This window comes from Trichosurus vulpecula, chromosome 6 (assembly GCF_011100635.1).
Source record: "Trichosurus vulpecula isolate mTriVul1 chromosome 6, mTriVul1.pri, whole genome shotgun sequence".
NCBI classification, from domain to species: domain Eukaryota; kingdom Metazoa; phylum Chordata; class Mammalia; order Diprotodontia; family Phalangeridae; genus Trichosurus; species Trichosurus vulpecula.
In genome coordinates, this window is record NC_050578.1 from 206,666,107 (window position 1) to 206,804,795 (window position 138,689).

At 40.1% G+C, this 138,689-nt stretch overlaps 1 protein-coding gene across 2 annotated transcripts; it reads left to right on the forward strand.

The window, feature by feature from the left end:
- The first annotated feature begins 921 nt into the window (after window positions 1-921).
- Window positions 922-48,398, forward strand: TRMT44 (tRNA methyltransferase 44 homolog). 2 transcript variants are annotated; one of them, XM_036765639.1, is made up of 11 exons: window positions 922-1,426; window positions 7,174-7,285; window positions 11,283-11,502; window positions 14,948-15,016; window positions 16,363-16,470; window positions 17,479-17,550; window positions 23,383-23,489; window positions 26,946-27,129; window positions 32,649-33,084; window positions 36,730-36,846; window positions 47,782-48,398. In XM_036765639.1, the coding sequence occupies exons 1-11, from the start codon at window positions 973-975 to the stop codon at window positions 48,012-48,014; spliced, it is 2,112 nt and encodes a 703-aa protein (XP_036621534.1). In that variant the 5' UTR covers window positions 922-972; the 3' UTR covers window positions 48,015-48,398. The 2 variants fall into 2 exon arrangements, with proteins under 2 accessions (XP_036621534.1, XP_036621535.1); XM_036765640.1 differs by having other exon boundaries at window positions 36,730-36,836; window positions 47,782-47,823.
- Window positions 48,399-138,689: the final 90,291 nt, after the last annotated feature.

Genomic DNA, 138,689 nt, shown 5'->3' on the forward strand with positions numbered 1-138,689 from the left:
GTTAAGTGACTTGCCCAGGGTCACACAGTTTGTAAATGTGCTGGGCCAGATTTTCACTCATCTAGATGAGTCCAGGCCCAGCACTCTCTCCTCTGTGCCACCTAGCTGCCCCAGTTTCAAAGATAGATTTAAGTTATTTACATAATAGTGACCTTGCTCTGTGTTTTAAAGAGCTTGATTCTCCCATCAAAGAATCACTTGGGGGGGGGGGAACCCTAACACCTTTTCTGTCTAAACTCTTAAAGGGACAGGCTACTTCTTGAAGAAAAAGCTGTTAAAAAAAAAAAAAAGAAAATTCCTCCCCAAGGGAAGAATTCTGTTCATGGCTAATTTTAAGGGCTCTTCCTTTTCTGAAAAAAGCTCTAGAAAGTCTCATGGTTTTAAATGAAAAGATCATGGCAGATACTGGTTGGGCAATGGCTAAGCCAGTTATATAAGACTATAACTCAACGCACAATGTGGAAGCAGAGAAAGTATGGGGAAGTACAGGGAATTCACAGTGAGACCACTCCCTCTACTATTGCTGGCAGAGGCCCTTTAACGCTTGTTGAATGGATGAATTTAGTGCAAAATGCATTAAAAACAGGATAAAAAGGCTGTTTTATAGGCGAGAAGCTTGGATTAGAAGGCTCTCCAAGGTGCCTTAGATGTTGTTCTGTGAAACTGAGACAGTGGGGACGAAGCAGATCTTTATCCTAGGAGAAACTCAGGATATAGATCCGGTAAGCGAGAGCCATGATTGGCAAAGGCTGGAGGTGGGAAAGGCAACAGGAAGTGACGTATAAAGGAGAGCGCGCAAAAGCCTCAGAAGGGCCAGTCTGCGGTTTGACGCATAAAGTTAGCGCCTCCCCTGCCCCCGCCCGTCGGGGGGGGGGGGATGCCGCTGCGGCGCCTTGCGTCATCTTCCCGCGACGGGTTTTCTTCTTGCTTCTTCTCTGGGGCGTCCCGAGTTTGAGGTGGCCTTTGTCTGAAATGGGGTTAGTGGGGCAGGCCCTGGTCACAGACAGCGGCTCGCTGCTTCCTCTGGGGTTCTGGTCAGCCGTGGCCGTATGGGTGGAGAGGCCGCAGGTGGTCAACAAGCGCCTGTGCGGCGCCAGGCTGGAGGCCTCGGGGAAGAAGACCCCGAAGAAGGGGGCGGTGGCGGCGAAGGGACGTCCTCCAGGGGCAGAGCTGGAGACAGCCGGCGGCGGGGGCCAGGCCCCGGAGGCTCCCCGGGTCCCAGCTTCGGACCTGGATCCCCCCTCGGAGCATCTCCTCCGGAGCCTCGTCACCGCTGATGAGGAGGTGCTGGACTTTCTTAGGGGGGGCCGGGTGGAAAAGCAACCGGAGGCCGGACCCAAGCCCGAAGTGATCCTGCGAACCCTCATCCCCAAGCCCAGTGCGCCCCGCCCCGTGCCGGCCCCAACCCAAGAAATGGTTGTCAAAGGTAACCGCGTTCCTTAAGTCCTGGAAGGGTGGGAGGAAGCTGGCTCCGTCCGCCTCTCTGTCCTTGTAGGGGCCCGTGGTGCGGAGTGGAAGAGCCCGGGTGGGCGCTCGGGGGCGGCCACCAGCCGCTGAACAGCCTCCCGCCGGTCCCGCCCTCCCAGGCCCTTGGGTTTGGGGAGCTTTGGGCACCGAACTCGGGCGAGGAAGCTCCCTCACCACGGAAAACCAGCTCTTTCACAGCTTCCTAGAGACCTGGGGGAGGAGGCATTCAACAAGCGTCTATTAAGCCAGGCACCACTGAGACATTACGTGACTTGTCTAGGGTCACGCAGGCTGTATGTTAGAGTTGGAACTTGAACCCAGGACCATCTCCAAGATCAGCTTTATCTGCTGCTGCTGGTGTTACTACTACCACTGCCACTAGCAGTACTCGTACTATTACCACTGGTAGCACTAGTACTGTTACTGCTACCCCTAGTGATACTACTACTACTAACAATAGTACTACTACTAGTAATGCGCTAATAGTACTACTATTCCTACTTTTGCTACTGCTAGTACTACAACCACTAGTCATACTTATAATGCTAGTATTGCTGCCACTACTACTACTGGTATTGCTGCTAATAATACTCTACTAGTGCTACTGCTCTTTATCCTCATACCACTAGCTACTAGTAAAAATATTACTACTAGTAACACTAGTATAGCTACTGCTGGCACTACTACTACCACCAGTCGCAATGCTGTTACTGCTGCTACCACTGTCACCGCTGCTGCTACTACTGCTGTAACTAGCTGGTATTCCAATAGCTCTTTAAGCGTTACAAAGTCTCTCACATCTCGGCTGATCCTTGCAGTAGCCCTATGAAGGAAGTGCTGTTATTATCCCCATGTCATGGATGAGGTAACTGAGAAAGGTTGACTGGCCCAGCATCAATAGCTAGTAAATATTTGAGGCAGAATTTTAACTCAGGTCTTCCTTCCTCTTCAGCCTGCTGCTTGTGCGTGCTACCTCTGCTAGATGCATACTACCCCATGCTGTCACTGCTCACCCTACCTACCATCCTGTCCTGCTATACTGGTATGCCTTGTGTAGAACTACTTAGGCGTTGGTGAGGAGGCATGGCAGGATTAGGTTATTTCAGCAATAGCTTACTCGCAGAAGAAATGAACCCTACACTTTTCGAGTGGGAAGAAGCGGAGACGAGGCAGGTGACGTGACCTACAAGGTTACACTGCTGGTCAGTGACAGAATTTTCTGAGTTCCCTGCCCTGACCTCATTGATATAGCACATTACAATTTATAAAGTAACTTCCCACAGTGACCCCATTTTGAAAAAAAAGGACTCCAAGGTTCAAAGCGGGGAAGCAGTTTATGTGATATTTAACAGCTAATAAGTGTCAGAGTAGAAACTCATCTCAGATTTCAAGTCCAGTCCTCTTTCCACTAAACCATAGTACGGGAGTACCCTGCCCATAGCAGAGCTATCAGTTTAATTCAAGTGGAGTATGATGGTAATAGCTTCACAAATGTGACCTCATTCGATCCTCAAAGCAGTTATTAGTCCCATGTTACCGTTCCAGTCCTGGAACATTTTACAGTTGAGTAAACGGCCTGGTGTTGGGCCTTTCCCAAAGCCTGTCACGGTAAAAGTAACATCTGGTGTGTGAATTAAAGATGGAATTGTAAAATGATTAAAGTGTGTTATTTCCTTTTCCAGTTGCTACCAGCTGTGCCTGAAGCCTGCAGCCGAAGGTCAGAGAGGCTAAATGATCACACAGCTAGTAAGTGTCTGAGGCAGGATTTGAACTCAGGTGTTTATGACTCCAAGTCCCAACAGTATCTTTCTTTAAGATGATCATCAAATTGAATATTGCATTTGAGCCATATGCAAAATAACTGGACAAAAGCTGGTGTGCAGGAATCCTAGTCAGGAAAGGCTTCTTATAGAAGTTGGGAGTCAGGGCAAAATTCCTTATTCAGTTTTCTATATGTTGAGTTTGCGATGCCTGTATAAAATCCGGGGGGGAATGTGTGTGTGTGTGTGTGTGAGAGAGAGAGACAGAGACAGAGAGAGAAGAAAAGATGGCCAAGGACAGGATATGGGTAACAGTGATTTTCAGGGGTCAGGAAGAAGCGTCATTAGAGATGGTGCATGTAGGATAACTCCGTGGGACTACTCATGGCTGTAATGTGTAAGCTCCTTGAGGGCAGGGACTGGTCTTCATTTTTTGTCTGTACATTACCAGTGCCTAAGGGGCAACATGGCCTAGTGCCTAGGGAGCCAGCCTTGGAGTCAGGAAGACCTAGGTTCAAGTCCTGCCTTTAACACATTGGGTGTGTGACTGGTGGCATGTTATTTAAGCTCTCAGTGCCCCAGACAAGTCTCTTAAAATTATGAATTGCAGAACAGAGGGAGGTTCCCTGTCAGGAATTATGAACACCATTAAAATCAGAGGTCTGGTAAAAAAAAAAAAAAGATGCCATAGTGTCTGTTCATAGTGGGTACTCATTAAATTCTTGTTGAATTGATAACTTCTCACCAAGTAAACTCATCTAAATTCTGATCAAAATTTTTGAACATTTTGGTTTTCACAGTTTCTTTAAAAGGATGCAGTGATTTAATTTTGAAAAATTAACATTTTTTCTTAGCATAAGTATTGATTCATTTTTAAAAATTATGTAGTACCTAGAATTGTACTATATATATCTGGTTCCTTATTAAATAAAATTTGACATTGATAATAATACTGATTTGCTGCCTTGCATAAATTGGCTAACTTTTCTTATTTTCTATATCTGCACTGGAGATTATAGTTCCCTTATACCTTGCAAGTGTGTAAATGAGAGGATAATGGGATGAATTTCAAGTATCTGGAATTGTTTGACAGGAAATGAATACTTACCCATAATAAAAGATTATAATTGAATGTGATCCATATAATTTTGCATTGTGGAAAGGAATTAAAATTGTGTTTTTATATAAACTGATTCACAGTTGGTGTGATGTTTATTCTACGTTCATACACATTTCATTAGCAAAAAAGTTTTGCAAGCCTATTCTTGCTGTCAATGCAAAGTAATTTTCTCCCCAGAGTTACTTTGTCATATCTTGCTCTTTTTAATCTAATAAGAACAACTGTAACCGGAAGACTAATTTTACTTTTCTAGTAAAGATAAATTAGCATAAAGATTTTATCATAGAAGATAATCCTAGACATAGTGTTTTACTATAACCAGTTTTTTTCATAGGAGATAAAAATACTGCTGATAATGGATTTCTGTTTTCTTTTTTTAATGGAGGTGTGTCTGATTCTGGAATTCCCTTTGAGACTTTTATCTGTGATCTCACCTCTGTGGGTACCACCTGTACTGGTATGGATTAAGAAACCTGTTCATACTTTCCTAACTTGTGCAATTCTTGTACATGGAGTATAACTTCCTCCACAGAGGAGTTCATCAGAGGCTTCCCTCAGGCTCTGTTAATATTTCATGAATAGTTAAATCTGAGCACACTGGCACACCTCCTTTTCTGGCCATCCACATTCTTAATGGTAGGATTTACATAAATTTTTGTACAAGTCATCATTGGAATGCTGTAGCTTTGTTTACATTCCTGAATTTTGTTTCCAAAATTGCCCTGCTAAAATGTATAAGTTGTGTGGTTGTACCTGTAATCCCTACTGGTAGAGGCCAAGGCTGCTGGATGGCTTGTGTGCAGTTTAGCTGAGGTGGGACTGAAGCTGATAGATTTTTCACACAGTCTAGCACCAATATGGTGAGCCCCTTGTTGGGGAGGGCAGAGGCAGATGGGACCAGGATGCTTAAGGAGAGTTGAACTGTCCAGATTGGAGAAGCAGGTCAAATTTTCTGTGCCAAAGGGACAGCTAGGTGGCACAGTGAGTAGAGCACTGGCCCTGGAATCAGGAGGACCTGAGTTCAAATGCGGCCTCAGACACTTGACACACTAGCTGTATGACCTTGGGCAAGTAACTTAGCCCCAATTGCCCTGCCTTCCCCCCTCCAAAAAAAAAGTTCTGTGCCAAGTAGCAGTGGGATTGGATCCATGAAAGGCATTTCGAGCCTGGCCAGATAGGGAAATACAGTCTCAAAAAAGGCACATGTTACTTAAAAGAATAACACATTAATGTTGATTAAACCATCAGATTAGTTAACATTTTTTAGAATATAAGATATGGAACATTTATGTTGTAATAGAAAAAAGGGGCCTGGAAAATTATGGAAATGGAGTACTGGGGGTTGGTCTTAAGAGTTGTCCAGAGCATTGAGCCCAGGCTCACATAGCCAACTTGTGTCAGATTTGGGATTTGAACCCAGGTCTTTCTGCCTCCAAGGAGGAATGTATCCATTGTTCCACACTAACTAAAATTTCAATAACACTTTAAGGTATAAAAATCAGGTTGTTAAAGAATAAATGTGTCTGCCTAATGTTTGAACATTCAGAAATAGTGCAGTTCTATACATATATCAGGTTGTTAAAGAATAAATGTGTCTGCCTAATGTTAACTACTTAACCTAACTTAACTACTGTGGTAGGAAGTGAGAAAGCCAGTTTACTGGGGTAAATTATATTCAATTCTGGACTTCTTTTTCTGGACTTCTTTTTCTGGACTTATTTTCTGACTTATTAAACTGCTAAGGTTTTGCCTATTCCTGTCGAGATATAAAGCAGCGTTGCTTACAGATGCAAAGGAAGATGTCTTAATTTCTACCTATATACAATCAGTAAAACTTTGTGAAACAACTATATGACCCAAAGTTTGACATTGATTTAGAGATTTCAGAGTCGATACAGGTCAAGTACCCTAATTTATGGTTACATAGCTTTCAGAAGATTTTGTCAGACCATCTCATCTTGTCTCCAGTATAATCCTGCAAGGGTGGCAGGGAAGAAAATAGTATCCTCCTTTTTAAAATAAAGAGCTTGAAGCTAGGAGAGGTTTCATGGTTTGCTGCCTGAAGGTCTTCTGCCTAATAAGTGGTGCAGGCAGAACTAGAACCTCCGAAGTTTTCCTAGCCCTTTGCCCTTTCTACCATATCTTGATGTCTTCCGATGAAATTACACTTTGCTTATTTGCTATAATTTGTTTAGCTGGTTAGCTTCTAGTTCTTTGAAAACTACTAGAAGGTCTACTATTGATATGTTTGTATGTATAGGTCCTTTTACTCCTTTTTCAATCTCTCTGGGGCAGCGTGTTATTGCTAGGTCAGAGGTCATACATAGCCTGGTGTCTTTTAGGACATAGTTCCATTTTGCTGTCCAGTGTGGTTGTACTAATTCACATCCCTAACCAACAGTGTGTTAATGAACCTGTTTTCTTTTAGCTTCCCTAGCATTTGTCATCTTTTTTGGGGGGGTCATTTTTTCAGCCTGATGGGTGTGATGTGGAACCTCTGAAGTGCTTTAATTTGCATTTCTTTATTATGTATTTGGAGCAGTTTTTCATATGGATATTGATGGATGTATTTCTTTTGAAAATTGCTTTTTTTATCCTTTGATCATTTGGGGAAGGTTTTTTTTTCCTTATGTATTTTTTACACTTATATGATATATTCTCATATATTTTCCATATATATTTTGGAAATGAGACCCGAATCAGAAACTCATGCAAAGATTTCATATACGCATTTGAGGATGGGATATGTTTTTTGTCTGTTCTTTCTGATGGAGTGCACATAAGGCATTTTAAATAATTATACGATCCCCCAATTCTCTTTCCCAGATGTCTTCAATGGAACTGTAACCTTTTTACCGCTGGAAGGAGAAACACATTTAAAAGTTAAGAAAAGCAATATCTATCAAATTCAGCTTAGACATAACAAAGATGAAGAATGGTAAGAGTCCCTAGAAAAATATTCTTTTTTCTGTTATTGTTTTGACTATTTCTTTTCTTTACATAACTTCACGATTCAGAGATAGAGATAGATGAGACTGTATATACTGTTGCTTTGAACATTCCATGAACCTTACCTTTACTATTTGTCTAAGCATCTTTCTCCTTAGATACATGCTATAATATGGGTAAAGTATTATTCTTACTGTCATTCCAATATTTGAACTCCTATTGTACCTAGACCTACTACCAAGTAATTTTTTCTTTTGTACTGGATCTGTGGTTTTGAGCATGTAGAACTCTTGGTATGGAAACAATGTAGATTGGCAATTCACCAACAAACGTAAGCTTAGGGAGTTGATAGAAGCTCTGAAAAATTTAGTAATTTTCCCTTTGTCACATATCTAATATGTTTTGGAGCCTGAACCTGAACCCAGATATTTCTGATTTCAAGGCTGTAATTTTTATCTACTATGTCATGTTGCCTCTGTACCAATTAATTAAAGCCAAGTGGCAGCTGGGCATGGTGATGCATGCCTGGAGTCTCTGCTTCTGAGGAGGCTGGAGCTGGTGGATTGCAGAAACTTAGGAGTTCTTTGCAGCAATAAGCTAAATTCTATGGAGTGCCTGCATTAAGTCTGGAAGTCCAGCAAAAATGTTAAGTCGCCAGGGGTGGAGGGTCAACAGGTTGCCTAAGGAGAGATAAAATGGAACCAGTTAGAAAAATGGAGCAAGTTCAGCCAGTCCATAGGAGTGACCCCCAAAGTAGCTATTGACCTGGATAAGAAAGAGTATCCACTTTCCAAAACAAAAACAAGCAACAACAAAAACGATGAAAACCCAAATCACTTTAAAAAAATTGAATCGTATGTTAAAAGTTTTATTTCTTTAAGGGAAATGCCTAAGGACATGAGCCTAGTCTTATAATACATCTTTGTATAACCCATAGCTATACTATAATGCTGTTTAGTGCTAAAAAAAAAATCACTGAAGATTTTTGAGAATGGGGATGATTTGGCCATGCTTATGCCTTAGGAGTATTATTTTTGCAGCAGTGTGGAGAAAAAAAGAGAGATCAGAAGCAGGGTGACCAAATAGGTTATTGTAACAGTCTGGGCAAAAGGTGATGTGGATCTGAACTAGGGTAGTGGGCATGTGAATCTCAAGACCTCAGAAGACTCGATTTGCTAGTAAGCCCTCCCCATTCATGTTGTTTTCCCTGCTAGAGCATAAACTCTTCTAGGGCAAGGATAGTCTTATTTTTACATTTGTACCCCCAGTACCTAGTTTAGTGCTGAACACATAAGAGTTGCTTAATAAATGCTTACTGATTAATTCATTCATCCACTGAATTGATAGGAGACAGTTCATGTGTTGAAGTTTGTTGATAACTTTCCATTATACTTTACCAATGTGGGCTTTTGTAACATAGGACTTTCTTAGGGCAGAGTTGGTATCTATTCAGTAGCCTTTTCAGGCTTCTTATCATCTTCTAAAAATATTGTGATATTGATGACATAATGGATCAGGTTCACATCTGTCTCTTTGGAAGATTACCTTGGAAGTAACATTGATGCTGTTGGCATAGATTTCCCCACCCCCCCTTTTTTTTTTTAGTAAAATGTGATATTTTTATGTTTTGTTTATTTTCTTATAACCTCTAAATTTGCCTCAGGAGTTTCTGATTGCATATTTGGTCCATTATTTCAGTAGTACATAGAATATATTTGTGTGAGGGCATTATTGTTTCTTTTAAAATTATTTATTTATTCTTTTATTTATTAATATTCATTTTTTAAAATTTCAAGTTGCACATTTCCTACCTCCCTTCAGCTCCTCCCCCATCCGCTGAGAAGGCAAGCAATATGATACCACTTATACATGTGAAGTCATGTAAAACATTTCCATATTAGCCATGTTAAAAAAACAAAAAGGCAAGAAAATTAGAGTGAAAAACGTATGCTTCAAGCTGCGCTCAGAATTCAATATTCTGGAGGTGGACAGCATTTTTCAACATGGGTCCTTTGGAATTATATTAGATCACTGTATTGATTAGGGTTAGGGTAGCGAAGTCCTTCACAGTTGACCATCATTACAATATTACTATTTCTGTGTATAGTGTTCTGGTTCTGCTCACTTCACTTTGCATCAGTTCATATAAATCTTTCCAGGTTTTTCTGAAACCATCTTGCTTATTTCTTATAACATAATAGATTTCCATCACAATCATAGACCACAGTTTGTTCAGCAATTCCCCAATTGATAAGCATCCCTTCAGTCTCCAATTTTTGGCCATCACAAAAAGATCTGCTATAAATATTTTTGTTTATATAAGTCATTGTCCTTTTTCTGTGATCATGTGAGAACGTTTTTGACAGAGCAAAATTGAGTCATGGAGAATTTCAGATTTATATATCTAAACGAATGTTGTCATCTTGGGAAGCAGTGCATTTAATTCATTGTCCATCTTTATTGTTATTGTGTCACTGTTCAAAACATTCTTGGAAACTCCTCTTTCGGGACTGCCTTGAGTGACTTTGAGAACTCTTTTATGGATGGCTGTTCATATTAGCCCTTATGGTACCCTTATTTGACCTGAGTCTAATGGAATGAAGTAAGGCTGTCTTACAACCAAAGTGTGTTTTGTGAAGCCTTTAGTAAAGTATTCCTCTAATGCCTTATAGTGTGAAGTTGACCTTGGATTTTGAAAGACTTTACTAGTCGAATATAAATTCTGGTAAAACCTGCAGAACTGGGAAGGCTTCAACTCTGGATATGTGGACTCAAGTTGAGTCAAGCTCAGTTCAGAAATTTAAGACTCACACCCACAAACACAGAGGCACACACATATATGCATGTGTGTATATATAGTTTATAATGTGTATATGTATTTGTCAATATCTAATCTATGCCTATGTAGATATAGATATTGATAGAGATCTCTACATGTATATTAATGACAGCAGTTTGTGAAGATTACTTGTTCAGGTGAAGTGGGATTTTACTTGCTCATTAGTGGAATGAGTACTCCCATACATATGACAGATTGTTTTGAAGTACTTGAGACATTTCATGCATTTGTGCTCAGTCAGAGGTGGAATAGGCAACCTGGAACTTGACCCTCTAACATCTTTGTAGATCAGACAGTGACACTTCCAGGGCAGCAGACTGAGTTTCCATTCATCTTGGGGTATTGTACAGTAGCTACCATGTATTGGTGGCTTTAGCCTTCATGGGCTCTCCTGAAAGATATAAATAGACAAAACTGAATGATTAGGCACAACTTTATATTATTTTAGAGGCCAGCCAAGTGGGGTAACGTCATGAGGATATTCACTAAAGAAAACAAAATTAATAGTATGACAAGAAACAAACTGGCACAGAATCCCGAGGGAGAATGCATCCTTCTTTTCTGTGTGTTTTCTTTTGTTTGCTTTAAATAGAGTATTTATTAAGCACTGACTGTTGCTGAATCCAGAGAACTCTATAACATTTACATAAGCTGTTGTCCCTGCTTCCTGGGGCTTTCAGTCACTTGGCAAAATAAGACCAATACAAATAATCTTTATATATTGTATTAACATAGTAAATGTACTAGAGAGTTAGAAAACAAATGACTCTGTAAAGTCTGAGGAAGGAGCTGGTATTTGAATTGATCCTTAAAAGACGGGTAGAACTTTGACAGGTGCAAAGCGGGAGGGAGACATTTCCAAGCCTTGGGAATTAGTGAAAGCAAAGGTACGGAGGTCTGCAGAGCGTGTGTCTGTAGTGGGCTCCATAAAGTGGTCCAGTTTGGTGTAAGTGTAAGAAGCGATAGGGGATGAGGTAGGGGATGGGGCAGTGAGAAAATATGTGTCCAGGATCCAAATAATCTTCATATTTATGGCAAAACATGATGTCATCATGGTTTCCTCTTTTGTGGGAGTAAGTGCAGAATACTAGAATATGTTCTCTAGGTAACACTGCTTATTTGTTGTTTTTCTTTCCTTTTTTTAAAGGTGCATATCCATGTTAGTGTTCTCTGCAGAAGGATGGGATTCAGATGGAATCATATACCCCAATTCTTCCTGGCTTGGAAAAGAATTGTTGTCCAAGTTGGCCAGATGGTCTGTGGAGAATAAGAAGAATGAATTTAAAAGCACTCTGTCACTTATTTCACTTATGAAATATAGTCAGGTTTACCAGGAACTCAAAGAGAAGTACAAAGAAATGGTTAAGGTAATTCTGATGAAAACCAGATTTTCCTAATCAGTCTTGCTTTTCAATGAAGTCATGTAATATGATGTTATAAGTTAAAATTAGAACTGTGTAAAATTTCAAATTTCCTACAAATTGTAGTCAGCAAGTGTAAGTAATACAGCACACACAGCAAAGAGGTGTGGTAGAGAGGGGTATGTAGAGCTTTGTCAGCTACCTCCTTGTTTTGTTTAAGTGAAAACAACACATCATATTTATATAGTTCTTTATTACTTACCAGACACTTTTACACTTATTAACTCATGTAATCCTTGTAGAAAACCTGGGAGGAAGGCAGAGCGTGTATTACTATTCCAGTTTTACAGATAAGGAAACTGAAGCTCAGTGACTCCCTTAAGATCACATGACATAAGTTAGAGAGGGCATTTTAGAACCCCAAACCCTTAATTGAGGGCATTTTCTTCTTCTTTCTTCTGGGCTGTCTCTGTTTACTAGTGTTCAGTAAATGGTGATGATACTCCCGATTTAACATTTTTTGTAACTGTTTGGTACTTCATCTGCACTTTCACTGTCACCACATAGCAAACTTGTTACCAAATCTTGTTGCTTCTCCCTATGCAACATCTCTCCATTCTTAAGACCACAGCCCTAGTTCAGGCCTTCATTACCTCTCATCCAGACTACTGCAGTAGCTTTCTAACTAGTCTCTGTCTCAAGTCCCTCCTCACTCCAGTCTACATTCCCCTCATGGTCAAAGTGATTTTTCTAAAATGTCCATCAGGCCATGTCTCCCATCTCCTCAGTAAGTTCTAGTGTTTCCCTTTTACCTCCAGGATCAAATATAAACTGTTCTGTTTGGCATTTAAAACTAGTTATAATCTGACCCTTTCCTACCTTTCAGTCTTTTTATACTTTACTACTCTCCATGTACTCTATGATCCAACTACCCTGCCTTCCTTGTTGTTCCTTGAACAGAACACTTTATCTCCAGTCTCTTTGGCTTTGCACTGGCTGTTCCTATGCCTGGAATATTCTTCCCCTTTCCTTCTGTCTCTTAGAAACCCTGGCTTCCTTCAAGACTTAGCTCAATGCCCTCCTTCTAGAAGAGGACTTTCTTGGTATCTTCAGCCGCCAATGCCTCCCTTTTCAGATAGCCTTTTCTCTACTCTGTAGAAATCTTTTGTGTACCTAGTTATTTACATACTGTCTTCCACATTGGAGTGTACATTACGTGATGGAAGAGGTGGCTTGTTTTCTTTTTCATGTCCTCTGGAACATTATAAACACTTGATACATGCTTATTGACTTACTGTCTGTCTAAAGAACACAAAACAACGGGATTCTTTGAGCATATAGCATTTGAAGCTATAGTCATTGTGAAAATAATACCCTTTATTGTGTGTTTCCCTAACCTTATGATAGAAAAAAGGAGCGCCAAGAAGTACAATATCACAGCTAAGGAAGCCTGATATAATTATTATTTATTACCAGCTCATTCTTTGGGCCGTGTACTCTTAAAAGAATCGCTTCTCTCAGGGAAGAATAACCTTAGTTAAATTCCATGTTAGTCAAGATGTTACTCTTTATTTGTATAGTAGCAGATAGATGTTTTTTGTAAGCTAGGCTAGTCAGTAATAATATGCAGTAAGTTTATGGGGACTAATTTTCCCTGCCACATCATTCATTTTATCATCTCTCTAACCCTTAAAAATTCCAGTGTTGCCATACCAAACAATTATTTTATAGTGCTAGAAAAAAATAATAACAGAATTCATATGAAAGAACAAAAGATCAGGAATATCTAGGAAATCAATGAAAAAAATGTGAAGAAAGGCAGCCTAGCTATTCTGGATTTCAGACTGTATTACAAAACTGTAGTCACTAAAACAATCTGGTGCTGGCTAAGAAATAGATTGTTGGAGCAGTGGAGTAGATTAAGTACCTAATACACAGTCAAAAATGATCATAGTAATCTAATGTTTGATAAACCCAAAGATCCAAGCTTTTGGGGTAAGAACTCAACATTCGACAAGAATTCCTGGGAAAACTGTAAAATAGTTTGGCAGAAACTAGGAATAGACCAACATCTTACACCGTGTATCAAGATAAGGTCAAAATGGATAAATGATTTACACATAGGCTGTTATCTTAGGTAAATTAGGGGAGCATGGAAAAATGTACCTGTCAGATATGTGTATAAAGGAAGAGTTTATTACCCCAAACAAGAGATAGAGAGGATCATGGGAAGTAAAATAATTAATTTTGATTACATGAAATTAAAAAGCTTTTGTACAGATAAAAGTAATGCAGCTAAATTAAAATAAATGCAGCTAAAATTAGAAGAAAACAGGAAACTGGGAAATTTTTACAGCATGTTTCTCTGATAAAGGTCTCATTTCTCACCTATATGGGGAACTGAGGCAAGTTTATAAAAATAAGAGCTATTCCCCAATTGATATATGGTCAAACGATATGAACAGGCAGTTTTCAGAAGAAGAAATCAAAGTAAAATAGTCACATGAAAAAATGCTCTAAATAGTTATTGATTAGAGAAATGCATATTAAACTCTGAGATACCATCTTACACCTGTCAGATTGGTAGAGATGATAGAAAAGGAAAATGACAAATGCTGGAGGAGAATGTAGAAAAATTGGGACACTGTTGATAGAGTTGTGAAGGGATCTGACCATTCGGGAGAACAATTTGGAACTGTGCCCAAATGGCTACAAAACTGCATATCCTTTGACCCAGCAATATCACTACTAGGTCTGTATCCCAAAGAGATCAAAGTAAAGGGTAAAGGACCTATTTGTACAAAAATATTATTAGCAGCTCTTTTTGTGGTGGCAAAGAATTGGAAATTGAGGACATGCCTATTAACTGGGGAGTGGCTGAACAAGTTGTGGTATGTGATTGTGATGGGACACTATTGTAGTATAAGAAATCATGAGTAAGATTGTTTCAGAAAAACCTGGGAAAACATATGAACTGATGCAAAGTGAAATGAGCAGGACCAGGAGAACATTGTACACAGTAACAGTAATGTTGTAATGATGGTCAGCTGTCAAAGACTTAGCTACTCTGATCAATACAGTGATCCAAGACAATTCCAAAAGACTTATAATGAAAAATTCTGTTCACTTTTGGAGAGAGACCTGATGAACATTGAAGCATAACTTTTTTTTTGCTTGCTTTATTTTTCCTGTTTCATTTTTTGTCTCTTTTCTTTTGTAATATAGCTAATATGGAAATATATTTTGCATGACTTCACATATATAATCTAAGTCATATTGCTAGCCTTGTCAAGGATGGGGGAGTGGCAGGAGTGAGGGAGAGAATTCAGAACTCAAAATTTTAGAAAAGATTGCTAAATATTTTTACATGGAAATGGAAAATTTTTAATGAAATAAATTCCAATAAAAAAACAAAAAAGGCCTTAAAATTTCTAATTTATATTTTTTTCAGGTGTGGCCTGAAGTAACAGATCCTGAAAAGTTTGTATATGAAGATGTTGCTATTGCTACTTATCTGTTGGTAAGAACTTATTTAATGTAAGTGAATCCTGAGGAACCAAAGACTGCAATAGCTAATTTCTGCAAAAGTGAAGAAGAGTCATTAAACCTAGCCATTAGGATTGGTTTGCTTTTTCTAACAGACTAATTTTTTTTTCCTTAGAATTTTAGTTGATGTAGAGCCATTAATCTATATGAGTGTGTTAAAATGCATCTGAATTTCTGTAAGTGTGCTTGAAATGTAAAGACTGTCATGTTTGCACCAGGAAACTAAGGTCAGAGGATGCTTTTTTAATGTAGGTTCTTCAGAGTGTGGCTTAATTGTATTCTAAATTAACAGATATCTAATGAAATTAGTGTTAACAGAAAGATTCAATAATTCCTTATTTTCTACACTATTGCTACCAGAAGTTTGCAATGTTTATATGTGTATTTATACTTAAAATTCAGATGTTGAAATTTCCAGGTTAGCAGCTCGTGGAAAGAACTTTTGCCCTATATCCTTACTGTAGGCATTACTCTGTAATCTTATGTCTCATGTCTTTTCTTTTCTCCATATTCCTTTTTCCTTGGCAATTTAACCTCAAGCCACCTTTCCTCTCTACCTACTCTAGATTTTTTTTTCTTGATTTAAGAGTTCCCTTATTCTTTTGAAAAATTATAGTCCTTAAATTGAAATATTTTGGGAACTCATTCAATTCTTTATCTAGTATTGTTTTAGAAACTCCTATAGCTAAATTCCTATCTTAAATGTGTCACATTCTTGGATTACTTACCCCAGACCAAAGTGATATTTATTTTGTAAATTTACCAAGAACCTTATCACAACATATCTTTATTTTATATTAAATCATCTTTATATTAAGACAGCCTTCTGTATCATTGTACTATCATTTGTCAGGCTACTAGAATTGCCTCACTTTTCAAAATATCCAGAGTCTTTATTTTTTTTGGCCGGCATCTCAAGATCTGAGATATAAAAGTCAGAGTCCCAATATTATGGGTTTTGCAGCTCGCAGTGATCTTAGGGTGCTGAGAAGAGGATGTGCATATGAGTAAACAGTTCGAATAAAAATGAAGATATGGGAGTGAGTGTGGAATGTGCATTGGGAGATAAGCAGAGGTGAGGAAGTAGACAGACGTGGCTGGGACAGAATATTTATAGTGTTGCTGAGGGGAGGTCATAAGGTTCTTAGATAGGATGAGGCAAGATTATAGTGGGTCTTTAATGTATGCTGAGGAATTTAAACTATTTAAATCAGTTTTTCTCCTCTGTTCTGTTCAAGCAGATATTTGGTATCCTAGAAATGATTTGACTTTTGGAGAGAGTTGATTGAAACTATATTTTTCTCTCCCCTGTTTGCTTAGGTTCTTTGGGAAGAAGAACGAGCTAAGAAGGGAATAACTAAAAAACAGTCCTTTGTCGACTTGGGGTGTGGCAATGGTCTCCTTGTTCATATCTTAAGCAATGAAGGGGTAAAATACATTATTATTTTAGAAACATTCTATTGTGTTTTTAATTATGTTTTTTTTTTATTATATAGAATCAAGCTCAAGGGTCATTCAGATTTGTTCCATTAATATAAGTATAGAATAATTCTGAATTAATCTATCTATTGAGAAAGTGAAAGACTTAAGGCTTTTAATTGAGGGAACAGTTATTTAAATGACCATTTTTTAGGCACAAAAAAGTACATTATATACTTCCTCCTCTCTCTTCCCCCCTTTTCCTTAGCCCTTTTCCCTTCTCTTCCCCTTCCTTCCGTCTGTCCTTCCTTCCTTCCTTCCTTCTTTCTTTCCTTCCCCTTCCCTCTTTCTTTCCTTCCTTTTCCTTCCCTCCCTCTTTCCTTCCTAGAGCTTTGACTGCTTGTTTACTCCATACTTCCTGATTCCCTCTACTCTCCCCCTCAGAAACATAATATAAGACTCGACATTTGTTAAGTCAGTTTGGTAGCCCACAACTAATTGGTTTGCTATTCATTTAAGATACTTTAATAAATAGATGAGTAGATTTTGCAGTGTAACATTTGTGAACAAAGGTAGAAAGTATATTTTAGTGAGAAAGCACAGTACTAATCCATAACTTATGAAAAGGCATCCGGCTTAGGCCTGGCAGTTGTTAGATGATTCTTACTTAGAATCTGATCAACCAAGTGACAATTTTTTTTTCTCACATCTACTCATCTTTGTGAGGGCAGTGGGGAGATGTGTCAAACGTTGTCAATGGTAGTTGTACCACACGTGAAGTAATCAGTCAGAATACTCTTTCTGGTAGCTCCAGGCAGATATAGCCTCAGTCTTAGAGGACACACTTTGTTTTCAGTACTTTGAGAAGTAAGTCAATGTGTCCCTTTCTCATCAGTTTAGTTTAGTACTTATAATTTAGTTTGTAGTACTGGGGTTTCCAGACATTTAATTTCTCCTTGCTAATTTAGTATTAGCTTTATTTTGCCTTGCTATCAAACTAACTATCAAATATTTCAGCATCCAGGTAGAGGGATTGATGTTCGAAGAAGAAAAATATGGAACATGTATGGACCACAAACTCAGTTAGAGGTACTTAAATTTTTTATATAAATGACTTTAGCATTGATTATCATTGTTTTCATTACTTGCAGAAAATTAATGTATTTATAGTATAATAAGAAACACCCCCATTGATAATTCTCATTGGTCAGCTCTTGGGTGTTCAAGGATTTCTGCAGATTGAAAAAGATAAAATTATAGATTCTTTTGGTAGCTTTCAGTGTGAATTGAAGGAATTAATGTTTCCTGTCTTCTTTAGCTATATTTAACTACTGTTCAGTGAATATATGCAGAAAAATTCTGGTCATATATTACTGAAATAATCACAGATTTTAACACTGATGTTTGATGTGGCAGTCAATAAATCCTTTGCAATTTGGACTTCATCTAGAGGCTCTAGTGTTCCAAGTGAAGGAGAGGAAGTGTCAGTCTCACTGTTCTCTGCCCTGGTTTACCAGATTTGGAGTATTCTGTCCAGTCCTACATTTTTGATGGAACCTTGAAATCTTTTGTGGATTCAGAAGCTGGTCAATGGGATGATAAGTGAATTCCAGGTGGTGCCACTTGGTCAGGCAGTTAAGCATTTATTAAGTGCCTACTAAATACCTGGCACTGTACTAAGCATTAGAGATAGAATCAAAGGCAAAAAACAGCACCTGTTCTCCGAGAGCTCACAGGCTACTTGGGGAGACAACACGTAAGCAACTATACACAAACAAGATACGTGAAGCATGAATTGAAGATAATCAGCAGTGGTCAATCACTAGAATTAACATGAGGAAACAGGCTCAAAGTAGTTAATTGACTTTCCCAAGGTCTTACAAATAGGAAGTTGTAGAATTGATAATCCAATCCAGGTCTTCCGACTCTAAATCTACTTCTTTTTCAAGTAAAGAAGCAATGTGATATAGCAGAAAGAGAGCTGACCTTGGATACATAAGAGATCTGGGTTTGAATCCCACTTTAGACCCTTACTAGCTTCATGACCTTGGTTAAGCCATTTAACCTCTGAACCTCAGTTTCCTCATTTGTAAGATGAGGATGTTGTATTAGATAACCTCACGTCCACTTCAGCTCTAAATTATGATCTCATATTAGTTATTATTAGGCTACAGGGCCTCGCTTCCTGATCCCAGGGAATAGCTGGGGTGATTCAATGAGTTGGACAGCTGGCATGTGTCCAGTGTACACTTTAGAAACCTGTTTCTGGCTTTAAGAGGAAAAACAAAACAAAAACCAAGAGTCAGAAAAGGGCATTTTGATCCCTTGAAATCTCTCAGCCTCATATTCAGCCACTCAACTAAAGACTCTCTTTTCCACAATTAATTAAAATTTCATGCTTCACGTTTTTCTCATCTGTTGCTTCTTGATTGCCAGCTGAACATGTAAGCCCTTTATAAAAAAAAACTTTTTTTTTTTACTTGATACTTTTTGTTTTTCCATTATTGGGTATCTCCTTGCTTGTTCCTAACCTCTGCCTTCTTCCCCCCAGGTGAGGTTTTCTTTATAACAAAGGAAGACAGGCAAAAATCAACCAACACTGAAAATATGTTTGGTAGCATTTGCAGTGTTCTGCACCTTTCCTCCCCTTCCTTTCCATTGAAAGGTTTGAGGTGCATTTCTTCATCTCTTTTCTGGGGCCAAGATTGTTCATTAAGGTGACAGCTTTTAGCTTTGATTGAGTATTCTTTTCATTTACATTGCTGTAGTCTCGTATGCTTTCCTGCTTTAGCTTACTTCACTCTGCATCAGTTACACAGGTCTTCCCAAGTTTTCCTAGTTCCTCATATTTGTCATTTCTTACATTGGAATAATATTCCATTGTATTCAAATATCACAGTTTGTTCAGGCATTTTCTTCTTTGTTTTCATTTTTTTTCCTCCAACAACAAAAAGCAGTAATATGAATATTTGAGATATAAGGCACCTTTTATTTCCATTTTTGACTTTCTTAGGGTATGTGCCCAGCCAGTGGTATCTCTGGCTCAAAGTGTATAAAAAGTTTAGTGATTTATTACTTAATTTTGAATTATTTCCCATAATGATTTGGCCAATTTATAGCTTCACCAACCGTGTATTATTAGCTTGCCTGTCTTCCCACAGCCCTTCCAGCATTGACTTTCCATCTTTTGTTGTCTTTACCAATTTTCTGGGTTAGCCCTTTAAAAAAAAATCAAGCCTATTTTCTGTGCTCTGGAGCACAAAATATTTAAATTTCTATAATTGCTTTCTAATCTGGCAAAAGATACAGCATATGTACTTTGAGTTACAGTTATGTGTATGTCTCATTTCCCGTATAGGTAGTTAAGTCTGTGAGGTCAGGGACCTTATCTTCAGTTTTGTATCCTCTCCGTTACCATAGCTGATACTTAGTAGATGTTGAGTTGAATTTAGTTGAATTGAAAGTAGCCAAAAATAGATAATGTTTTATTTACCAGACGATATTCAGAGTAAATAATTTATTATTGACCTTTGTTCTCTTGAAAATCATAAAATTTTATTCTTTAATGGAGCAAATTTTGAGTAGGGAGTGTTTCATTCTTTGTACTTGTATTCTCAGCAGCTATTTCAGGACCTGGTATATAGTAGGGGCTTAATAAATTCTTGTTGATTAATTGACAGAGGGAATTCCTATTCAAAGATGGATTGGACTGGAGCATGGTCTTAGTCTCACAGACAGATCAGGTCATCAAGTTCAGTTCCCTTCCTGATTCATGACACCCCTTTACAGCATCCTTGACAAGTAATCTCCTACATAATGGGGCACCTGATAACTGACAAACAGTCTTTTCCGTTTTAGACCAGTTTGAGTTGTTAGTACATTTGTTCTAACACCAAGCCCAAGTCTGACTCTCTCTACAAATGAATGAATCAGCATGATGAAGTTTATATTTTAAGATAAAAGAAAACTTTTAAAAGACCTCTTTTTATCAGATCTCATTGTCAGCTAGAGGACAAGTTGCTTCTAGTAAGAAAAAACACCTGTTTATAATAATGTCATTATGGTAACCACAAAAAAGAACCTTGATTTCATTTTTCTTTGAGCTAAAAAAGAAATAGGGATGTTGCAATTTGCTATATTCATTAGCTCTTTTATTATTGTTTATGAGAGGAACAGGTGGGTTTTTGTTTTTCAGAAGTGCCATTAGACAGAATGACTATAAATTTGATCATGGGTAATTATCTAAATGCAAATTGTGGCTTTACTAATCCATGGTGCTTTAAAGAGAAAAACAAGCCAGTGTTTTGAGAGAGTAGGAAAGGAACAATAAATATTGCAAAAATTTTTGTTCCAGTCCTTTTCATAATATAAATATCTAAATGCACACAGACACATATGATACATGAATTAGTGACTATATTTTGATTTTAGAGAGACCTTAAAGGTCATTTAGCCTATTTAATCCTCTGTTTAGTGTTCAAAATCCTTTGTAACCTAGGTCTGGCCACCCTACCCCCACCTCCACCCCTCCACACAGATACCTTTCTAGTCTTCTTGCACCTTTTCCCCTGCCATGTACTCTGATCCAGTGACACCAGCTTCCTGGCTGTTTCATGAACTGAACTCTCTAGCTCCACGAAGTCTCTCTGTATGTCCCCCCTGTGCCTGGATATTCTCCCTCCTCATCTCTGCCTCCTGGCTTCCCTGGCTTCCTTCAGGTCCCCAACTAAAATTTCATTTTCCCCAGGAAACCTTTCCTAACCCCTCTTAATTCTAGGGACTTTCCTTGCATTTATTTCCTATTTATCCTGTGTATAGCTAATTTGTATACATTTGTTTGCTTGTTGTCTCTTCCATTAGATTGTGATCTCCTTGAGGCCAGGGACTGCTTTTTGCTTCTTTCTGTATCCATAGCACTTAGTGCCTGGAACATGGTAGGTACTTAATAAATATTGACTGATGAAACCTCATATTTTACACATATAGAAACTGAGGCCAAGGGAATGTGAAAGAAATTATCATTAATAACTAATATCTTGGGGAGATTAGGAGACTCTCCCCTTCCAAATTGTTGATTTTAGAAAAGTTCAGTCTTTTGAAGGACATTGCTGATAATGAGATTGCATTACCTGTCCTAATCTTGGTCAGATCCCACCCAACCTTACCAGGAATTTCATCCAGGGTGAGGAAGCCCAAGGCTGGGAGTGGTCTGAGATAATTTCTCTGTCCAAGGATGCCATGATGTCACTTGCAGCCCCTCATTGAAAACCTATTCTTTGAAGGGTATGTAAACTATGAGCCTCACTGCCATAAGTGTCTTTGGTCTAAGAGGGACAGCCAAATGACCATTCTTTTATTAATAACTTGCTAGCCTTATTAATAAAATGATTAAATTACCCAGAAACTATGTATCTTGAACCTTTTTAACCATCACAGATGATTTGCTCAGTCACACAGGTAGTACTTACACAGGTAGTAAGTAGCAGAGTCAGAATTTAAACCCTTGAAATTTGTCATTCTTTACACTTCATATTATCTTTCCTGATGGAATGTAAGTTTCTTAAGAGTGGAGAATTTTTCAGTTTTGTGGTTGATTCATTTTCTTTCTAAGAAGCCTCCTAATTTAATGGCAAATAATTGTGAGTACTTACATAGTACTTTTATTTCATCTTTTCAGAAGTATTTCTTATAGTTTAGAATACCTTTTGTTTGGTTAAATACAGTGTATTTATTATAGACTTAAAATGAAGTTGTATAAGGAACAATGACTGGAGTCAGAGGCCCTGGATTCAGATCTTAGCTGTACTATTTACTAATTGCATGACTTTGAGGAAGTCACTCAGCCCAATCGGGACTTGATTCCTTCATCTGTCAAATGAGTGGATTGGGCTAGATCATCTTAGAGGCCCCCTCGATGTCAAAATCCTGGGATCCTTTGACCAACTTCAACCTTAACTAAGTGGTGCCTGTTTGAAGTAGAGTATATCTGAATAGAAGGTTTTCCTGATGATTTTGACTCAGAATGGTAAGACTAATTCATTAAGGGGAAAATCTTTGAACAGCTGAGTGGTAACATTGAAAGACTAAACAATTATAAGCAGCACAGCAAGTAGTCATGACTTCAGAAGATTGATGATGAAGCATGTGTCCCACCTCTTAAGGGAGAGGTGATGGACTAAAGGAGTAGGATGAGGCATCCATTTTCAGACATGGCTAATATGCTGATTAGTTTTACTTAGCCATACTGGTGTGTTAGGAGGGAGGTTTTTGTTGTGGGGTGAGAAATCATTGGGGAGTGTCATAAAAAAGATCATCGGCAAAATAATTTTTAAAACCTCACAGCTAAATAGTGCCAAAAATAAATTACTTTGACATTAACTGGTAAGAATCTAATTTTTTTTGTGGTAGAGGGGAATGTGGTGGAGAGCATGGGACTTGAGCAGATGGGTTTGTCCCTTTAAAGCTTGGCTAGAGTAGGGCCTTCGTAGAAATGTGCACTCTAGTATTTTTACAGTGTTCTTTTATTTTTAATAAACTAGCCTTCACATAATGAAATTATATGTTCTTCTTGTTCTGTCTAGGTACAGGGAGTATTTAAGTACATCCATATATTTAGTCATTAGCCTCAACAAAACTAGGCTAGGAGGTCTGGTTTTTCTGACAGATAACTCAGTCTAAACGGTTTTATTTCCTCTTATTACAGAAATTGATCTTGAAACTAGAATATACATCTCAGGATCTCAGCTGGTATTTAGTTTTTTCTTCATACTCATATATATCAAAATAATACATTTTAATGACCAAATGGAGATCAACCGTCAGAAAAATAATTTTCACTCCTTTGTATTTTTAAAACACAGACTGGACATTTTCTTTAGTTAACTGGAGATTTCTTTGAGCACAAATTATACTTTGTTTCAGGAAGTTGCAATCAGACCAGATGATAGTTACCTTTTCCCTGATGTTGATTGGTTAATTGGAAACCATTCAGATGAGCTTACTCCATGGATACCTGTGATTGCAGCAAGGTAATATCAGGTATAATAAATGGTGATAGCATTTTGAGATCTGATTTTTGACTATTTAGACAATACTTCTATTTATTTTTAATAAAACATTTATATAATCTTTGCGTAGTCTTTTGTAAAGTGTTTTCCTTTTAACAACCTTATGAAATAGGTAGTACAAATATTGTTAAAGACACTTGCCTGTATGACTAGCATCTGAGTTGGGGTCTGAGCCCACGTCTTTTGAGTCCAAGTCCATTGTTCTTTGCACTATGCCCCTCAGTTCATCATACATTATTGACCACCTACTCTTTATAAGGCCGTATGCTTGATGCTGAGTGAGGACACCAATAAATAAACATGGTCCTTGCTCTGTTGAAATCAATCTTTTATCAGATAAAAAAATCTTGCTCTTATTTTGTGTAGTAAGGCCCTCTCACAAGGTGGGGGGGGAAATAAAGTTGACATTCAAAAGAAAAAAATGTACTTAATAAATGAATCACTTAAAAATAGTTTGAGATATCTATGTCCACAAAATCAAAACTCTGTATTAGAGATAATTTTTGATTCTGATGAAAACCCAGAAGGCAACCTGATTTGCAAAGAAATTATATAATTTAATGGTAAATAATTGGTTTCTAGGACCTTCTTTACTTAAGGGTTTATTCTTACTGATTTAGCTTTCATTATTATAGAATAAAAGCAAAATGTTAAATTAATCTCTTGTACCTACTTCGAACTTACTTGCCTATAGCTAAATATGTCAGAACTTTTAGGAACCAGCAGAAATTAAAAATGACTACAGTAAAGGGTGAAAGCGTATAGGGAGTATTTTTTTCCACCTAAGAACATGTTGACTTTAGTGTTCTCATCGAAAAAGTTAGCTACTAATTTTTAACATTTTAAAGTAAGTTATTTTGAATTACCTGTGAAAATTAGGAGAGTAAGGTGGATACCACTTATAATGATCAGCTTCACAGAAGGCATGTCAAATGCAAAACCAAATAAAATTTGCAATGCCATGCTCCAAACATTATCATGTTACTGACATGAACTATACCTGCTCAAAGCATCGTGGGGTGTGCTGTTGAGAACTGGAGGAGATACAGGGTCTGAGAAACATTTTGTGACATGGTAAAGGGAAGGTGACTGTCGAAATCTGAGAATTGCTGCAGTTCCTGCTTCCTTTTTGCCAAGTTTTTATAGCTCAAAGGAACCTTAAAGATCATCTAGTCCAGCTACCTCATTTTATGAATGAGCGCTGAGCCTAAGAGAGATGAAGTGATCTACCTGAGGTACAAGAGGTTAAAGGAACAATACTGGAATTTGAATTTAGATTTCTTGACTACAAATTTAATACTCTTTTTACTATACTATAGTGCCTCATACTTAAAAATACCTAAAAGGTACATATTCTGTTTTCCGTTCTATAGCTTCCCTGCAGAAAGCCTTTCCTGATATCTCTCCCCCCAACCCCCTGCCCATCTTCACAACCACTAATTCTTTCCTTCTGAGATTACTTTCTATCTATTCTGTATATATACTGTACAGTTGCATTTATTTAAATGTTGTCTCTCCTTTTAGAAGGTGAACTCTTCCATGTCAAGGACAGTGTTTTTGCCCCTGGCCCCAGCACTTAGCACAGTGCCTAGCATGTAGTAAGGGCTTAATAAATGCTATTGCCTAACTTACTGACAAACACACAAACAAGAACATTGTAAGAGAAAATAAAAATAAGAAGTAGGTATGTTAAAACAAGCAGAGGAATTTGACACATCTCTAACATTGAGCAGAGATGTGGCCATGCAGCTGCAACAGAGTGCAATGTGGAGGAAGAGCATTTATTTTAAGGGCCTCAAATATTCAATGGACAATAGAAAACTAATCAAGATTTTTTTTTTTATAATAAAGCAGTTGATTTGGCCAGTTCAGTGCTTAAACATCATTTTGATGATAACTTCCTGTCTTTCCATCTCTCTTTCTGTTTCATTCCTTCTAAACCAATTGTTTATCATTCCCTTGACCTCCAGTCATTCTGTCTCTCCTTGCTGCTCCAGTTTATAACCTTTGCTCAGGCATTCCTTTCCTTTCTTTAGTTTTTAATTGACCTGTTCAGCTTTAAATTGTTCTCCACCTTGAGTCCCTTGTCCCCTGCTCATCTCACTTGTATGGAATGTGTCCGCTATAGATTCATGTTATTTACTTTGTGTTGATGCTTCGCTGCTGTGTGGCAATCCTGTTATTCTTCCTTGATGGACTCTTTAGCATGCTTTCTACCATGGTTCAAGAAATTAGATAATTAATGACCTTAGAGCAGTTTTAATTGCATGGTTGGTGTAAATGGAAGGCCGATTACTAGGGGTTGAGGAGAGAGTTGGTAGTGAGGAAGTAAGGAAATATTGCATATGTGTGTGTGTACACATATGTGTGTACATTTACATATATATATATATATACACATATGCATTTATATTTGAACAAACCTATGATTGGTATGTGGAACTCATGAGGGGAGGGAACTCCTCATACTAATACATCTCAGTAATTATTTTGCAGCTTTGAGGTCTTAGAGGATTTCTGGGGAGCTAAATAGCTTGCCCATTGTAACACAGCTGGTATCTGTCAGGTGGGACTTGAACACTGGTATTACTGACTTTGAGACCTGCCTTGTCTCCACTCTGCCACAGAATCACTGATTAAATGGAATTAAATGGAATTAAATTGAGAAAAGTTGTTTTAGTTAATCTTAATGATTCAATGTTCTTGACAATATAGTGTCACTCTACTTTTTCAATTTTATTCCCAAAACTCCCCTGCATGTACTCTGTACTTTCAACATGGCATCTTTGCCTATGCCCCCTACTACTCTCTGTTTCCCCTGCCTTCTCAGGTTGTTCCATATAACTACAATGCCTTTGCCATCTTTACATTTCCACCTGTTGAATTCTTCCCCATCCTTCAAAGTCTGGGAAGTCTTCCTTGATTTCCTCATTGGTATTTATGATATTTCATAAGATAGTATTCATGATATGATAATGATATTTCCCTCCTTGGATTGCACTGTACTTTGTTACTTATTTTATTTACTTATTTTGTATTATAGTTTATAATCTATCAGTGGGAATACACATGTACTTGTCTCCCAACTACATTCAGATTGTAGTGCTTCACAAGGGCAGAGACTGTGTCTTATATAAAATTTGTGTTAAACACCTGTGTGACTTCTCAGTTTTCTAGACAACTCTTTAACACAATAGTTTGCCCAGCAGTTGTTGATCTGTATTGGTGGAGGGAGTTTCCTCACAGGGAATCCCTTATACTAGTGAAATCATAGATCTGGACAAAAACAGTTATGCTGAGCACAAAGTTGGTGTTTAATATTTATTGAATTGAAAAGATGCATAGTCTTACTGAATTTTAATTAATAGGTTTATCTGTAACTTTTGGTTTCTAAATCTCTGCTAATTACTTTTATAGGTCATCATATAGTTGCTGCTATTTTGTCCTGCCGTGCTGTTTCTTTGATTTCACTGGAAAATATAGCCGAAGACAGAGTAAGAAGACCCAGTATAGGGAATACCTTGATTTTATTAAAGAAGTGGGGTTCACCTGTGGGTTCCATGTTGAGGAAGACTGCCTTCGAATCCCGTCAACAAAAAGAGTAAGTTTCGATCCTTCTTGGCTTTAGAATTGTGTAGTAATTTAGATTGAAAGTTAAGAACTACATCAGATAATCTAAATCAGTTTGTTTTTGAAATAAATTAGTATTCATCAAAGTTAGCGATCTCATCAACTGCATCCTCAGATTGTATTCATTGACTAAGAAGTTACTCATAGACTCAGACACAGTTTGGCTTTGCCTACAGGAGTAGGGCCTCTTGATTCAGGAGCGACTATGTGGGGGTGCTGATGTCTATCCTCTTCCCAAGACCTTTAATAATTGTGAATGGAGGCTTTTGTAGGAGCCTCCACTGCTAAAACATCAGTTGCCCTGATTTGGAATTTGTGATGGTTTTACTAGGGCTGTATTAGTGATGAAGAATGATTTTATTAAAGCAAATATAATGTAATTAAGATTGCAGAGAAAATATTTCTCTATGGGAACACATTTTTCATGGAGTTTAATTGCATATGTTTGTATACAGTTAAAAGACTGATCAAAAGTTAATCTTTTTGTTCATTAAATCAGACTTAATAGGATCTTAACTCAACAGCTCGTAAGTAGCATTAAAGTGAATGCTGAGTGGCTGTACGTACAGATATACCTCACTATATACAGTAGATATATTACCACAAATTTGTAGATCAAGTTTTTTGATAAACTGAATCGTATTTGAAACTTGTGGCTCATATTTAATATGTGCTAGGGATGTTTTCCATTTAAATAAAAAAACTTTATTGAATCCTTTTGTAAGTTTGAGCATCACCTTCACTTTGCCTCTTTTGTAAATATAAGTATTCATTTAGTTTAATTACCTAAAATAGGATGTCTTCTAAAAGATTCTCTAGCTCAGGTTTACCTCCTCCTCCTTTAATTAACAAGATATTGCTATAGTTTTATTTTGTATTAACTTGTGATCTTCTAATGAAATGTAATGCTTATGTTTTATAAATTTTAAAAGTTTAGAAATGGAGGCAAGACGGACTGAGAAAAACTTTTGTGTCTTGGTAGATTTAGTAGTGTTTATTTTCACAGGGCTAATAGAATTCTGCGGACCAAGAGAGTCTCCCAGCAGGTTGATCACAAACTGTTGGCCATTGTCTGAGTTGGTAGTCACTGCTGTGCTCCTCTGTACTTATAAGTTCAGGGCGTTAGTGGCTGACTGTTCTTTGTGCCTTCTCTACCCTTCATTTTATTCATCAGGGCCACGGTGCCCTTCCCTGGCCACCACTCTCCAACTCTGTTATTTCTCAGACCAGGGGTGAGGAACAGGATTTGTTCTCTGAAGTTTGGATTCAGTCAAAGGGCCTAGAGGACCACATGTGGCCTAGAGGATGCAGGTTCCCCACCCCGTCCCAGACTCTCTGAGTTCAGAGATTATCTCTTCTTTTTTATTTGTATCACCAACATTTAACAAAGTGTTTGGCATATAATAAATGGCTTTTCATTTATTTGCTTATTTAATTGTTCATTCATTCATTCATAGACCTGTTAGGAATGGAATTGTGAGTTAAGGTAAGGAGATTTATTTCTTTTAAACGACCACATCTGAACCTAAGCACAAGTTAATGTTCTGCTTTCAGAGTGGTCACTGTAACATGGTACACTTACTTCAACAGTGCTGATAAGTGATCCATACATTTTGGAACTTCTCTTTGGGAATTTCCTTCAGAGCCTTCACCTTTTGAACATTGGTAGTGTTGGCAAAAGTTTGCTTGTTAGTGGTAGGTTTGATTTTTGAAAACAGCAAAAATTCATTACAGAATCAAAGAATTTCAGAGTGGGAAGAACTTCAGTGACTATCTAGTTCAACCTCTACCTGAGGGAATCCCCTCTCCAACTTTCCTTATAAAGTGATGAACCTAGTTTTCTTGGATTTTTTTTTTTTTACTGGCTCTGGACACTATTCTCAGAGAGTGTTCTAAACACATTTGGCAGCAGCATTGGATTAAATGCACAGCTTTTGAAGGTGACCACTTTGAAGAACAGCACTCAGTTTAGTTTATACAGTGTAACGTATGAGGACAATGGAGAGCTTAAGGTCAGCTGTGTTTGTTCACACATCAGTCTTACTGCCTCATAGCCATACCTGATTTTATTTCAACTCATTTTATTCATTCCTCAAGTATTTGTTAAGTACTTGCTATGGGCCTTGTGCTATGATAAGCCTTGGATTTACCCTCAGATTTTTATATCTTTAAGAAGGAGACCTTTATTGAAAGTTGGGCAAACAGACTTTTATGGGCTTTGTTATTAATTTAAATAAGTATGAATCCTGTGCTTATTGCATTGGTGCATAATCTTGCACACATATAGAGAAAAATAACATTCTCTCAAGGATGGTATGCACAAGGAAAGGAACCCTAGGACCAATGGCAACACACCTTGGCTCTAAGCTGGCTGTCCTACTTACTGACCTTGGGCAGGCTGCTTCATTACTCTGAGCCTCAGTTTTCCTCATCTGTAACATATGAGGCACCTGGTTATACTAGATGACCCTTAAGTTCCTTTTGTTTTTTTTTTTTAATTTAAATTTATTTATTTAACATATTTAGTTTTCAGCATTGATTTTCACAACAGTTTGAATTACGAATTTTCTCCCCATTTCTACCCTCCCCCCCACTCCAAGATGGCATATATTCTGGTTGCCCTGTTCCCCAGTCAGCCCTCCCCTCTATCACCCCCCTCCCCTCTCATCCCCTTTTCCCTTCCTTTCTTGTAGGGCAAGATAAATTTCTAGGCCCCATTGCCTGTGTATCTTATTTTTTAGTTGCATGCAAAAACTTTTTTTTTTTTGTTTTTGAACATCTGTTTTTAAAACTTTGAGTTCCAAATTCTCTACCCTCTTCCCTTCCCACCCACCCTCCCTCCCTAAGAAGTCGAGCAATTCAACCTAGGCCACATGTGTATCATTATGTATAACCCTTCCACAATACTCATGTTGTGAAAGACTAACTACATTTTATTCCTTCCCAACCCATCCCGCTTTATTGAATTTTCTCCCTTGACCCTGTCCCCTTTCCAAAGTGTTTGTTTTGATTACCTCCACCCCCATCTGCCCTCCCCTCTATCATCCCCCCCCTTTTATTTTTTTTTTTAATCTTCCTCCCTCTTCTTTCCTGTGGGGTAAGATACCCAACTGAGTATGTATGGTATTCCCTCCTGAGGCCAAATCTAATGAGAGCAAGGTTCACTCATTCCCCCCTCACCTGCCCTCTCCCCTCCTCCCACAGAACTGCTTCCTCTTGCCACCTTTATGCGAGATAATCCACCTCATTCTATCTCTCCATCTCCCTCTCTCAGTATGTTGCTCTCTCATCCGTTAATTTCATTTTATTTCTTCTAGATATCTTCCCTTCATCTTCAACTCACCCTGTGTCTGCTCTCTCTCTTTTACATATATATATATATATATATATACGCACATACACATACACACACATATATACATACATACACATACATACATATACACATAGAATATATACATACATACACATTCACTTATATATATACATAAACATATATATATGCATATTCCCTTCAGCTACCCTAATACTGAGGTCTCCTGAATCATACATGTCATCTTTCCATGTAGGAATGTCAACAAAACAGTTCAACTTTAGTAAGTCCCTTGCAGTTTCTGTTTCTTGATTACCTTTTCATGCTTCTCTTGATTCTTGTGTTTGAAAGTCAAATTTTCTATTCAGTTCTGGTCTTTTCACTGAGAAAGCTTGAAAGTCCTCTATTTTATTGAAAGTCCATATTTTGCCTTGGAGCATGATACTCAGTTTTACTGGGTAGGTGATTCTAGGTTTTAATCCTAGCTCCATTGACCTCCGGAATATCGTATTCCAAGCCCTTCGATCTCTTAATGTAGAGGCTGCCAGATCTTGGGTTATTCTGACTGGGTTTCCACAATACTCAAATTGTTTCTTTTGGCAGCTTGCAGTATTTTCTCCTTGATCTGGGAGCTCTGGAATTTGGCGACAATATTCCTGGGAGATTTCTTTTTGGGATCTACTTGAGGAGGTGATCGATGGATTCTTTCAATTTCTATTTTGCCCTGTGGCTCTAGAATATCAGGGCAGTTCTCCTTGATAATTTCTTGAAAGATGATATCTAGGCTCTTTTTTTGATCATGGCTTTCAGGTAGTCCAATAATTTTTAAATTATCTCTCCTGGATCTATTTTCCAGGTCAGTGGTTTTCCCAATGAGATATTTCACATTATCTTCCATTTTTTCATTCCTTTGGTTCTGTTTTATAATATCTTGATTTCTCATAAAATCACTAGCTTCCACTTGCTCCAATCTAATTTTGAAAGTAGTATTTTCTTCAGTGGTCTTTTGGACCTCCTTTTCCATTTGGCTAATTTTGCCTTTCAAGGCATTCTTCTCCTCATTGGCTTTTTGGAGCTCTTTTGCCATTTGAGTTAGTCTGTTTTTTAAGGTGTTGTTTTCTTCAGTGTATTTTTCAGCATTTTTTTGGGTCTCCTTTAGCAAGTCATTGACTTGTTTTTCATGGTTTTCTCGCATCCTTCTCATTTCTCTTCCCAATTTTTCCTCTACTTCTCTAACTTGCTTTTCCAAATCCTTTTTGAGCTCTTCCATGGCCTGGGACCAGTTCCTGTTTTTCTTAGAGGTTTCTGTTGTAGGCTCTTTGACTTTATTAATTTCTTCTGTCTGTATGTTTTGGTCTTCTTTGTCAGCAAAGAAAGAATTCAAAGTCTGAGACTGAATCTCGGTGCGTTTTCGCTGCCTGGCCATATTCCCAGCCAACTAACTTGACCTTTGAGTTTTTCAGCGGGGTATGACTGCTTGTAGACTAGAGAGCTCTGTGTTCCATGTTTGGGGGGGAGGTGCCAGCTCTGCCACACCAGCACTGCTCCTTCCCCAACCCCCAGCCCGGACTGGGCTTAGATCTTCAGCAGGCCGTGCACTCCTGCTCTGATCCGCCACTTAATTCCTCCCACCAGGTGGGCCTGGAGCTGGAAGTAACAACAGCTGTAGCTGCCCCACCTCCGCTGCCCCTGGGGCTGGAAGCTGAACCGAGAACTCTTTCTACTCCCGCAGCTTTTCCCACTAACCTTCTCTGCAGTCTTTGGTGTTTGTGGGTTAAGGAGTCTGGTAACTGCCGCAGCTCACTGATTCAGGGTGCTAGGGGCCCCTCCGCCCGGCTTCTGGTCTGGATGGTCCAGGCCGCCCACGCTGGACTCTGCTCCACTCCATTCCCAGCTCCCAGCTCCGTGTGGGATAGACCTCACCCAGAGACCATCCAGGCTGTCCTGGGCTGGAGCCCTGCTTCCCTCTGCTGTTCTGTGGATTCTGCCATTCTAGAATTGGTTCAGAGCCATTTTTTATAGGTTTTTGGAGGATCTCGGTACGGAGCTCACACTAGTCCCTGCTTACCAGCTGCCATCTTGGCTCTGCCCTCTAAGTTCCTTTTGAATACTAAATCCTACAGGTCTATGTTATGCCAACATAACAAAACAATTATTTTACTTTTTTGTAAATTTAGGTTTGCCTCATTGGAAAATCCAGAACATATCCAGCTACTGAAGAAGCTTTAGTGGATAAGCAGAGAACACAGTATATTGATAGTAGGCAGTCTTGTGCTCGGATTCCCCATAGTGAAGAATCTTCTTGCGCCTCTTCAGGCAGCACAATAGAAACTAATCATTGTGACCATCATATATATTTAAACTGTCTCAGTGATAAGCCTCCCAAAGGTCAGTTTCCTGAAAATGAAAAGAAGATGCCTCAGGAAGATGGAATCTGGATAAATGGATTTCAGCCTAGAGACAAAATTGAACAAGTTAGGAACTGTGCTTCTCTCCCCCGAGACTTCATTGACCACATAGTTTTGAAAGTGGCTAATTTGTTGCTGAATGGAAAGCAGCAGAACCTCAAAGAAGACCCCTGTGATGGAAGCTCAAAAACCTGGAATCGAGGAGGTAAACAATCAACCCCATTTCTAGGATATATGCTAAGATTCTTTTGATAGAAACTCATTTCTCCTATTTTTTTATTTAAGAAATTTAAAAGAAACTTATGATAACTGGGCAGAGAAGTGCTCTCTAGAAAGTTTTCCATATAGTACATGTTATTGTAACCACTGAATTATTTAAATTCAAATCTTTAACTCTTCCAGAAAAATAGTGACTCTCGACTTAGGCCACAGAATTATACAATACCAACCTATAGAGATTAAGCAAATACTGTATACAGTGTGATATAGTGGAAAAGGCTCTGAATTTAGAGTCAGGTGACCAGAGTCCTAATCCTGGCTGTCTTACTAAATTGTTACTGTGACCTTGGGCAGGTCCCATCACCTCGATGCTCTTAAGTTTCCTCATATATAAAATAAAAGCTTTGGACTAGGTCTTTTACAGAACTAATTTCTGTGCTCCTGTGACCTGACACCAACCAAAGAAATGATGATGCTCTCTGGCATGTTTGTATAGCACTAAAGGGTTTCTGCACTAAAGTGTCCACTCACATTAATGACTTCCCTGAGCACTGCTGTGAAATTTAAAAGTTCTAACATCTATAGGAAAAAAAGCTATTTTTATGATAAACTATTGTTTTATTTGTTCAACAAACACTTATGACTTAACAAACAGAATAAGTGGGAAAACTCCTAATAAAACTGAACAATAATAACAGTCTGTCCCCTTTGTGTGGCACTTTAAAGTTCTCAACGGTCTCTGCTCAAGATGTTCCTGTGAGTGTCATTATTGTGGAGAACCCAGGGTCATCTCTGTGCCTCAGTGAGGCATCAGAGAAGGAGGGAATGAGAGATGTCACCAGAATACTCTACAGATACCTCTATTTACTTTTAAAAATGTGTGTGTGTATATTTTTTGCATGTGTGTGTACATACAAACATACATATACATACATACACAATACAAAACAAACATGTACAGTGAGTAAATAATTTGATTATGGAGTATCAGTGTCATCTATACATATGCATATACATACAGATATATTAAATATATGTATCTACATATATACATATGTACAAATAAACACATAGTAAGTGCTTAATAAAAGCCTGTTGCCTCTTTGCCTACAAACACACACACATATACATACATATATATGTATATATATGTATGTATGTATGTGTGTGTGTGTGTGTGTGTGTGTGTGTGTGTATACACACACCTCATGATGTGCACATGTTTACTATGTGTCAGGCACTGTGCTAAGTTCTGGGAATACAGTAAGAAGATAGATCCTGCCCTGAAGGAGCTTAGAGGAGGGCCTCACTCCCTAATAGAGAAGAAGGGGACCTGAGTGGTGAAGGTATCTGTCAGGGTGAGAAGGTTATAGGGAAGGACTGATGTTCCAATGTGAGGAGTTTCCCAGTGTGGCAGGAAGTTCCAGGTGACATTTCAATCAAAGGCATAGTGATGCTTGCATACTTTAGCAAAATAACAAGTTAGCAGCTTACTCAGTCACAATCTGATCTCTTTTCTATCTGTTCTCATATAATTTTTCATGTAGCTAGACATCTTGCATGATTTAATTCTTGCTTTGTATTACTTTATTACTTAAGTCTTTGCCATATAATTTTATATTCCTGTTATTTGCAACTTACACTGGCATAAAAATATTGAATTACATACAAAATCCTATTTTGCTGTCATTATGGGAAAAGGAGCAAGACCAAGTCATTAGAGTTCTGTGCATTCAGTGATCTGGTTTCTTGTAGAATGCAGTAACTCCTGAACTGTCAACACACTTTAAACCATTATAAATATTGAAACTTCCCCAGGCTGCTGAATAAGGTCCCTTTTTCTGCCTGTTTACCAGATGGGATAGAAGACAGTGAGGAGCAGGAAAAGCAGAGTGGGAACCTTCTCCTTTTCCAGAGGAAAGAGCCAGAAACTTGTCACTATTACTCAGGTTGTAAAGTAGATGGAAAAAAAAATTCCCCAAAGATTCTTGTTCTGAGCTAGGAGCCCTCTCTTTCCTGCCAGTTTAGAAGCCTTGGATTGTGTCCTAAAGACAACATTTCTGCTCCAGTCTTGTCAGCCTTTTTATCCTACAAAAAAAATACCTTGAACAACTACCCTTTTAGGCTGAGAGGGTCCACAAGAAGTGTTACTTGAAACTAGAAAATAGAATTCCTTTGTAGCTAAGACAGTAAACACAAGAAGGGTAAGGTTTTTGTTTTGTTTTATTATATTATTAAAATTTATATTTTCACTGTTTCTGCTGGTACTAATGAGGCCAAGACATTTGTCAGCTTTTCTTTTTCATAGTGACAAACACACCCTTCAACTGAGGCAGCTATTTAACTGGATAGATAGGTCAAAACAAGCAGTTTTTTAGGCACTTGGTATATGCTAGGAACTGTGCTAAGTGCTTGGAATGCAAATACAAGTAGAAAAAAAGTCAGTGCCTCCCCTCAAGGAGCTTACACTCTAATGAGAGAAGATAGTACATAAGAGGTTGGGAGGAAAGTCCTAGGAGAGGATGGGTGATCTTGATTACAAAGGAGCCTAAGGGAGGGAAGTTATAGATGGAGCAGCATGATTTCTGTCTCCCTTTCTTCCTCCCCATTCCTTCATTATTGGTAAAATACCTTATCTAGCATTTTGTATCATACTGTTTGGTGTACATGTAATTTCATATGTGATAAGATCTTTGAGGCCAGGTTCTGTCATTTTTATTTTTACATTCCTTGCATTACAGTGCCTTGCACATAATAGGCACTTAATAAATTTGCGTTAAATTGTGGAATTGAAAGCTCTGTTGATAGAGATTCGGTAGGGAGAGGTAATGAAGTAGATGCAGTAAGAAATTGCTGAGCCCAGTGACAATAGACTGGGGTTCTGGTTTTGCTGCTCACAGTGGTTTTGGTCAAGTCACTTTACTTTCCTAAGCCTCAGTTCCCTCATGAATGAATGACATGAGCTTTCTGAATCGTCTGATTTCCAGCATGCCTGATGTCTCTGAAATTGTACACTTAATGAACTTCATTTGCCTCACTTGTAAAATGGAGCTAGTGCTTTAGCTTACTACTTACCGGAGCTGTTGGGAGGATCACATGGAATGATAATGAGCATGAAGGTGGCCATATAGAATTTAGAGCTGAAGGACACCTGAGAGATCATTTTGTCTAATCCCCGTTTTAGAAGTGGAGAGATTGAGGTCCCTGAAGCAGAAGTCTTTGTCCGGCGTCACACAGTGGGGCTGGGATCCTGATCCACCAATTCAGATGTCAGATCTGGGGCTCTTTCCCCTGTACTGGATTATATCAGGAAGTACTTTGAAAAATTCAAGTTCTGTACAGATTTAAGGAATCATCATTACAATCATCAGCATCAGATGTGAACAATTGGACTCTATTACCTCTGGTTATTGTGTTTTCTGAATTATTTTTCAGTGATTTCTTTGCTTTTTTGTGGGTGTTAAACTAGGGTGAAAGGAACTAGACAAGTGTCTGAAGTATGTAAAATGGCAAAACTAAATGCATTTTCCTGTGCTGAATACTCAACTAGGTCTGTTCTTTTTATATGTTCATAAAAGTATCCTGTTTTGGGGAAGAAACCTTATAGTTTGTTTGTTTTCTCCCTCAACAGGAAGCCTTTCCTTGGCAGAAGTAGCAAATCAGTTAGATAAAGAAACTCTGCAAAGATTAAAAAGAGAATGTGGAGGCCTCCAAACCCTGCTTAAGAACAGCCATCAGGTATTTGAAGGTAATGATGTGTGTGCCATTTAAATTACGTTGTTTTAAGTTAAAACATTTCGGAAAATAAACTGTATAGGCAGCATGATAGATAGAGCGTTGGACTTGTAGTCAGGAAGACCGGAGTTCGAATTCTTCCTCAGACTCTCATTACCTGTGTTTCCCTGGGCAAGACCTTACCCTCTCCCAGCTGGAGTTTCTTCATTTGTAAAGTGGGATAGTAATAGCACCCACTTCAAATGAGTTAATGTATGGAAATTGCTTGCAAACTTTAAAGAGCTATGTAAATCCTAGCTATCATTATTATTATTATCATTATTAGTAGCATTATCAGTGATAATATTATTTTTATTGATGATGATGATAAAAATTACAAAGTCCTGTGCTATGCATATAGGAACACATGAAGATTATTGTGGAGCAAAAATAAATCCAACCAAAGATGACAAAAAAGCAAAATGCAACATTAGATTAAGGAGGGGAAATCTGGATTCACTTGACATGCACCTTAGATTTTGGGAAAAGAGATTTCAAACGTTTCAGGGGGAAAATAGGCCCATCAGCTAAAAGGCTACAAGGGAAGTCAGCTCAGGAAGATGTTCAAGAATGAAATTCTGAAGACAGAAAGTGAAACAGTTCTAATAAGGTAGAAAAAATGGGATTTGTCTCAAGAAACCGATGTGGATGCACAGGGTACTCACCAACCAACTTAAATTTTAAAAAAGAAATATAGAGAAGGAAATGCGACCAGGTAACAGAGTATGAATCTAAGAATGTTAAGATCCCAAAAGATCATGACAGGGTAAAGCCTTGGGTTTAGTCTAATAAGATGAAATTCAACAGTACATGTAGGTACAAAACATTTTAAATAGCAATTGTTCTGAAAAAGATCTGGGACTTCTAGGATATTGCAAGTTCAGTATGAGTCAGAGGGGTTATGTGGCAGCCACAAAGATAATGCAATATTGGGATCCATTAGAATAGTATAGCTTCCAGGGAGAGGGAAATAATGATCCCACTGTACTCTCACCTTGCCATACCATACCTGGAATATTGTGTTCAGTTCTGGGTGCCTTAGTTTAAAGAGACAGATGAGCTGGAGAGTATGTAGAGGAGGGCGGTCAGGATTGTGAAGGGCCTTGAGACCACGTCACATTAGGAGCTAAGTGTGCTTAGTCTGGACAAGGGAAGATTCAGAGGGGACCTGAGTTTAGGGATGTGAAAGGCTGTCAGGTGGAGGAGGGGGAATTGGGCTTGTTTTGTTTGGCCCCAGAGAACAGAACCAAAAACACTGGGTGGAAGTTATAGAGCCCTAATTTAAGCTGCATGTCAGGAAAAACTTCCTAACAGATCAATCAGAGCTAGCCAGTAATGTACAGACCAGCTCCAGAAGTGTGAGCTTCCTCTCGTGGGAGGTCTTCAAGAGGAAGCTGTGTGATCACTTATTGCTTATGCCATAATAAGGATTGCTTTCATGTATGGGTTGTAATGGATAGCCACTCATGGCCTTTCCAACTAACAAAATCTGGAATCATCAGGTCTGATTTCTACCTAGTATATGAAATCTCAAATGAAGAAGAAACTGTAGGGAGGGAGATTTTGACTCAACATAAGGAAGAACTTCTAGTAATATGATGCGTTTAAAATTGTAATTGGCTTTTTGCAGGGGTGGTGAGTTTCCTAGTTACTAGAAGTCTTCAAGTTAAAGCTGGTTTGTTGGGAATATTACAGACCAGATTCATAAAATGGGTACAATTCAAGTTTGATGATTCCTGAGATCCTTTCCAGCATTGTAGTTCTAGGATTTTATGATACTCTCAGGAATGCAATACAAAAAATACGGGTGTTTTTTAAGGTTTATACAATAGCATTTTCCTCAAAACAACCCTAAGGAATAAGTAGTACAATTACTATTCCTGTTTTATCGGTGATTTCTTTTGTTGGCTTGTGTAAGTACTTGAGGCATGTCTGTGCCAAGAGTATAATAAGAAATCAGGACAATTGTCCCAGGTCCTGTACTTTGGGGGCCCATGTTCTTGTTTACTGAACAGATTGACTTTACCACCTGATGCAGTCTCAGCAGCTTGGTGTATTGGAAAGAGCCCTAGATTGGAAGTCAGGAGACTGATTCACATGTCAGCACCTCTGCTTACCAGCGGTGTGACTACAGGCATGCCATTTAGCATTTCTAAGTTTAGTTTTTTTATATAGAATGGTCACTACATTTTACTTTCTAAAGGGGCCATGTTGGGAAAGAAATCTTGTTGCTAACAAAAATAGTTCTTATCCTTGGTGCAAAATAAACAAATATATAAATAAAGTGTGCTAGTCCTGCCCTCTGGATTAGGTGAAACCAGTTTAGTTGCTTTCACATGAATAGCTTCCAACTCTTTGAAGACAATAGTCAAGTCACTACATAATTTTTTCCTCTGGTCCAAATACCCCCAGTTCCTTTAATCAATCAACATTTAACATACTTTCTACTCCACATACCATTCTCTTCACTCTCCTATGGACATATACATGGAAGCTTTATAATGTCCATTCCAAAGTGTGGCAGCCTGAAGAAGACAGTGCAACTATTACATCTTTCCCTTTGAACACTCAATTTTTATTAATTTAGCTCAAGGCCTCACTAAAGTCCTGCTCTAATGTCTCATCATGCCACCAAGGTGACTTTCATTTCTTTGAAAGAGATGCTAATGGATGGCAAGGTCTGTAATTCTTTAAAGCTAGAGAGGTGACAGGCTATCTTTCTACTATCCAAGGACCAGCTAGTTAAGTTAGAAGAAAGGTATTCCTCACCAGAATACTGACCCACAGGTAGTGATTTTTTTTTAATCTGTAGTGACTTGTGAGGATAGTTAATTATGTCACAGAGTGGTTGTAATTTGTATCATTGGAAGGAATACCCACATTGATCTCATAGGCTATCCTGGCTGCCACATCACATTGCTGATACTTGTACAACTTGCTATCCCCTAGAAATCATAGATCTTTTTCACAAGAATCGACTTCTAGTTGTCTTCCCTATTCTGTACCTATTCTTTCATTGTTTTTATTCCTCAAAGGCAAGGCTCTACATTTATTCCTTTCTTTTCTCTTTTCTTTGAGACTGACCATCTCCCTGTCTTGCCCAGGATGGAAGTGCAACAGACACTCACAGGCCTGACCCCGCTACTGATTGATTGACACGAGAGCTCTGTTTGGCCTTCTTTGTGGTCCAGTCTGGTGTACCCCTCCTTAGGCGGCCTGATGGTTGTCCTCTTCTTGGGGCTTACTCCCTATGTTGGTGTCAGACTTAGTACAGACTGCTGTATGGCCATACCATGATTTCTCTCCTAGTAGATCCCCAGCCTCTTCAGTATCAGGGACACAGGCATGTGCTACCATACTCAGACACATTTATTCCTATTAAGTTTCTTTTTTTAGTTTCAGCCTGTTCTAATTTTACAACATTTTATTTTGGTTGTGCAGCTTTGGCTGACAACTGAACAGCTTTCCCTCCCAGCTCTGTGTTAGCTGAACATTTGATAAACACGCGATCTATGTCTTCACGTTTGTGGTAAAAACCAAACCCTTGTGGCAATTTCTTAGAGACCTCTTTCCCTGTTGACAGTTGACTCAGTGCATTTTGGATTTGGTCAGTCACCTTGTCTCTCTTCTAACTGCTCTGGCATCCAGGTAGTATTTTCTTCTTGTCCATAAGAATATCTTGAGATACCTTTTCAGATGTCCGGCTGAGCTCCAGTGTAATCTGTTCACTCTATTTCTTGATCTGTTCATCTAATCAAAAAAAAACACAAAAAGTTCAGTATGACCTGTCCTTAATGAACTCACACCTGCTCTTAGTGATCACCTTTTCCTTTTCCGACTGTCTCATTCTAGAATTTTACCAAAAATCGATTTCAGTATCATTAATTTATACTTTGAAGTGGAAAAAGTCCCACTCCAGTGTCTCAGCATGATGTGGAGGTTACCTCAGGTTCTCATAAACTATATGAGTGGAACATAAGTTCTATCTAGCAGGTGACACCAAGCTGGTAAAACTTCAAGTCCAGTTCTGGTGACAGATTGTGTCTGCCGTCCAAGGATCAGCCTGACTGAGGGCAGAGAGGCACCTCACCAGAAAATTGGTCACTTGTGGCAAACCATGAAACAAAGCACAATGTAAAATGACTTTGTTTTGGGTGGCCTTAGTCTTCAGCAATAACAGCAGTGGAAGCAGAGGGTTGAGAGTGCTAAGAATCACATAGATTTTAGACTAATGATAAAGATGAATGTAACAACCCTTTCTAAATGTAAGATCCTTGTCCAAAAACCATTGAGTTGACATACTTCTGGAGGGGCTGAACTATGGCAGTGTTGACATTCTCACTACAAAGTAAATTTAAAGATGTAAGAAAGTGGAAGCCAAATGGAAAGATGCCTCGTAGGTTCTCCTTTGGGCACCTAAAGGACAGTGATGTGGTTATGGCAGGTATAGGCAGATTGCAATATGTTACCAATGCTGACTTGTGAAAGAAGCAGCATAAAAAATATGCAGTGACTATGTAATCAGAAAAAGAAGTGGATCAGCCTTGTGATAAGAGTGAGAGATAGCAGCTGCCCTGGTGCATTAGGAGGGTGAGAGATGGAGAGGAATGCTACTAGCACATTGGGCAGATCTGTTTAGGATTTATGAGAGTACAGAGACAAAAAATATCACAGCATGAGGATGGGTTTCATCAGTGAAAACATGGAAGCATAGTGTAAGTGTTGATTTTCCTGACTTTTTAAAATAAAGATTTTTTTTTTCTAACTCTGAGACACCTCTCACGAACCATGATTCCTCAAGGATCGCAGACAATGTCTTACCAGTCATGTCTGCCAGTTTTTTTCGTACCTTGGAATGTAATTCACCTGAACTAAGTGACTGGAACACACTAAGGGCAGCTTGGTGCACCCTTACCTTCTGCTTACTCTTAACCATTTGTGTTTCTGCCTCCCCAGTCGAAGGATCATTCTCCTTGGCATAAACAACAGAATTAAAATGGGAGTTAAAATAGTTACATGTAGTTTCCACAAGCAAGGTTTTTATCCTCTTCTTTGTTTAAATCTTATATACTTTGTGTTCTTTTCCATTTATTTCACACCTCAACTCAGGTCTGACTTTAATGCTCTTCTTACAATATCTCAGTTATCTTGCCATTCTTTTGCATTTTGTCCTTTTACCTGCCTGTGCTTCCATCACTTGTAAAATCAGCTTACATTTATATATCACTTATGTTTTTAAATGTTTTAGTTGGTGAACTACCGATTGATCACATCAGCTTCTTTAGACATTTCCCTTTATCTTCATTAGAAATAATTTTGTCTTGAAAGCCACCTCATCACTTTTGAGCCAGCTTTCTTTTTAGAGTCTTAACAGTCTACCTACCCTTTCTTTGAGCTCTTTAAAATCTTTTCCCATAAAGTATTAAGTTACTAGGCTCAGCATTTCTCTCATCTGTCACAGACCCTCAGAAGGCCAAATTGGTGTATTACCTCCCAAGATTCCCATCATCTCTGTTTCACTAATCAGTGAAATTCCTTCTTGGACAGAATCAGGTCCAGAGTGGCAGTTCCCTTCGACTACTTTCTCTGCCTTCTGAAAGATGAAACTATTAGCTTCCTGATTTTACCAAATAAAACTCCAGGAGATGTCCGTGTAGTGAAAGTCACCTATCCCAACTTATACCTCCATACCTGTTTTGTGTCAAAAACTCACCACCTGCTGCTTCCTCTTAGTTACTTGCTGTATCTTCAGTATAATATAGTCCATGGTATCACTGACTAGCTTCTGCTTATTCCTTTGATCCTTTGGTTCTTATCCAAAAGCCTTGTAGTACCCTACCTCTCCCTCAGGTTTGTGGATTGCTACATGTGTCTCTGTTATTGTCTGACACTTGTCTCACATCATCCCACAGTCATTCCTCCCTTTGTAGAAAAGCCAATCCACTTGTGTGTTTATTTTTCTTTTAAAATTTTTGCAGCAATATTTATTAGAGAATTGGTCTATATTTTTCTTTTTCTGTTTTGGCTCTTCTTAGCTTAGTAATCAGCACCATATTTGTGTCATAAAGGGAATTTGGTAGGACTCCTTTGCCTGTTTTCCCAAATAGTTTATAAAATATTGAAAAAATTGTTCTTTAAATGTTTGGTAGAATTTACTTTTAAGTCCATCTTATCCTGTGGATGTTTTCTTAGAGACTTCATTGATGGCTTGTGTAATTTCTTTTCCTAAAATAGGATTATTTAAGCATTTTATTTCCTCTTCTGTTAATCTGGGCAATTTATATTCATCTATTTCACTTGGATTGTCAGATTTATTGGCATACAATTGGGCAACATAGCTTCTAATTATTGCTTTAACTTCCTGTTCATTGATGGTGAATTCACCCTTTTCATTTCTGATACTGGTAATTTGAATTTCTTTCTTTTTTTTAAATAAAATTAACCAATGTTTATCCATTTTATTATTTTTCCCCCCATAAAACCAGCTTTTGGTTTTATTTATTAGTTAAATAGTTTTTATACTTTAAATTTTATTAATCTTTCCTTTGATTTTCAGGATTTCCAGTTTGGTGTTTAATTGGGGATTTTTAATTTGTTCTTTTTAAGGATTTTTTTTTTAGCTGCATGCATGCCCAATTCATTGACCTTTTTTCTCTATTTTGTTGATGTAAGCATTTAGAGCTATAAATTTTCCTGTTTGGCTGCATCCTATAAATTTTGGTATATTGTCTCATTATTGTGATTCTCTTTGATGAAATTATTGTTTCTGTGATTTGTTCTCTGACCCACTCGTTCTTTAAGATCAGATTATTTAGGTTCCAATTAGTTTTTAATCTGTCTTTCCATGGCCTTTTATTAAGTGTAATTTTTTGTTACATAATGATCTGAAGAGGATGCATTTAATATTTCTGTCTTTCTACATTTGAGTTTGAGGTTTTTATTCCCTAATACATGCCCAGTTTTTGTGTAGGTGCCATGTGGCACTGAGAAAAAGATTTATTCCTTTCTATCCCCATTCATTTTTTTCCAGAAGTCTATCATATATAACTTTTCTAAAATTCTATTTACCTGCTTAACTTCTTTCTTGTTTATTTTGTGGTTAGGTTTATCTAGTTCTAAAAGGGGAAAGTTGAGATTTCACTCGAGTATAAGTTTACTGTCTATTTTCTCCTGTCATTCATTTAACTTCTCCTTTAGAAATTTGTGTATGTATGTGCATATATTTATTATTTTTATTACTTCTTTGTCTGTAGTACCTTTTAGCAAGATGTAGTTTCCTTCCTTGTCTCTTTTAATTAGACTTATTTTTGCTTTTGCTTCATCTGAGATCATGATTGCTACCCGTTTTTTTTTTTTTTACTTCAGCTGATGCATAATTTATTCTGTTCCAGCCTTTTACCTTTACTCTGTGTATGTCTCTCTGCTTCAGATGTGTTTCTTGTAAACAACATATTGTAGAATTCTGGTTTTTAATCCACCCTGCCAACTGAGTGTGTATGTTATTCACTCTTTGAGCCAAATCCGATCAGAGTAAAGTTCAAACGATGCTCACCTCCCTCCTTTCTTTTCTTCCACTGTAATAGGCCTTTCATGCCTTTTCATGTGATATAATTTACCCCATTCTGTCCCTCCCTTCCTTCTCCCAGTGCAGTCCTCTTTCACCACTTAATTTTTTTATATCATTCCATTAAAGTCAACTTATACCTGAAACCTCTATCCATGTATACTCCTATCTGCCCTAGAGATACAGTTCTTCAGAGTTAAAAGTTATCATTTTCCTGTGTATGGATGTAAACAGCTAAACCTTATTGAAAAACACTTTTATGCTTCTCTTGGGTTTTGTATTTGAAAATCAATTTAGCTCTGGACTTTCCATCAGTAAGGTTTGAAAGTCCCCTTTTTCATTGAATGTCCATTTTTCCCCCCTGATTATGCTCAGTTTTGCTGATTCTTGGTTGTAATGTAAGCGCCTTTGCCTTCCAGAATATCATATTCTAAGCCCTCTGTTCCTTTAATATAGAAGCTGCTAAATCCCCTGTAATCCTGACTGTGGCTCCTGAATATTTGAATTGTTTCTTTTTGGCTGCTTTGCAGTATTTTCTCATTGACCTGAGAGGTCTGGAATTTGGCTTTAATATTCCTGGGAGTTTTCATTTTGGGATCTCTTTCTTGAAATGCTCGATGGAGTCCTTCAATTACTATTTTATCCTCTGGTTCTAGGTTATCAGGGCAGTTTGTCCAGGCTCTTTTTCTGATCATAGCTTTCAATAATTCTTAATTTATTAATTCTTAATAATTCTTAAGTTATTTCTCCTAGAGACCTTATTTTCCAAAGAGCTTTTTGGGAGAATGTTTAATAAAGATCAGTCTGCTGCTAGGGACACAATGTCTTACTAGGATCATAGCACTGAAGTATGTGTTATGTATTTTTAATTATTTTTATTTATTTTGTTAAATATTTCCCAGTTACATGTAAAAATTTTTTTTACAATCCTTTTTTAAAATCTTGAGTTCCAGATTCTCTTCTTTCCTTCTTCTGTACCCCCTTTTTGAGAAGGCAAGCAATTTGATATCAGTTATACATGTGAAGTCCTACAAAACATTTCCATATTAGCCATGTTGCAATAGAAAGCACAACCAAAATACAACAATAAAAATAAAGTTAAAAGGAAGCATGCTTGAGTCTGCATTCAGACTCCATCAGTTTTCTCTCTGGAGGTGGATAGCTTTTTTTTCATCTTGGGTCCTTTGGAATTGTCTGGATCATTGTCTTGATCAGAATGATTAAGTCTTTTGCAGTTGGTCATCCTTACAGTGTTGCTGTTACTGTGTGCAATGTTCTCCTGGTTCTGTTTGTGAAGTATGGGTTTTAAAAAGAAATTCAAAGCCCAATTCACATAGCCTCTAGTTGTGTATGCAACAGAAATATTGAGCTAGATTTTTAAAACATTCTTTTAATTTTCTCCTCACTCCCCCTAAGGTTTTTAATCTTGGCAATATTTTAGGTGAATCTGGGCCAATGTTACGGTTTCCAGTGAAAGCCAGGAAGGGCTTGGTTGCTTTGGCTGTGTTTCATGTGGAGTCATTGGATTTGTTGGAATAAAGAGGATAAAACAGAATGCACAAGGAATACCTAATCCCAGCTAACCTCAAATGGTCCCACAAAATTGGTTCAACCACATCTCCTTGACTGAGGGAGCCAGATTTCTTACACACAAGCTAAGACCACCTTAGGGACTAGACTTTCCCAGAATGTGTATATTTTTAGCTTTTTATAAATAACAGCATATGTAAGCATTCTGAATATTTAACATCTATTTTACATTCCATCTCTGTGCCTTTTCCGTAGCCATATCTTCTCTCCTCATCTCTGCTTCTTATAATCCTTAGCTTCCTTTCAAGTCTCAGCTCGGGTACCATCTCTGTGAGCCTTTCCTAATTTACCCACCCCCACCCCGCCCAACACAAGTTATTAATACAGTCTGCTTCCTCAAATTAAATTTTGTTGATTTATATGTTTATTTATGTACATATTGTATGTCATCTTTCATCCTCCATGGCTCCCCCTCTCCCCAGTGTCCCTTGAAGAGTAAGTTCCCTTTTGGCAAGGATTATGTTATTTTTATTTTTATATTCTCAGTGACCATCACAGTGCCTAACACAATGGTGCTTTGAATAAATACTTGCTAAATTGAATTGGTTAGTTTTGTTTCCTTTAGTGAATTATTGTGTATTTGTGTCCTCTGTTGGCCAACCTTCTGGGTTAGGCCCCTTGAGCTGAGCTGGTCAATAACATAGCTAGTGTCAATAAATTTGTGCTTGAAGCCTCTTGAGCTTTATAGGCCTTGCCAGAAATTATGGCTCCTACAGGTATTCTGTTCAGGATCCCAAGGCCGCCTTTATGCTGCATTGTGGCACTGAAGGAGAGTTTGGATTGTGGCATTTTGACTTCTTAAAACCGGTATTCAAAGAAAGTCAAAGCAATCCTTTAGCCAATGCAAGTAGTCATCCCTTTTCATTCACTTAAGAACGTTTATTAAATTTAGGGCAGTGTGCTAAGAACTGGGGAAGATTCAAAGATGGGTTACCACTACTCTCTACCTGTTGAATACCTTTACTTTTCTTTTTTCAAAAAATGAGTTTTTATTGATATCTTTTATCTTTTTGTGTTTTACCTTTTGTTTTATCACCTGTCTCCCAAACTTCCCAACCCCTGAGAGCTAGGTCACATAATAAATAGCACTTTTAAGCCCCTCTACCCCCAAAAAAGAGACAAGGGAAAAAAACCCAGCATAACTGATCAGTACATTCAGAAGGTCTGAAATTATGTGCAATGAATAACACTTGTGGACTGCTTACCCCTGCAAAGGGATGGGGTAAGGGTGTCTTCTCATATTTCTTCTTTTGAGCCATTTTATGATTTTTCAACATTCACTTTTTATTTTCTTTTTTTGTGATTCCTTTTGTTTATGTCGTGATCATTGGCTCTGATTACTTTATTCTGTATCCGTTCCATGTAGATCTTTCAATGATTCTCTGGGTTCATCACATTCCTTTTTTCTCATAGCACAGTAACATTTCATTACATTCATGTAACCAGTATCTATTTGTATAGCTGTTCCCAAATCAATAGCCATCTACTTTGTTTCCAGTTCTTGGCTCTCCCTAAAAATGCTGGTTTAAATATTTTGGTGTCTGTGCAGACCTCTACTTTTCTGCAGTGGGCCTGTCTACTCATTTGGCAGTATCTGTCAACAGTGTCAGATGAAATTAAACAAATGAGTACAGCAGAGTTTTCCCAGTCTGCATTCTGAAGTACCCTACTTTGTCATTCAGGAACCTTGTGCACAAATCTTGTAGCTTCTTGCTAATAGTTTGGCTGTTCTGTTCTTTGTGTTTCAAACCCCAGTTGTGAATGGGAGAGTGTATATTCGTGACTGGAGAGAAGAGAAGAATGCAAAGAAAAACCAGCCAGAAGCTAAACGAAGACTATCATCAGAAGCTTTTAAAACGCGTCTCTGTTGGTTTTTTATGCACCATCCCAATGGTTGTTCTCTGACCTCCGAATCCTGCTCATATGCACATGGAACCCAGGAGCTACGGCAGTCACAAACTCTAAAGAAGATAAAGCAAATCCACTGATACTACTCCAGCAAGCTGAATGGCACAGATTTTGGGGGTGGGCAGGCAGAGTGAAAGCTGTCACATGTTAACCTACCTGTCTTTTGAAGTTTCTTGTGGCAAACTAATTTGAATATTTCCTTTCATCTTTCTCAAGACTCATCTGGCAATGTGGGACTTGCCAATCATTGTGTAGAGTTCCAGTTTTTTAAAGCTAAACAAAATGTTGCCAGTTATTTTTGAGCATAGATAATTTTATATTTAAAAATTTGTGTAATCAATCCTATATGTTATTTTTAGTATATAGTGTATATTTTGGATGGTGTTTAAAATTAAATTACTCACGTTTGTATGCCGACTTTGAATCAGCAAGACAAGCTATAAACTTCTTTTAAAAATACTATATGATTAAAAAAAGTTGTTTAGAGTTGTGGATTTCTTTCGATGTAACTGGCTTTTCTCATAGGAAAAATTTTTTGGTTCACAGTTCAACTATCTATTATCTATCACTTTATATTTTATTTTTTGAGAATGAATGTGAAGAAGAAATTAACGCTTATGTTTTCTTCAGAGGACTAAGTTTTGATACTAGTCCCTCAAGATTGCATGAAATTATTAATGACCTAAACGGGGGGAGGAGGAGGAGAGGTAAGAGAAGAGAATCATGGACTGATTCTTAGAGAACAGAGGCAGAGGACTTCCAAGAGAAATCCAAGTTGCAGATTTCCCAGTCTTGGGAGTCAGAAAGGACCTAGCGTGGAGGCTGCCCACGTCACTTTGGAACAGCTCTGATTGTAAGGAAAGTTCTACTTAAGTCAAACTAAATTCTTGTTTCTCTGTAATTTCCAGTCTTTGCTGCTAGCTCTGCACTTAGGGGCCAAGCTAGATAAAACTAATCCTATTCTTTTCATATATTATGTCTTGGAAGATAGCAATCATATCCCTACTATTTATTTATTCATTCATTTATTTGTTTATGTATTTATTTACTTTCCTTCCCCAAGGTAAACACCTCCAGCTCCTCTAATCATTCCTTACATGACGTGGTCTCTAATGCTTTCACGGTTCTGGCTCATGTCCTCTGAATATGTTCCAAGTTCATCCATTCCCCAATGAGATGCCCCAGATTACTACAATATTCCAGAAACAGTCTGATCAGGGCAAGATACATCAAGATTATCACCTCTCCCATTCTAGACACAAAACATCTATTGATATAGCCTAAAAATGAATTATATCATTATTTGTTGGCTGCCACAGTTATACTGTTGATTTACATTGAATTTCTAGTCCATTACAATGCTTGTTTCTTTCTTTTTCGCATGAAATATCTAGCTATGCCTCTTCTATCCCACATGTGGACAATTGATTTTCTGAACCCTAGCAAAAAACACTTACCTTTATCCCTATTAAATTTCATCTAAATTAGTTTGACCCATTATTCTACCCAGTGGGGATCATTTTTACTCGTTCCTCTGTCAGCATTTTAATTATGCATTTTTAACTTTGTCAGCTGATGTCATTTATGTCTTTATTCCAGTCATTAAAATGTTAAATTTTAAGCTTGCTAAGGTCAGATCCTTAGGGTATGGCACTAAAACTCTCCCTCCAAGTTCACATTGCTCTGTTCATCACTCATCTGATTCTGGTCATTTAATCATTTCTTAATTCACCTAATTGTCTTATCATCTGGTCCAAAAAGTTCTATTATGTCTTCTGTTATACTGGCATGATATGTTTTTGATGAAACTGTAGTGACCTTTAGTGCACCCTTTCCTTTCTAAATGCCCAAAGGCACTCCTTTTAATAATATATTCTAGAATTTGGCCAGGAATTGCAGTAAATCTCACTGGCTTATGATTTCAAAACTGAACTCTTTTCCCCTTTTTGAAAATGAGGATAATATTTGCCTTTTCCCAGTTCTCTCATAGCTCTTTTGTATGTGATTTTTGTTGAAGATCCCTGTTAGCACCCTAACTGTGATAGTCAGTTTTCTTCATTATCTAGGGATGTAGTAGCTATTCTGGTCCTGGGGACTTGAATTTACTGAGGGCTTTTAGGCACTCTATTTCCAGCTCCTTACTTGGGTTTCAACTCTGTTGGCCATTTTTGTTCTATCTTTCCCTATCCCAAAGATCATTCTTCTTAGTAGAGAAAATGGATGTATTATTTACCTCGAAAGGCAAAGGAAGGTTATATATAAAATGGAATTTAAGAACTCTTCCACATAGTAGATACAGCTGAAATAATTGGTTGTTATCTTCCAAACCCATGTTGGAACCATGGCCTCCCTCTTCCACATTCCCTAGAGGGTCAGGCATGCAGGGTAACTTTGCAATCAAGACTTTCAAAGACGAATTTAAGAAGCTTTGCTGTCCCACATGACTTGGCTTAGCCACAAGTGCTGTATACTCAAAACTCAATCTTCCAGAAGCCATGAAGGAACTCTTCATACTTTTTTTCCCTAATGATACATTTAAGCTTCCCATTTAGCTTGTATTACCCCTCTATCCCTGCCTCCCCACCACCATCCCCTACCCCCTGCTTCACCTCCCTAAGCCTCCTGCCCACAGACTTCTCATGAGTAAACCTTATCAAGTAAGCCTATAAATTTAAGCATTAGGTTACATTTTGTAATCTGGAATCTAGCTTCCCTCTATTTCTTAGAATTAGTTATGATTCTTTGTTGTTCTTTTATCCTGTCTCCCTCATCCCTTTAGTCCATTCTAGGTTCCAGATTACATCCTTAAGGTTGCTACATTGCTAACCAAGCAAGGGTCGTGGTGAGTGAAAAAATAGTTCTCACTGCTTTCCTTAACCTACTAAGTACATTATCAGGACATTGTGGTCTTGTCCAGTCCTGCATTATTTATACCATTCATTCATTGGTCACTGTAACAGGAAATCTTGAGCCAGAAGTCCCAGGTTTGATATTTTGTTCTGTCACTGTCAAGATAATGTGACTTTAGGCAAGTCAGTTCACTTATTTTATTTGATAAATTATAACACAACATTGTTATGAGGCATGTCCTTGGTAAATGATAAAATGCAATATAAATTATGCACTATTACTAATGGCAAAAAACCTAAAAATTGGAAAGGCAAAGCAGATACAATTTAATTTTGCTCAGGTTTGAGAGGTAGTGATAATAATGATAAGGCTTTATTATATCAAGGATCATTGATTTGATCTACGTATGTATGTATACCCTTCATACTGGTTTTTTTTACCAACTGTGATGACCCCAAATATTCATTATTTGGTGGCCAACTTTCCAATAATGGGCCTCTCCCAGTGGGGTTTAACTCTTATTTATATAGTGCTTTAAAGTTTTCAAAACACTTTTCTCTAGACCCTACTCAGCGGGCAATAGTTCGGAATTTAAGGGATCATCAGGGAGGGTTTGTGATCTTTATTAGTAGAGGGACTTCCCATGCCAGTGGAGTCGAGTCCTGGATCCTTGGATTATTGAAGGATAAATGAATTCCAAAACATCAAACATACCAGACACAAATTCAAACAAATTTAATACCCTGCATGTAATTCTTGAACATCTATGTGGCAGCTTCCCTCAGTGATGCCAGAAAATTAAAAGCTTGTTGCATTCAGGAAATTGTGATAATAGTAATTAAGACTGACTGCTGTGTCTTAACTAATTGTGATCCTGCATGAGGTTTTTGGTATAGCCTTGCAGGATACCATTTCTGCTGATTAGTGGCTGAACTCCAATAGGAATTTTACTTAGCCATAACCGTTGTCCACAAATTAGGAACACTATAGGGTATAATTGTAGGAGAAGAACTCCGTATAGGCTGGTGTCAAATCAGCCCCAAATTAAGAAATGTTGTTGATACTGTTCACCAATGTGGGTGGTGCTGTGGTATGTGAATGACTGAGTCCTCAAAGGCTATGGAATTAGAACATATACTATCAGTTTGTGCTAAACTGGGAAAGTTTGAAGTATGGGTACAAAGGCAAATAGTGTATCTGTTATCTGAAGACGGCCTGCTTATTTGTAGAGGTTTATTGGCAGAAGTGAAGCAACACAACTCACAAACCATGATGTGGAGTCATGGTCTGTGTTGGTGGAAGGAAGTTGGAGATCTTTTACTATCTTGAAGAAGTAAATATGTGACTGGAAGAGGTAGCTATTTAGGACCATGAAATGTGGAGTCCATATTTTCAAAGATTTAATAACCAAGTGAAATGTGCCTTTTGGTAGGAATCTCTCTTCCAACTTGTATTTAAACGTTGGATACACTGTCTTAAAACTGCAGCTCATGAGCCCCCCATCAGTGCATTTATCTTTAGTAATCTTTGCATCATAAGAAAAATAGTAATTAAACGTTCCCTTCCATAATCCTGGGGGAAACTCCTCCAGAAAGGGGAGAGTCAGCAGGAATAGTGGGCATGAACATAGATTATGCCAGTAGAGAGCACATGTAATCAAGGCAATTTGACACCCTCTTATAGTGTTTTTGTGCTGCTCCCCATGGGCATAGTATCTTTTTTGGATAGATGGTTTCACTGGGTTCCCTGGGCCTGTTGTTTTCTGCATCTTAACTTCTGATTGCTTGTACTGGCCCATTTTTTTTTTAGCTTCTAGAGCTCACACTTGTCAGAACTCTTTTCCCTTGACTGACAGCCTTCCTAGAGAATATCTTTTTAAAGAAGGGACATGGAAATCCTCTGCTCAGCCAGGGGTTAGCCACCCATTAATTCCATCAAATGACTAAAGAAATTCACACTGAAGGGGCAACAGATTATAAATCCTTCTTTGTATATAAGTCCTTAATACCTAGTTGTTTCTGATAAGCCAAGTTTAACCTTATGTAATTTTATTAACTGGGCTGGGAAATCAATTGATTAGGAGTGTCCAGGTCAACTACCTCCACATAAGCAAAAGTTTATTATCTAAGAAGCCTCATCTTTCCTGCCACATAAACACACAGGCATACATTTAACCTGGAATTTGAGGCTCCCCACAACTAGTCTACCTTTCCAGCCTTATCTCATTTGACTACCTCCACATATGCTGTTTCAGCTGAACTGGACTACTCTTTGTCTTCTATATGTGGTCTCTGTCTTTGCTTACTGTTTCCTGGGCTTGGAATACCCTCATCCATTTTAACTGTTCAATTCCTACCAGCCTTTGAAGCCCAATTTGAATGCCATCTCCTTTGGGAAGACTTATCCAAGGCTAACTGCTGTTCATGCAGTCTTTCCTCCAAGACCTCCCATAGTAATTTGCCTGTGTGCCTCTGTTTGGCACTTATTATATATCCATTTGAATTATGGTTACTCGTGTATGTGTTTTATCCCCAGTTCTTGACCATAACCTCCATAAAAACAGGATTCATATTTTATCACAACTTTATACTCTCCCAAAGCCCAATGCAATGAGCTGTGCAAGCTAGGATGTTTTAAAAATGTTTGATACAATGATCATAAACATGAAACTATGGAAAGAACACTCAATATAAAGTCAGAAGACGTGGTTTTCAGTCCTGAGTCTGCCATTCAATTGGCTGTGTGATGTTGGGTCATAACTCTTCTCTAAGGCTCAGTTTCCTCCATAGAATGATAACATTGGATTAAATGATCTGGAAACTCCCACCCTGCTGCAACATTCTGTGATGCTTTATGCTGTAACAACAATGTTGCTAGCAGCTGCTGTGGGGTGTAAGACCAATAACACCAGCACACAGGAGGCCTGCTAGCACAGATTCTTTGATCTGCTTTTCTAAGGAAAGTAACTTAAAGGGGTTTGCAATCTCACTTTAATCAAACATACATATATCATTCACTTAGTTCAGGGGAAAAAGTCAGCACCCTGAACTTTAGAGCAAATACAAACAGAAATTACAAATAGAGAAAATGTAAACAGAGCAAATAACACAAATCAACAGACAGGCTTCTAGTGTCTGACCAAAGCTATACATACATAGCTGCCAGAGAGAGAAACACCAACACCTGGGTTTTCAAAGCCCGGGGGGGCTCCTTAATGGCTCCCCAGAGTCTCCACACCAACACTCTTCCAATGAGTGAGCCCCAAACAAAATGCTAACCTCAGAGTATATATACTCTTCAGGGTCAGAGTGCTTCACACCTCTCAAGGGCTTCAGACTTCTCAAGAGTTTCACACCTCTTGAGGGTTTCATGCCTTTCTCCTGACCTAACTAGTAAAAGGGTGTGGGCCTTCCTACAAACAAAGACAAGACTCAATCAAAGGTACTGGATTGCCATAGTACTGACAAGCACTCCAAAACAAACACAACAAAAAGTCTCACTTTGCTTGCCCTTATATATGCCTATGATAAACACAAGTTAGCAACAAATTCACACTCTTCCAATTTTTGCCTAACTTCAGGTTGTATTAAAACAGACTTTAATTTGTCCCTACAGTTATTTTTTGTACTGTTAATGTAAGGTTCTTTAGTTATATAAGACAGCCACAATAATTTGTTATTGATTCATTAATGGAACACTGATCATAGTTTACTATTATAATTACTAATGTATCAGCTGCTAAGCCATGTTGCCCAGCAAGGTGTCAGTGGCAAAGGGAGATAAAAACAGGTTGAGTCCTATTTTAACCAGTTTTTTGGACATCAGAATAATTTTATGTAAGTCATTTTAGATTACATTTAAATGGAGACCTATCATTCAGTGCTCAGAGGGCGTACTGTTTCCTTGGTTGGGGCTTACTTATTGTAGAAAGCTCTCTGTTCCCTTCCTTGCTCCCCTGCCTGGCTCTGCAAAATTGTTCCCTGCTTCCTACCTAACTCTAGTCTGCCCCCAGCCAAGACCCTGATGTACAGATCCATTTATAGCAAAATGCATATCTACTGAACCAGAATATAATCAAAAGATGGAGTTCTATTGAAATAGGTGGATTTTGGTGCTATATTTAGAATTTGTTGAAAGCATATCAACAAAACACTGTTATTTTGGGCCACATACCAGCATATGGAAAGAGCTTTTCTAAGCAAAATCTTATATTTTCAGTATTTCAAGAATCTATGAATCCATCTGTGGGGGGTCTCTTTCTACCAATGTAGATCACAGACATCTTAGCTATTTATTGAGTTGCTCTGCCCCCCTCTCCGCCCCCCCAAAAAACCAACTTCACCTATGGAGATGAATAAAATCCTACCAGATCTGACTGATCATGGCATTCCACTCCAACTCTGTACCCCCTTACCCCATCAATAAACTCCAGCGGTTCCCTATTAACCTCTAGGATCAAATATAAAAGTCTCTTTGGCATTCAAAGTCCTTCACAACCTGTCCCTTCTACTTTTCCAGTCTTCTTAACATTTTACTCCAATCCATACATACTCTTTGATCTGGTGACACCGACCACCTTTCTGTTCCTCATACAGGACATTTCATCTCCACACTGGGCATTTTCACTGGCTGTCTCTCATGCCTGAAATGCTCTCAGTTGTCATCCCTGCCTCCTGGCTTCCCTGACTTCCTTCATAATCCCACACAGGATCCCATCCTGTATAGAGTTTGTTTGTATATAGTTGTTTGCTTGTTGTCTTCCCCATTAGATTTTAAGCTCCAGTGATTGTCTTATGCTTTTCTTTGTACCCTCAGCACTTAACATAGTGTCTGGCACACAGTAGTTACTCAACAAATGCCTATTGATTGCCTGCTCTTTTAGGGAGGAGGTTCCTTTTGTGAAGATTTTACCACTTCCAGCACAGGTCTCTTTGCACAATGTAGCTTAATAAATGTCTGTTGGTTTGAATTGAATTTCCATATCTCCTGACTGGATTGTAAGCTCCATGAAATACATTTTATATAAACCTTGCATTTCTTCTTGTACCTAGTAAAGTGTTATGCATAGATACTAACTGTTTTGGGGATAGAATTAAATTGAATGTCTATGTCTGTTCACTACATTGCTAATGCCATGATCTAGGGATTATGTATTTCCCTACAGTGAAGTGCTCTCTGTACAGTAAGTATATCATAAATATATTGAATGATATTTGTCAAGGTTAGATTAAAAAAAAACAATATGAGAAAAATAATGTCCTGAGACTCCTCAGCCCTGCACTCTAACCCATCACCAAGACAAAGGTGGACATACTCCCTTTACTGTCTGCCCCCCTCCCTCCATTCCTCTAAAGTTGTCCATCTTGTGTTTAATCTGATTTCACCAGTATAAAATCACAATGTGGTTTGGTCTAAATCTTACATGCCCTAGGAATAGTGTTGGGGTCGGGACCAATAATACTCATAATGGCTAATATTCATGTATTGCTATATTTATATTTTCTCATTTCCTCATCACAACAAATGCAGAAACTAACACTAATACAAATGGGGAAATTAATAAGGCCATGTCACCTTATTAGTAATGTGACCTAGATTAACAATTCTTTGGTCTCAGGAGCACTTTACACTAAATTATTCAGGACCTCAAAAAGTTCTTGTTTGTGTGGGTTATATCTATTGATACTTACAATATTAGAAATTAAAATTGAAAAAAATTAAAATATTAATTCATTAAAATAATAAACTCATTATTGTTTAACATTAATAACCTATTTTAATGAAAATAACTTTTCTAAAACAAAAAATTAGAAGAATAGTATTATTTTGCATATTTCTGCAAATTAATTTCTAGCTTAAAGACATTAGTAGACATCTGGACAGTAGACATCTAGAAGACAACTGAATTCTATATCTGCTTCTGCATTCAATCTGTATTGATATATTGTTTTATTTGAAGTATATAAAGAAAATTCAGTTTCACAGATGTGAGTAAGAAAAGAGAGAAACATTTTAATAGGCAAATACAATCTTATTATTATTATGAAAATAATTTTGACCTTGAAGAGCCCCTGAAAGGACCATAAGACCCCCAGGAGTCCACAGACTCAGTTTCCTTTTCTGCAAAATGAGAGGATTGGACTAGATTGGCTAATGTTCATTTCAGTACTGAAGTTGGGAGAAAAAAGTAGTCTTTTATTGTAGAAACTATTTCATTCAAGGCTATATGAAGACAGTCTTTTGGAACTTCAAACAAGCCTTTAAGATTTGAGTATCTTCCTGCTCAAAAATGCATCCCTAAAAATGTTTTAGTTTTTTTTTTTTTACTTCCAGTGGGCCTGAATGTTTTATCCCCTTTGACAGAATGATGAACTCTGATAGATGTATTGACTCAATGAGAAGAAATTCCCAAATGGAGATTAAATTCTGCAATACAAACTTGTCCCATGCTAAATATCACAAAGAGTTTAAGAAATTTATCCAGGTGATGAAGATAAATATGCACCAAAAACCTGGGAACTTCCCTGATTTAAACCCCACTGAAAAACCTGTGGGTTGTAATCAAGGCTAGACTTGAGGAACAAATGGACTGTTCATCCAAGTGATATTTAATATCCACTGTGATAAAAGTGTGGTTTTGTGATGAAGAATTGAAGGATGCAGATCAGAATCATGGAAACTCAATGCTTAGTCATGTAAAATAAATGGTTGCAGTAAAAGGAGGATGCATTGCCTATTAAAAGTTTTTAAAAAGATGGAAAATGACATAAGGTTTATTGTATGTCACGAAATTTAATTATTTTACTTTGTCCCAGTTAATTTGTATGTCACCGTATGCTTATATCTCTAGTTCAAATTAGCAAATAATTATTGAGCCTAGTGTTATGCAAGAGATTGTGGTAAATGAAAAATATAATTAAGTTTCAGAATTGGAAGAGACAGGTCTCTATTCTCACTGCCACCAGCCTAGTTTGAACCTTATCGCCTCTTACCGGGACCATTAATTACAGTAGTAACGACTCACATTTCTATTGTGTTTTAAAGTTTACAAAATGTTGACTTTGTTTTTCACAACACCTCTAAGAACTGGCTAGAGCAGCAGGCATGACAGTGCCTTGTCCCAGTTAGACAATAAATGTGAAAGTTGGGATTTGAACCCAGACACCTGACCCCAAACCCAATATACTTTTCTGATATCCTGAACTGTGAATCTAAGGATGAGTTTCCTAAAGTAAATCTCTGCTGGTGCTACCAGCCTGATCCGAAACCTCCAGTATGTCATGCCTCCATCCCCTAGGGTTTGTGCCCTCTTGGAAGGGACCTGACACATGCGTAGCTGACACTCAGCATAAACTCATGGTTCTCATTGACTGCTCCCAACAGTGCCACTACTGAGCCCTGGACCCTGGTCCAGCATAGCTCAGCCAAAGGCATGCAGACAGTCCCCTAAAGGCTCTTGACTTGAGGTTTTCCCCTAGATTATGAGCGGTGCATGACATTGGAAGGGAGAAATCATCTTTGTTTCAATATAATTGATTTCCTTTGTGGAAATGAAGGATGGTCAAGGTTTTCTTGAAATAGTCTTCCTAGAGAGGCAGTCACCAGTCAGGAAATTGAAAAAAATAAAGCCACCAGTACATGATTTCTGGCTTGGTGTTTCAGCAATCTGGATAGCAGCTTCTGTGGGGGTGTAAGATCTACCCACAGCCAGCACCCAGAAAGCTTCCAACAGCACAGGTTCTTTTGATCTGCTTAACGAAGGAAAGCAAGGTTAAAGGGGTTGACAAGCTTACTCTAATTCAGCATACAAATATTATTGCCTTAGTTCAGGGGAAGAGATCAGCACACTGAACTTCAGAGCAAATTACAAACAAATCACGAACATTAACAGACAGACCAAATACAGATTCATAGTTACCAACATCTAGGTTCAGCCCGGGAGCTCAGAACAAGGGCTGGCCCAGAGTCATGGCCACCACAGCTGTGGAACAGAGCTCCAAGGAAGAGGAGGCCAACCCCTGGTTTTATATCTTTTTCAGCGTCAGGGGTGAGTCACACATGCAACTCACCCACGTGACCTAAAATAGTCACAAAGAGGTGACTTAAACCCACGTGGTCTAAGAGCCTGTGATGTCCCAAACCTATCACTCAAACTCATTTGTAAACTAGGCCCTCCCCTGAGTTAGCCCCACCTTGGGCTCCACTTTAGTTACCAATCCACACCCACATAGGTTTTACACCTAATAGGGATTTGGGCCTGGGGCTTAGCACCTAGTAAGGCTCAATGAAACACACTGAATTACTCAAAGGAAACAAACCAAGCTCTTTGAGGGCACTTGTTGAACTAAGTGCTAAGGAGCCCATTTTACTTACCAACACACTTGGGAAGCAAGGTGGTTGTGGAGAAGGTGGGGAACAGAAGGGAGGGAGAATGGACACTGGAGGTATAGCAACCTGCTATGAGCCCTCTGTTAGCTAATACTTAAACTGACTTAAAGGTTTGAAAAGCACTTCATATATTTATCTGATTTCGCCCTCATGATAACTCTGTGTGATGGGTGCTATTATTATTATCATCATTTTGCAAATGAGGAAGTTAAGGGGGAGAGACGCTCTGAATTGATAAGGGTCATATGGCTAGTAAATGTTTAAGGCAGGATGTGAATCCAGGTCTTCTTCCTGATTCCAAGTCCACCACTTAGCTGTCTCTGGTCAGACATGTGAGTGCTGGGTTAGGAGGCAAAACTTCTGCTTGTCTGGAGTGTAAAGTGTCTCTATGAGATGAGGGTGGAAAGATAAGCTTGTGGAGGGCTTTGAATGCCATTGAGAGAAGTGAAAAAAATATAGGTTTTTTTAGGCAGTGGGTAACCATTGATGATTTTTTTGAACAGGGCGGTAGCATGACAAAACAAGGCCAAAGAAGGATTTTTCTGGCATTTAGTGCAGACAAAATGGAGGAGGGAAGAGTGAAGGTGGGAAGTCTTGAATGTATTGAAGTATTCTATTCCTATCTTCTCGTCTCTTCTGGGGCTTCAGTTTCCCATGAGGCTATATTGGTTTCTAGTTTGAAGAGAATTTTCTTTGGGAGCAAAGACTTCATGGAGGAGGTGGGCCTCAAAGGATGGGTAGGATTAAGATAGGCACAGGGTAGGTAGTTCCATAACCAAACTGGTCAAACACAGTTTGATTCTTGAGGCTTTTATTCTGGAACTGTAGAGATGTTTGCTAGGAGGAGCAGAAAGCTGACTGGAGAAACTTTTAAAGTGAACCCTCACCTGTCTGCTAGACCATTCCTGATGGTTTTCTTTTTTTCTTTTCATTTGAGTAACCTTCTGCCCTTGTGCCCCTATATTACTAGCTTCTAATGATGGATGATAACAGTGTCAGTCACTGTTCTTTCCTGATGTTGTCAAAAAATGTCATGTGAAATCAACAGGCACATTACCTTAATTGCTTTTCCTGCCTATTAATTAAAAAAAAGAAAAAGAAAACAGGATACATCCTGATCCATTACGTTGGATTTACATCCTGATTTGTTGTGTCAGATTGTCCTCTTTTCTCCCAAGGTTGACAGTGTCGCACTATATAGCACCCCAGGTAGGGGAAGGGGACAACAGTTTAGCTAGTGTAACCAGGGAAGGCAAGTAGGACTTTGGCCAGGGTGTCCTAATCAAAGGGTAATGATAGCTGTCCTATAACAGGTAGGAATGACTGAACTTAGTGCTCAGTCAGTCAGAATAACTAGTTAAAATAGCTACCAGATATCATACTTCCTATCCCAGGCCATTCCCACATGAGCTACATACCCTAAACTCATCCCTACTTTGTCCCCTATCTTCTCCTGCCATGGCAGTCTCCCTAAGAGCTGCCTTTTGGTGACCCAGAGTCTCTCCACTGCTCCTTCCACACACCCACCAACTGAATAGGACTTTAAGGCGGTCTCTGAGTTGATTGTTCTCTTTGCTCTGGGGTCTAGAATTGCTGGCTTGGGCTCTACTAGAGAACCAGCATAGGAAAGACAAAGATATCAGGATCTTGGTTCATCCTATTTCCCCCGCCCACAACAACATACCCTATTGTTCTCTCTGCCCCTTAGCTTAAGCCCCAGTGCCTCAGAGTCAGGTTCCCTCAGGATACTACAATTCATTCACTAAGAGGGGGACTCACTCAGGGCAGAGCCAAGATGGCGACTGGAAAGCAGGCACTTGCTCAAGCTCTCCCCCAGGCCCCTTCAAACACCTGTAAAAAATGTCTCTGAACAAATTCTAGAGCTGCAGAACCCACAAAATAGCAGACGGAAGCAGGGCTCCAGCCCAGGACAGCCTGGATAGTTCCTGGGAAGGGTCTATCACATGAAGCTGGGAGTGGAGCGGAGCACAGCCCAGCGTAGGCCATGCCAGGACCAACCAGACGGGGAGCCTGGTGGAACAGGCCATAGGGCCCTGAATCATTGAGCTGTGGCAGTTACCAGACTTTTCAACCCACAAACACCAAAGACAATAGAGCAGGTTAGTGGAAAAATGGCTGGAATGGACTGAGAGGAGTTCGTGGTTCGGCCACCGACCTGGGACAGCGGAGGTGGTGCAGCTCTGCAGCTGCTTCCAGAGCTCCAGCTGTGGTTGCTTCGGGCCCCAGACCCACCTGGTGGGAGGAATTAAGTGGTGGATCCCAGCTGGAGTGCAGAGCCTGCTTTGCTTGGATCTGGGTCGCAATCCTTATTGGCAGTTCTTGGGAGAGAAGGAGAGCTTCTGTGGCAGAGCTTGCTGTGTGGAAGTAGCTCTGAAAACAGCAGTGCAACCCCTAAAGCTTGGGACGAAGTACTCTCTACAAGCAGTGATACCCTGACAAAAAGCTCAAGGGCCATGTAGTTGTCTGGGAACATGAACAGGCAGCGAAAACGGACTCAGATTCAGACTCAGACTTTAGAATCTTTTTTTGGTGACGAAGAAGATCAAAACATACAGCCAGAAAAGTCAACAAAATCAAAGAGCCTACATCAAAAGCCTCCAAGAAAAATATGAATTGGTCTCAGGCCATGGAAGAGCTCAAAAAGGATCTGGAAAATCAAGTAAGAGAAGCAGAGGAAAAATTAGGAAGAGAAATGAGAGTGATGCAAGAAAATCATGAAAAACAAATCAATGACTTGCTAAAGGAGACCCAAAAGAATACTGAAGAAAATAACACCTTAAAAATAGACTAACTCAAATGTCAAAAGAACTCCAAAAAGCCAATGAGGAGAAGAATGCCTTGAAAGGCAGAATTAGCGAAATGGAAAAGGAGGTCCAAAAGATCACTGAAGAAAATACTACCATTCATTAAGGGGACAAGATATCCTGGCTCTAGGAGACTTCAGTTAAAATGTGGATGAAGTGGGTGCACATGAACATGCTTTCAACCATGAACATGCCCAAAAAATCTAGACCAAAGGGGCCATAGAAGTACAGAGTTGTGGGGTCAGTGATATTGGGGTACAGTGGGAAAAGTGCAAAATTTGGGGGGGTGGTCATAGACCTGAGCATGAATCATGCCTTGGTCACTTACATCTTGAGTGGGGATTGTTGGCTAACGTGAAGACACTAGAACTCTATTGGGGAGATCAAGAGGAGGAGGAAGGTCTTTCTATGTGTAAGACCATGCCATTATGAAAATTATTCTTACCTCCACCTCTAGCCTTGTTAAAGACTCCCTCTCTGGCTCTCTCTCTCTCTCTCTCTGGCTCTCTCTCTCTCTCTCTCTTTCTCTCTTGCTCACACGCACACACACACACACACATACACACACACACACACACATGCACACACGCATTTATATAACTGCTTAGAAATAAAATCTCCATATATACATATACACATATACTGACTGCTTGGAAATAAAGTCTCTCTATTTATACCTATAGATATATGTACGCTTATATTTATATTTTCATCTGTCTATAGAACAGAGGCACTTTAACTATTTCTAAGCATCTTGATCCCCATTATCTTATGTGATCCTTTCAAGGCAGGAACCAGAGGGATCACACAATCATAGATTTAGAGCTGGAAAGGACCTTGGAAGTCATGGAGTTCAACACCATCATTTCATAGACAAGGAGATCAACACACAGAAGGGTTAAGTGATTTGGCCCCAGGGTCATAAGTGTCTGTAGAAAAATTTGAATTTAGGTCTTCTTGACTCCAAATTTTCTCCATTTGTTAGAGAAACATGAGATTGAAAGATGTGACTTGACCCAGGTTCCATAGTGAATAAGTGGAAGAGCTTAGTTTACAGCCCAAGTCTCTTTACTTGGTGAGGGCAGTCTTAGGGTTGAAAGGCACCTAAGAGGTCATCTGGTCCAAACATCTGTCTAATTAATGAGTATTTGAGAGAACTGGAGCTTTCTACAACATTCTAAAGAAGTAAGATTCCTAAGAGAGTATTGGATGAAATTCCCTTCCTTATGGCAGAGGGAAGAACTGTCAACAGTTGAGACTTTGGACCTGAGCCAAGAGTGGCATTCCAGTAATATAGTATTTCCTTGTGGCCTTCTTAGGACACATTCCTTGGTGTAGGACTGACTGAGAGAGAGGTACCAAGAAAATGAGTCATCAATGCCACTTCCTTGAAGATCCTTGCTATAACCAGAAGCTCCACAGTCTCCTTTCCTCATCTATGTAAGGACAGTAGGCAGACCCTCAAAAAGGGGTATTAAGTAATTATATTGGTGCAGCCAAGATGGCGGCTGGAAAGCAGGAACTTGAATGAGCTCCCCACTACATCCCTCCAAAAACCTATAAAAAATGGCTCCGAACAAATTCTAGAACTTCAGAACCCACAAAATAGCAGAGGGAACAGGGATCCAGCCCAGGACAGCCTGGATGGTCACTGGATGAGGTCTATCGTGCATGGAGTGGAGGGGAGCAGAGCTCAGTGTGGGAGGCAGCAGGACCAACCCGACCAGGAGCCGGGCAGGACAGGCTCTAGCACCCTGAATCAGTGAGCTGTGGCAGTTACCAGACTTCTCAACCCACAAACACCAAAGACAACAGAGAAAGTTAGTGGGAAAAGCTGCGGGGGACAGAGTTCATGGTTTGGCCACTGCCCCAGGGGCCTCGGGGGAGGTGCAGCTACAGAACTACAGCTGCAGTTACTTCCGGACCCAGGCCCACATGGTGGGAGGAATTAAGTGGTGGATCAGAGCAGGAGTGCAGAGCCTGCTGAAGATTTGCATCAGGTCCGGGTTGGTGGTTCTTGAGGAAGGAGGAGTGCTGGTGTGGTAGAACTGGCTGTATAGAAATAGCTCTGAAATCAATGGCGCATCCCCTCAAGCTTGGAACAAAGTACTCTTTGCTCTACAAGCAGTCATACTCCGATGAAAAACTCAAGGGTCAAGTAAGTTGGCTGGGAACATGGCCAGGCAGCGAAAACACACCCAGATTCAGTCTCAGACTTTGGAATCCTTCTTTGGTGACAAAGAAGACCAAAACATAGGCCCTGAAGAAGTCAACAAAGTCCAAGAGCCTACACCAAAAGCCTCCAAGAAAAACATGAACTGGTCTCAGGCCATGGAAGAGCTCAAAAAGGAGTTGGAAAAGCAAGTTAGAGAAGTAGAGGAAAAACTGGGAAGAGAAATGAGAATGATGCAATAAAACCATGAAAAACAAGTCAGTGACTTGCTAAAGGAGAGCCAAAGAAATACTGAAAAAAAATAGTGAAGAAAATAACACTTTAAAAAATAGACTAACTCAAATGGCAAAAGAGCTCCAAAAAGCCAATGAGGAGAAGAATGCCTTGAAAGGCAGAATTAGCCAAATGGAAAAGGAGGTCCAAAAGACCACTGAAGAAAATACTACTTTAAAAATGAGATTGGAGCAAGTGGAAGCTAGTGACTTAATGAGAAATCAAGATATTATCAAACAGAACCAAAGGAATGAAAAAATGGAAGACAATGTCAAATATCTCATTGGAAAAACCACTGACCTAGAAAATAGATCCAGGAGAGATAATTTAAAAATTATTGGACTACCTGAAAGCCATGATCAAAAAAAGAGCCTAGATATCATCTTTCAAGAAATTATCAAGGAGAATTGCCCTGATATTCTAGAGCCAGAGGGTCAAATAGAAATTGAAAGAATCCACAGATCGCCTCCTCAAATAGGTCCCCAAAAGAAAACTCCTAGGAACATTGTCACCAAATTCCAGAGCTCCCAGGTCAAGGAGAAAATATTGCAAGCAGCCAGAAAGAAACAATTTGAATATTGTGGAAAAACAATCAGGATAACACAGGATCTGGCAGCTTCCACATTAGGGGATTGAAGGGCTTGGAATACGATATTCTGGAGGTCAACGGAGCTAGGATTAAAACCAAGAATCACCTACCCAGCAAAACTGAGTATCATGCTCCAAGGCAAAATATGGATTTTCAATAAAATAGAGGACTTTCAAGCTTTCTCAGTGAAAAGACCAGAGCTGAATAGAAAATTTGACTTTCAAACACAAGAATCAAGAGAAGCATGAAAAGGTAAACAAGAAAGAGAAATCATAAGGGACTTACTAAAGTTGAACTATTTTGTTTACATTCCTACATAGAAAGATGATGGGTATGATTCATGAGATCTCAATATCATAGTAGCTAAAAGGAATATGCATATATGTATATGTGTATACATATATATACATATGTGTGTCTATGTATGTATATATGTAGGTATATATATATATATGTGTATATATATACACATATATATACACACAAAGGGCACAGGGTGAGTTGAATATGAAGGGATGATATCTAAGAAATAAAATCAATTTAAGGGATAAGAGAGGCATATATTGAGAGAGGGAGAAAGGGAGAGAGAGAATGGGGTAAATTATCTCGAATAAAAGTGGCAAGAAAAAGTGGTTCTGTAGGAAGGGAAGAAAGGCCAGGTGAGGGGGAATGAGTAAATCTTGCTCTCATCGGATGTGACCTGAGGAGGGAATACCACACACACACTCAATTGGGTATCTTACCCCACAGGAAAGAAGGAGGAAGAAGATAAAAAAGGGGGGATGATAGAAGGGAGGGCAGATGGGGGAGGAGGTAATAAAAAACAAACATTTTCGAAAAGGGACAGAGTCAAGGGAGAAAATTCAATAAAGGGGGATAGGTTAGGAAGGAGCAAAACATAGTTGATCTTTCACAACATGAGTATTGTGGAAGGGTTTTACATAATGATACACATGTGGCCTATGTTGAATTGCTTGCCTTCTTAGGGAGGGTGGGTGGGGAGGGAAGAGGGGAGAGAATTTGGAACTCAAAGTTTTAAAAACAGACGTTCAAAAACAACAACAACAAAAAAAAGTTTTTGCATGCAACTAGGAAATAAGATAGACAGGCAGTGCGGCATAGAAATTTATCTTGCCCTACAAGAGAAGAAGGGAAAGGGGGATGGGAGGGGAGTGGGGTGACAGATGGGAGGGCTGACTGGGGGGCGGGGCAACCAGAATATATGCCATCTTGGAGTGGGGGGAGGATTGAAACGGGGAAAAATTTGTAATTCAAACTTTTGTGAAAATCAATGCTGAAAACTAAATATATTAAATAAATATGTATAATCAAGCAAAAAAAAACTAATTATATCCTTCAAGGTCCTACTCAAGTGCCACTTTCATGAAGCCACCGTTGACTACTCCGTCCCACACTTAACACTTTGCCACGCTTTTTAGTACTTTTAATTGTTTATAGATGTCTTTCATCAATATTTGTTGAATGAACAAATTCAGTAAGTATAGTGGAAAAAAAAACAATGGATTGAATGCCAAAAGACATAGGGTTTTGCACTTCTAACAAAGGATTCCTTTTTAACAAAATTCCTTTACAACAAATTTATTTGCATATACTCTGTAGTTAGGAATTTGGCCAACATTGTGAGCAGTAAGCTATATTGTGTGAACTAAGAAGGCCACCCTTTTTCTTTTCTTACCTTTTTTTGAGGCAATCTGGGTCAAGCGACTTGCCCAGCGTCATATAGCTAGTAAGTATCTGAGGCCGGATTTGAATTCAGGTCCTCCTGACCCCAGGGCTCATGTTGTATCCATTGTGCCCCCTAGCTGCCCCCTACTCTTTCTTCAGTAAATCTTGATTTTCATTTCCTCTCCCTGAATCTCTGTTTCAAACATTTATTATCTATTATGCACAGAAGTTGTCTATGGATAGTGGCTAGAAAGTCAGCATTAGAGACTGCAAGACTTGACTTCAAGTCCTATCTCTGACATATAAAGGCTGGGTGATCCTGGTCAAGCTACTTAACCTCTCAATAGCCTACCCTAGACAACTCTCTAAGGTCAACAAGTTATAGCTGATCTGTATGGGTAGAGGGAGGTCCTTTCCTGAGAGTTCTCTACATCAAAGAAATTACAGGTCTGGTCTGAAACATGTATTTGCAAAGTATTGCTTACCTCATAGGGTAGCTGTGAAGATATCACTTTGTGTGTAAGGGGCTATGGAAATGTGAGTGCAGTGTACAGAGTGCCAGGTCTCGACGTAGGAAGACTCATCTTCCTGAGTTCAAATCTAGGCTCAGATTTGAGCCTTACTTGAGCCTTACTAGCAGTGTGACCCTGGGCAAGTCACTTAACCCAGTTTGCCTCAGATTCCTCTTATGTGAAATGAGCTAGAGAAGGAAATGGCAAACCACTCTGGTATCTCTGCCAAGAAAACCCCAAATCGGGTCATGAGGAGTTGGACACAACTGTAAAACAACTGAACAACAAATATTTCTCTCTGTCCTGTAATATCCTGAGGAAGCACTGTAGTAGAGTGGAAAGATAACTTATTAGCATCAGAGGATCCAGGTCCAGATCCTTGCTTTGTTGGTTACTCCTTATGTGACCATGTGCCAGTTACTGAACTTCTTGTCATCATATGTAAAAAGAAGAGCTTGGGCTGGACGCCTCTGAGGTCCCTTCTAGCTCTATTTATGTGTTCTTCTCAACCTCATTTAGACATCGTGGTATCCAAACACAGTGAAAGTCGTACCAGAATTAGTGAGGAAGCAAGTAGGGTGTGTCCTAGTGTGTCATGGGAAACTTCTGCACAGACTTAGCATCCAGGGGCCTCTCCAGTCTCACTCCTATTTTCTCCTCCTACTCCACTGATGAACCATCTGCTCCAGCTAGATTGTTGTTCTCCATAATGTCCCTACCCCAAGCCTTTGTTCATGCTGGTCCCTAACCTGGAATCTCCACCACCTCAAATCCCTGCTCCTATCTCCTTGCCTGCCAATGAACCCAGCCATTAAATTCTGTATATATGGGTAGGCATTGTGGTGATACAAAGATGAATAAGGCAAAATTATTGCTCTCAAAAAATTTATAATCTAATGTCCTCTAAGGTCCAAGTCAAATCTTCTCTGCTCCATGAAGTCTTTCCTGACTCTCTTCAGTCAGAAATAATTTCTCCTGCCTTTGAATTCCTATAGAACTTATTTTTTTGCATCATTATTATTGTTGTTGTTGTGTGGTTTTTCACCTGTGTCCAACTGTTCATGACCCCATTGGAGGTTTTCTTGGCGAAGACACTGGAGTGGTTTGCCATTTCCTTCTCCAGATCATCTCACAGATGAAGAAATTGAGGCAAGTGGGGTTAAGTGACTTGCCCAGGATCACACAGCTAGTAAGTGTGTGAGGCAGTATTCAAATTTATGTTTCCTCTCCCCAAGTCCAGCATTCCATGCACTGTGCCATCTAGCTGCCATCAATAATAATAATAATTGTTATCATTACCAGGTTGTTGCAGAAATACAGCCTGGTAGGAGAAATAATACATCTTTGTATCTGTAATGGGGTCCAATACCAAGTAGATGCTCTGTAAACAGTAGACTTATAGAACTAAAGGAGACCTCAAAGTGACCCAAACCATTTAAATATAAATCACCTCTATTATGTCCTGACAAATGATTAAGGCCTTGGAGAACTGAGATGGGTTTTTGTAATCAGTATTCTGCTTTATAAGATGTTTAAATGTTTGTTGGATGAATAAATGAATGACTTGGGGTATCAGGCAGGTCCCTGCTAGTGTTAGAGGACATGGATAACTGAGTATTTTAGGCATGCCATTTCTACATTGATGACAATCCAGGCAGATTGTGTGAGCCAACAGCAGGAACCGTGCTTTTTTTAAAAAAATATTTTTATTTTATTTTTATTAACTAATTTATTTATTTTTAGTTTTAAGCATTCACTTCCATATGATTTTGAGTTCCAAATTTTCTCCCCCTCCTGGCTCTATTTCCGTCATGAGGCTTTTGGAGTTGTCTTAGATCCTTGCATTGCTGAGTAGAGCTAAGTCTATCAGAGTTGATCATGGCACAATGTTGCTGTTACTATGTAAAATGTTCTCCTGGTTCTGCTCACTTTACTCAGCTTCAGTTCATGTAAACTCTTCCAGGTTTTTCTGAAGTCTACCTGCTCATTGTTTCTTATGGAACAATAGTATTCCCTTACATTCATATACAGGAGCTGTGCTCTTTAACAGCATCATATTCAAGGTGGAGACAAATAATGCCTTTCAAGACATTCTTCAAAGAGGATGATGGATATCTTTAAGGCCTTTCCCATTGGAACTCCATTTCACTGCCTTGTTTTCAAGGAAGGCCTCTGTATTGCATATAATATACTTCCCATCCCTAGATGCCTAGAATCCTTCATCTAGAAAACAAAGTATTCCCTTCCCAGAGGTCCCTCATGTGTAGAATTCAGGATCCCCTAAGAGATGGATCACCAACAGTCATCCTTGGGGTAAATGAGGGAGATAAGAGTAAGGTTGTCTGAAAAGAGGGAGAGAAAGAAACATGGAAGAAGAGGAAGTAGTGCAAAACAGTAAGGCAATAAACACAACATCAATGATAATTGTGAATATGCCTATATAGTTCTGTATCACAAAGTATGAGAGACTCTCCATAAAGAATGCAGAAGTATAACATTTATTCAGACACCAGAAAATCATATCCCATAACCAAATGTTCAGCTCCCACAGCCAGTCAGCCCATTTTATCATAACAGCAAGGAACTGAAAACACCATATCACAGCCTGGAAACTCGCCATCCCAAAACCTCTTCTAGCCCCTGCTGGGGTCTTCCCCAAAACAAATTCACAGTACAGCTAAGTGAGCCTGTTCAGTTCTAACCTTCACAAGGGCAGCCATTAGCAGCCACCAGCAGCGATAACATCTCTCTCTCTCTCTCTCTCTCTCTCTCTCTCTCTCTCAGAATTTTCTGTGACATAACTTCCTTTTCCTGTCAGGAAGCTTCTCCCACCACATATGTCTTAGGCTTCCTGTGACGTAAGCAGGTCACATGGCCTATTAATGGGTGGGAAAGATCTTCAAATCTAATTGCTACTACGTAGTGGAAACTGTTGGCACTGTCTACACAGACCAAATTAAAAAAAATAAAAGAATTTAGGCAATTTTCTGCATAGTTGAATCTTCTGAGATAGATATTTTTTTCTGTTCTTTGGCCACTTAAGGTAAGAATGGGCAGCTAGGTGGTGCAATAGATAGAATGTGAGGCCTGGAGTCAGGAAGACCTGAGTTCAAATCTGGCCTTAGATACTTACTAGCTGTGTGACCCTGGGCAAGTTACTTTACTCCATTTGCCTCAGTTTCCTCATCTGTAAAAATGAGCTGGAGAAGGAAATGATACACCACTCCAGTATTTTTACCAAGAAAACTCCATATGAGGTCATAATGAGTCAGACATGACTGAAAAGAATGAACAACAAAAAAGATAAGAACAGAAATGGGAGAAGGGGAATTCCTTTCTTTGTGAAGATACTTGGCTTGTACATTTCATGTCACCCATCATCACCACGATGTAATGGAAAGAATCCTGGAGCCAAGTGAGAAAAGACATGGTTTTGAGTCTTGGCCTTTTCACCTGAAAGTATCGTGAATATGAACAAGTCATTTTCCTCACTTGAACCTTGTTTTCTTGATCTTTTCCATTCGCTTCTTCTTGTCTGTCCCATTAGATTGTAAGCTCCTTGAAGGTGGGGAACTCTTTTACTTCTTTTTGAATGCTCAGCACAAGCACAAGTAGGTGGTAGATAAATGTTTATCCACTAATTTATTTGACAAGCTGCAATGACAGTACCTGCCCAATCTATTTCAAAGGATTGTTGTTTGGATAAAATAAGATGATGGGTGTCGAAGTATAAAGCAGTATGTAAATCTAAAATTTTATCCTATCGTTATTGTAGCTTCTACATCAGAAGCTCCCTCTTGACTAAAAAGGGCCTCTTTGGGTGCCTCTCATTTATGTGGTTCATAGCCCCCATGCAGGTAGAACTGGGGGATTTCATTATCTGGTATTCCATCAAAAGTAGCCACCATTTCTCCTTATAGGCATCCAGGTTCACAAGGCTTTATGACTTTTATAAAGGGAAGAAACACTTAATATTGAGTTTCATGGAGAGTCAAGAGTCTCCTTCAGTGGATCAGCCTACCTGGGTCCAAGTGAAAGGGAAAGCTAGGCTTTGATCTTCTATGTTAGGCTCTGCATCTCGTTCTTTCCCTGGCATCTCCATTCCCAACAGTGATCCACTGATACTTCTCTCCTTTCCTTTGGAGGTGCTGTTTTTAGTTTCATTGCATTGCTCTTAATTCTTTTGATCATGGAAGCTCAGCTGACTATACTCCAGCTCTTCATCCCCCACAGGGCATCATAGGCCTCTGGCCTATTTCAATCATCTGTTTTACCAGGTTCCCTCCTCACAAAAGACTTAGAGCTTCAGCACTGTTTTTGTCCACTTCTACAATTCTCTCTTTTCCATTGGGTGTTGGCTCTTAGGGACTTCATAGATGTTTATGTCCTCCCTTGTATACTGCCTGGATCCTGGACCTCTTAATTATTCCAGCCCTGCCCAGGAAGTCTTTGGAACCTGGAGAAGGTACTGTTTCTTTCTGTTACATCTTCTGTCTTCTTCTAGAGCAGCTGAATAAATCATGCAAACTACTCCGGGGAGAGAAGAATGATAGTTTCTGGTGGTTGCTACTAGCACAGGACCATTGATTCAGAAGTTAAGGTACAACACCTTGCTGCATTTGTATCATACTTAGTTGTTTACATATCTCATGAGACTTAGTTCCTTGAGGGTGCAGGCCCTGTTATTTTAGTGTCAGGATTTTCTCCACTTTCTCTTCATTCCTCTGCCATTTGTGAATAAATACCATTTGACTGATAGTATGAATAGTGATATGTGGGTCTGGTAAATAGTAGAGACTGGGTGGAGAGAGAGAGGAGAGAGGGATAAAATAATGGAATAATGGGGAAGAGAGAGAGAAAGGAGGGAGATGAGAGAGAGAGGGAGAGAGAATGAGAAGAGAGGAGGGAGGGGGGGGAAAGAGAGAGAGAGAGAGAGAGAGAGAGAGAGAGAGAGAGGGAGGGAGGGAGAGAGAGAGAGAGAGAGAGAGAGAGAGAGAGAGAGAGAGAGAGAGAGAGAGAGAGAGAGAGAGAGAGAGAGAGAGAGAGAGATTGGAAGAGAGGAAAGGGAACAGAATCTGGGGAAGGAGGAAAGGAGGGAGAAGGGGATAGGAGAAGGCTAAAGGAGAGGGCATGTGGAAAGAAAAGGAGGACTCTGGAGGTTTTGCCCTCTCTTGAACAGGGCAGATGGCAATGAAAGATTGGGAAAACTCTTGAGATTCATTCTTGGCTTGGCTGAAAAATGGCAGACTGTGGAACTGAGGAGAGCTGAAATGGCTCTGTTTAGTCCAGAGACAGTAAAAAGCGCCCAATGCTGCTTCCCTCCTCCAACCAGCAGAGAGGAGCAAGTGACAGCTGGGCTCAGGAAGGCTTAGGATGGTAGGCTTTGTGGGAGGAGCCTCTAAAATGTGCAGACATCTTTGGTACCAATAGTTACCCTTTCAGGGGTTTTCCTTTATTTTCCTCACTTTAATGCAATTCCTCTCTAATATTTTGAATTGCATGCTCATAAGTGGAGAGCTGGTCTCAGAGTAGGATAGAGTAAGTGGCATGACTCTTTTTTTTTCCTAGGTTTTCTGGGTGGAAGCTGTAAGAGAAATGAGAAAATCTCTATGAAATATGATAATATACTTCAAGTTGCAAGAGTTTCCTGTGTAGGAGTTACACCATCACTTACCTTTGTGCCCCACAGTGTGGAGAAGCTCATACCTGATGAGCACTCCACTGCCTTCAGGGTCAGTTCTAGCTAGCTTGATAGCAGATGGTAAGCACACTACGCTTGAGAAAGAATATTGATTACTCCCAGAAAACAATCCTAACATACATCCTGGTGATGTGTGAACAGTTTAAGGGGAAACAGGAGAGTTGAAAAAGCGGAGGTGTTGGAGTCATTTATTGGGCCCAGTACAGTCCTCAGAATGGACATTTGTTTCAGTGAGTCTCCCAGGTTTGGTGACATTTGCATAACGTTCTGCATTGTTCAGAATGGCTCCATTACAGATGTCACTCAGCTCATAATGAAATGAGATAGCAGGAGGACAGGTGTTCCTGTTTAATTAAAGAACACACTGCTGGTTTGGTCCAAGGAACATGTGTTGCTCAAGTTCCTAGGAAAAATAAAGAAATATTTTTTTTGAATGCGGGACTTTCAGTTCTTCAGCTGAGCTTCTGGAATTCTATGTTCTCACATATGGAGAAAGGAAGAGGGATTAATACCCACTTGGACTATTGCAATAGGCCCCTAATACATTTTCTCTCATCCACTTTCTCCTTTGCTATTCATACTTCATGCAACTTTCAGAATAATTTTTCTTACACATAAATCCAGTGATCTAGCTAACATTCAAACTCTTTTGCTTAGCATTCATAGACTTCCACAATCTGGCACCATACATCATGTTAATCTCTTCCATAAGAAGGGAAGAAATTATGACGAAGCAAGAAATAGCATTATGAAATGCAAAATGGATGATTTTGATTATGTTAAGTTGAAAAGGTTTTGTACAAACAAAGCCAATGCAACAAAGATTAGGAGGGAAACAGAAAATTGGGAAAGAATTTTTACAACCAGTGTCTCTGATAAAGGTCTCATCCTTAAAATATACAGGGAACTGAGTCAAATTTATAGGAATACAAGTCATTCCCCAATTGATAAATGTTCAAAGGATATGAACAGGCAGTTTTTAGAGGAAGAAATTAAAGATATCTATAGTCATATGAAAAAATGCTCTAAATCACTACTGATTAGAGAAATGAAAATCAAACTCTTAGGTAGCACATCTCTCCTGCTAGATTGGCCAACATGACAAAACAGGAAAATCATAAATGCTGGAGAAGATATGGGAAAATTGGAACACTGATACATTGTTGGTGGAGTTGTGAAATGATCCAGCCATTCTGGAGAGCAATTTGGAACTATGCCTAAAGGACTAAACAAAAGTTCATTTGACCACTTGACCCAGCAATACCACTTCTAGGGCTGTATCCTAAAGAGATCACACAAGTGGGAAAAGGGCCAGTATGTACAAAAATATTTATAGCAGCTCTTTTTGTGGTGGCAAAGAATTGGAAATCAAGGGGATGCCCATCAATCAGGGAATGGCTAAACAAGTTGTGGTATATGAATGTAATGGAAATAGTCAGGAGGACCTGAGTTCAAATCCGGCCTCAGACACTTGACACATGGACTAGCTGTGTGACCTTGGGCAAGTCACTTAACCCCGATTGCCCTGCCAAAAAGCAAAAAAAAAAGATGAATGTAATGGAATACTGTTGTGCTATAAGAAATGAGGAGCAATCGGACTTCATAATAACCTGGAAAAACTTACTTGATCTGATGCTGAGTGAGGGGAGCAGAACCAGGAAAATGTTATACATGATTACAGATACATGGTATCTGTGATGACGAACTTTGATAGACTTGGTTCTTCTCAGTAATACAAGGTTCAAAGACAACTCCAAAAGACGGAAAAAGATGGAAAAAACTATCCACATCGAGAGAAAGAATTACAGAGTCTGAATGCAGATTGAGGCAAACTATTTGCTCTCTCTTTTTTTTCCTTTTTTTTCGGTTTTGTTTCTTCTTTCTCATGATTCATTCCATTGGTTATAATTCTTCTTTACAACTTGACTATTGTGTAAATAAGTTTAATGTGAAGGTGTATGTAGAACCTATATTGGATTACATGCTTTCTTGGGGGAGGAGAAAAAGGGGGAGAAAATTTGGAACTCAAAAACTTGTGGAACTGAGTGTTATAAACTAAAAATAAAAAAAAAATTAAAAATCTCTTCCATACAATCTACATTCCAGCCAAATTGAACGGCTCTCTTTCTTCTCCTTCCCACTACATGGCCCCCCCTTCCTCCACTCCCCCAAACATGCACAAGACTCTTGGGTCTTCATGCCTTTGCTCACATTTTTCTCTAGCTCTGAATCAACCAAGCAGCAAACATCAGTTAAGCCTCTGCTGTTTGCCAGGCACTGTGCTGGGTGCTGGTGATACAAAGACAAAAGTGGAACATTCCCTGTTCTCCAAGACCTTACATTCTATTTGAAAGATGTGTTTATATAGGCTATGGATCATTTTTGGAGTAGAGGGCACATGGCTAAAGGGATCAGAAAAGGCCTCCTGTAGAAAATGGTACTTGAACTGAGCCTTGAAAGAAACTTGGGAGTCTAAGCAGCTGTGATGTGAGAATGGCATACATTTTAGGTATAAGAGATGGCCAATGCAAAAGCAAGGAAATAGGAGATGGAATGCCATGTGTGATTACCATCAAGAAGTCTACGTCATCTGTAAATAGTGTTCACAGGGAGAAATCCAAGCTTTCTACAGCCAAATTAAAAATGCTCTAAATCACTAATAATTAGAGAAATGCAAATTCAAACACCTCTGAGGTACCACCTCCACCCATTAGACTGGCTAAGTCAACAAAAAAGGAAAATTATAGATGCTGGAAGGGCTGTGGGAAAACAGGTACTTTAATGCACTGTTGGTGAAGTTGTGAACTGGTCCAGACATTCTGGAAAGCAGTTTGGAACTATGCCCAAAAAGCTGTTAAATTATGTATGCCCTTTGATCCAGTGATACCACTACTAGGTCTTCAAAGGAATTCAGAGGAATTCAAAGAAAGAAGAAAAGGACCCATATATACAAAAATAGTCGTAGCATCTATTTTTGTGGTGGCAATGAATTAGAGACTAAGAGGGTATTCATCAGTTGGAGAATGGCTATACAAGTTATGGTATATGAATGTGACGGAATACTGTTGTGTTATAAGAAATGAGGAAGAGGAGGGTTTCTGAAAAAAAAAACTGGGAAGACTTATATGAACTGATGCAAAATAAAATGAGCAGAACCAGGAGAACAATTTATACAATAACAGTAACACTGTAATGACAAACACTTTGAAAGACTTAGGAACTCTGATCAATACAATGGAACCAACCACAGTTCTAGAGGATTCATGGTGAAACACATTATCTACCTTCTGTTAGAGACATGAGGGACAAAGAGTGCAGAATGAAGAATTTTTTTTGACATGGCTAAGGCAGGATTTTGTTTTACTTAACTACAGATATTTATAATAGGTCTTGTTTTTCTTTCTAAATGAATAAGGGAATGGGTTGGTGGGAGGGAAAATAAAATTAAATTTTAAAGCAGACAAGTGAATTAAAAATAGGGATAGGGTTATATGTAAAATATATACAAAGCAAATACAAAATGATGGTGGGGATGGAAGACTGTTAACTAGGAGGATTAGAATAGTCATCAAGTGGGAGGGACCCTGGAGGGGAACCTTGAAGGAAGCCAGTGATTGCAAGATCTATAGGTGCAGAAGAGTAATATTTTAGGTGTTGAAGATAGCCTGTGTCAAGGAGATGGGAGATGATGGAATGTCATGGACAGAGAACAAGTTTTACCGATTAGATGGAAAATAGAATGAATGTATGAAGGCAAATAATGTGCAGTAAGTCTGGAAGGAGAGGCTGGAGCTAGGTTATGAAGGGCTTTACAAGCCAAGTAGAGGCATGTGTGTTTTATTAACAGAGAAGTTTATATTTTATCTTAGAGGCAGTAGGGAGCCCCTTGGGCTTCTTGAGGAAGGGAGTGACATGGTTGGTTCCATGCTTTAGGAATGGCATTTTGACAGCTTGTAGAGGGTGGATTGGAGTAGAGAGTGACTGGAAATGGGAGGCTAATTAAAAGGCTTTTTATATGTAAGGCAGAGCTAAGATGTCAGAGTATCAAGAAGAAGAACAGCTTAGCTTTGCCCCGTAACTCCTTCACACAGACATAGAATATATGACAGACTGAGTCCTAATTGGGAAACCTAAGAAAAAAATCACAATGAGTCATTCTTCTAACCCAGGACAGTGAAGAGAGACAGAGAAGTTTGTAGGCACTGGGGATAACAGTGCTAGAGGGAAAAAAATGAAAAGAAAATGAGAGTTATGAAAGAAAAAAAATTAAAAGGGAATCCACAGCTTGGAACAAGAGGTCCAAAATCTTATTCAAGCAATAAATTCCATGAAAATCATAATATGCCAAAAAGAAGATAATGACTCCATGAGGTAACAAGAAGTATTAAAACGAAGTCAAAAGACTGAAAAAGTAGAAGAAAATGTAAGGCATCTCATAGAAAAAAAAATTGACCAGGAAATCTTGTCAATGGAGAGAAAATTTAAAAATCATTGGACTACCTAAAAGCTTTGATTTAGAAAGAACCTAGACATCATATCTCAAGATATCATAAAAGAAAACTTAGAACTAGAGAGCAAAGTAAAAAATAGAAAGAATTCACTGATCACCTCCTGAAAAACAAAACAAACTCCAAATGAAAATTCCTATGTACATGATATCCACATATCTTCAAGGTAAAAAAAAAAAATACTGCAAGCAGACAGAAAGGAAGTATCCAAGTACTGAGGAGCCATAGTCGGGCCACACATGATTTAGCAGTTACCACTATGATGGAGCAACGTTGAGATTGAAAAATTCTGGAGAACAAAGGATATAGGTTTGCAACCAAGACTAATGTATCTAGCAAAACTAACCCACAGTGGGGAAAAATAGTCCTTTAATTAAATAGAGAGAGGACTTCCAAGCATTTCTGATGAAAATACCAGAGCTTCATATAGGCTTTGAAGTACAAACACAGGAGTCAAGGAATCACAAAAAGGTTAACATGAATGAACAATCACAAAAAATTAAACAAGAACAAACTATTTGCATTCTATTATAGGGATATGATACATTATTGCTATCACCATCAAAGGTCATAGAGGAAATCTAATTAGACAGATGGTCTAGGAATGGCTGTGATGTGTTTTGATGATCTTAAAAGAAGAATGGAACTGGAGAGGAAGAGGACTACTGCAGGAAGAGGAACAAAGGGGGGAATTATCTCACATAACTGGGGTGCAGAAGTAAAAGTTTATATAACCAATGAGGAGCAGGCAGGGGGAGCAGGCAATACTTGAACCTCACTCTCATCTGAGTTGATTAAAGGAGGTCAGAATACATGAAGTTGAATATAGAATTTCATTTCATTCAATGGGGAAACAGGAGGAAAAGGGGAGAAGGGAGAAAGAGAACAAGAGGAAGGGTAAATTAAGGAAGAGATAAGTTCTTAGCAAAACAAACTCTAGGTAGGTACAAACTCTGAGCACATCTTTTAGCATTGGCAAAGAATTGGAAACTTGAGAGGGTGTTAATCAGTTGGGGAATGGTTGAACAAGTTATGGTATATGTATATAATGGAATATTATTTTGCTGTGAGAAATGATGGAAGATTCTGTTTCAGAGAAACCTCTGAAGACTTGTAGGAAGTGAGCAAAAATAGCAGAACAATTTCTACTGCAACAATATTGTGAAAAATAAATGATTTTGAAAGACTGAAAAATTATGATCAATGCAATGACCAGCCACAATTCCAGAGAACTCATGATAGAGGTGATGGTTTAGAGAGCAGATTGAGATATTAAATACTGGCACTGTGCTAGGTATTGGGGATATAAGATAAAATGAACCAGTCCCTGCCATCAAGGGACTAGTTTCTTGAGCTGTTTGCAATTTACTCGGGGGAAACAATGGGCACACAAATCAGTAAATAAAAAATATGAGTAGGGTTATATATAAAATAAATACACAGCAAATACAAAATGGTGGGAGGCTATTAGTAACTAAGAAGATCAAGATATTCATCATGTAGGAGAGGAGCACTTGATATAAACCCGGAAAGAAACCAAAGATCCTAAGAGGCATAGGTGAGGAAGGGGAGTATTTCAGAAATACTGGACAGCCTGGTTAAAGGAAATGGGAAATGATGGAATCCCTTTGAACATGGCCATTGCAGGAATTTATTGTTTTTCTTTTTTCTTTTCTCACTGGAGAAGAGAAGAAGGGAGTAGAGAGAGAAGGTATATTTTAATTGATTGGAAAAAAAAAAACTTAATTTTAAAAAAAGGCTATTAAGGAGAAAATATTACAAGCAGCCAGAAAGAAGCAATTCAAGTATCGTGGATCCACAGTAAAGATAACACAAGATTTAGCAGCTTCTACGTTAAAGGATCGAAGGGCTTGGAATATGATATTCTGGAGGGCAAAGGAGCTAGGATCACAACCAAGAATCACTTACCTAGTAAAACTGAGTATAAACCTTCAGGGGAAAAAAATAGATATTCAATGAGATAGAGGACAAGCATTCTTGATGAAAAGACCAGAGCTGAGTAGAAAATTTGACTTTCAAATACAAGACTCAAGAGAAGCATAAAAAGATAAATAGGAAAGGGACTTAATGAAGTTAATCTGTTTACTTTCCTACAAGGGAAGATGATATTTGTAACTCATTGTAACTCAAAAGATCTTTCTCATTATTAAGGTAGTTAAAAGGAGTATATATAGACAGAGGGCACAGGTGTGAGTTGAATATGAAGGAGGGTATCTAAAAAATAAAATTAAGGCATTAGAGAGAGGAATGTACTGGGATAAAGGGAAAGGTAGAAGGGTGGAGGGGAAGATGAGGGAGGTAAGGGGAAGTGAGTGAACCTTACTCTCATTAGAAATGGCTCAAAGAGGGAGTAACATACAGTCAGTTGGGTATAGAAATCTCTCTTACCCTACAGGAAAGCAGGAGGGGAAGGGGATAAGAGAAGGGTGGTGTGATAGAAGGGAGGGCAGATTGGGGGAGGGGGGTAGTTAGAAACAAAACACTTTTGTGGAGAGACAGGGTGAAAGGAGAGAGAGAATAGAATAAACAGGGAGAGGGAATAGGATGGAGGGAAATACAGTTAGCAATAGTAACTGTGAAAAAAAAATTTGAAGCAAGTTTCTCTGATAAAGTCCTCATTTCTCAAACATATAGAGAACTGAGTTAAATTTATAAAAATAAGAGCCATTCCCCAATCGATAAATGATCAAAAGATATGATCAGTTTTCAGATGAAGTAATAATCAAAGCTATCTATAGCCATATGAAAAAATACTCCAACTCACTATTGAATGGAGAAATGCAAATTAAAACAACTCTGAGGGACTACCTAATATTCAGTATATTGGCCAATAGGACAGAAGAAGTAAATGACTAATGTTGGAAGGAACATGGGAAAAAATGAGACTTTAATTCACTGTTTGTGGAGTTGTGAACTGATTCAACCATTCTGGAGACCAATTTGGAATTATGCCCAAAGGGCTATAAAACCATGCATAACCTTTGATCTAGCAATACCATTACTAGGTCTGTATCCCATAAGAGATTAAAAAAAGAAAAAGACCTATATGTGCAAAAATATTTATAGCAGCTCTTTTCTGGGAGTAAAGAATTAGAAGTTGAGGGGAAGCTGATCAATTGGAGAATGGCTGAACAAGTTGTGGTATGTGATTATAATGGATTACTATTGTACTATAGGAAGTGATGAGCAGGATGCTCTCAGAAAAACATGGAAAGATTGGCACGGGCTGATGCAAAGTGAAATGTGCCGTGTACAAAGTAACAGCAAAATTGTAAGATGATCTGCTGTGAATGACAGCAATTCTCAGCAATACAATGATCCAAGATGACTCTGAAGGACTTATGATGAAAAATGCTTTCCATCCCCAGAGAAAGAACTTATGGTGTCTGAATACAGATTGAAGCATACTTTTTTAAACTTTATTTTTCTTGAGTTTTTTTGATCTATATCTTCTTTCACAACATGACTACTCTGGATGCATTTTACATGACTATACATGTATAACCTATATGGTATTGTTTGCTTTCTCAATGGGGGTGGGAGGGAGGAAGGGAGAGAATTTGGAACTCAAAGTTTTAAAATGATGGTTAAAAATGGTTTTTACCTGTAACTGGGGAAAAAATGCTGAGGTTATTATAGAAGGCCAGTTAAGAAGCAATGAGTACTTGAGTTAGGATAGCGGCCCTCTAAGTGGAGAAAAGGAGACAGATATGACATGTACCGTAGAATGGTCAGAACTCATAACTCATTAGATGTGGGGAATGAGGGAAAGGGACTAGTCAGGGATAACTCAATTTCATCTCCCTCAGACAAATATAGTGCTTTAATATAATAGATTCTTCATAAATGTTTAGAGAATGAAGGAATGAATAAAATGATTATAGGAAGAGAGGATCGATGGGGACAATGGAAACCTTTGGCTGCTCAATATCCTGTCTCCTCTCCTCCCCAACTTCTTCTCCTTGCTCCCAAAACACACACACTTTTTTTGGCCAAGAGATTGTTAGGCATCTACCTGCTTAGACATTTTGCCAAAATCGTAATTAACACTTGACACCCAGTTGCCTTATGACTTTTTGAAATGGAGCACATTGTACCCATTGGGCTCTAGCTGGAACAATAAATAGACCCCACTGAATTATGTTGGCAACAATGAGGGGGTGGTTTTCTGTTTTTTTTTTTTTTAAAGACTAGGTCTTCCTTGATTTAAGACAATACAAACAAACCTACCCCAACTCTTTCCTTCTGAGCTATAATGAGGAAAAAGTGGTTGAGGCTTTGTTGACATCCAGGAATGATTTTTCTCCACAGAGGTGTTCTGCATAAAGCATAACTGCCTTCCCCCTTCCCTTCTCCAAGAGTCCTGCCCCTCTTATAGGCCTATTTCTCTCTGTTCCACAACTTGCCTCCTACCTATTTATTCCCAGGAATACGTACTGTATTCCTATCACCAGAGTGATATACTTATGATTAGGTATTGTTGACTGTGCTGCAGGGGCAGGGGCCAGACTGGCAGAGAGGCTACCCTCTCTCCCAGTGAGATTTCTCTCAATTGTGATGGGCTGTCTTTTATGTTCCCTCTCTCTCAAAACTTTGCCCAGGCTACCAGAATTCCCAGTAATGGTTTCTCCTTTCTCGGAAAAGGGACATTGTTACTGAGCGTCAGATATGAAAGAAGTAGGAGATATGCCATTGCTTCCATTTCTTACAAGGAGACAGACCTGAGCAGGCCTGGGCTCTAGCATGGGATCTGGTGTGTCTCTTTAAGACAAAGGTCTTCTGGGGCCATTTTTGCTTCTTCTCTCCTTGGTGGAAGGTAGAGCAAGGGTGCTTTGTCTCTGACCTCTGTCTTGCCTCTTTTCTGGAGGACAAAGCAGTCAGTTAATAACCATTTATTAAAGGCCTTCTATGTACCAGGCACTGTTCTAAGTACTGGAGATACACAAAAAGGGAAAGGACAGTTCCTGGAGGAGTTTGCAATCTGGTGGTGGAGACAACATGCAAAGGACTATGTAGAAACAAGCAACACACAAAGCAGTGATGATAATAATAGCAGCGTTTATATGGTGCTTTAAGATTTGCATGTAATTTGATAAGGTATCATCTCACTTTAAACCTCACCACAATCCTGAGAGGTAGGTGCTATTATACTCATTTTGCATATGTGGAAACTGAGGCAAACGCATTAAGCGACTTGCCCAGGTTCACACAGCTTTGTCCCAAGGTCATACAGAGCAAGTTTGTAGTAAAGTTGAGACTAGAACCTCACTTTTCCTCCCAACTTTCAAGGTTTTTGAATGACAACTCTCTTCTCTTGGTTATCCAGTCTCATAACATGGAATCATCCCTGATTCTTCTATCTCCCTCATTTCCTGTATCTAATCAGTTTTTAAATCCTGTACCTTCTCCCTTCACAATACCTCTTGCTTACATGTCCATTTCTGCAGTTCCACTGCCAACACCCTTGGTCAGGCCCTTCATCCCTTTTCACTTAATTTATTACAAGAGTCTCCTAATTAGTCTCCTTGCTTCCAGTCTTTCCCCTTTACAACCCATCTTCTGTACAAATTCCAAAATAATCTTTTGTAACAACAATATTACTTGCCGCTACTGTGGCTATGTAAGGCCAATAACACCAGCACACAGGAGGGCTACTAGCACAGGTTCTTTGATCTGCTTTTCTAAGGAAAGCAACTTTAAGGGGTTAACAGTCTTACTTTAATTAAACATACACATATCATACACTTAGTTCAGGGGAAAAAGTCAGCACCCTGAACTTCAGAGAAAACACAAAAACAAATTACAAGCAGAAATTATATAAACAGAGCAAAATAACATAAATCGACAGACGTGCTTCTAGCCATCTGACCAAGACATTATATACCTAGTTACCACAGAGAGAAGCACCAACGTCTGAGTTTTTCAAAGTGGGGGCGGGGGGGGGGCCTCCTTAATGGCTACCCAGAGTCTCATCTGGTCAAATCACATGACACTTCCAGTGAGTGAGCCCCAAGTAAAATGCTAACCTCAAAGTACATATACACTTCTTCTGGGTAGCATGTGACTCAAACCCATGTGGTCTAAGCATTCCTGTGACTTAAGAAGGTCATCAAAGACTCCCAATTCAAAGACTCTTGATTGAAACAAAGGCAAGACTCAAAGGCACTTAATTGCCTTAGTGCTGAAAAGCACTCCAAAACAAAAGACAACAGAAAGTTATATTTTACTTGCCATTACATCTTTCTAAGGCACAAACCTGACTATGCAACTCTCCTGCTCAAAAAACATCAGTGGCTCCCTATTTCCTCCAGCCTAGGATTTATGGCTTGCCACAGTCTGTCTCCATTTTACCTTTCCAGACCTGTCTCCTGTTTCTCCTGTTCACATACCCCAACTCCAGTCAACTTGGCCTACTGGCTTTTCCCTGAACTAGACATTCTGTTTCCTCCTTCCATGTTTTCCTAGTTGCCCTCAGAACATCTTTACTAGAATTCATGTCCAAAATTGAGTTTACCATCTTTTCTCCAAAACTTCTTCTTCCTTCTGACTTTATTACTTTTGTCTGTAGCACTAATAGTCCGTCCTCTTTTCATGGAGCCTATCCTTGATCAGAAGGTTAAAACACCTACGTAGGTACCTAGAGTATGAAACATTGCATGATAAAACCACTACAGAGTTGCAAAGCAACATGCCATATGGCGAGCAGACGATGTTGGTATAATGGAATGGTTTCTAGAGAACCCTTTTGCAACATTGAAAGATTTCTCAGACTTTCACGTGATATTAATTGGACCCAGTATCTTTTAACTGAGAAAAATATATCACAACTTTTGGCAAACATGAGGCCTTTTTGACCCTCCGCTCTCTCCAGCTGCTAGTGAACTCACCCCCAAATTACCTAGCATGTATGAACTTACTTTGTATATTCTTATATGTGTACATATTTTCTCTCCCAATAGAATATAAGCTCCTTGAGGCAAGCACTGTTTCATTTTTGTCATCGTATCTCTAGCACCCAAACACAGTGTCAGGGACATGGTTGTCATTTAATAAATACTTCGATTAAGTGATTCATAGATGATTTTGCATTTTTAAAATAATATCCAATACTTATATTGCACTTTAAGGTTTATAAAGCGCTTTGCATGCATCACATCATTTGGTTCTTGCAATGACACTGTACAGTAAAAAATGAAGATACCATTATTCCCATTTCACAGATGGGAAAATCAGAACCTCAGAGAAGTTAAATGACTTGCCTGCTGTCACACAGATGACAAGTGTCAGAGGTTGGATTTGAACTCTGATCTCTTCTGATTTCAAGTTCAGCATTGTTTCCACTGTATCATGCTTCATCCTATCACTTTACCTACCTACATTTGGAAGTTAGCACTATAGACATGTGAGCCTGTAGGCCTACAGAAACTTTCCAATCTTCTTATTTATTATACTGAATCATTTAATGAAATGATGTCCTTAAAATTATTCTGCCCATCCTCCCCGAAGGGGTCCTGGAGCCATACATTGACAATCACCAGAGTTATAGAAAGAACACTGGATTCAGAGTCAGAAGATTTGGGTTCTGTGGCTTATTAGCTGTGTGTACTTGGACGAATGTTCATACCTCTCTTGGAGCCTTTCTTCTTCTGTAAAATGAGTGGATTAGATCCCTAGGGTACACTAAGGTACCTTCCAGCTTTTCCATCTCCTCTTAGAATCCTTGGCTTCTTTCAAGACCCAGATCACAGGTCATCTTCTGCAGGAAGCCTGGCTGGGCTCCCCCTGAAACTTGTGCCTTCCCTCAGAGATTGACTTATCTACTTGTTAAGTGTCTTGTGCGTATAAATCTCATCTCCTCCATTAGAATACAAGCTCTTCAAGGTGTGTGTGTGTGTGTGTGTGTGTGTGTGTGCACTTAACACTGTACCTGCCATATAGTAAGTACTGATTAATTGCTTGTTAATTGATTCATCCTAGGATGACAGGTTTCTTCCAGTTCTACATTCTATGCCTGTGACTAGGAGGAGGGTCATTACTGACAGTAGACAGGAGGCATCACAGGAATTGGGCTTTAAAGTTTGATAGGGATTCAGTGGGTGAAAAGGGGGAGGAAAGGCATCCCAGCCACTGGGAACAGTGTGAGCAAAGCCTTGGAGGAAGGAAGGTGCATGGCATATTAGAGGACTGGGAAGTAGACCAGTTTGCCTGAAAGTTAAAGGGAGTCCCTGAAGTTATGTTCAGACTTAGACATAAGGAAGATTTAAGCAGTATTGTGAAGAATGGATTAGGACAGGGGGGAAAATTGGGGGTGGGAAGATTTGTTAGGAGGATATCACAACAGAAATACCCACCACAACAACCACAATAATAACTGCAGTTGTAGCTGATACATACATATATTATATTAAAGTTTTCGAAACTTTACATAATAGTATCTCCTTTGCTTCTGTCAACAACCTGTGATGTAAGTATTCTATCCGTTTTACAGAGAGGGAAATAGAGGCTGAGAGAGTTTAAGTGACTCACCTAGGGTCACGCAGCCAGCAACCAGGATCTTCTTAGCCATTAGCCCCATTCCCTACCCCACCATGCCACAAAAACCCAGCCAGATGGTGGTGATGACTTCAACTAGAGCAGTGACAGTGGGGACAGAGAGGAGGGGATAGATGTGGGAAAAGGTGGAAGTAGCGGGACTTGGGAACTAATTAGAAATGAAAGGGGAGGGGGTGGGAAGAGTCAAAGATGATCCCAGGATTTGGGCTGTGGATGACTGGATGAAAGGATGTGCCACAGACTAAAATACTGAAGTAAGAATGGGAAGGCTAGGGGGACAGATAATGAGTTCATCCTGATTGCCATTCCTTGCTGCAAGGTTTGAAGAAATCAGGCCTCATAGCTCCAGACACACATCACAGCCCTGGAATAAGACAGGTAAGGACAGCTGCTTCTCTCCTGAGAAAACATAGCAGAGGCTCCAGCGAATGAGTGATCCCAAGATAGGCTGTGTGTCTGGCTGCATGACAGGTGGGGGACACTTCATGTCTCATTGAGGCTGCCCCCGGAGGCAGAACATTTTCTGAGGCCTGACTCTGACACTCTTCTGTCTTGAGCTCCCAGACTGGGACCATGTGTCGCCTTTGGAAAGGAACTGGGGAAGTTCAACAAGAATCCCCCTGGGAAGTCAGTCAAGATGTTTGAGGAAAGCTGGCCAGATTTGGTCTCTGGAAGAGTCGGGACACATCAAAAGCAGTCACAGGTCTAAGTACTAAGCACTAAATTAGCTAGACCAACCCAAGGGTGTTTATTTGTATGGCTTACTTCTGTTTGATAGATTCATAGCTGCATGGGGTTCACTTTCCCTTGTTGTTCAGTCATGTCCAGCTCTTCATGACCCCATTTGAGGTTTCCTTGGCAAAAATACTGGATTGATTTGCCATTTCTTTTTCTAGTTCATTTTACAGGTAAGGAAACCGAGGCAAACAGGGTTAAGTGACTTGCCCAGGGTCACACAGCTAGTAAATATCTGAGGATGAATTTTAATTCAGGAAGATGGTTATTTCTGACTCCGGGCCTGGCACTTTATCCACTATGCCACCCAACTGACCCATCACTTTCCCTAGATGAGTACATTTGTAAAATGAGCCTGAGTAGCTTGTTCACTCTCAAATATAGAGGAATATTTAGGGTAAGGGCAGGGTAGTGGGCCACTTGGGACAGTGACAAGATCATAGGATAGATGGATAGATAGATAGATAGATAGATAGATAGATAGATAGATAGATAGATAAAGCATTTATTAAGCACAGTTACAGTGTGCTTAGCACTGTGCTAACTTCTGGGGATATAAAACAATAGGACAATCCTGCCTCCAAGGAGCTTAAGGGGGGAATGAGAAGAGATGGAGGAAGTAGGAAGGAAGGAGGGTACCAAACTCAAGCTTGAGCTGGAAGGGAAGGATCACAGATTTAGATCTAGAAGGGACCTCAGAGATGATCTGCTCTAATCTCTTGCCGGAAATGACCAGCCGCTAATTGGACCTGTGCAGCAATTATGTTGGAAGAATATTTGGAACTGGGGCCCCTGGGTGTTTCCATTTGCAAAAATACGTATATGTCCATTTATAATGAGATCAACAAATTACAGTTAAGTGAGTTCTGAGTGCCATCATGCTGTTTTCCCTTGACTCAGTAAGTGAATAATTACAATACTCTTTTGGTTCATTGGATTGTAGCTCATTGCATTTCAAAGCCCAACTAAGAAAGGCATTGATTTGGAAAGGGACTGTAGGGATTGGCTAGCTCGATCCCCTCATTTTACAGATGAGGAAATGGTAGCCCCAAGAGGGTGAATGATTTGTTCAAGGTTTAAACAGCTTATTGGAGCAAAAGATGGGACTGAGATTCCAGTCTCCTAATTCCCAGCCCCATGATCTTTCCACAATGCTTCCTGTGACTTTCAAGTGAAGGTGACACCTTCTCTTGGCAATTCACCTTCTCTATGAAGCCTGTCTAAATTTTTCCCCTTCCCATCCCCCACCCTTGAACCCTCTACCCTTGAGGAAATGCCAGACCTGAAATTCTGTGGATAGAGACTAGAGCTTCTTGTGATTTCCTTGTAGATGAACATCATGAGCATAAAGTACGGAGGTGGGAAAGCACAAGGAACAAAAGAATGTACATTTTGGCTGGGTTATTTACTACTGAGAGTGGTATAATATGAGGAAAAACTGTAAGGATAGGGAAAAGCGAAATTGTCAGCAGTCTCCCATGCCAGACTAGGGACTTGGCACTTTAATAAGTATGCAATAGGGAGCCATTGAAAGCTTTTGAGCCTTGAAGTGATGTGAATAGATAGGTCTGTGTGAGCTTTTATAATACAGTGGATGCATGGAGTTTATCAGTATGGATGCTCCCTCTAAAAGAGCAGGTTGTGATGCCTTCTCCTGTGGGGACCTTGCCTATGTCCTCCCTTCCCTAAATCCTCCATAGGAAGTTTACTTTGTAAAATGAAATTATGTTGTATTTCTTTTGTACATGGTTTGTATTGACTCATCTGTGTCAGTGTTCCCTTCCAGTAGACTGTAAGCTTCTTGAGGGCAAGGATGGCTTCATTTTTTGGTCTTTCTGTCTCTAATGCCTAGCCTCACACCTGATGTAGCAGGCATTCGATATAGGCTTATTGAATTGAACAGAGAATCCACTTGACCCGCTCCAGGACTTTCTCCTGGTCCTCTAACATTTCATGAGTAGAATTGGAACATATGTGCTCAGACGCACTGAAAAAATGCAGTCAAGATACCAAACGTAAGCCTTTACTTGTTCTTGACTCCTTCGACCTCTCCACCAGCTTGGGAGATTCTGAGACTTGAATCGAAGTGCTTGATTTGGAAATGTTGGTTTCAATTAATGGTCTCTCCTCTTGCCTCCGTAATTGTGGATCCCTACTATGATTCATCCTGCCACTTATCCCTTAGATTCTGACCATATATTCCTCAGGTGATTTCCCTTATGCCTTTCTTTGTGCACAAGCCATTGCTTGTAATTCACTCACCTTGGGGGTCGCCTGCAATTTTGATTCTTTGAAGATATCAAAGGTGTTTCATGATTTTAACCATGTATCATTACCTACAGAAGACTGCTTTTAAAAAGGTGAGATTTTCTTTGGTGGAGTAGTTTAGAATCACTGAAAACATGGCTCAATTTCCCAAATGCAACCCAGCTTGCTTCTTTCTTTCTAGCTCTTGTCTTTCTATTTAGTTCTGAGACCTTCTCATTTTCCAACTAGTGCAACGTATACAGTATATACAGAAGTACTAACTCAGTGAAATGCCTTTCCATTTTTATACAAAGCTTGGGCAACTGGAACTGTTAATTACACTTCTCCTGCCACTGCCCAGTCTGAAGGGTCAAGCTAAATTCATTTGAGTGATTCTGGATCTCACTGAAGGAGTTCTGTACTATTCCGGCACTTGGTACAGTTAGCATGTCATTTACAAAAAGGAGCATCAGGAGGACATCAGCATCTACAGGGAATCCCAAACATAATGGGAAGACCATTGAATATGGAGCCAGTGATCTGAATTCAAATCCTGGCTTTGCTACTTACTAGTCATGTGACCTCGAGCAAGCCCTGTAACAAGCTCTTGACTTCAGCATCCTCATCTGTAAAATGAGAGGGATGGATTAGACAACATCTGCGGTCCCTTCCAGCTCCAGAATTGTGATCCTGTAATTCTCTCTTCCATCCAGCACGTAGCATAGTGGCTGGCACACAGCAAGCGCTTAATAAATGTTTAGTGATTGATTTAGAATCTGAATAGGAATTTCTCCTGGCAATAGTGAATAGCACTGATGAGTGTATGTTTGCCTGTTTTGTGCATTGCATGATGCTGAGCATCAGTCTTTGAGCTAAGTTAGCTCTATTATAGAAGCTAATAGAGAATTTTCTATTCTTTTAAGCCGTGATTGAGAGATTTCTTAGTGGAGGAGAGATTTTTAAGGCTGTTTTATTCTACCAAATCAAGTATATTAAAAAAAATAATCAGCAAATAATAAACACAGTGGAATTTTGTATTTCTACCCATTTTGGTCAGTTGTGTGACTCTGAAAATGTGGCTTGGTATAGAAAATCTTTTGGGAAAGTCTGACTAAGGACTGATGGTAAAGCCTGCCTCCCACTTCTTAGTAGAGAGGTGGTGAACTAGAGATGTGGAATGAGTCATATTTCAAATATGGCCATTATTTTGGTTTGTTTTGCTGAACTATATTTCTGTGCGGGGGTAGGGGTGGGGGATGGTGCCCTATTGGTTAGAGGGAAGAGCCATTAGTGAGAAGTGAAAATCATATTTTAAAAAGTAGAAAACATCAATAAAACATTAAAAAATTAGTTTGCTCCTCTTTTTTTTTGGTTATTTTTGTTAAGGAAGAACATACTCAGTATGAGTATATATATTATTCCTTTTAAGATTTTATAGATTTTTCTCCACCATTCAGAATCTTCTTTGATAAGATAATTAAAAATCAACTCCTTATTGCTTTCAGAACTCCATCACCTTCAGCCCAGACTCCTGTGTGTCCTTGGTTGGATATGATTTAGCTGCTTGTCGCATTTTCAAATCAAGTCAACAAGCATTTATTAAGTGCTTACTGTGTTCCAGGCAGCAAGCCTTATTTTTTAAGGGATGCCATTTCCACTTCCATACAGTATATTAGGGGCATCTAGGTGGCTCCGTAGTGCGTAGAGCACCAGTCCTGGAGTCTAGAAGTCTCATCTTTATGAGTTGAAATCTGGCCCCAGAGATTTCCTAGCTCTGTGACCATGGGCAAGTCACTTAACCCTGTCTGCCTCGGTTTCCTCATTCATAAAATGAGCTAGAGAAGGAAATGGCAAACTACTCCAGTATTTTTGCTAAGAAAACCCCAAACAGGGACATGTAGAGTCAGACAGACTGAAAATGACTAGACAACAACAAGTAGTGCATTAAGCACTAGGAAGTGTTAGAATCCAAATAGTGGTAGATCCACTGCCATCAATAATCCAAATAAGTCAATGCAATGCAATTCGGTGGGCATTACTAAGTACCAACTATGTGCAAGGCACTGGGCTAGGGGCCTGGTATAGCAAGACCAAGTCACTGCTGAAAAGTTGGCAGATCTGTTCCATTTCTTGTCTTTTTGTAGTCCTTCTAGTCTCATCTAAATAAAAGCACTCGTCGTATTGATTTTGACCTTTGTTCCCATGAGTCTGAGGTCTGACTGACTTCCTCCATGGAGTCTGAAATGACACTGAAATTACTCTGAAATGATTGCATATAGACGCCCGAAATGGCAAATAATCATTTTCCATCCATTAAGATACAATTTTATTTCCTCTTATAGAAATTGAAATCAGTTCAAATTTGTGACTTTTCATTGGCATCCAACATCGTAAGCATAGGAACAGTGAAATCATGTGACGGTCGTTCCCAGGAATTAAGGATTGGCATTCTCAGAATAGTAGAAGATGCCAGGTAGTGAGGGATTCTTGGGGCTGGACCTGAGTAAGTGTGCTGTGAATTTTGGGTGTCCTGGAGGTTACCATCCCCAAATGGGACCTTGCTGACCTACATGTGTCATGGAGAACTGGAGAGAATATGGAGCCATGTCAATGACCTGGGATGTGAGTTGACTCATCCTTTGATAGCCAACCTTCTCACAATGAGCTGTCTCCTTACTTAGCTAGGCTGGTCTAGGGACAGCAGACACACAGTCTATCATTAGGCCCCTACTCAGAGCCTTTCCAGATTGATAAGACCTGCTAGATCCTACACTCTCTTGGTCCAACTTTCTGGGCCACAAGGTCACTAGCTCATCATGGGAAATCACTAAAAGAGTCTTTAGTGGAAGTTATATTGCTTGCACGCCATTTTCCATACAACCGTGTCTGACCTTTTATGGCCAGAGATCATGGATTTAGAGCACGAACTTGGACCCTTAGAAAATCAAGGTCAGGGTTTCTCAGTCTGGGGTCCATGAACATGTTTATTTAATATTTTGATAACTGGATTTCAGTATAATTGGTTTCTTTTGTATTTCACTAGTTCTAGTCCATAGGCTTCACCAGTCTTCCAGAGGGAGCCATGAAACAAAAATGTTTAAGAATCCCTAGTAGTTCAACCTCCTCATTTTAAAATAAGAAATATTGAGTCTCAGACAAGGTTAGTGACCTGTTGAAGGTCATAAGTAACACTACTGGAATATGAATGCAGTTCCTTTGACTCCAAATCCAATCCCTTTGCCTAGTAGTGAGCTAAGTATTCAGCAGAGAAATAAACTCCACGGAGAAGATCTTACTGAACTTTTAGATGGAAATTGCAGTTTTGCATTCGGCTGTAATGGAGTTGAACTATTAAAATCCAGGCCTTTTTGTCATTGAGTGTGTGGTAGGTAATATCCCCTCATTTTCCCATCAACACTGAAAGCCTTTGGGAATGAGAAGTAAAAATGCTCATCGCTCGGAAGATAGGATATACAATTTCTCGGTCCCAGTGACTATTTTAGAGAATGATTGAAAATGGAATGTAAGCTGTCATGGGTAGCTTTTAGATGCTGCATGTGTGATGTGGTTTTGGTCATGCTAATCTCTGAGCATAGGTTGCCTTTTCTCTTCCTTCTAAGGCCAGCTCAAATCCCATCTGCTTCTGCCCACACTGATTTTCCACTCATCTGAAATGGACTTGGAGGCAGAATTCAATTCAGTTCAGTGAACATTGAAATCCGTAGTATGTATAAAGGTCTGGGGCTTAGCATCTAGTTACAAAGCTGAAAAAAATGAAATAATCCCTGCCTTCAGGTAGGCTACACTCTAATGGGGAAGAAAGCAGGGCTAGAATGCGTGCTAAATATGTGTGCTACATGACAAAATGTGATGGAACAAAGGAGAACTCCAGACCAAATGCTCTACCACAATTTGAAGAGCAAGGCAGATCCTAGTTCTTACTCTGCTGTGTGGCTTTGGGCAAATCACTTTGTCTCTGAACCTCCCAATCTTTCCATCTATAAAATGGTATTATGATACTTTACCTCTGTCTCTTCCTCTTGCCTAGGGTGGTTATGAGGACCAAAACATATAAGGACTATATTAATGAATGGTGGTATTTATTTATATTATGAATATTTAGTAATTAATAGTAGACAATTTTCTATTGTAATTTAATTATTTCTTGTGTATAAAGGCTATCTGGCTATGCTGTAAGATCCTTAATGACAAGAAACATACTTTAAGCTTCTCTGTATACCCTAAAGCACCTAACACACAGCTGGGTCTAACAGATCATAATATTTAGAGGTAGAAAGGAATTTAAAGGTCACCATACTACATAGGTAAAAACAGCCCTACAGAGGAAAAGATACTTACCCAAAATGACATAGATAGTGAATAACTGAACTGGGATTCAATCTTGGGGCCTCTGATTCTAACTGAAGGGCTCTTTCTGCTAATATGCTACATAAATCCTTGTTTGAATGTTACCAAACAGAGTTCTTAACTTGGGATCTGTGAATTTGTTTTTAAAACTACTTAAATAACTGGATTTCAGTATAATTGGTCTTTACTGTGCAATCCTGTGTATTTTATTTTATGCATTTAAAAATTATTCTGAGAAAGGGTGGTTCATATTTCAGACTCTCATAGGGGCAATGACACAAAATGTTGCCCACCACTTATTTTTGTATGACTAATAATGATTTTTATGTTTTGAAATATGGTGTTTAAAATCATTCTTAGCTCAGGCTATGTAAAAGTAGGTAGTAGACCAGATTTGGCCCTTGAACTACAGTTTACACACCCTTGGTATAGTGACTTATACTACGCCTGATATCTCGAATCTGGAGTTAGGCTCCCAGGATTGTGGTATAGCTCAGGCAAGCCAATTCTTCATGCTTCATTTGTTTCATTTTTAGATCTTTACCAAACTACCAGGAGAAATGTGACTAAAACCTTCAGTCTTAGACTTATTACACACATCAGTTAGTCAGTCAGTCAGTCAATAAGCATTTCTATGTGTCAGGCACTGTGCTAAGTGCTGGGGATACTAAGAAAGCTGAAACTATGTTCCTTGTCCCCATGGAGTTTTCATTCCAGTGACCTCCAGGGCCCTGCCAGCTGCTCTGATCCCATAGGGCATTTTTGGCCTCTGAAATGGCATGATGGCACCACCCTTAATGATTGTGGTCGATTCTAGTCATTACATGCCAAGAACATTGAACACTTGAAGCTATGTCATATGAGAATCGGTGTAAAGAAACAAGGATGAATAAGACAAGTCTTAGGAGAGACATGATCATTGCCTTTAGATATCTGAAGGCTTATTGAGAAAAAACCTTAATTCCATGAGACTTCAAAGGGCAGAAGTAGAAGCAATGTGTATAAATTAGAAAGAAGACTAGATCTGGAGTCAGGGGACCTAGGTTTGAATCCTGGCTTGTTCCTTATTAGCTCTGTGATCTTAGGTATGTTACTTAACCCCACTAGGCCTCATTTCCCTCATGAGAGTTAGACTAGATGAATCATAAAGGCTATTCCAGCTCAGATATACCCAACGGTCAATGTTGGCCAATGATGGAAGTATAAGACCAGGACAGTGGTGAGTTCACCATTCCTGGGAGGGTTCAAACAGAGGTCAGATGACCCCTTGTCTGGAATGTTGCAGTAAGGATCATTCTGCTAGATGGAAGGCTAGACTAGATCACCTTTATGGTGTCTTCTGAAATCCTAAGAAACTTCCTTAATTTCATAGGCACTAGAGAGCATGAGGGAGATAGATTAGAATAGGGAAAGGTACTGTACTCATTTTCATACCCCAGTCTTAGGGAGATCAAATTGCACCTATGAATCTAAATGAAGCTGATCAGATCTTGGTGATGATTTTTCATCTTTACAGATGAGGAAGCTGAGGCTCAGAGAGGCAAAGTGACCCAAAGTCACCCAGAGAGTCCCTGAAGAAGCTTAGATAAAACTTGGATTTCCTGGCTCCTGGTGTCTTGCTCTTTCTCCTAATGTACTGCTGCCTCTCATCCTAGCTAGCAGCCTGTAAATTTCCACTCTTCAGTTTAATTATGGGCTTAGTGATTTTTAATCAAAGTAGACCCACAGCAAAGCAATTCTGGCTAAGGTTGAGCATCTTCTTCCCCCAACCCCCCTTCTTCAGAAGATTCATTATATTACATTGATATAAGGATTCAAATGATGTACTGTGCCAGTGATTAGAAAATTAGAGGCTCTTTGCCAGAACTAAGGGTACAGAGAGTTGAGTTTATTGCCCTTAGGGGAGGGATTAGGATGAATGGAATAGTGAACCAAGTGCTATACTGAATTCAGGGAGAGCTAGGTTCAAGTCTTCCCTCAGACACTCACTACCTGTGTGACTGGGGACAAGTCCCTTAAACCCTCTGAGCCTAAATGTGGAAAACAAGGAGGTCTGGTTTGATGATGTATCAAGTCATTCGGGCTCTAAATCTGTGGTCCTGTGCTTTTAAGATGAAGGGAATTAGTGGCAGGTAGAGAAGAGAATGGACCTCCCACTAGAATTAAAAATCATAAATTGTTAGAGCTGAAATGAAACAGACATCATTTAGTTGCTCCATTTTGGTTTTATCTCACATTTCTCCCCTTCTCCTACTCTACTTTTCAGCCAAATAGGATTCTTCTTTAACTCCTGGTTAGGCCCTGAATTGTCTTGCCTCCGTGATCTTGCTGTGCTCTATTTTAGTCCCCAGCCTGTTGCCACTAGTACACTGTGGGACCTAAGAGCACGTCTGGTTTGCTGTCTCAGCCTTGGCTTCCCCATCCATAAAATGGAGGTTGGTGGGACAAGATGATCTCCAAGCTTCCCTGTACTGTTGATTCTATGACTTTAGACATTGCATGTGGGAAACTGAGGCCCAGAGAGATGAACCTAATGTTCTGTAGCTAGTAAGTGAGAGCGCCAAGAGGGAACCCAGTTAAGTATTTGTCTATATGGTGGGGCTTTCACCCTTTGATCACAGATTCAGTGTGTAGTTCCCCACTGGAGCCAGGGGAAATCCAGAATCCTTGCTGAAAGTTGTTGGTGTGGTTTGTCCTTGGTTCTCAGAAAAGGACCACGACATCAGAAGGGAGATGTTATGTCTTGCAAGTGAATTGGATTTAAGTGAGGGAGGGCCTTGCAAAGTTGCCAGCCTCACTTTTGGAGCCATCTGAGTCCAGTGGCCAGATATAGGTCAGGACCACTGGAGATGGCCCAGGATGCAGTGAGAGACTTTGGCCTTTTTAAGCTAAGGTCTTTAACAGGTCTCAGTCTGACTGAGGCAATGCCCATTCAGTGATCAGGGCTAAGTAAGAAATGAGGCAAAGAATGGCCTTTTTCACCTAGTCAAATAGATATATGTGTATGTATATGTATATATATGCATATATATATATGTGTATGTATATGTATATATATGCATATATATACATATACATACACACACACACACATATATATATATATATATATACACATACACACACACACACACACACACACACACACACACACAAAATATCAGTCTGGAAGGGGAAGACCCTCAATTTCTGGCCAAAACAGAAACAATTGCTATATTCACTCTGGGCATTTTGGTTTGTTTGATTCTTTTGTGAAGCCCCCCTAACTTGCTGTTACAGACTAGTACAAACATAAACCTAGCCTTTTTTCCCCAGACAGACAGACGGCAATGACCAAGTACATTAGATATTTCTGAAGTAAAAATGGAAAACTTTCTAATTGCTCATTTGTATTTCCTGCAGCTGATCTGGAGGCCTCCAAACCTGAGCACAGCTGTGATTTGACAGCTTAATCACAACCGCAAGGTAGTCTCCCTACTGAATTATGCAATCGCCACAACAGGGAGCCCTCCAGCTTGCCAGACCAACCATTAGGAGCAGCTTCATTTCTCCAGATCACCACCGTAGGACACAGACTTGTCATTTTGTATGCATAGCTTTCCCCTGGACAGCTGCAAACCTCCCTATAGGAACCCAGAAAAAGACAACTCAGGCATAAAAACCCCCCCAAAAAAGAACATTCCTCTTGATAAAGTATCTCCTGATCCCAAAGAAAGGTGTTTGCAAAGACCTTTTAACTTTCCTCTCAAACATCTTAGGTTGCCTTGGGCTCAAGTCTCCAACTGGGGGAGTATTATAATAAATTCACAGATTTCAAACTTTTGTTAAATCCATATCCGATTAAGATGGGAGACCACATGTGGTCCCTTCACCTACAAGCACAGTTTCTCTATTTTCTAAAAGGCATAATCCAGCAAAGGGTTAGGACTATAAACAATGGAATTTGTTAACCAAAAAAGTATGAAAAGGGCAATGAGAAGTAAAACTGAAACGTGCCAAGTTTTAAAACTACCTTTGTGGCCTTGGGCAAATCACTTCCCCCTCACAGAAAATTGGATTGCAAAATGAGAGGATGTAAGAGATGATCATGTCCAACATTCTTTGTTATGAAGTCATTTCCAGCTCTTACGTACAATATTATTAGGTTTCTCCCTAATGAAATATTGACTTATTAGCTGTGTGACCCTGGGCAAGTAAGTCACTTAACCCTTTTGCCTCAGTTTCCTCATCTGTAAAATGACCTGGAGAAGGTAATGGAAAACCACTCCAATATCTAGAAACCCCAAATGGGGTCACAAAGAGTTGGACATGACTGAAATGACTGAATAAGAAAAAACTCCATTGTAATATCTGTTCTTTGTATGCCTCCATAATATGTGTGTGAACATGTATATTTAGAAAGAGATATACAGATCATGCATACACACACAAGCAAAGAGAAGAGAGTTGGGGAGAGGAGGAGAGAAAATAGAGAGAGAGAGGGTGGGGAGAGAATGCGGGAGAAGAGAGAGAGAAGGGGGAGAGAGAGAAAGAGAAAAGAGGAGAGGGAGGGAAAGGAGGGGAGAGAAGAGAAAGAGAGTGAAAGAACTTTTCTATGGTGAAGATGAAGGAGAGCAGAGTATCTACAACTGCAAGGGACCTCTGAGTCATCCAGTTCAACCCCTTTGCATTACAGAGCACAAGAACCTGAGGCCCAGAAAACCTTTCTAGCTTGGCAAAGACCTACCAGAACTTATCCTGTACCCAACAGGGGTTCTTAACCATGGTAGTATATACTTCACCAAAATGCCAAATGGATCCAAGATCCCAAAAAGTTAAGAACCTCTGACAGTCTGCTAGCCTAGCCTTCCAGAGCCCGGAGTCTCCAGTGGGGGGTGATTAACACATTTAAAATAGAAAAATAATTCTCTCACCACATAGCAACCTAACTCCAGTTGGGAGGTACCCGGTAAGCTTCTGTGGAACATAGGCAGAACCAGGTTAAAATGTAATTGGGAAATATTTAACAAAATAAAGAAGCGATAGAACCTAGATAATATTAACGTGTCTTTCTATGTCAGTATGCAGGCCATATGGATCTTTTTGCAGGTCTTCATTTCTATTTGTTTGACACCACTGATGTAATCAATCAATAAACATTTATTAAGTGCCTACTATGTGCCGGGCACTGTGCTAAGCACTGGGGATACAAAGAGGCCTGGCCATCACCATCATCATCATCGTCGTCGTCGTCATCACCATCATCATCATCACCATCATCACTCCTTCCTGCCTTTCTGCCCCATATCCCAATAGTACCTTCCCCTCAGACAACTTTCCATGTAACAGGTTAAGTAACTTGAAATTTGGTTATATACAAGTCTTCTCTATTATAATGCAAACACCTGGAGTACAAGGACACCATCAGCAATAACAAATCACATTTATATAGAGCTTACAGTGGGCCCTGGGGATACAAAAAGAGGCAAAAGATGGTCCCCACCCTCAAGGAGCTCACAATCTAATCTGGGTAGAAGACTGATAACATGATGTGGCATCTTGGTGAGTTTCCTCAGAGCCCTAGATGGCTTCCATGGAACCTTGGTGGCTCCTGCAGAATCTCTGGGCTCCTTGACAGGGTGTGAAAACCCCTCCCCTGCTGCGGTGGAACATCTTAGCTGGAAATTAACTTTCATGTCACATTAGCTCTTGAATATTCAATGTTAAGTTTCTTCGCTGACTGAGTTAATTCACATGACCAGCAGGTGGTGCTAGTTCAGAAGACAGATTTAATTTTTTTTTTTTTTTTGGTTATTGGATTATGGTTCTTAAAACTCCCAACCATGCTCAGGCACCCAGCTCACCACCCTTGAAAGAACTGATCCTTGCTAATTTATCTTTTCTTTAAAGGGCTTAGTCAATTGTAGGGACTTGGAGTCCTTTTGGCAGCTGTTTGTCATCATTCCAGTCTCAGCTACTGATAGAATTCAGCTGGGCAGAAGACTTTTTTTTTCCTTTAATCTCTGCCCTCTCCCCCCACCCACCATGCTTTGAATCTTGATGTGTGAAGCCGTACAGCAAGTGCAGAGGGGAGCAGTATGAGCACTCTGACCCAGACTCCTGGGTTGCTGGTGAAGGGTGGAAGTATACCTTTCTCCAAACTGTGAAATCAGAATTTTTCTTTGCTGGCCTTGACCTGCTTCCCTTCCTGGGTTTGCCCCAAACTTTTTCTGGGACTTCTTCACCCCCAGGTCTGAGGAAAGATGATCTCAGGACAACCTTAGGATTTAGAGCTGGAAGAGATTTTTAGAGCTCACTATCTAGTCCAAGGTCTACATTTTATAGCTGAGGAAACTGAGGCCTGGAGAGATTCAGGGACTTGTCTGAGGTCACATAAATGAAAGTAGTGGAGTCAGGATTTGAATCCAGGGCCTCTGATTGCAAATACAGTGCTCTGTCTTACTTACTCGTATTACATAATAATAAACTCCCATTTCTAAAACACTTTCAGGTTTACAAAATGCTTTCCCCATAACCACCCTGTAAAGTAGGATGTGAATAAAGGCTTGCTAGTTGAAAAAATAAATAAAAAGTAGGTTGCATGTTACCCTCAATCACAGATAAGGAAACTGAGGACATATATAGTGGAGCTCTTTATCTAAGGATGTACAGCTAGTTAATGGTCTAGGTAAGAGTCAAATCCATGTCTTGTGACTGTTAGCCCAGAATTCTTTCTGTTCTCTTACCCCCGTGGAGAATACTTGAGGAAGGACGTTATGGGGTAGAGGTCACAGAACATGAAGCTTGGGGCACCAGTCCTTACGTTACCCTTGCCCCCATAGTGATGGATCATGGGGGTGGATTCTGGAAACGGTTGATCCTCATCAGTCCAGTATAGTGGTTATACAATAGGGAAGTATCAGACATTCCCACTCTCCCTGACCCCTGGCCCATAGCAACCTAGGACAAAGCCCTATTCACTCATGCTAGGTATATATCTGGGAATGATATGAACACAGATAACAATAACACACAGTATCATGTTGTAGACAGACAGTATGGTGTACTGGATAGAGAGATGGTCTAGGAGTTAGGAGTACCTGGGTTCAAGCCCCACTATTGACACATCCTGGTTGTGTGGCTGAGCAGCTCACTTCATATCTCAATACCCTAAGGAATTTTGAATGACTTTAAGTTTAAAAGAAGATAATAACCTGTATTACTAGAGGGAATTGAAGGAATTCCCTTAAAAAAATTTATTTAGCTTTTACTATGTTCTAGGCACTAGAGTAAGCATTAGGGATACAAAAAGGCAGAAGCAGTCCCTACTCTCCAGGGGTTAATATTCTTTTTTTTTTTTGGAGACTATTATATTATCTTCTATATCCAATGTTCCATTTTTAAAAATTTCTTCTATTTATTTATTTATTTTAAATTTTAAATTTATTTATTTAACATATTTAGTTTTCAGCATTGATTTTCACAAGAGTTTGAATTACAAATTTTCTCCCCATTTCTACCCTCCCTCCCACTCCAAGATGGCGTATATTCTGGTTGCCCTGTTCCCCAGTTAGCCCTCCCTTCTGTCACCCCACTCCCCTCCCATCCCCTTTTCCCTTCCTTTCTTGTAGGGCAAGATAAATTTCTACACCCCATTGCCTGTGTATCTTATTTTCTAGTTGCATGCAAAAACTTTTTTTTTTGTTTTTGAACATCTGTTTTTAAAACTTTGAGTTCCAAATTCTCTCCCCTCTTCCCTTCCCACCTCCCTAAGAAGTCAAGCAATTCAACATAGGCCACATGTGTATCATTATGTATAACCCTTCCACAATACTCATGTTGTGAAAGACTAACTATATTTTGCTCCTTCCCAACCCATCCCGCTTTATTGAATTTTCTCCCTTGACCCTGTCCCCTTTCCAAAGTGTTTGTTTTTGATTACCACCACCCCCATCTGCCCTCCCCTCCATCATCCCCCCCTTTTTTATCTTCTTCCCTCTTCTTTCCTGTGGGGTAAGATACCCAATTGAGTATGTATGGTATTCCCTCCTCAGGCCAAATTTGATGAGAGCAAGATTCGCTCATTCCCCCCCTCTCCCCTCCTCCCCCAGAACTGCTTCCTTTTGCCACCTTTATGCGAGATAATCCACCCCATTCTATCTCTCACTATCTTCCTCTCTCAAAATATTCCTCTCTCATCCCTTAATTTGATTTTATTTCTTTTAGATATCTTCCCTTCATCTTCAACTCACCCTGTGTCCGCGCTCTCTCTCTCTCTTGCTCTCTCTTTATATATATATATATATATATATATATATATATATATGTATATATATATACACATACATATATACATACATACACATTCACTTATATATATATATACATAAATATATATATATATATTTATATACATATATATATGCCTATTCCCTTCAGCTACCTTAATACTGAAGTCTCATGAATCATACACGTCATCTTTCCATGTAGGAATGTAAACAAAACAGTTCAACTTTAGTAAGTCCCTTGCAATTTCTTTTTCTTGTTCTTTTTCTTGATTACCTTTTCATGTTTCTCTTGATTCTTGTTTTTGAAAATTAAATTTTCTATTCAGCTCTGGTCTTTTCATTGAGAAAGCTTGAAAGTCTTCTATTTTATTGAAAATCCATATTTTGCCTTGGAGCATGATACTCAGTTTTGCTGGGTAGGTGATTCTAGGTTTTAATCCTAGCTCCAGGGGTTACTATTCTAATGGGGGAATTGAAATCTTAGCTCTTCCACTTAGGACCTGTATGACCATGGGATAGTCAGTCAGTCAGTCAATAATCATTTATTAAGTGCCTACTATGTGCCAGGCACTGTGCTAAGCTGTGGGGATACAAAGAAGGGCAAAAGACAGTTCTGGCCTTCAAGGCAAGTCCTTGCCTCACAATCTCATGGGGGAGATGAAATTTCAGCTCTTTCATTTAGTACCTTTTGACCTTTTGGAAAGTCAATTGACCTTTCTGTCTTTCTTTACCCAGGAGTTCTCTATGCCAATGAAATCACAGGTCTAGTCCCTAGTCCCAGTTATATCCTAAGTTCATTATAGCAGTGCTAAACAAGTCTGCATGAAGGGAAAGTTAACAATCTTACAGGATCAGAGAAAGCTTCTTGGAAGAGGTAGCATTTGAGCTTGGAGTTAGAGAATGTGGCTTGGGATTCAACATGCAAAAATTGGAATGAAAAGCATTCCGGTATGAATAAAGGCACAGGGGCAGAGGAGAGAGTTAGGGTCTGGGGTCCATATATTTTCCCATGCCTGGAAGAGAGTAGTATGAACAAGATTGGAAAGAGAAGGCTTATTTTGAACACACTGTAGACAAATGGTTGAATGCTGCTAATTAGAAATGAGTTTTATCTGTTCTACTAAAGCAAGTCCGTTTTTTTCATAGCAATTATAAGAACTACAAAGTGCATGTGAAAGTGAGCAAGCTGCATATCTTTAAATATAAATCCACAAACCATGATTCGAATTCTAAAAAAAAACCCAACCCTTCTATTATTTTCAAAATCATTCTGTAACATGTAGTACTTTCTATGGTTCTAGGTGCCATCTTATTGAGCATTCTCTAAGAATCATCCTATAATTTCACAAACCATTCCATGGTTGCGTAGAACATTCTGTGTGTCTACAAATGAATCTGTCATTCAGGCCTGGCTTCCCTCCTAGTTTGTTTAAATTAGTCATAGCCTTAGAGTCAGAGCAGTGCATAGGACCTTATGCACTGCTGAGTTGCATAAGCCTCAATCGTACAGATGAAGGAAGTAGACTAGGGAAAAAAAGGAACTTGTCCAAGGTTGAACAGGGGTAGAGCTGGGACCAGAACCTATTATTTTCCAAATCCACATCAAGGTGTTTTTTTTTAATACCACACGCCTGAGGTCTTGCTATGTTGGGAATATTTCTTTAAGCTCAAATTTCCAGTTGCTTTTCCTTTAATTACATTCTGTGTCACAGTTAACAATTGTCAGTGAGTTTATACTTGGAGCCAAATTGATTTGCTTGGTGACTCAGAGCCTTTGGAGTATCCTTTGTTTAAATGCAGACACTTTGCTTTTAGTCTTTATCAGTCAGGTTTATTTTTTTCTCTATATTTTTAAATAGAGAGATTACATGTGTATGCACAGGTTTAAAACTTATAGCATGGTATCACCCTTCTCTTTGGGAATGAGTGTAAGCAGGAGCATGCCATGTTGGTGTCCAGTGAATTTTCAGAGGCTCAAAGGAGAAGATACTTCTGCAAATCAGTGAAATGAAAGGCCTAGACTAGATGGTTCTTAAGGTCTTGTATGGGTTGGACATTCCATTTCTGGAAGAGATTCTTTCCCCTACCCATTGTTCAAGGTCTACTGTGTCCTACATAGCAATAGGCTTTCTTTATTCATACAGCTTTGAATCTCCTGGGATTTTTTTTATCAGACTTATTTTATAACACAAGGGCTTGGTTTAGCCATGGTTGATAGTCTGTCTTGTATTCTTCTCTGATTTGTTTTCTTCTTATCATGGTCTTCTCAATCACATTTTAAGGTATGTGATGAACAAGACAGTTTGTATGAATCCTGGAGATAATAGGAAGCTATTGGAGTTTAGTGAATGGTGTGTGTGTGTGTGTGTGTGTGTGTGTGTGTGTGTGTGTAGCATAGTGAGACTCATGCTTTAGGAAAATCACTTTGGTGGCTTTGTGGAGGATGATGTATTAGAGCAGGGAAACCAATTTGGAGGTTATTTCAGTAGTACAGATGGAAAGTGATGAAGGTCTGAGTTAAGGTGATGACTGATTAGGTATAGAGAAAGGGAATACGTAAGGACTGTTGTTTGGAGATAGAAACAAGACTTGACAACCGGATATGTGGAGTGAGGGAGTGTGAAGAATCAGAATGATGAGGTTGTGAAGATGGGTGACTGGAAGAATAGGGGTAAATCTTAACAGTAATAAGGAAGTTTGGAAGAAGAGCTGGTTTGGGGAAAAGATAGTGAGTTCTGTTTCGGACATATTGAATTTGAGATGCATACAGGACATTGAGTTTGAAATACCCAATAGGCAGTCAGAGATTGATGGGCTGGATATGTAGATCTGGGCATCATTTCTGTAGCAATGTAATTAAACCGTTGGGAGCTGATGGGGTCACCAAATGAGAGGACACAGAGGGAAGAGGGCTCAGGACAGACCCTTGAGTTATGTAGTTAGGGGCGTGTGGGATAGTGATGATGATCCAGTGAAGGAGACTGGAGAAGAGAGCTAGGAGGAGAACCACAAGAGAGTAGTGTCATGAAAAGTCAGAGAGGAGAGTGTATCAATAACAAAAAATGTTGCAGAGAGCTCAAAAAGGATGAAGGTAGAGACAAAATGTATTCATTCAGATTTGCTAATTAGGGGATCATTGATGACTTTGGAGAGAACAGTTTTCCTTGAGCAGTGGGGTCAGAGGCCAGATTGCAAAGGATTGAGGAGTGGGTGGAGAGTTAATGGAGGCATTGGCAGTAGACAATAAGCAGCTTATTAGTGAGTTGGAGCATTTTTTCTTTTTTCTTTTTTTTCCAATGGGGGATAGAGAAGATGGTAGGAAGAGAAAATAAATGCTTGTTAATGGGAAAAAAATTTAAAAAGTAATTTGGTTGACAATCAATAGTTTGAGAGTCCATTTGATACTGTATATATATACATATATGTGTATATATATGTATATATATTCTCTCAAGGTGCTTTCCAATTTATTTTTATGCTAATGAGATACACAGCTGAGTGTTCTAGATTAGGAGCTAGAACCTAGAACTTCTAGGTTTGAGACAAGGAAAGTCACATAACCTTTTGTGAGCCTCAGTTCCCTCACCTGTAAAATGAAGATAATAATTCTCTCACTGTTCACCTTATCACCAGGCCAGTGTGAGGAAAACTACCTTGTAAACCCTGAAGCCTCACAGAAAAGGGAGCTATTATTCACATCTCTTCCAGCTCTAACATGCTATGGATTCAGTGATGGTACTGGCCCCAATCCTTCCCTAACCTGGATATATCTAGATTGTGCCATTGTTTCTCCCATTTTTATTCGGAAATTTCAGTAGAAACATTTCATAGGGTTATAGGTTTTAGAACTATAAGGAAATTTGGAGGTCTAGTACAATCTCACTTAAAGAGGATGAAACTGATCTCCATTTGGTCCCAGTCAGGACCTCTGACTCCAAATCCAGGGTGCTTTTCAAAAAACCTTCATCTATTCACTGAAGAAAACAGATGATTGTTTCCTTAAGCAGCTACTGAATAGAAAAAAACAGAAATAACAATGATTGATTTTTTTAAAGAGGGAGAATAATTTTGCTTGCATGAGTCATAACATGGCATTTTCCAAAATGGCTCTGACCCATAAAATACTCACTCCTGTTAATATCAGTAATGAAGGTTAACGGTTACATCTTTAGAGCACTCCAGCGGTAATTACTGCATGAATTGCCCAGAGTGTATCCATGGGAATAGTCCTGATTGCAGGCAGAGAACTGGAAATAGAAACACTGTCCTGCTTGCTTCCTGATGGCATATGTCATCCACATCTGTATTTCTCAGAGACAGCGACCAGTCTCTACACTCAAACTGCCTTCTGCTCCATACCAACCAGCATATGTTGATGGATGGATGACCTACTGATTTGGTTTGAGGCTATTCTTTCTTCATCTAAGAAGAGAGATGCAAAAAGAAATGAAGGATTTAATGTTATAGGAAAGAGATTAAATTGCATAGTGGGAGTCCCTCTGATTGGGAAAAGCAGATGTTGCCATTTTGATAGACTTGTACCCTAGCCTCAATAGCCCATCAGAGATAGAACTCTGGTTTCAGAGAGTCACAGATATTAGAGTGGGAATGATACAATGCAGGAGATAGAATACTAGAATCATAGAATATTGGTGGGGGAAGGAGATTAAAACCTAGAATATAGAAAATTAGAGCCAGAAGCTGACCTCTCAGAACATAACATGCCAGAGCTGAAAGGACCCTTAGAATTAAGAATATTAAGAGATAATAGCTGGGATGTCCGATCCGGGAGGAGCACAGAATGTTAAAAACAAAAGGACATCAGGATTCTAAGGTAACTAGAAAATTCCAGGACCTCAGCCTTGGAAGGGACTTCAGAAACTTTCAAGTATGACCTAGGCCATATGTTGAATTGCTTCTCTAACATCCTCAGCAAATGGTCATCCAGAGTTTACTCAAAGAATCCCAGAGAAAGAGAAACCATTACTAAATGAGGCAATGCTTACCACTCCTCCATAGCTTTTGTGAGTACATTTTTGCGTCTATGAAGCCTAAATCTGTCTAAATCCACACACTGCTTCCAGTTCTGATCTCTGGGGCCAAGCAGAACAAATCTAATTCAATTCCCAATCCCTACCCTCCTTTTAAAAGTCTAATCCCTTTTCCAAATGACAGCTTCTCACACAGTTGAAGACTGTATATATGGTAGCTGTCTACCATGTTTCCCCCTATGTATTCTCCTCTCCAGTATGAGCACCCCTGGATCCTCTTTCAGCATGCTCTCCAGTTGTCTCATGTCGGTCAGTGTCTTCTGGGTGTGGTCCAGCTTATCAATATACCTTCTCACAATTTGGTACCCACAACTGAATACCATTCTCCATAACTATAACCATGACCAGTCTGTACAGAAAAGAGAGACGAGAATCAAGGTCAAGAAGCAAAATTACAGAAACCTTGACAATTAGGCCATACATTCTCAGCCTTGCCTGTCCACACTGGGAGCTCTATTAGGAAGAAGTCATACCGTAAAAAGAGGAGTCAGACTCCCAATTGAGAATAGGAGGCCATCTCTCTCAACATAGCCCACATGATTCCAGGAGGACCACTTTAAGTGATCAAGAAAGTGCCACATTGACAATGGAAAGTTGTCATCTCAATTCCATGACTCATTTTGGAAACATTTTCATTGTCTGGAATTAGGAGAAGGAGTGAGATGGGAGGAGTGGGTTCTTCTACTGCCCCTTTTCTATCCCAACAGCTTGAGATAGAAGTTCCTTGAGGTCATACCCCTTGCAGTCCCCCAACCCACTGATTTAACAAAGGTCAAAGATACTAAACAGGACCCTGGGGAATCTGTTCTTAAGGCTATGGCATTACCAAGGAAATTTCAACACAGAGCAACAAAAACACTCCCTTGGTTGGTGGTTTAATGATCCAAACTGTCATGCTTGCCATATTAGCAGATACGAGAAGGAGCTAAGGATGCAGCCTTAAAATATGATTATTAACTCTGAAATCCAAAGGATAGCAGAAAGTAGAACACACCCTGTATGGGACCTGAGTGGTAGTGAAGCAAGTAGCATATCTCTTCTTGTATTCTTTTTTGTGTGTATACACACATACGTATATATGCATATGTATCCCTGATTTATCACATATGTGCATATGTATTTATAACTGATGGTTTGTTTAGTGCCCTGTGGGGCTCTCTCTGTCTTTTTGGCTTTTCATCCTGGCCTGAACTTTAGCACCAAAGATCATTCACCTTGGAAGAGAAAACAGAAGCAAGATAAGGATTGCATAGTTAAAAATTTTGGTCCATTAGAACATAGAATGTTAGAGCTAGAAGAAAACTTAGAGATCATTTAGTGAAGCTCTCTCACTTTGCAGAATGGTAAACTGACACCCACAAAGGTGAAGTGACTTAGCCAAAGTCACAAGTATATAGAAAGCAGGCATTGGTGAGAAATATCCAGATTATGAAATTTTAGATTAACTTCAGTACCTTTTTTCTCCCCTCCCAGCCTTCTCTCCTCTGTAAGAAGACCAATGGTGGTTTACTTTCTCCATTCATTTATGTCATAATATGATAAATTTAAACTGACTTATTAGTGAATGGTCAGTATGTGTCACCTGTTCCTTGGTGCTTTGCATTTTTGAATGGCAGATAGATGGTAAAGAGAGGTTGTTGAAGACAGAAATCACCTTCCCAGTGCCCCCCTCCCCTGCCAAAACAATGCCTTCGCCTACCTATAAGACTGATGAAGGCCTTTAAATAGAATGGCCTATTCCTTAGGCTTCCCTAGGCTCTCTGGCCAACTGGGCAGCTCGCTGAATAATAAGATTGTGGTGTGTGGTGGAAGGAACCATAGGAGAATGGGGCTGTAGCCCATTGACAAAGTATGACACCTTAGTCAAGTGACTCTTGGCCATTTTCCTTACCTATAAAAAGATGAGGTTGGGCCAGATGATCTCTAAGGTTTACTCCAGCTCAAACATCCAGTATTTTATATCTTATGGCCCTTTCTGGGTATAATGTTCTATCTCATGCTCCAGGGTTGAATAACTTGGGGACTCTGGAATGGTTTGCCATTTCCTTCTCCGACTCATTTTATGGATGAGAAAACTGAGGCAAATAGAGTTAAATGGCTTGCCCACAGTTATATAGCTAGTAAGTGTCTGAGGGCAGATTTGAACTCAGGAAGAGGAGTCTTCTTGACTCCAGGTTTACACAGCACTCTGCCCACTTAGCTGTCTACTCTGTCAACTGCCATCTAGCTGCTCTGGGGTGTGGTATGTTCAGGGGGGACTAGCCCTTCTGAGTGCCCTTTTCATGGCTGCTCATCCACTTTGTGTCTGTCTGGGACTCAACTTTCACCTGTGGCTCCAAGAAGCTGTAACATGCACAGGGGCCACACTCTAAGTAAACCATCTTGGCAGATGGGCTAAACCAGGGTGAGGGTAACTGATGGACCTCAGATTCATCAGTGAGGTAAGGGGGAATCTACCCCAAGCAGGTGAAGACGTCCTCTCTCAGAATGGGTAGATGAGAATAATTTATTCCAGTGGCTATGAAGGTGACTGAAATATGAGCTGGGGAGCGCTTAGAGCTTGGTCAGACATGGAAGATACCAAGGCCACCCACTGCATCCAGGGCCATCACCAGTCTTTCTGACATTTGTCTAGCCACTGGACTTTGATGAGAGAGTGAGGCTGACATCTTCATGCAACTCTATTAAATCCAGTTTACTCGAAAGTGAAGACATCACCCTATGAAGTCATTGGTCCTCTTTGGAAAATGAAAGTCCCAACACTACCTGGGGACTCTTCAAACGTTCCATCTTCCCAAATCATCACCTCCACTGTTACCTCAGATACATACCTAGATAGCCATCTCCTTGATCCCACCATCACCCACAAGCATTCCTCTTCCATAGTCAAGGATTCTGAAATTCATCTATCCAATGATGATGCTGAAACATTTCTTCTTTCCCTTTGCCTTACTCCTTCTAAACCTATTCTTCACCTCATCGTCATCTTCACCTTCATCACATCATCATCATCATCTCTCATTCTGCACCAGCTTCCCTTTCTTTCCCAATCTTGATTATGTCTTGTCCTCTACCCTATGATTCATTGGCCCCCTGTCCTAGGGCCACTCATGCATTACAAAACCCCAACTCTGGCTGAAGCCCATTATCTACTTTCTCTGTTCTTATTAATGTGCTGTTGAACAGGGCAGAAGAAAGTCATGCAACTGGGCTGATGGAGTCCAGTACAAATTTGTGATATGTAATCGCAGCTAGGCCCTCTCTATAGTAAAGTAATCCTTTTACCGTTCCTTAATTGGCTCTCTACTGTGCTCCATACGCCTTTGCTTCTTTCTTCAAGTCTTTAAAACCACTCTCTCTAAGTGCCCTCTCAGCAGAGGACTTTGATTCATACTTCACTAAGGAGATAGAGGCTGCTCATGGTGAACTTCCCCTTTCCTGTTCTGTTCCTCAAAACCCCCATTTCCCCCATCTTTGCTCCAGTATCCAATGAAGAGAAGAAGAGAAGACTATTCTTGTCAAGGCCAACTCTTCTACTAGTACCTTAAAGTCAATCCCCTCCTATCTTCTCTGGCAGCTTGCCCTCCCAATCATTCCCTTTCAATCTAATTTTCTCTCCCTATTATCTCCTTCCATGCTGCTTATATACATGCCTAAATCACCCCTTTCAAAAGCCTTCACTTGACTCTAACATCCCCTTAAGCTACCATCCTATATTTTTCCTTCCATCCAAAGCCAAAGTCCTGGAAACAGCTGTCTATATTCCAATTAACTCTTATTCACTTCCCATCCTCTTGCTAACTGGCCTCTGTTCTCACCACTCAACCAAGCCTGCTATCTCCGAGGTTACCAGTGATCTCTTAATTGCCAAATCCCATACCCTCTTCTCATTCCTAATCCCTTTTGACCTCTTTGAAGCATCTGATGCTGCTGACCACCTCCTCCTCCTCCTCAGTAGTCTTTCCTCCCTGCCTTTTCATGACACTCTTCTTTCCCAGTTCTCCTCCCTGTTCAGCTACTCTATTGACATCCTTTTTTACTCTCCAGGGCTCTTCCCTGAGACATTAGGGACAACATAACCTCCTGCAGGTTCAACTGTTGTTTCTACATAGATGATTACCAGAGTAGGTTTTCTGGTCCTAGTCTCAATCTTGACCTCTAGTGCTACATCACCATTTCTGGGGTGGGCCAGTATCTGTCACAATCAGTGTTGAAATGAGTGTTTTTGAATTTGGTTGACCAGGAAAGCTTCACAGAAAAGCTGAGATTTGAACTAGTAGTTCTTGGAGGATCAAAATTTAAATAGATGGAGAGAGAAAGGCTGAGGGAGAGGAAGGGGATTCACATTCCTGTTGGAGGCAGTAGAATAAACTAAAGACTTCAATTCAATTAAAAAATTATTCATTAAGTACTTACTATAAGGGGCAGGTGGGTGATACAGGGGATAGAGCCTGGAATCAGGAAGATTTGAGTTCAAATCTGACCTCAGACACTTCCTATCTGTGTGACCCTGGGCAAGTCACTTAACTCAATTTGCCTCAGTTTCCTCATCTGTAAAATGATCTGGAGAAGGAAATGGCAAACCACTCTGGTATCTTTGCCAAGGAAACCCCAAATGGAGTTATAAAGAGTCGGATATGACTGAAGAATGACTGAACAAACAACATAAGCATACTATGTGCCAAGTTCTAGTGCTAAACACTGAGGGGAAGATAAAAAGATAAATCCTCCATGGTCTCTGACCACTGGAGCTCACAGTCTAATAAAGGAGATAGGACATATCTAGAAGTAATCGTAATGTAAATAATAATAGGTTTGTAAAGCACTTCACGTAACAATATATCATTTGATCCTCATAACAGCCTTGGGAGTTAAGTGTGTTATCATCCCCATTCTGCCTATGCAGGAATTAAGGGACAGAGTGTTTAAGTGACTTCCTCATAGTCACACAGATAGTGTCAGAACCAGTCAATTAGTAAACATTTATTAAGCACCTACTATATACTAGGCACTGTGCGAAGTGCTGGGGATACAAAAAGAGGCCAAAGACAGTCTCTACTCCTAAGGAACTTGCTTTCCACTGGGGGAGACAACATACAAACAGATATATACAAAGCAAGCTACATACAGAACAAATAGGAAATAATGAACAAAGGCAGAATTTGAACCCAGAATGTCTGATTCTGAGTCGGGTGCTCTATCCACTTTTCCGTCACTGAGTATATTCAGGTGGAGTCTGGATGACCATTTATCCAAGCACAGTATGTAACATGCCGAGCTGCATCTGTAGTACAAAATAACCCACCTCTCCTAAACACAAAATAGAACCTAAGAGCACATTTAAGAGAGGTAAAAATGGAACAAGTGGCCAGTAAGTCGTGAGGACATCAGTGTGGCTGGAGATGATGGGAGAAGAGGCTAGAAAGATGGATTAGGCTGGAGCCAGAAGGCAATGGCCTCAGATACCCTGACATTGTCTTGTGCTCCTCTCCCTCCACCTCCTCCCATCCCCACAGAAAGGTCAGGGAAGAGTAGGGAGGGGTGATCTGGGGAAAGTCAGGTATCTTGAGCCTTCCCTTATGTAAGTTTTTAAAATGAACTTTCACTGTCAGACAGCCAAGCCCATTATTAAAGCTGGCACAAAGGTACCATTCCAAAACGACTTGGTGGGCATCTTTTCTGCAAAGTGAGTGCTGCAGAGAACTTGGTTTTCTTTCCTGGGGCACTTTGGCCCTAGCCTGGCAATTTGGCAGATGCCTCCAGTTTGACTTTCTTCAACATATCATCTTCCTGTATCCTTCTCCTGAAGTGCTGTGACTAGAGCCTTGGATTTGAGTCAAAAGGCTTGAATTTGAATCCTGGCTCCACCATTTATGCTTTCTTTAATCTTGGGTATGGCCCCTTTCCTCCCTAGGCCTCAGTTTCCTTGTCTGTAAAGTGAGGAGCTTAGACTGGATCCTTTCCAATCAAGATCTATTCTGCTAGTCTTGGTAAAGGACCCTGGCTTTGTCTTCAGCTTCTTTATTCCCACCATGCTTGTGCTCAGCTTTCTGCCTGAACTTGGAGGTGGATCCCAGCTGCTTGCCTGGCCCTAGTTCACAGAAGTGACTGGTTGAGCCCCTAGATCTCCCATCTACTTCTCTGCTCGCCTTTGACTGTATCCAAACTTCCTAGATCCTCGAGTGTGGGCCCTCCCACTAGGAAGTTTGGATTCAGTCAAAGGCCTGCACTTGAAGGCCTAGGAAGTTTGGGATTCAGTCAAAGGGCTGCACTTGAGGACCTAGAAGGCCGCCTGTGGCCTCGAGGCCACAAGTTCCCCACCCCTGAGTGATGCACTAGACTTGCAGTCAGGAAGACAAGTTCAATTCTGCCTCAGGCAGCACTAGCTGTGATTCTGAGCAAGCCTCAGCTTCTTGGTCTGTACAAAGGAGATAGCACCCACCTTCCAGGGATGTGATGAGGATCAATACATTAAGTGCTATATAAGTATCATTTTTGTCTCGACCACGCTAGCCAAAATCACCTTTATGAACCATGCATCTTTTCTACGTATTTTATTTCTATTTTTTATTCTGTTTTTTCCCTATTCAAAATTTCTACTTTACTTCTAGCTTCCTCTTCTAGGAGATACCATAGAGACAATCTAGTCCTGTGCCCCTATTTTATAGATGAAGTCCAAGAGAGGAACAGTAGTTTGTCCAAGGCTGCCCAATGAATAGCCTGCCAGAATTCAAACTCAGGCCTTCTTAATCTAGTGAAGAGCTTCCCCACAGTTAGTTAGGGGCCAGTCCTTGGGTGATTGCCATACAGTCTGTTGCTGGGCTTGGACATGGCCTCCCTTAATTCCGAGTCACCTCCAGCTACGATGAGTCACCACAACTAGGAATAAATGACCAAATGCAGGGAATGAGAAGGTTAATCTAGAGACCAGCTTTTTACCCAGCTCCAGGCTCACTTTAGTTTTCGTGGTTGCTTCTATTTGTTCCTGTAAATGCATCCAGGGAACTTTATCTTAATGGATTGAAGCATCTTTTCCCATAAATAGAAAAATAAATAGACATTCTGGTTTGGCCACTAACTATCTCTATTACTGATGGCAATGTTCCCTGATCTCAGAGTTTCAGTGTCTCACCTTTAAAAAGAAGGAATTTAACAAAACAGGGGCAGCTAGGTGGCACAATGGATAGAGTGCAGGGCCTGGAGTCAAGAAGACTCATCTTCTTGAGTTCAAATCTGGCCTCAGATACTAGCTGTGTGATCCTGGGCAAGTCACTTCACCTTGTTTGCCTCAGTTTCCTCATCTGTAAAATGATCTGGGAAGGAAATGGCAAACCACTCCAGTATCTTTGCCAAGAAAACCCCAAATAGGGTCATGAAGAGTTAGACATGACTAGATTGTTTTTTTTTAAACAAAGTTATTTCTAAGATCTCTTCCAGGTCTGTAATTCTGAGTCTTTTTTTTATTCTGATATATATGCCTAAAGGCATTTTGCTGAGGGGCCCCTGCCTCTGTCCTCTCCGTAATCTGGAAGGAGTGGGAGTTTGAGGGGAAAGGCAGTCTTCCTGTAGGGTCACATCAGTGTTGGGCCACAGCTTGGATGAGGTGAGAAGGAAGGCTTCTGGATTCCTTCTCCCAGATGGCTTTGATTTTAGTCCTTCCGTAACTCCTTCTCACCTCGTTTTCCTTCGCTCGCTTCCTCCTCTCATCTGTCTTTAGAATTACAGACTTATAAAATATTTCAGCCAGAGGAGATCTTAGGACATAGCATGTTAAAATGTAGAATGTTAGAGCTGGAAGAGACCTTAAAATATAGAACACAGAACATCGGGCTGGAAGGGATCTGAACCCATGGGCTGTTAGAGTCTTAGATCTTCAGAAATGGAAAGGGCCTCCCGTTTCCTACTTCCCCTCCCCAGCACAGGAGAGACAGGTGAGTGAACCAGTGATGGGTCCAGATTCAGGGGAAAAGTCCATTGCATTTTCTCTTGCAGGGTGGTATTTTAAGCAACGCTAATCTAAATCTCTTATGTTGTCCTTCATCTTTGCCCATCAGTTCACATTTACAGGACTTCCTTAAATGACCCCATGATTCTGTGATTCTCATCAAATGTGGCCTTGCTTTGTATTTTTTGGAGAGTATACACTGTAAGGGAATTTAACCAAATACTGTATATGTATTTTTTGGTAGGAATTTTCTTCCTTGGCCAACTTGGGAAGCTTGGAAAATGCAGCTGAATTCAAAATGGGATACAATGGCTACTCTTAGGGAAATTTTTCTTTATATCAACATAGAAATTAATGAAACAGATCTCTGGATTGTTTCAAATGTGAAACGTCACATCAAAGTAACAAGATCCTGGCATTTGAAGTATTGGAGAGATCATCCTGTTTAACTCCCTGATTTTAGCCTTGACTACACTGGATTTTGAATAGCCTTTGAAGAAGGTTTCAGTCTTGATTTTGACTTTATTTGAACTGCGGACTATATACATTGCTGAAAACTGGCCTCTTCAGGTTAAAGATTCCTTGATACTAGCCAAGCTCCTGTAAGCTCCAACATGGGCAGATTTTGGGGAATAAATAAGAAAAGGCTCAGAAGTTGTTGTCAAGGATGTAGCTACTGCTGACCTTGTGACACAGAGTCATTGTGGCCAAGTCCTGCAGCATTCTCTGTGACATAGACCTCAGACAGTTCATAGTAAAGCCTAGCACACAAGATTTCTTCAGACACTGAGGGAAACACAGAGGGAAAGATGCTCAGGAACACCAGACCAAGCTGAGACACACTAGGCTGTTGTGAAGATGTCTCACCTATCTCTCTCATTTCCTCCTTCCCAAACATCTCGAAGCTATAATATAATGAATTAGCCCATAACCAAACACAAGTCCAGGGGTTCTGGTTCTCTCTGTTTTCATCTGCTACCGGCGAGCAGTTTCAAAATAGAAGAGAATCTGGTGCTCTTTTTAGGATTATTGGCAGCAGCTGCTGTCTTCCTGCCCCCACAGCTCAGCTGCCCTACTTCTTAGATTGTGATAATAAACACTTTCCCTCCAATGCTCTTTCCATTACAGACTCCATGCCAGGTGTCCCCAAAGAGGTAGAGTTAATATTAGAAGCTCCCTCCCTACCCAACGGGAGATTTGCTGAGATAGGGAATTTGCTTTAGTAGTTGGGACTAGTCATTTAATAAAATAATGTACTCCACCAGTAACTTGCTGTGGGTGAGTCAGTCACTTCTGTTCCTTGCGCCTCGGTTACCTAATCTGTAAAATGAGATGGTAGAACTAAATAATCTCTAAAGTCCCTTCTAGCTCAAAACTACCTTAATTCTTTGATTCATTGAGTCCTCTTGCCCTGAAACTTGAGAGGCTGGAGTATGCACCAACGTTCCCCCATGTGATCGGCACCAGCAGAGTCAGCCAACCTCTTAAATACTTGGGAAAATATTGACTCTTGAACAAAGAGAGGATTGAGTTGGGCATTTCCTTATGGGTGCTCCCAAGCCAAAATGGGAAAATGCAATTGCCAGATGTAATCCCCTTTGGAACAAATCCTCTCTCCCACCATGTGTTTTATGTGGTGTCTTTAGCCCACCAAGAGTCCTCAGAAAGTCTGGGACATAGTTGAGATTTGCTCCTAACCACTTTCATGGTCCTAGGGTATTTGTATTTTACCACTGGCCAATAATTTAACCTAAAAAAAAGAGAAGGCCTCAGGGAGTGAGGGTTTCCCTGCCAACAGAATGATAAAATTGTGCAGGGTGGAAAGTCCTATGGTAGTAGTTAGCGCCCCTGGGTTAGAGTCCTGGTTTTGCCGGTTACTAGATGTGACTTTAGGCAAGTCACTACTTCTCAGTTCCTTCATCTGTAAAATGGGTTGATATGCTGATGATACTTTCACTGCCTACCTCCCCATGATTATAGTCTAGGAAGCATTTTGTAGATATTAGTGTTAGAGGTTAGCTGCTTTATTGAAAAAGGCATAGCATCCAGGACTGGAGTGGGGGGGGGGATAATGATACTGGTGTCCTCTGCCCTAGCCAGGCTACATTTATACTTTTGTGCTCACTTCCAGGCATCATATTTTGAGAAATATGTTGATAAGTTAGAGAAAGGCCACCAGGATGATAAGGAGTCTTAAGTACCTGCCATTTGAGAAATGGTTTCAGGGCTGGGGAACCTGCATCCTTGAGGCCACATGTGGCCCTCTAGGTCCTCAAGTGTGGCCCTTTGACTGGATCTAAACTTCACAGAACTCGAGGTCACATGTGGCCTTGAGGCCAAAGGCCCCCCACCCCTGGAATAAATGGGGATGCTTAGCCTTGAGAAGAGAAGACTCATTGGAGCATAACAACTGTTTTCAAGTATTTGAAGGACTATCACATGGAAGAGGAATTAGGCTTGTTCTGGAATCCAGGGAACAAAGACAATGGGTGGAAGGTGTAAAAAGGTGAAGTCAGAGTGGATATAAGGGAAGGCTTCCTAACAATTGGTGATGTCAAAATATAGAATGCATTCTGTCAGGAACTAGTGGATTCCCCCTCACTGGAATTCTTCAGCCGAAGATGGAGGGGCCACTTGTTCAGTATTTTGTAGAGAGGGTTTTTATGCAGGGATCATTTGGGCAAGGTGGCTTCTGATACCCCTTCCTACCGTGAGATTTTGTGGCCAGGATGTACTTATAATCAACATCTCCTGTCTCGTCCTAGGGATATTGTGAGGAGGAAATAAGATCATGGATAGGAAATCACTTTGCATATGGGAGGGATATTTATTATTGATATGACAGACACTTTGATGGATCCAATAGAATGGAAGTTCCCTGAGGTTGAGGACTGCCTCATTTTTGTCCTTTGAGCGTCAGCTTCTAGCTCAGTGCTGGAACACAGGAAATAGCTAATAGATACTTGTTGATTGGTGTATAAGGCCAAGTTATTTGTGTAATGGAAATAATAATACCTGTACTCTGTCATTGGGGATTGCACACAGTAGGCTTTTAATAAATGCTTATCAATTGACTGATCCATTTTCTTCCCTGAGTCTCAGTTTTCTGACCTTATTCTTATGTTGGAGATGATAATAATGCTTGTGCCATCTCACTGGGGATCAAATGATCAATAAACAAACATTTATTAAGCACTTACCATCTGTTATGTGTGTTAGTCACAGGAATACAAATCCAAAAATGGAATAATCCTTGTCCTCAACGAGCTTATGTTTTATTTGAGGAGATGATGTGTACTTATACAAGCATATACAAAATTAATAGAAGATGATTAATAGATTAATAGAATAGAAGAGGAAAACATTAGCAGGTGGGGGAAAAGGACAAGGAAAGGACTTGTGTGGAAATAGAGAATGAACGAGTAAATGCAAATGACTATTATGATTGTAGTCAATCTCAGCTCTAGTTACTGAACTAGGAGGAGACCTAAGTTTGAGGGAGGGGAGGGAATAAGCATTTATGTAGTACCTACTATGTGCCAGGTACTGTGCTAAGCACTTTTTACAAATATTATCTCATTTGAGCCTCTCAACAACCCTGCAGGATACGTACTATTATTAACCCCATTTTACAGATGGGGATATGGAGGCAAACAGAGGTTTAATGGACTTGCCCAGGGTCATGCAGCTAGTAAGTGTCTGAGGCCAGACTTGGGGATTTCCTGACTGCAGGCCCAGCGCTCTATCCACCGGGCCACCACCTGCCTTTTGAGTTCCAGCTGCCCCACTTCCTACTGACATGTAAACTTTGACATGCCGGCTTACTCAGTTTCCTCAACTACAAAATGGGACTGAATAGTTGAGACTATTTGCATTGACTCCCTCGCCGAGGGCCTGTGAGGAAAGCAGTCAGTAAAGTTTTAATTAGATGAATAAGTTATTAATACTAATATTATTGTTGTTATCATTTTTGTTAGAGGCATGGCCTCTGTGTTGGGTTGTGAGCCCGTGGAGCCGGGAGGCCTGGAGGTTGACGTTCACACCACTTTGTAGATCACTTGACATGAATAATTTGATTCTTACACCAACCCTCCCCATCAGATTGCAGCGAAGAAAAGGGGCTGCCATCCAGAATACACTTTATGAAGGTCAACCAGCAGAAAGTGGCCAGGAAGACCTGTTGGTGGTCGGCAGACTCACTCCTCACACCCCCTGTTGTCCATCAGCTGGTAATCAGAGGACTGGTGACTGGCAGGGTCTAAGGTCATGAGCTCCATCCCATTCCCCTTTTGGGAGCGGGCTTCAGGGCATGTCTTCTTTTCTCATAAACCCTGGAGGATCTTTCTTTGTTTACTTTGCATTTGACTCGAATACTGACAGAACCACCATTAATTTTTAAATCGAAGTAGCCTCGGACTGTGCACCAGCTTACAGATTTAGAGCCCCGGGCCTTAAGGAAGGCCCTTCAAGTAAGATTAATCATCTTTCATGACTTCCAAGCCCCTATTGTCTCCAGCACTTTTCATACCTATGAGACAGCTTGGTATGCAGGAAGCATGAGTAACCTTGCAAGGGGCATGTGACTTTCTCTGGGCTCCACATTCCTCTTGTTCTCTTCTTAGCAGGGTTCAAGGTATAAAGCTGTTACTAAATGGAAAGTGAAACAGGCCTCTGCTACTATCTTATTGTGTGATTTGGCATCTGTATTCTGGTCCTGCGTCCTCCTATGCAAAAAAATAATGTTGGACTAGAACCTGTTTCTTAACCTGGGGTCAGCTAACTTGGATTTAAAGTATGTGTGTATGTGTATGCATATACATATATATTATGTATATATGTAAATACACATGTGTATATATACATTTATATAAACATATGCGTATGTTTATATACATATATATCACTATTATTAGTTCCTTTTATACTTCTAGATATCTTGTTTTATGTATTTAAAAGCATGATTCTGAGAGGGGGCCGTCAACTTCACCAGACTGCCAGAGGGTCCCATGACACAAAAAAAGACCAGATGACCTTGACTCCCAGGTCCTGTTCTGAGGATCCTTCCAGCTCTGACATCTCATCTTCCAAGATTTCTTCCTGTTTTAACATTCTCTGTGTTGTAGGGTCACATCTATCTTTAACATTTTGTGTTATAAAGCCTCTTCAATCTCTAACACTCTGTGTTCTAAGGTCCCTTTCTGCTCTGCCACTCTGAGTTCTAAGATCCCTGACTCTGTGTATTTCCCTTTGAGAATATAGAAAGGCTATTGTAGCCTCATTGAGAACATGTACAGTCTACATAAAAACCATATGTGATGGGGAGGCAGATAAAAGTTGGGAACATGGTCAGAGAGGAGCAACAACCCTTATGTGGTATGAATATCGTTTAGGTGCCTGGGGGCTGAAAATTCCAACATTTGGGATTCATTATTTTAGAAGAAAGATTCTTAACTTGTGGTGCATGAACTTAAATTTTTTTTTTTGATAATTGTGTTTTGATATAACTGGTTTCTCTTGTAATTCTAAATATCTTATTTTATGTGTTTAAAATACTATTCTGAGAATAGATTTATGGGCTTTACAGATTACAGAAGAGATCCAGGGCCCAAAGATGTTAAGGACCATTGCTTTAGACTGAGCATTCCTTTCTAAGCATGCAAGTTCAATTCAGCAAACAATTAAAACTCTACCCCTGTTCCAATCACTGCACTAGGGATCGGGGGAGATGCAAAAATGAATGAGACACGGATAGTCCTTAACATCATGGAACTTAGCAGAGGGAAGCAAGCTCCATCAAATGCCAGGATAAATGAAGGTGTCCATCACCCCTATGTCACATCTCTGTGTCAGGCCTGTAATCTTTTTCATCAGTTTGTCCTTTTTCGCCTAGGTGATCTGTACTGTGCTTTGGGCTAATATAAAGGGAATTTCTCCTATGAAATGTGACCTGTGGATATTACAGTCCTACCAAGGCCTGTGGAGAGGGACAACCCATGGATTTGAATGATGACAGCACTATTTCCCTAACCTATCTTCCCATTCAAACTTAGTTCCTTTTAAAGTCCCCTCCGCTGACCTTCCTTATCATTTTCAGGGTCATGAGAAAGCTCTAGGGCCATACTCTCCCCCCAGGGCTGGTGGAAACACTTTGTATGTACTCAGTCCTTTGTAAGACCCTTCAGGTTGTGGTCAGTTAGGAAGAAAGGCAAGAAGAAAGCATGCTAGGAATAAGTCACTCCATGAACAAAAGCGCAGAGGTGAGAAATCATGAGGCATGGGCAGTGGACAGTACCAACAACCAGAAGGACTTTTATCTCAATGAAACAGATTCAGCTTTATATGCTCCACAACTCAGCCACACACAGAAGATACTAAAACAAAAATTCTGGTTAAATGGAGTAGGACACAATTTAACCACAACCACCAAACATTTAAAAGAAAAGTGCCAATTAACCAGAATACTAGTGGAATGCTGTTTTCCTAGTGACTTAAGATTTTCTAGGTAAATTGAGGTTTCTAAAAGAAGATAATTGCCCCAGTTCTTTTTGCTAATGAGACATAGCCTGGATGCAACAAACACAAAACCTTCAACATATAACAGGGCTGGGCACCACTTACAGAGGCCATTTTGCCCATGGCCCTGTAACTTCAGGCAGTACAACCCCTGAATTAGGCCAGAAAGCTAGGCATCTTTCTTGGTTTTATACATTAAAGCAGTCCAAAACAGGAGTGAACTACCCCATATAAGGTAGTGAGGTCATTATCCCTGGAAATATTCAAGTAGAAACTGAATGATCACTTGCCAGGGATATTGCTGAGGGGATTTCTGTTCAGTAGAGGCTAGACTAGATAATCTTTGCAGCATCTTCAAGTTTAGAATCCTCTGAATGTTCTGCTGGGCCTCTTGCTATCCCCCCCTTTGTTGGGAAACCCTAATGTATGTCTACCATATTGTCTCACTGAGACCTTGCTAAGTTTAATTTCTCAGCCTTCCCTTATTTTTGTGCCCTAATCTGTGCATCTCAGAATCTCTGCAGATGACCTTCATGACTTCTGGAAGACACTTCTCTTCTCTGGGTATTAGGAGAACTATGGGATCCTATGGGATCCTATGGGATTATAGATCTAAAGCTGGAAGGGACAGCTATTAGACCAGAGGTTCCCAAACTTATTTGGTCTACTGCTCCCTTTTCCAAAAATAATTACTCAGTGCACCCTGGAAATCTTTCTTTAACCCTTTATTTTTTTTGAAATTTATATCACTTCAAAAAAATTAAAAAAGTATATATTTTAAATAGTGCATCTTAAATTTAATAATTTATTGTAAATTTGTGGTTTTCTTCCTGCATTAAAATTTTGATGATGCAATATTGCATCATGTAACCATATAGGGTCATATTGTAAACAAGTCATTACACGTACATATTCCTGCCAATGCATGCTGGACTCCCCAACAATGCATCACACACCCGCCGCCAACACTTGCTTGTTAAGCCCTATCAATGAACTTGACCACTAATTGGTTATAGCTTGCATTTTGTATGTTTATTTGGAAAATAATGTAATCACTATAACTTTAATCCTGTTACACAACAGATAAGATATGTATGAACAATTTTTCAAAATTTTCTTATCTTTTTTCCTCAAGCTTCCACCACCCCCTTATTTTTATTCATTGCCCCCAGTTGTACCTGAGGCTACTACTGCCCCCCCCACCCCTATCCTTCCAGCTCCCCTCAGGGGGCAGTATTGCCCACTTTGGGAACCTCTGATTCAACCCTTTAATTTTACACATAAAGAATGGGGTCCAAGGTTACATAGGTAGTAATTGACAGAGCCAGGATTCAAACTTAGATCTCATAACTCCCCCAGGTTTAGCATGCTTTCCTCTGGATGGTGCTGCCTTGATTTCATCTATAAAATGGGAGTGTTTCTTTAGTGTTCAAAGGAAAGAAATCTGAAGCCAGAGTTAGAAAGAATAGAAATAACAGAATCTCACGATCCTGATTTCTAAGGCCCTTTCCAAACTTAAACAGTTGGATTGGATCAATCCTCCTTCTCCCTACCTCCCTCTACCTCCTCATGATGCCATTGGTGGTAAGCTTCCCAGCTCCCATAGCCCTCTCTACAAAGTGGACCCTGAATGCCTGAAGACTGATGGATGGCTGCCATTAGAGCTTCTGTTCTGTCTGTCTTTGCTTCTTTGCTCCCTGGCCATTTGGATCTGTCTAAACAATCAGACCTGAAGCTCACCCCTTTCATGAGCTCCAGGTAGAACAACTATGGGATTGCTCATACTTCTGTCCATGGCAAGCTGCCCCTCCTCTCTCCCTGCTTTCAAGGCTTTCATCTCTGGACTTCAAAGCCCCTACTCTGTGGCCATCTTCCTAGCAAAGCATCATGGCCATTAGCCCTCATGGATCCATTCCCAGGGAATCATTCCTTCATTTGTGCACACACATACACACACACACACACACACACACACACACACACACATGCACGTGTGCCTGGGATAAAGCCTGTGACCTTGGCTAACTGGTTGAATAAGGGAGGCAGTGTGGCCTAATAGAAAGAATATTTAACCACAGCAAAAATCCTGGTTTCTTGTTCCAGTTCTACTACCATGTGACCTTGAGCAAGTCCCTGCCTATCTCTGAGGCTCAGTTTCCCCCTCTGTGAAATGAGATGTTGGCCTCTAGGGCCCATTCCAGCTGAGCTCCTATGGCATCCTATTAATATCAGGCATTTTGAGAGCTGCTATGCCCCAGGCATGCAGACGGACTTCATTTTTTAGTTTCCTTTTGTACTCCCATGTCTAAGAAAAGTATTTTACTTTTAAATTCTTTGTTGCTGTTGTCGTTACTAACTCAGGCTGCTCCATGGTGCTTTGTTCTTCCTTGGCCAGCTGCAGCATGGTGGATAGAATCAGCTTCAGGGTAGAATTCATCATTAAATACTGAGAATTTACACGGGAGCCATGGGCCCAGGGGAGATGGAACCTCAGCATGGAATCCAATGCTTCCTTTCCAATCTTTTCCCTGACTCTCTACCCTAACACTTGAGTCAAAATCTTAGTTGGGAAGAATACAGTCACACATAAGATTATAGCCTGGAGGTCTAGGGGCTGGAAGGGACCTTAGATAATGGTCTTGCTCAAGGGTCCATTAACTTATTAAAAAATTGATAACTGTATCTCAATATGACTGGCTTCTTTTGAAATCTTTTGTATTTTATTGAAAACATGCTGAGCAGCTCACAGTTTTCACCAGACTACCAATGGGGCCCATAACACACACACACACACACACACACACACACACATGATTAAGAACCTCCATTTAGTACAGCCTTTCATTTTATAGACAAGGAAGCAAAGGCCTAGAGAATGTGTCACTTCCCAAGGTCACACAGGTAGTAAGCATCAGAGCCTAGATTTGATCCCAGTTTGATTCCAAATCTATCATTCTGCATCCATTACACCTCTGTTTAGGTAATAGAGCATCAATAGACTCATACGTGCTATGGTTTTTATTATAGACAACAGAACATTAGAGCTGGAAAAGGTCCTTTTTAATATATATTACCTTATGTTTATATTGTGGCATCTTTTATGTTATAACGTTATATGTGGCATCATGTCTGGGCTAGCCTCCCAGTTTATGCCCAGAGGGATAATTTCTGGGGGTTTAAGATACCCCAAGGATCCACCCACCTAGAATTTTCTAGATCATGAGCCACTCCAGGACTCATTCACTTGGCTCTAAGGAAAAGTATTTACTGACACTACATAACATGAACAGTAATAACAACTCCGCTGCCCTCACCCCAACCCGGGCTGCCACTTTTGCAAATATTCTCAATATCAGTGAGAAGAGAGGGCACACATTCGGTATACACTTAGAGGAGGCGTGTGTTTGGAATTGTTTACTGTTGGGACTGGGGGGAGGACTGCCACTTCCCTCCCTCCCCTCAGGAATGATTCCCTCTCCAGGGCTGTGTTCTTCTATAGCTGTCTTTCCTCTTGACTGCTTAGAGTTCACACTCCCCAGAGCTGTCTCCTGCCTCAACTCACTTAACCAGAGAGCATGTTATGCTTTTTAAGGAGCTGCCAAGATCATAGAGGAGCCTCCCACCAGCCAACAGCTAATCACCCTCTCACTCCACTGAATGCCAGGCACTGTGTTAAGTGCTCTACAAATATTGCCTCCTTGGTCCTCATAACAGCTCTGTGAAGTAGGTGATGCTATTATCCTCACTTTACAGGTGAGAAAACTGAGGCATACAGAGGTTAAGTGACTTGGCTAGGAGCACATGCCTAGTCAGAGTTTGAGGCTGGATTTGAACTTAGATCTTCCCTGCTGCAGGCCCAGCTCTCTCTCCACTGAGTCACTAAGCTACCTCTTGTTCGATCAGAACTTCTTTGTGCCTCATAAAGGGACAACACCATAATCTTAATATTTATTTTCTCTGTTTCTGTTCAGTTGTTCTTCATTCACGTCCGACTCTTCATTGACCCTATTTGGGTTTTCTTGGCAAAGATACTGGAGTGGTTGCTATTTCCTTCTCTAGCTCATTTTACAGATAAAGAAACTGAGGCAGTCAGGGTTGAGTAACTTGCCCAGGGTCACAGAACTAGTGTGTTTCTGAGGCCAGGTTTGAACTCAGATCTTTTTTACTCCAGGCCTGGCTTTCTGACCCACCCCTTATCTCTAATTTCATCAATGGGCTTAGGGAGGAAAATGAATTGATCTCAGGTCCTCCTAAGCAACATGAAACTCCCCTACGCTTCAATTTAACTCACATCAACAAATATTTATTAAGTGGCTAATACTTCATTTTAAGTATCATTATTTCAAAACTTTAAAGGTCTGTGTTTTCATCAGTGTGGGTATGCCCTCTACTGATGCTGGTCATGAGCCTTCTACATCCTAATAGGTAGTCTTTCTGAATTATTGTGGTCAAAATAGCGATCCATTGGTAGCCATCCTTATATATATGAGACCCTGTGCTAAAGTAGGCCCTGGTCCTGGGATGACAAATATATGATCCATCATTAACCAGACTCAAAACCTTTTGAATGTGATAGAACCCATCAGAGTTTAGGTCCTGCTGTCATAGCCTTCAAGATCCCAGGGTCACCTCTATACCACCGTGAAGAACAGAAGAAAAAACCCCAAGTCCTAAAGAGACGTAAAAACAGTCAGGGGTGGGGCAGTTGCTGCTGCAACACATCGAGAGTATTTGCGAAACTTTAGCTGAAAATGCCTTAAACATATGTGTTGACAAATTCCTTCCCATTTTTAGAAGCTCCGTGTGCTTCTAGCTTGACAAAACATCAAGACAGATGGTTAATGTATGACCCAAATATTTCCCTGAACGTCAACAAGAGCTTTGTTGATATAGATTCCCCCTTGATTGCTTGTCACTGCATTCACTGACCAATCCACAACCGATCAGCAGGCACCTAGTGAGCACTTAGCAGATGCCAGGCAATTATACAATATGAGACATGGTTCATATTTCTATAGCATCCTCACAACAATCCTGTTGGTGGAAAAGTGCAAGAATTATTCTTACCACTGTCATAATTCTTAGGGACTTCAGTGTTCATGTTCAGTCCAATTGATTGCAACAGACTTTTTAAAAAGTGTCCCAGGGTTTTGTACTGAACCTTCTGCCCCACACCACACTGCACCCGCCCCCCCCCACCCCACCATATATACCTTCTTCCTTTAGGGCAGATAGGTGGCACAATGGATAGACCACTGGGCTTAGAGTCAGGAAGATTGCTGTTCATGAGTTCAAATCTGGCCTCAGATTTGTGACCCTGGGTAAGTCACTAAACCCTGTTTGCCTCAGTTTCCTCATCTGTCAAATGAGCTGGAGGAGGAAATGGCAAACCACTCCAGTATCTTAGCCAAGAAAACCCCAAACAGGGCCATGAAGTGTCGAACACGGCTGAAACAACAGAACAACAACGAAACATTCTTCCTTAATGAGGTTATTTGCTCTCGTAATTTCTATGCATAATGACGCCAACATTTTTATGCCCAGCCTAGTGTCTTTGCTTATCTCTGGTCCATTGTCATCTACTTCTTGCTGGATGTCTCCTCCTGGATATCTCTTAATATAACATGTCCAAAATGTGACTCCCTGTCTTCCCTTAAACATGCTTTTCTTCTAAATTTCCTCATTTCTTTTGGACACTCCGGCATCTTTCTAGTCATTCTGCTGTGTAACCTTGAATGATACTTGATGCCTCCCTTCCTTCTCTTCTCCACCCCTTGCCCACTCCAGCCAACTAGTTTCCAAGACTTATTGGTTCTACTTCACTAACATCTTTTCCTTACTTTCCTTTCTCTCCACTCGTTGGTCACCACCAAAATTCAGGCCCTTAACACCTTTCTCTTGGACTATTGTAATAGTCACCTTTTTTGGACCACTGTTTTCAGTCTCTTCCTTCTTCAGTCCATCTTCTACCCAAATTCCAAAATCATTTTCCTAAGGTATAGGAGTGATCCCTCACTCCCTACTCAAAAACCTTTACCAATGCCTCTAGGCTAAAACTCAAACTCCTGAGTTTGACATATGGTATAAAGCCCCCCATGATCCGACTCCTACCCGTCTTTGCAGCTTTGTATCACATCGCTACCCTTTAGGGACTCTACACTCCAGCCAATGGCCTGTTGGGTCTTCTTTGAACTCAGCACTCCATCTCCTGGCTTTTTGTACTAACATAAGCTAGCTCCATGGCTGTAGTGTCCTTCCTTCTCATCTTTGCCTCTCAAGGAAGCTTCAAGGCTTGGCTCAGGTGCCACCTACCAATGAAGCCTTCCCTGACGTCCCTGGTTATACGCACTCTCTCTTCCTTCCATACTGTAGTTGTCTGTGTGCTATATGACTTCCCTTGCAGAATGTGAGCTCCTTGAGGTCAGGGACTTTATCTCTTTTGGCTTTGTATTCCCAGTACCCAGCAGAATATCTTGTACAAAGTAGTCCCTTAATCATTACTTGATTGATTGAATTGAATTATGAGGATGGGTTGACAGGGCTAGTGATGTTCTGAACTTATTGTGGAAAAGGAAAGATTTAGGAAGGACACCATTGCTGTCTTCATGTGCCTGAAGGGCTGGCAAGAGGTTCCACTTGGATTTGTTCTGCTTTGGCCCCAGAGGGCAGGACTCAAAGTAATAAGTGGAAGGTTCAGAAATACAGATTTTAATTTAATTTAATTTTTAATTTAACTTTAATTTAGTTTCAGAGATGCAGATTTTGTTTTAATGAAAAATTATGAAAAATTTTCTTAACAATTAGAGCTAACCAAGAGTGGAATGGTTTTCCTCAAGAGGCTGTATCTTCCCCTTCCCTAGGGAGGGGTCTTCAAGATTTCTTGAGTATGTTATTGAGGGCAGTCACTGTTCATTTATGAGTTGACTAGATGGCCACTGAGGTACATCTTCCAACTCTGAAATTCTTTGATTATAAAATTCTGTGGTGGGTGCTTGGCCTTCCTTCTATCCCTTGACAATTTCATTCAAACTCATTACCTAAAGGTACTAGATCCACTTGAGTGATATCCTCATACTTACTTTGGGCTACTCAGCATGTCTGGGAAAGACATGCTTAGTATCTCTTAGCACAGTGCGACTTCTCCCTATTTGTAGGCATGCAGTCTACAAATGCAAAGGTAGGTGAAAAACAAAATGACAATTCTAGAATGAGAACATTAGCCCCAAAGATCCATCTATCTATCTATCTATCTGTCTATCTATCTATCTATCTATCTATCTATCTATCTATCTATCTATCTATCTATCTGTCAGTTTGTCTATCTATTTATCTATCTGCACAAATATACATACATACAGATATATATCTATTAAGCTATATATCTATATCTAAATATGTCATATACTATATATGAAAAACTTTCTGAAAGTGAAAGCATTTATTCTTTCATTCCACATTTATTAGGCACCTACTGTGTTTTTTGTTGTTGTTCGGTCATTTCAGTCATGTCTTACTCTTTGTGACCCATTTGGGGTTTTCTTGGCAAAGATACTGGAGTCGTTTGTCATTTCCTTCCCAGCTCATTTTACAGATGAGGAAACTGAGGCAAACAGGGTTAAGTGATTTGCCCAGAGCCACACACCTAGCCAATGTCTGAGGCTGAATTTGAACTCAGTTTTTCTTTATTCCAGGCCTGGCACTCTATCCCTGCACCATCTACCTGTCCCTACTGTGTTATAGTGACATATCTATATCAGTCATTCTCTCTTTCTCTGTCTCTGTCTCTCTCTCTCTCTCCACACACACACACACACACACACACACACACACACACACACACACACACATAATCTATAAATAGAGATAGAGATGTATGGATATATCCCCCAAACCACACATAGCCCCTATAATGAGAGTTTCTTTGGTCAAGACCCTTCTCTATAGATTGTGTCCTTGGATCACTGCTCCCTTTTCCTAAAAGGGGGTTGGGAACACTCTGTCCCTTCCTCTCAACTTCATATCACTCTTGGTTGCTCTGTAGCATGACCCCAGTTTCTCACCCCAGGTGAGCTGAATCTCTGGAGAGTCTTCTAATCCATCTCCTTAGTGGAAAATGGGAGCTTACCTGGCCACCACCCTAGTTCAGTCTGGGCTATTGCAGTAGGCTGCTGTTGTCTCCCTGCCCCAGGTCTCTCCCCACTTTAGCCCATCCTCCACATAGTTGCCAAAGTCATATTCTTAAAACATAGGTCTGTAAAGGTCACGCCCTTATGCAACAAACTTCAGTGGCTACTGCTTCCCTCTAAGGTAAAATATAATTCTTCTTCTTGGCAGAGATAAGTAAAAGCCTGGAGCCGAAATCTTAACTCTGTCTTTCAAAAACCATATTAAAAACCAAAAAAAAAAAATCCCTTATTTTATTTTTTAATTAACAAGCCATTGTTATTTTTTGAAAAGAAAAACAGAACCTTAGGCACAAATACACATAATTGAGCAAAACAATCTCCTGCAAATGATCTAATATTTGTTTTTGTTTTTTAAAAGAGCACTTAGAAAAGTCCCTGGCATTCAGCAGGCACTTATTAATCTCCTTCCCTCCCCACCCTGCCCTTCCCCCACATTGGCCACATCCAAGAATGTGTTTCATTCTGCATTTTGAATCCATCATCTCTTACTGGGGAGGTGGATGGCACCCTTTATCACGAGGCCTCTGAAATCATGGTTGGTCATTGCATCATTCAAAATTCTTGTCTCTCCAAGTGATCTTGTCTTTGCAACATTGCTGTTGTTACAAAAATTGTTCTCTCTGTTTTGCTTACAAGTCTTCCAATTAAAATAGTCACTATGCTGATCTGAGCTGGAAAATGACCTACTGTGGTTTGTTCCTCTGGATTTCTGGATCAGTCCTTGGAAAGTAGCAAGGTCCCTGTCACTAGAATATTTAAGCAGAGGCCAGATGACCACTTCTTAGGGACATTGTGGGTTCACTCTTGTGTCAAATATAAGTTTGATTCGATGGCCTCCAAGCCCCCTTCCAACTCTGGTATCAAATGCCATAGTGGAAAAAAGCCCGAGCTTGGAATCAGAAGTCTTAGATTTGAGACCTAGCTCTGCCATTTGCTGTGTGGCCTTGGACAATTTTTTCACTTACCAGTTTTTGGTTTCCTTCTCAGTAAAATGGGGATAATAATACTGTACTTGTGATGCCAACTTCCTTGGTTCATAGTTAGGAAAATTTTTTTGGAGGCAATTGGGGTAAAGTGAATTGCCCAGGGTTGATGAAGGATTTTTGTGAACTATAAAGTGTGTCACTGTGGATAGAAAGCTGGCCTTAGTTCGAAGAAGACCTAGGTTCAAGTCCTGTCTTTGACACATACGGGCTGTTTCACCCTGGGGAGGATGCTTAACCCCTCAGAGCTGTAGGCCACTTGCTAAAACTCTTAGTTGCAGAAAAGATGTTGTCCTGTATTAGTAGAGGAGATTCCCCACCTGGAATTCCCTATACCATCTACCTGAAATTACAAGTCCAATCTCTATCCCTTTAGAGTACTCTACAGAATGTAAGATCTCTGGATTTGGAGACCAAAGACTTGGGTTCAAATCCCAGCTTTACTTCTTACTTACCTGTGAAACCTTGGGAAAGTCACCTTCCCCTTTCTAGACCTCAGTTTCCTGGCTATGAAAGGTCCCTTCCTGCTCTAAATTCTCTATTAGCGTTTTGGGTTTTAGTCTTCTGGAAGCATTGCGCATTTCTTCAGCTTTTCCTTTGGGGAATGGGGAGCCCCCCCATCACAGCCTCACAGTTACTTTTCTCTTATGACATTCCACCTTCTTGTCCAGCCAAGAAACAGGCCTTTAGGTGGTTGGGGAGTCTGCTGGGATTCAGCTGACTCTGTTCAGAAAGACAAGTTCCTGGGAATGGCAGCTTAATTGTACTGTATAAAAAGGGGCTTAGAAATAAGTGTTCTCAAGAAGGAGAATTTGACAGGCCAGTCATCATAAAGATAGACATTTCTGAAAGCCTGAATATTTTCCAAGCACAAGCAGAAATCTTGGAGAGGGACAGTGAGCTGAATCTTCCTGCTGCTTTATGGCAGAGCTTCTTTGGAAAACTCCAGCAACTTCTTACCCCTTCCCTCAAGGTATTTTCTCTCACCGATGTTCTGACTTCTGCAGAGTGACTTGGAGATAGACCTCCCAGACCTGTGGGAGAAATCGAAGCCTCCATGGTCCTTCAGAAATTTGTGTGTGTGTGTGTGTGTGTGTGTGTGTGTGTGTGTGTGTGTGTGTGTGTAATAGGATCAGAGAATATTAGATCAGAAAGACTACCATAGAATGTAGAATATCAGAGCTTGAAGAGACGTTAAATCAGAATGTTAAGATTGAGAAGAACTTTAAAACAGACTGTCAGAGCTGGAAGGGACCTTAGAATGTTAAACAAGGAATGTCGGTGCTAGAAGAAACCTTAAAACAAAGAACATGTTATTTGAGTCTAGAAGGGACCTTAGAGATCATCCAGTCTAAGCTTTATGTACGGGAAGGGGAAACTGAGGTCAACAGAGAGGAAGTGACTTTCCAAAGACTAGTTAGTAGCCCAAACAGGACTGGAATAATATCTGGTCTTTATATGTCTGCTTTAAATCTCTCTCCTCTAATCCATCCTTCACAAAGCTGCCAAGTTGATATTCCTAAAAGATAAAGCTAACCCTTTCACTTCTCTGCTCAAAATTCCTCAATGGTTCCCTACTGTCTCTGGGATAAAAGACAAAATTTTCAACCTATCTTTTAGAGCCCTCTACAACCTGTCTCTCACCTATCTTTCCAAACTTACTTCATATCACTGCCTCAACCCACTCTGGGTTCCAGTGAACTAGACTTGCTAGCATCTTGTTCACGACATTCCATCCCTATAGACCATCATATCTAGAGGGTAGCCCCTCCTTGTCTCATCTAATCCCTAGTTTCAATCAAAGGACAGGCCAGGTACTATCTCCTACAAAAGACCTTTTCTGATTGCTCTACTGTGCGCTCTCCCTCTCTCTCTCTCTCTCTCTCTCTCTCTGTCTCTCTCTCCTCTCTGTCTCTCTTCTCTCTCTCTCTCACTCTCTCTCTTCTCTCTGTCTCTCTCTCTCTCTGTGTCTCTCGCTCCTCTCTGTCTCTTTGTCTCTTTCTCTTTCCTCTCTCTCTCTTCTCTCTCTCTCTCTCTGTCCTCTCCCCCCACTCTCTCTCTCTCACTCTGTCTCTCTCTCTCTTCCTCCCCTATCTCTCTTTTTCTCTTCTCTCTCTCCCTCCCTCCTCCTCTCTCTCTTTTTCTGTCTTTCTATATCTTTCTGTCTTTGCCTCTGTCTCTATTTGTCTCTCTCAGTCTCTGGCTTTCTATCTGTCTCTCTCTCAATTGTTTATTATTACTTTATATTATATATTTACAGGTCTATATGTATATAGACAGGGCAGCTTGGTGGCACAATGTATAGAGCACTAGGTCTAAAGTCAGGAAGATTCATGTTCCTGAATTTAAATCTGGCCTCAGACATTTACTAGCTGTCTGACCTTGGGCAAGTTACTTAACCCTGTTTGCCTCAGTTTCCTCATTTGTCAAATGAGCTGGAAGAGGAAATGTGAAGCCACTACAGTATCTTTGCCAAGAAAACCCCAAATGGAATCATGAAGAGTTGAACATGACTAAAAATTGACTGAACAACATAATCACCCAGTCCATATTGTGTCCAGGGTTCCCTCTGTTTCTCCAGGGCTATGGCTGCAGGTAGTGCAGGAACTCAGGTTCAAGGTCCCCAGATTCCTGACTGGACATGCTGCAGAAGCTGACTTTTGGATTGAGTCCTTGGGATGAGATTGTTCCTCAGGCATTATCCTTTTCTCCTAAAAGCAGGTTGTGAGGAGCACTGGAGGGTGAGGGCTCATCTAAGGGAAGGGCCTCGTGGTTGGGGTGTGCTCATTAGGTTGGGAAGGATTTCTCTTCCTCATTCCACACAGAGTAAATGAAAAGAGCCTGCGGACAGCCCGAGGCAGAATGGGTGGCAAAGTTTGGTGGCAGTGTCTCAGGGCTGCCTAATGATAAACATCTATTGGCTCCAAACATGAAATCTTCAGGAACAAAAATATAAGCTCTATAAATTTCAATGATCCTCCAATCGGGTCATTGTGTGAAGCACAGATACTTATTCTTCAGCAAGAAAGGCAATCAGAAGCCCTTAGCTGGGTTCCACAAAGGATTAGGCCCTAAGGTTTTGGCATTTGTACATAAGCTAAAGAAAACATAAGCTGTTCTTCTGGAGAGGTGATGTGGTAGGTACAGTGGAAGGATCTTGGGACCAATAGTTGGGAGAGCTGGATTTGAGTCTCAGCTCTGTGGAACTCTGGCAAATCCCCTTCTCTGAGCTTCTTCCTCTTTTTTTTTTTTTTTGAGCTTCTTCCTCTTTAAAATTAAGGCATTAGATTAGATGGTCTATAAGAATCTCCCTCTGTGTTCTAACCCCTTTGCCCCCAACACTGTAAGTCCCAAGATCTCGTCTTGTTTTAACATTTTATGCTGTAAGAGTCATTCTAGTGTAGAACAGTCAATGTTCTGTATTCTCAAGGGTTTCTTTCTTTTTCTTTCCAGTTCTGTGTTCTAAGATCCCCTCCATCTTGAAGTCTGTATCATCCCTAGCTCTTATATTTTGTGATTCTCTTATTGGAAGAAATCATAGCATTTCCGTCTAACCTTCAGCCAGGAGCAAGACAATCTGGCCTTTGACTTTCTTCTGGCAACAGTTAAGACCTGTGAGCCTGTGTCTTCTCATCTATTGCAGGCCATGTGAAATAGAATAGAAGCTTCCTGAGGGCAGAGACTGGATTTTTTTTTCCCCGATAGTTAGCACAGTTCTTTGGGGATAGTCAACCAGCAAGCATTAATTAAGCACTTACAATTGAGATAATGTATCTAAATAATTTTTAAAATGTTAAACCATTATGTAAATTCCAGCTATTATTTTCTGGACTTGTTTTGAATAAAATCAGCAGCAGAAGGGAAGTAGGGCAAATATCTATTTTTTACAGATAAAGTAACTGAGGTAATAGGGGCAATATGACTGGCCTAGGGTCACACATCAATTAAGTATTGTAGCTGGGAGTACATGGAGGGTCTTCCTCCTCTAATGCTCTCACCTCTCTACTTTCCTACCTTTTTCAAGTCCGGTCCTGGATAATAGTGGTCAAATCCAGGACACTTCTTGAACCACTCTTATGCATTAAGTAATCACTGATGACCTCGGAATGAGTAACTTCTGCCTATGTCTTCTATTCTTCAGGCTAAAGATTCATTTCCAACACTCAGGCTAACAATCTCCCTTTAGAGGAAGCCTAAACTTTTTTGCTCCCGGGGACTGCCCATATCTCCGTGGTGTTTCAGCCTTGTTCTAATGTAAGGGATTATCCAAGAGATAGAAACAGCCTTAGTGCAGCCCAATTAAACTGATAAGAGGGGAAAGCTGAGATGGTGGCTAAGAAATTGCTTTCTCCAGTCCAGATAACCCTGATTTTGAGGCTCACTATGATGTTCTGTTGAAAAATTAATATTTTTAGTAGGCTACTGGGGGCAAAAACTCCATGCCTTTCTTCCCAAGTGAAATTGGGATGAAGTTTCCCATGAGTACGACCCTGGTTTTGCTATGTCATAGGATCATTGGGATTTTAAGCTAGGAAGGGCCCTATTTCAACCTCCTCCTTTGACAGAGCAAGAAATTGAAGCCTAAAGAGGGCTTCATTTTATTTATTTCTTTGGTTTTTTTGCTTAAGGTCACACAAGGAGTTAAGTGGCAGAGGAGATTTTTAACCCAGGCCTTCTCACCCCACGTTAATCAATCAATCAATAACAAACGTTTCTTAGGGGCTTACTGTGTGCTAGGCACTGTGATCAAAGGAGAACAGCCAAGCAGTCCCTGCCCTCAAGGAGCACATCTTCCAGTGGAGGAGACAGCATGCCCTTATGGCCTATTTACAAAGTTCATACAAAACTCCTTGGCAGGGAGGCACTAGGTGCCAGGGGATGCCAGAGATGAGAGTTGAACTGATGATGGAAAGATGAGGATTCCAAGATATGTAAATGAGGAGAGAGAGCATGGCAGGCCTGGGAGCAGCCAGTACAAAGGCCCAGAGATGGGAGATGGAGTGTTATGTGTGAGGAACAACAAGAAGGTCACTTTGTCTGGACCATCGAGTGCATGAGAGGAATGAGCTAGAAGAAAGCTGGAAAGGTAGCAAGGGACTAGGTTGTGTTCAGTTTTAAGTACCAGAGAGGAGCTTAAATTTGCTTGTAGGGGTAGCAGGGAGATACTGCAGTTTATTGGGCAGAGGAGTGCCTGGTTATATGTGAGCTTTAGGACAGTTTCTGTGGCAGATGTGTGTTGGATAAATTAGAGGGAGAAGGGATTTGAGTCAGGGAAACCGTTGCCATCACCTGAATCACAGTTGGGGGCGGGGTTTGGCCAGCTCTTCCCACTCACCCCATAGATGATGGTTCCAGAGTCAGCTTCCACATAAAGGCTACTTCCATCCTCTGTGGCAGTAAGCAGTGTGCTACTCCAACTTTTGTAGGTCTTCATTGCCTACAAGATAAAAACTTCAGCATTTAAAGGTAATCATTTAAGGCAATAATTTTGCCAAGTCCTATTGCTTCTGCCTCCACAAATTCAATTATATATTGCCTCCTCTTCATTCACAGGGCTTGGCAGAGTACCTGGCACATATCCAGTTGTCCAGTTGTTTTTCAGTAATGTCTGACTCTTTGTAACCCCATTTGGGGTTTTCTTGGCAAAGATGCTGGAGTGGTTTGCCATTTCCTTCTTCAGCTTACTTTACAGATGAGGAAATTGAGACAAAATGGGTGAAGTGACTTGCCCAGGGTCACACAGCTACTAACTGTCTGAGGCCAGATTTGAACTCAGGAAGATGAGTCTTCTTTCCTCCAGGCCTGGTGTTCTATCCACTGGGACACCTAGCTGCCCTTGGCACATATTAGGTGCTTAATGAATGCTGATTGACTGACTGACAGGGCCATCATCCTAGTTCAAAGCCCTCATAACTAGCCTGGACTGTCTAGTCAGTTCTCCAGTCTTCAGTATCTTCCCCCATTTTTACAGATAGAAAAACGAAATTCTATAGGAATTAATCGAATTGCTGAAGGTCACTTAAGAATCAGAAGTGAGATTTGAACCCAGTCCATCTGACTGCAAACCCAGGGCTCTTTCCACTACGTGATGCCGCTGTCCTTAACACAGAATTTTAGGGCTGGAAGGAGTCTTAGCAATCCTCTAGGAAAATATTCTTATTTTATATAACCAGGCTTTCCCTGAAAATTTGCATTGTTTTTGCAAATGCAGAAGGAGACTTCACTCCAAACTGATGGAAAGAATGCTGAGTGTGATGTGACACACTTGGTACCTGTGAAAGGGGCAGAATTAATGCAAAAACTTCTTGGGAGGGGGTACAGTGGGAAGACTCTGGAAGCTGCAAACACCAGCGGAAGCTGACTGCTCAGCATAGCCCTGATTGCTGGCATGCTTCCCCCGTAGACTCTGGAGAGGCTAGTCCTCATTGGGTGAGCTCAGATCCAGTCTCTCCACGGAGCCAAGACCTTGTCTCACTCCTGTCTAAAGAGCTTATTTACATTTATGTTATTTACATTTTCTGGCATATTCTAATCTGTACACCTTCTCTGATTCTTGCTCTTTTCTTGAATAAATGTGTTCATTGATCATTTGTGTTTGTCTTTTGCATAACCAACATTTAGTGGGAAGGGGCCAGGCTGGTGAATATAATCTGAGGGCTATCTATTTCTCCCCCTTCACAGTGACCAGGAAATGGCATTTGTTCTGAACTAGACTTGTACAGCTAGACCAGCAGTATTTGAAACTATCTATAATTCTAGTTCAATATGCCTTTTGGAGACAAGTGAGGGAGGAAGGCAGCACCCAGCTACAGTTCTGCTCCTGTCCCCCTAAAGGCAGAAATCTGTCTCCTTTGGAGAGGAATGGGCCAGATCTGAGGGCTACCTGTAAGCTGCATTTAGAAAACCCATATGGACTTATATATCTTAGGAAAACACATACACACACACACACACACACACACACACACACACACACACACACACACCCCTTATATTTACAAATGAGGAAACTGGGGCACAATGAGGGTAAGTGACTTGCCTATAGTCATACAACTAATTACTGACGGAGTCAGGCCTAGAACTGAGGTCTTCTGGGGAAGGCAGCTGGGGAAGCTCCCTGCAGAGATAGTTTCAGAGATATCACAGTGGATAAAATGCTGGGCCAGGAGTCAAGGAGAATTACAAGTCACTTAAACTCTGTCTGCCTTAGTTTCCTCAACTGTAAAATATCATCATCATAATACCTAGCTCTAAGGGTTGGGACAGCTAGGTGGCACAGTGGATAGTGATGGGCCTGGAGTCAGGAAGACTCCTCTTCTTGAGTCCAAACCCAGCCTTAGACACTTCCTAGCTGTGTGACTTTGGGTAAGTCACTTAATTCTGTTTGCCTTAGTTTCCCTATCTGTAAAATAAGCTGGAGAAGGAAATGGCAAACCACGCGAGCATCTTTGCCATGAAAATCCAAAATGGGTCATGAAGAGTCAGACATGACTGAAAAATGACTAAACAACATCACACCAACCAAGGATCAAATAAGATAATGATTGTGAAGTACTTAGCACGGCTCCTGCACGTGGCAGACACGATAGAGATGCTTATTACCTTCCCTTCTGCTCCTGACTCTTCAGCCAATTGCTTGTTCCATCTTGCCCCTTGTGAAAAGGTCCATTAGTGGGCAAACCAGCTCAGTCAAAGTGGGTACGGAGTTCTTTTTTGTGTAGTAGAAAGGGGAAACATTAAACCTTTCAGAAGAAGATAAAAAAGAAAGAGAAGAAAAATGGCTCATTTGAGAAGAAAGGCCAAGAGAAAACATTACAGCAGGGGGCTTCAGTGAGGGAGTGACTCACTGCAGTAAGGGGGTACATTTATCCTACTCCTGCAGAAAGATGCTGTCCTTCTCCCTCTCTCCAAGATCATGTTGGAAGCATCAAATGGAAAATTAAAAGTAGTGCTTGGTTACTTTAATCCGCAGGCTTGGCATCTGGAGAGAAAGGGTTGTCAGTGACTGAGGCCCTCGCCCAGAGCCTGGCCTGCTGCTGCCATATCCTGACAGTGGGTCCACAGGCTTCATTTGGCATTTATGAGCCAGGAGCCTCCAGGCCGCTCCCTTCTTGGTTATCAAATAAGTAACAACAACAGTACTATTTCTGGGATTCCACTGGGGTGCAGTGACACATCCCTGAACTTAGACGACATGGTCCTGACCCTACAGCAGCTGAAAAAGGGTGGCTCTCATGGCTTGCCCTGTGCCTTGTCTGACGCTGTTTATCTTTCCCTCCGTCATTGTTTTTCTTCCCCTCCCTCCTTCCTCACTTCCCTTCTTCCCTTTCACCTCTTTTGCCTCACTGTTTTTTCTTCCTTCCTTCCTTCCTTCCTTCCTT

Coding starts and splice junctions, on each gene's coding strand:
- TRMT44 (XM_036765639.1), top strand. CDS start 973: ATGGGGTTAGTGGGGCAGGCCCTGGTCACAGACAGCGGCTCGCTGCTT. Junction 16,471..17,478: donor ATATCTTAAGCAATGAAGGG/GTAAAATACATT, acceptor CAAATATTTCAG/CATCCAGGTAGAGGGATTGA. Junction 33,085..36,729: donor AAAAACCTGGAATCGAGGAG/GTAAACAATCAA, acceptor CTCCCTCAACAG/GAAGCCTTTCCTTGGCAGAA.